Raw genomic sequence first — 144,179 nt, forward strand, 5'->3', positions numbered from 1 at the left:
GTTCCAACCAAAGCCTGGTAATAGGCAGATAGCCCCCTGAACCCCCTCTTAGAGCAGTGACTTCAGATAGCCCCCTGAACCCCCTCTTAGAGCAGTGACTTCAGATAGCTCCCGGAACCCCCTCTTAGAGCAGTTATAAATCCTTTCTCTATCTCTTTAAGATGTAAATCCCCTACCATCCAGAACGGTATTCTCAAGGACCTGAGATCCTGTGTCTCTCTGAATCCTTACTCTTGTACCCGGTCCCTGTAGGAAGAAAAGCATCCATATTTTGTAGGTGCCTTGCTTTCACTTGCAACACAGTTTCCTGTCATAAAGATGTAAGATGTTTCTTTCTCCTCTGGATAAACTCCTATCAACAAACCCATATGGCCTAGTCACATGGACCAACCTCTCTTAATGGCCTCAGTGACTTTCCCTTAGCAAGCCCAGCCTACAATGGAATATTATTTGGCCATAAAAGGGAATGAAATCTTACCAGTTGCCGCAATATGGATGGACCTAGAGAACATTATGCTAAGTGAAATAAGCCAGACAGAGAAAGACACATACCACATGATCTCACTTATATGTGGAATTTGAATATCAGAATAAACGAGCAAACTAAAGAGAAATAGTCTCAGAGATATAGAGGAAAAACTGATGGTTGTTAGATGGGAGAGGGGTAGGGGTGAGGGAGAAGGTGAGGGGATTTGAAAATACAAATTAGTAGCCACAATATTTCCATGGGGATACAAAAAGCTGTATGGGGAATATAATCAATAATGTAAAGATTTTGTAGGGTGTCAGAAGGACACTTGTATTACTAGGGAGACGGCTTCAGGGACGGTGTAGGTGCTTCACCACTGCAGTGTACACCTGAAGCTGAAGCTGAATAATATTGAATGACAACTATAATTATATATATATAGTCACGGGAGGGGTAGTAGATTGGGGGAGGGGGGTTATCACTTTGTGAGGGGTGTAAATGTCTAACTATTACATTGTTTTGTACACCTGAAACTAATAAAAAAAAAAGTCTCCTGCCTTTTGTTTCAGTGAAGTCAGTTCACACTGGATCTCCTTTCTTACTGCAAAAGTCGTAGTTGTTACTGAATAACATGTATCCTCAGCACTGTAACTAGTGTCTGCCTTTGTTCATCTTTGACAAGGATATATGTGGAGAATGATCTCTTAAGCAGAGGGAAAACTCTCTGGTTGTAGTTTGCTTGGTGCTTTTGAGGAACATCAGGAGGCCAGGGATCCTAAAGCAGAATGAAGGAGAGGCTGAGTGGTGGGAATGAGTTCAGAGTAGTGCTGGGCTGTATGTCCTGCAAAGAACTTTGGATTTTACATGAAGAAAGATAGAAAGCCATTGGAGGGACTTGAGAATATCGTGATCTGATTTACTTCACAATAATCACTCTGGTTGCAGAATGGAGAACAGACTGGTGGTGAGCCGAGGACAAAAAAAAAAAAAAAAGAAAAAAGGAAGGCCAATTAGGAGGCAATGGAAATGTCCAAAAGAGAAACAGTGTGAATGGATGAGAGTGGTGGTAGTGATTGAGGTGTGAGAAGTCATCAGACTCTACACAGATTTTGGAGGAAAAACTGACAGAATTTACTACTGGATTAAATTTGGAATAAAAGAGAGAAAAAAATCAGTCTTACATCAATATTAAGCAATGGATTTAGGAAGAGAAATAAATACACACATACCCACAGTAAAATTATTAGAGGTGAGAATTAGTAACACATAATCTAGCTTTCACATAATCTCCAATTTATAATCCTTGGAAACATGTCGGAAAAATTTGAAGTTCAATGTATGTCCTCTGAATGATGCATTTTTAGAAGAGTTGAATTTAAACAAAGTTCATCTACTTTGTAGCAAGGTTTCTGTGAGCTTGTTGTAATTGTGTCTACCTGGTCAGGAATGCATAGTGTTCCATGCCATTCATAGTTTTTTATACCTTTCTGATTGAAAAAAGCAAGCATTTATACTGGCCATACATGTGTTCTGGGCTAATCGGTCATCATCTAATGACTGAATGCATGAGTACTTTTTGCACAAGTCGGGCATTTTCATTCTGCATTAGAGGTAACTTGATGTACATGCTTTTAACCCATATGCAGAATATAGTCCACAGTAAATACGCTAGTCTGCTCTGATTCATTTTGGGGAAAAACAACTAGAACTACTTGAAACGACGGGGAACAATGCTCTGATATCAAATAAGCAAGATGTTCCTCACCCAGTGATTTTGCTCACCTTCCTTAGTCATTACAGACAATATCTTGAATACTAAAGACTTAAACAATTCTAAAGGAATAGTGGGAAATGAATCCAGGAGATACCACTTAAAAGTGTTTCTATAACCCCAAATTTTCTAAAGCCTTTGTATTGAATCTGGGAAACAGCGTTTTGAAAAAGGATTAAAAAACAATGTTGGTGTTCAACTAAAATTCTCATGTCTAAAATATAATCCTAAATAAAACCATTTAAAACGCAATCACCTGGGAGCCTATTTTAGCTGCATTGGGATCTAGGATCAAACCATTCATTCATTCACGCATTGAACTTGTACTGAGATCCTATTATATGCCAGCCCTAGTGTTTCACAAATCAGTATGTTCCCCAAAGTGTTCACAACTACTGATCTAGTTCCCGGTAGAAACCTCATCCCCTCAGCCTACTGACAAAACCTGGTATTAGCCTAATTACTTTCTTTATGGCGATTATCTTCAGTGTCTGAAGCAATTCACATTTACATTGAATCCAGACCCTGACCTCAGGTTAGTTTTAATGCACTAATAAATTCTTGATTTACTCCTTTGTAAAACGAATTGTGGAAGAGATAATACCTAAATCCCATTTCTATATTCCTCGCTCAGAGTGTACTAACATTTTCGTTTATTTCAAATACTCTTTAAAGATCATATGCATTTATCTCTAGCTGAGTAATCACTTCAAAGATAGTTTCAGTTATCTACAAATGACTCTCTGGGCTACAAAAAGACTGTGAAAACGCTTCCAGGAATTTTTTTTGAAAGTTATACGATTTTTGTGAGCACAATAAATTGTTACAAAATAGCATGCCATATTTTTCTGTAAGGGTTTAAGCAGTTTTTAAAGTTAGAACTTCTATCACTAGGATACAGGACAGACTCTGATGATCTCTCCTAAGTATGAGCCCTTTCCTGTGACATCAGTTTTTCATCCTTCTGATTTATGTAACTGTGCATGACTTCTCATTCACTTTACATCATATTACTTTTGAGAAGATTATGATATATACATACTACTTGTCTTATGTATATGTTAAAAGCGATCAGAGAAAATGCATGTTACTTTCAAAGGAGTCTGATAGCTAACATATCAATAAAAATAATGGAAACCAGAAAACAATAAAAATACATTTTCAAAGGGCAAAAGTAAATAACCACCAAGCCAAGCAAAAGTATTGTTCAAAATAAAAGTGAATTTAAGATATTTTTAGTCAAATAAAAACTCAAATAATTCAGCGTATACCTGGTTAACTCTAAAATAAATGTCAAAGGTGGTTTTTATTTTTTTATTTATTTTTTTCTCTTTTTTATTATTTATTTATTTATTTTAATTTATTAGTTTCAGGTGTACAAGACAAGGTAATACTTAGACGTTCATCATTTATATCCCTCACACTATGAAAGGTTGTTTTTAAAGCAAAGGAAATTATGCCAAGTTGTAGTAGGGAATGCAGGAAAGAATAAAAATAGATGGGGCATAGATACAAGACAATATAAATTCAAATTGATCATATTATAAAAAAGACTGGGGAGAAGTCAAAATAGATATAAAATTAAAACACTTTACAACAATACACACAACTTGGAAAGGGAATAAGTAGATTAAGTAGAGTTAAATAAAGTGTTCTAAAGACCTTACTTTATCTGGGATGTGGAATAGTGTCTCTGGAATAGTGATAAAGAATCAACACCCTGATAAGGAGAAAACTGAAACGATTTTCCAGTAATTGGAATTGGACTGGTTCCAACTGGACTGATTCAACTGAATGAAAGAAAATAAAAGGAAAATAAAAGTGGGACAAATGAAAACCAAATTTAAGATGGTATAGATCAGTAACTATATTAAACTTAGTTTAGTGTTTACCAGAAGGTAAAAGGGGACAGGGGTGGTAGATGAGGGTAAAGGAGATATATTTGAATATATGGTGATGGAAAGAGAACTGACTCTGGGTGGTGAACACACAATGTCATATATAGATGATGTATTACAGAACTGTACACCTGAAACCTACGTAACTTTACTAACAATTGTCACCCCAATAAACTTTAATTAAAAAAAAGAATAAAACTGCTATGAATATCCATGTATAGGTTTTAATATCCATGCCATAGCTTTCAACTGCTTTGGGTAAATACCAAGGAACACTATTGCTGGATTATGTGGTAAGATTATGTTTAGTTTTGTAAGAAACAACCAAATTGTCTTTCAAAGTGGCTGTACCATTTTTCATTCCCACTAGGAATGAGTGATAGTTCCTATTGCTCCACATCCTTGTTAACATTTGGTGTTGTCAGTGTTCTAGAATTTGGCCATTTTAACAGGTGTGTAGTGGTATCTTATGGTTGTTTGAATTTGCATTGCTGAGGATATATGATGTGGAGCACCTTTTCATGGGCTTATTTGCCATCTGCATGTTTTCTTTGATATCTTCTTTGATGAGGTGTCTATGAAGGTCTTTGGTCCATTTTTAACTGTTTTCTTTTTTTTTCCTTATTGTTGAGTTTTAGGAGTTCTTTGCAATTTCTGGATAACAGTCTATTATCAGATATGTTTTGCAAATATTCCCTCCCTTTCTGTGGCTTGTTTTTTCATTCTCTTGACAGTCTCTTGAACAAAGCAGGAATTTTACACAAATTTTCACAACACAGCAAAGACAGTCTTTTCTTTTTAAATTAAATTTATTGGAGTGACAATGATTAATAAAACTACATCGGTTTCAAGTGTACATTTCTGTAATACATCATCTATATATCACATTGTGTGTTCATCACCCAGAGTCAGTTCTCCTTCCATTTGACCCCCTTTTCCTTCTTTACCATCTCCCCCTTATCCTCTGGTAACCTCTAAATTGTTATCTGTGTCCATGAGTTTGTGTTTCTTTATTTGTCTTGTTCCTTTGTTGCTTTCAGTTTTGGTGCTGAAACTACTGGACATCCATGTGCAAAAAAAAATGAATCTAATTACGGATTTTATACCATCCACAAAAATTTATTCAAAATGGCTTATAGGCGGCCTAAATGCAAAATACAAAACTAAAAATCTCTTAGTAACTAACGTAGGAAAAATATCTAGATGACCTAGTTTGGTGATGACTCTTTAAATTAAATACCAAAAGCATGATTTACAAAAGAAAGAATTGATAAGCTGAACTCAATATTTTCATTTTTTCACCTTTTTTAGCAAACTGACTTTATTTTTTTAATCTGTTTTCATATTGTAGTTCTATTTTTAATTTTTAAAAGACATTAAAATATAGCCAATATACAGTATTATATAGTTTTAGATGTACACCATAGCTATTCAATATTTATATACCTAAAGAAGTGATCACCATGATAATTCCAGCAAACTCTGACACCATGCCACGCTGTCACAATATTATTGACTATATTCCCTATGCTGTATGTTACATCCCCAAAGCTTTTTTGTTTCATACCTAGAAATTGAAGGTCTTATTCCCCTTCACTTTTTTTTCTCTCCCTTTTAAATTTTTTTTCAATTATAGTTGGCATTCAATATTATTTTATATTAGTTTCAGGTGTACAGCATAGTGGTTAGACATTTATATAATTTATGAAGTTATCCTCCTGTCTAGGCTAGCACCCACCTGGCACTATACATAGTTATTATCATATTATTGACTATATTCCTTATGCTGTACTTTGCCTTTCCATGACTATTTCATAACTACCAATTTGTACTTCTTAATCTCTTCACCTTTTCAACCCTGCTCTTTAACTCCTCCTTCCATCTACTAAACGTCAGCTTGTTCCCTGCACAAATGAGTCTTTTTCTGTTTTGTTAGTTTCTTTTGTTCTTTTGATTCCAAGTATAAGTGAGACCATATGGTATTTTTCTCTTTCTGTCTGACTTATTTCAATTAACATAATATGTTCCAGGTCAATCCACGTTGTTGCAAATGGTAAAATTTCATTATTTTTATGGCTGAGTAATATTCGATTGCGTATATATACCACCTTCTATTTATCCAATTGTCTATTGATGAGCACTTAGGTTGCTTCCATATCTTGGCTTGTAAATAGTGCTGCAGTGAACATAGGGATGCATGTATCTTTTCAAATTAGTGTTTTGGATTTCTTCAGATAAACACCCAGAAATGGAATTGCTGGGTCATAAGGTACTCTAGTTTTAATTTTTTGAGGAACCTCCATACTGTTTTCCATAGTGGCTGCACCAATTTACAATTCCATAAACAGTGCATGAGGGTTCCCATTTCTCCACATCCTTTCCAACACTTGTTGGCTGATTTGTTGATGATGACAATTTTGACAGGTGTAAGACGATATATACCCATTTTGGTTTTGATTTCTATTTCTCTGATCATCATGACAGTGACATTGAGCATCTTTTCATGTCTATTGGCCATCTGTATGTCCTCTTTGGAGAAATGTCTGTTCAGGTCTTCTGCCCGTTTGTTAATTGGATTGTGTTTTTGGTGTTAAATTACATGCGATCTTTATAAATTTTGGATATTAACCCCTTATTGAATGTATCATTGGCAGATATCTTCTCCCATTCCGTAGGTTTCTTTCATTTTGTTGATGGTTTCCTTTGCTGTGAATAAACTTTTTAGCTTGATGTAGCGCCATTAATATTTCCTCATTTCCCTGGTGTGTGACAGAATATCAGAAAAAAATATTACTAAGAGCAACATCAAAGAGTTTACTGTCTGTTTTCTTTTAGGTGTTTTAAGGTTTCTGGTCTTATGTTTAAGTTTTTAACCTATTTTGAGTTTATTCTTGCATATGGTTTAAGAAGGTGGACCAATTTCATATTTTTGCATGTGTCTGTCCAGTTTTTCCAGAACAATTTATTGAATAGATTGTCTTTAACCTATTGTGTATTCTTGCTTCCTTTGTCACAGATCATTGACTATATATGTGTGGGTTTATTTCTGTGTTCTGTATTCTGTTTCGTTGATCTATGTGGGTGCGTTTTTATGCCAGTATCATGCTGCTTTTTATTACTATAGGCTTGTAGTATAGTTTGATATCAGGTATTGTGATACCTTCATCTTTGTTCTTCTTTCTCAAGATTGCTGTGGCTAATCATGGTCTTTAATGGTTCCATATAAATTTTAGGATTATTTGTTTCAGTTCTGTGAAAAATGCCATTGGTATTTTGATAGGGATTGCATTGAATCTACAGATTGCTTTGGGTAATATGGACATTTGAAAAATGTTAATTCTTCCTATCTATGAATATGGTATATGCTTTTATTTATTTGTATCTTCTTCAATTTCTTCAATATCTTATAATTTTCTCAGTACAAATCCTTTATTTCTTTGGTTAAATATATTCCTAGGTGTTTTTTTTCCCCTGATGCAATTGTAAATGAGATTGTTTTCTTAATTTCTCTTTCTGATAATTTGTTATTAGTGTATAAAAATGCACGTGATTTCTAAATATTAATTTTGTATCTTGCTATTTTACTGAATTCATTTATTAGTTCTAATAGTTTTTGGTGGAATCTTTGGGGTTATATATATATTGTGTCATGTCATCTGAAAAAATTACACTTTTCCTTCTTCCTTTCCAATTTGGGTGCCTTTTATTTCTTTTTCTTGTCTGATTGCTGTGGCTAATACTTCCTCAAATTATCTTTTAAAATGTCACAAAATAAAAGTTAAATGATTTTGGATATAACTAAAATGAGGTCCACACATAACTACTGTTTGATATAGCTCTTAAACCTCTTTAGTTCTATAGGTTCTACTTTCATCATGTTTTCCTTCCTCTTTTTGTTAAAGAAAACAAGATACTTGTCCTGTAGTGTTTCCCATTTAATGGATTTTGTTGATTGCATCCCATGGTACATTTTTAAATTGTTTTTCTGTCCTCTGTAGTTTAGCAATATGATCCTAAAACATCTTGTTATAAAGATTTAGCAGCTTGATAAGATACAGACCCAAGTGTTTTGGCAAGACTATTTTTTTAGTGGTGGGTGTGTTCTATCTTCAGCACAAAATATATGGTTCTTTCATATTTTGGTTAACAGCCTTTGAATCATAACCTGGATCCATTATGCTAGCAGTAGTTGTGAAACAGTCTAAACTGATAACTCCTTTTTCATTTATTAGGTAGAATACTTCTATAGGAAGAAACATCCTTAATTTACTATTGAATTTTACAGTGGTAATTTTTATAGGGAAAATAAGATAAATGTGTGTTTTTTCCTCTTAAAGTGCCTATGCCTAAAATGGTACTTTATTAGCACCTTTGAGTTGTGAACAATTATTTTTAATTGTTAGGACTCATGGATTTAAACATATTTTATTTGCTTCACTCTGTTACAGTTATTTTTCTTAATAATGCTGAAATGGCTTTATCGTTGCTAGTGTAAGCTAGACTGAACCCTGAGAACTTTTGTCAAGATTCAAGTGATCTGGTTAGCTTCCTTGTTCTCTTTTATAATACGATGTTTTAGAATTGTATTGTACATTTCCCACTTTCATTTTTTAAAATAGAAATATCCTTATTTTGGATTTGTGCAATTATTTGTCACAATTCAATTTGTGTTTTTCATTTCAGGTTGGTCTATATGATGTTGTGTCCTTCAAGGGGATCACATCAGGAAGCACACAATGTCAATTGCCTCTCACTGTTGATATTAATTTTTTCACCCAGTAAAGGTGTCATATTTCTTCACTTTGTAGTTACTGTTTTTTTTTTTTCCTTTAAACTAATAAGGAATCACTGGGAAGACACTTTCAGACCATTCAAATATACTGTATCTCATAAAAAAATATCCTTCTAGGTTTAGCAACTGTTAATAATTCTTACCTGAACCAATCTTTATTATTGTAGTTACAAAACAATATATTTCCAATCCCATCACATTTAGAAGCTTCCAATTGGCATTCTACTACAAAAAGCTCTTTTTATCCACCTTTTATCTATTCATTTATCTGCTTGTTTATAATCACTACATACTCATGGATTCTTATGTTGCTGAAATTGTCCAAGATTTGGCTTGTATGTGTCACTTAAGAACTGCATTCTGTATCCTTAGTATGCCCCTATTATTGTTGTTATTTTAGCATTTCCTTACCTTCTGGAATAACAAAGTTTTTAAGCTCATGTTGTGCCTATTCTGCCTCAGCTTTGGAGTTTCATTTTATAAAACCAGAACAAATCTGACACGATAATCTGATAAGTACCTTATTAGAAAGTAAAATTAGAAGTCAATCTCTGCTATGAATGTAGATGAAAAAATCCTTACCAACATACTGGGCTATTGAATTCAACAATATTTCTTGGTAGCTAAGGACAATAGTTGTAAAAGAGCTATGTATCTCTAAAATTTTGCTCTCCAGATGAAAAGTATTCAGTTGTCTTTTTTTATTATTAAAAATATCAAAAGTGAAAAGTAAGTGTATGTATGTTGCGTTCTGCACGACAAAAGTTGTGGAGAGTGTGGAGGGAATTGTAGAGTTAAGAAAGACAGCAGCCAAGAATTGTGTGCAAGCGGGGCCAAGGGGCTCCAGCCTCAAGGGCTGAGCCCCAAATCAGGTCAACACATAGCTTTTATTAGATGAAGAAGTAAGGGAAGTGAAGCTTGTCAATCTCAAGATCTGTGAATCCCATACATTATAATAGGAAACTGATTCAAACCAATCACCCTTGCCTGCAGGCAGCAGAATCGTAAGTCTCAGGATGTATGTACCTCCCCAAGGGACAAAACGTTTATGCATATGAATAGATGGAGAGCACATCATTGAGACACTTCCCATGCAGGTTGTGGGAAGGAATGCAGCCACAGAGGCAGAGGCTCTCCTTAGCCAGGGGAAGGTGGGGGGCTGTACCCACCTCTATCAACCCCGCAAGTTCCTCAGATGGTCCCCATGTGGCTGTGTCTGGCTTGGGTTGTCCCCCTACCCCTGTGGGGAATCTTACCTGTCATTGACTGGCCAGCCATGTTTTGGGGCCAAACAGGGAGACATAAGGTGTAAGCACAAAGGTGAAGCAAAGTTCCTGAAAGGATCCTTCTCACAGACTCTCCTTTTTTTAGGGGCAGGTACGAGAACATATGTAAAACTATGCCTATGTGAGATTTGGAAGACAAAGAATGCTGAAATTATAAATACCTGTGAGTAGAAAGAGAAAGGAACACCAAATTCCCATGCAGGACCTCTCAGACCACCATGTGACTGTTGCCCAGGGACAAAGCTTTGGTGCAAGCAAAAGCAGAATGAGAAAACTGTGGGGAAGCCATAAGAGAAAGATGAGCTTTAGAGAAGCCTAAAGCTGATTTTCAATAGGCACCAAAAATATTAAATCCATTCTAAACCTGAAAATGTTGGAAACGTGTCTGGGCAGATCTGGGCACAGTCTATAGAGAAGAGATTTTGAAGTCTATACAATTTAAAGGGGGAGGCACTGGTTAAAGTTGCAAGTGTGATTTATAAGGGCAGATGTCATTTAAAGGGATAAGAGATACTTAAAAGGAGTATTTCGAAAGGCATAGCTTCTAGGGGAGATAAAAAGAAAGGAAGGTAAAAGCACCCTTTAGAGATAAGATGGTGAAGAGGAAAAGAAAAATAAGAAGGTAATTATAGGGTGCTACAGGGCAAAATTGTCCATAAAATCACAATCCTTCCCTACCAACCAACAACCAACAAGATCCCTGGATTATGCTATAAAGACCTTAGGGAGAAGGTGTTTATGGATCGTGCTTTGGTGTCATGAATAAAAACTCTTTGATTAATGTTTGGTCACAAATATCTTTTCTTTTCCTTTTTTTTTTCCTTTTTTTTAAGCAGGGCGCAGCTCACAGTGGCCCATGCAGGCATCGAACCAGCAAACTTGGTGTTATTAGCACCATGCTCTAACCAATTGAGCTAACCCACCACCACACAAATATTTTTTCTAATGTTTATTTTCAATACTTTTATAATTGTTTTCTTTACATTGAGATTTGTGATGTATGTTGAATTAATTTTTGTATAAAGTGTAGGGTTAAGGTTGAGACTCAATTATTTGTTTATTTGCATATGGCATTAAATAGCTTTTCTTTGCATTCTGTCCAGGTTTTATGGTTTCTTTCAGTGGGAGAGACCAGATGAAACTGCTTATTTTATCTTACTCAGAACTTTCAATATTCTCTTTAATGGAGAAACACAGGAAACAAGATGACTATAATCAGGAACAAGATAAAGATACCCACTATGTCAATTGTTATTTTATTCATAGTACTGAAAAGGCATGAAACCTACCCTTAATCTCAGAGTTTAATTAAGAGAGACATGAACACAGTTAATTTTGGTACAGGAAACATTCATAAGTACATGATTCTGGGATCCCTTATCCCCATGTGGCTGTATAAGAGAGAAGGTCAATACAGTACCGATAAAAATGCCAACAAACTATTCTGGGGAATAAATCAAAATGATAATAACATTTATCAGGAAATATAAACGTGTAAAAATAGCCAAAAAAGGGTGAAATCTTAAGATGGTAACACAGATCATTCCCAAATTCAGTTCCCCTCACAAAAAGACCAACTAGCAATTATTCAATGATAAGACACTCTTATGAAACACCCACAACCAGGGGTGAGGCTAAAGCACCTGCTTGGACCACAGAGACCAAGAAGGACCACATTAGAAGGGTAAGAGGAGTTGTTTCACTTTGATCTCATCATCCCTCCCCCAGGCTGATACTACATCTAGAATGTCCCCTGGGCCTACAGTTTATCTGGTGGGAAAGGAGAGCACAAGGTGAATGTCCTGTTTTCCCACCCTTGAGGGAGGTTTCTCACAGGTCCACTTCATGGAGGTCATTGGGGGAACCTGCAGGTCCATGCCACTGGAATTCAGGTAGGGATAGAAAATTGGCTCAGGTTTACTGAAACCAGGGCTCATTTCTTTGTGGACCAAATTTCCTGCTTGCAGCAGCAATCCAAGAGAAATCCCAGCCTCTGGCTCTGCCCACCTGCCGAGATGAGCTGGTAGCCCCATTGGGCCGGGGAACATCATTGGCTGTTCAGCCTGACTTGAGTCCCTAGTCAATGAGTCATACTGGCTGTGGAACCCATTTAATTACCCACTAGGCAAGGAAGCAAGTTCAAAGCCCCATCCAACTGGTGAGCCTAATCTACAGTCCTGCCCCACTGGGAAGCATGGTAACAGACGGCAGACAACCAGAGCATATTCCATGGCCAGCCTGGGCAGGGAAGTAAATGCACAACAATGCCCAACTTCCGAATACTGCCTCCAGTCCCACCTGACCAGAAAGCCTGGTCAGAGAACCAAGACAGCTGTGGAGTCCATACTACAACCCCATTTAGGCAGGGAACCAAGCTAGCAACCCTGCTCAATTGCTGAGCAAAGCCCCTACCCCCACTACCCATAACCAGGAGGGCTCAACAGTGACCCAGGGCAGTCTCAGAGGCCAGCCTATATCTGTAGTCTTTAGCTAATCCTAGCCTAAGTTCTTGCCCCATTGTTGAAGACAGTCTGAGGCCTCACTCAGGCAATGTGCAAAGCCAGCAACCCTCCCCAATTGTGGAGCATAGTCTGTAGCTCATCTGAGAAGGAACCCTTCCCAACCACAGAGCACAGTCTCCAGTTTCACCCAACTGCAGGATACAGAAAAAGGCTCTGCCTGAGCAAAAAGACTGGCCGGAACTTTACCTCTGTTTAACTTCAGGACACAGGAGGCAACCCCTATTAATCTCAGAGCACAGCCTACAGCCCTGCCTGAGCACTAAGAAACGTTAGATAAAAAGGAAGAGCTCAAATACACAAATTTTGCACATCAAAAAACTGAAAAACAAAAACAAAAATGTACTAAGCTCAAAATTAGGAGAAGGAAGAAAATATTAAAGCTTAGAGTAGAAGTTAAAGTAATAGAGAAGAGAAAACCTAAAGAAAAGATTAGTAAAAATAAGAGTTGGTTCTTTGAAAAGATAAAATTGACAAACCTTAGCTAGTCTAACCAAGAAAAAAGAGAAAGGACTCAAATAAATAAAGTGGTGACAATATGACTGATACTATAGAAATACAAAGTAACATAGAGACTAAAAAATTATGGGTCAACAAGTAGCCAATTTAAAAGAAATGGCTAAATTCCTAGAAATATACAACCTACCAAGACTAAATTGTGAAAAAATAGATATGTACAGAACAATAATGATTAAGTAGAATGAATTAGTCAAAACCAACCAACAGAAAGAAACCCAGGACAGGATGGTTTCACTGGTGAATTCTACCAAACACTTAAAGAATAAATGCCAATTCTTGTGAAACTGCCCAAAAAATTGCATAGTAGGGAACACTCCCAAACACATTTTATGAAGCCAGCATTACTCTGATAACAGAGCCAGATAACGACACTGAAAAAAAACAACTGCAGGCCAATATCCCTGATGAACATACATGCAAAAATTCTCAGCAAAATACAAGCAAACTGAAATCAGCAGCACAGTAAGAGGATCGTCTACCATGATAAAATGGGATTTAACGCTGGGATGCAAAGATGTTTCAACGTATGCAAATCAATAAATGTGATACACCACATTATAGAATTAAACATAAACATCCAATGATCGTCTAAATAGATTCAGAAAAAGCAGTGATAAAATTCAACATGCTTTTATAATAAAAACCCTTAGCAAATTGGGTATAAAAGAAATATACCTCAACACAATAAAGTTCTATAATAAATATACAACAAGCCCACAGCTAACACCATACCCATTAGTGAAAGGCTGAACCCTTTTCCTTTAAGATTGGGAACAAGAAAAATGTGACCACTCCTATTCAGCCTAGTACTGAAAGTCCTAACCTGAGAAATCAGACAAGAAAAATTAGTAAAAAGTATCCAAAGCAGATAAGAAGAAGTAAAAGTATATCTGTTTGTAGATAGCATGATATAGAAAAACCTAAAGACTCCATCAAAAAACTGTTGGAACCAATAAATTCAGTAAAGTTGCAATATATTAAAAATCAACACACAATATCTGTAGCATTCCTATACACTAACAACAAAACTTCTGAAAAAAATAAAGAAAATAATTTCATTCCTAATAGAATCAAAACCAATAAAATACTTATAAATAAATTTAACCAAGTAGGTGAAAGATCTGAACATTGACAATTAGAAGGCATTGTTGAAAGAATTTGAAAAAGATACAAATAAATGGGAAGATATTCCTTGTTCATGAATTAGAATAATTAATATTTTTTAAATGTCCATACTACCCAAAGCCATTTATAGATTTAACGCAATTGCTACCAAGATTTCAATGACACTTTTTTTAAAAAAAATAGTAAAAGAATTCTGAAATTTGTGTGGAACCACCAAATACCTTGAATAGTCCAAGCAATCTTGAGAAAGAAAAATAAATTTGGAGGTATAACAGTTAATGACTTCAAACTACATGTCAAAGTTATAGCAATGAAACCATATGGTACTGACATAAAAACAGATACATAGAACAGTGGAACAGAACACAGAGTCCAGAATTAAACCCACACATATATGGTTATTTAATATTTGATAAGAAAGCCAAGAATACACAATGGGAAAAGAACAATATCTTCAATGTTTGATGTTGGGAAAACTGGATATCCATAAGCAAAAGAATAAAACTGAACTCCTATTCTAAACCACAATAATAAATTAACTGAAAATGGATTAAAGACCCAAATATAAGACCAGAAACCATAAAACTCCTAGAGGAAAACATAGGAAAAAAAGCTCCTTGACATTGGTTTTGGCAATGACTTTTTAGATTTGACACCAAAAGGCAACTAAAGCAAAAATAAACAAGAAGGACCATATCAAACCAAAAAGCTTCTGCACGACAACGACAAACAAATCAATAAAATTAAGAGACAACTTATGGATGAAGACAATATTTGCAAACTGTATATTTGATAAGGGTTTCATATCAAAATACATAAGGAACTCATACAACTCAGTAGCAAAAATCCAAGTCATTCTATTAAAAAATGGGTAGAGAAAATAAACAGATACTTTCCAAAGAAGATATACAAATGGCCAACAGGTACTTAACAAGATGCTCAACATCACTAATCAGCATTTAAATGCAAATTAAAACCGCAATGATATATCACCTTACACCTGTTAGAGGGACTGTTAAAAAAAGTATAAGAAATAACTACTGTTGGTGAGGATGTGGAAAAAAGGAAACCCTTGTGCACTGTTAGTGGGAAGGTAAATTGGTACAGCCACTATAGAAAACAGTATGGAAATTCCTTTAAAAATTAAAAATAGAACTGTGGTATCATTCATCAATCTAGACATATATCCAAAGGAAATTAAAATAGGATATCTAAGAGATATGTACATTCCCATGTTTGCAGCATTATTCACAATAACCAAAGTATGGAAACAATCTAAGTGTCTGTTTATGGTTAGACAGATAAAGACAAAGTGGTAAACACACACACACACACACACACACACAGAGGAATATTATTCAGCCATTAAAAAGAAGGAAACTTGCCAAATTTGTACCAAATGGATGATCCTGAATTTGAGGGTGTTATACTATGTTAAATAAGTCAGATAGAGAATGTTTGGTCTCACTTACATGTGCAATCTAAAATAACTGAACTCACAGAAACATAAAGTAGATTGGTGATTGCCAGGTACAAATTGTGTATGTGGGGAGGGGGGATGGGGAAATGGGTGAAGGTGATCAAGGAGTACAAACTTCCAGTCATAAATGAGCAAGTTCTGGTTATCTAATGCACAGCATGGTGACTAAAGTTAACAGTGCTGTATCGTATACTTGAAATTTGCTAAGGGAGTAGGTCTTAAAATTTCTCACCACACACACACACAAAATATGGTAATTATGTGAAGTGATGTAAATGTTAACTAACCTTGTTGTGGTAATTGTTTCATAATAACTGGGAGTGTCAAAAAAATGTATACACATTTTAAGAGATGGTCAATGTTGCTCAAGCAATAGTTGGCTGTAATCAGAAGTGTCTGGATGCTGATAGTAACCACTTTGAGCACCTCTTGTAATTGCAGAAGTTAAATCTGTTATTCATCTAGGTTTTTTTTAAGTTTTTAAAAATTTATTAATTCACTTACAAGTAATAAACCCATTATACATTAATACAAAGAACAATTTTTAAAGAAAAATAACCATATTTCCCCAAACAAAAAGAAATGGGAGAAGAATGGCACATTTACATTATTTTTTCAAATCTGTACGGCTCAACACATGAGACAGCTAGGTTACCATATCTGCTTTTGCATTCAGTCGATTGTAATATATTTTGGTTGAGGTCTGTGAAGAATGTCTGGCCAAAGATACACAGTTGGAAAAGGAAGAAGTATTTTAATAACCTTTTCATATAATTGTGGATATTCTTCTTTGAGGTTACACTGAAATGCAACAACTCATGGTTTTCTAAAGGTTAGTTGCAGTGTGGACTCTGAAACTATATCAATGAATTTTTCTTATTCTGAATATTAAAATCCATTGATCTTTCTTACATTTTTTTAAATTTAAGTGCAGTTAGTATAGAATTTTATATTGTTATATTAGTTTCAGGAGTACAATATAGTGATTCAACATTTGTGATTGCCCCACTAATTCTGGTAATCATTTGTCACTGAGCAATGTTATCACAATATTATTTTTTTAAACATTTTTTAATTAGTTTCAGGTTCATTCATCTTTTGTTATTGGTATATATTGAGTATTACAATTTTAATAGATTTTTCCTTTCTTAAAACGTGTATACACTTTGTGGCACCCTCTGTATATATATATATCAAATCATCACCTTGTATACCTCAAATTTACACAATGGTATATGTCAATTATATCTCAATAAAGCTGGGGGGGGGGACAAACCTGACCTCCAGACCTAAAAATTTTAAAAATCAAATAAATAAATAAATAAATAAATAAATAAAAATAAAGCAATATTAAAAATCATTTTAAAAAGAAAGAATAATCAAGAAATTAAAAAAAATATCTGAAAGAGGGCTACCTCTGTCCTACACTAAGACATGCTATACTACCTCTAAAATTAAAATTGTGAGGTAGCCTCACATATAGAAAAATACATAATTGGAATAGAATAGAAACTCTAGAAATGAACCTCAGAACATACAGAAGTTTAGAATATGATAAAGGTGGTATCTTAAATCCCTGAGGTAAAGACAGATTTTTCAATAATCCTGAGACAACTGCCACCACATAGATAAAATTTGACTCATATCTCACACTATATGTAAGAATAAACTTTAAGTGGATTACGGATCTCAAAGCAAGAATAAAGTCAAACGCTAGAAGAAATCTGAGTGTACTACTCTTTAAATATAGTATAAGAACAGACTTTCTAATTCTGACAAAAAAGTCCAGAGACAACAAAAGAGTGATAGATTAATTATATTAATATGCATGGCAAAATTAATCATAAATGAAATCAAAAGAAAACTGACAAACTAGTAGATCTTATTCATAGCCTATACCACAGACAAAGGGCTAATATCTTTACTAAAATAATTCTTAAAAGTAAAAGGACAAAGAATAAAATAAACACGTATTGAGTTGTAAATTGAACATAGGTGTTTTAAATTGAGAGCTGGTTGAACTGTAAGTCTATGATATAGAATTAGATCACCTAGGAAGAGTGTAGATAGAAAAGACCTAGGACGACTGTGCTCTGGAGCATTTATTTAAATATGGTGGAAAGAGAAAAAGGAACTAGGAAATGTAATTGAGAAAGAGTAGCCAGTTGATGAGCAAATTATGTACATCTTGTGTTCTTTTTCCATCTTGATATCAAGAAATGGCTCAAAAGTAAGTTGTTAAATTATAAGACATAAGAAACTGCTAGTATAACAAAACAATCTATTGAAAATTTAATATTCAAGCCAGGTAGCTCATTGCTATTTTGTATCATTTAAACAAACAACCATTATCATTTTTGGACTGAATTAATAATTTCAAATTTTAAGTACAGTGAATTAATTTGTCTAATATCTAGATTACAGCTTCCACAATGAGATGAATCAATTCTTCACACTTTGTTCTACACACATTATTCTCTATGAGTAATGAAGTAACTTTCGGAACCATTTAGAAAATTACCTTCTCTCAGCTGTCCAGCATCATGAAAATGCAGCTTGTTAAAGTACACAACTTTTTCCTAGGATATAACAAATCTAAAAAGAGCATGGCTTACTAAATAAAATAGTGTAATTGAGAAATAGCCATTTTTAAAACCATTCAAAGCAAACATTAAGTAAAGAATGTAAAAGCCCTGAACAATGTTTTATCTATGCTGCCTCATACTTGGTGGCCCATGTTAAAATGCAGAGACAATAAATAGAGTCTGCAGTGCCTGACACATTCTTTAGAGCAGTTATGGAGAGTAGAGGAACATTTACTGTTTTTAATCATTAGCTTGAAATGATTGATCAGCAGTGTTACTGGAGTGCTAGTCATTTAAACATGAAAGTACTTTGAAGTTTCTAATTTTGGAAAGAAATAATTGAGTAAACAGCCAAGTTTATCATCATGGATGCCTTAGTGTCAAGACAGGCAATTCGTAATTTTGAAAAACAGTCCTATGAAGTAAAAAGAAATCTCATCAAGCTAATGTGATTTGTTTCCTGAAATGTTATTTAAGTGGAAACTAAATTTGAGTCATTCTGACATAGACTGAGTATAGCAAATAAAAGAGAGAAAGCTGACTTACTGCCAATTGTGAAGACAGTTGCCATTTGTACTTGTCCTTTTAGAAAGCAATTCATCTCTTCAGAAATGTCTTCGTACACGTATATATCATCTATTGATATTAATAATAATCATATTATGTATGTTGAAAGGCTTGGATAATTTTATACCCAATGTTTTCTTGTTGCTCTGTTTAAATTGGAAAGTAAGATCAGGGAAAGTATACATTCTATCAGATAGGCAAACAATTAGAGAAAGACAGAGTCAAAAATGAAAGTTTTGGTCATCTTTAAAAGACGTTAAGATAGTTGTAGGTGAAAAGTGTTTTCTTGAGAACTTCTGTAATTTTCAAGAGTGAAGATTCAGAGAGTTTCTTTAAACTTTGTAGAGATTTAAAAAAAATTTCAAAATTGTATTCTCCACATTTTAGAAGTCTTGCCTCCAATTTCTGTATGGCTTTTCTTCATTTTTGTGATTGTCTTGCTTTCATATTGTACCTACTAATGTTTAGGAAGAAAACTTTTGATTGCACTGACGTTCAGGACTACCTAAGGATTATTGCTTTTTTAAAAGAGGATTTGAAATAATAAATTTTTATCCTAAATGAATATATGATTTCAAAATCAGATTAGAGAAATACTAGAATATATAACAGTAAACTCCAAACCAGATATTAATTTTGAAGGGATGTTAATATAGTGAAATTGCTGATACATAGAATGTTGTTTTAATGAGGTACCAGGTTAGAGAAACTGGAGTATAATTTAGAAGGCATAGTTTGGACTAACATAGAGCAGGAATTCCCAAAATGTCCTAAAACATGGATAATGACAAAATGTTTTCGACATCTCACACAGAAGTATCTTTCATTAATCGATAGTCTTGTTAGAGTAAAGTGTCGCTAAAAAGTTGAACATTGTCATATGAGTTTGCATTGAATTAAGCCAAATTATACTTGAAAACCAGGAAAAGAATTCCATGTGAACTATATTAACTCTTTCTAATGACAATGTCTGGTAAGAATTTTGTAAGAATTTGAGGGCCCTTTTTTAACACCAAGCCCCCCTAATGCTCTTATCCCAAAATATCCACCTGCACACCCACAAGTTTATGGCTCAGTAGCCATAGACTAAGATCACTGTCTTAGAAGCAATGCACATGAATACAAAATATGGTTATAAACAGATGGCAAATGAATTACTGATGGAAGAACAAGTTGTTGACATTTTAAACTGTTGAGAGGCAGAACTAATATAGGTAGTCCTTATGTTATGGGAATATTATTTTCCTAGAGTATATTGTAAAATACTTTAGCACTTGAAAATCATCTTCTCATGGAAATGACAGTGGTTAAGTTTTTACACAGGTGATTTCTCCAGGACAATTTATTTCTATAATCCAACTTGGAAGGCCAGAAACACACTTCAACCCCTGCAGGAGAATGACTAATCGCCTAATTATCATTTTTAGTAGCTGTGGAAAGAGTAGGTTATAGAGGACTGTATATATAATGTTCTGTGCTTGTTAATTCGTTTCCTTAATATTTGTATAAGAGACAAGCTTCTGTTTCTTCTTTGAAGTTTTATACTGCACATGTCTGTGAGGGGGATGTAAGAGGTCATGTGTTTAATTCACAAACTACCCTTGTTTCAAAGTGTTCTTAACTGTTCTTTGTTCTTGCTGTCAGTGAAGTTTTAGTTTGACCAAGTGTATACAGAAGAATGTCTATTGAATGAAGCATGTACCATGAGAGATGAAAGCCTCTGACACGACACATTTAATTCTTCTGGTTTTCCAAATGTGCAATATGTGTTCATGGTAAAATATTTCTGCTGGTGCATTTTAATTATGATAAGAAGGCATACAAGCCTATGGAAGTTAAGACAGAGTTCACTGTCCATAGAATTTTACATTTGGCCTTTGTCCTGAGTTTTCCAGCAAGGGCTCTCATTAATATCAATTTTCCTGACAGCTTTCATGATGTAGTCACATTAATACTAGGAACTGGACTGTGATCACTGAAATAAACTACTGAACTGCTGTCAGAGAGCAGTGACTTCAGATCATTTACAGAGGATTTAATGTAGTGAAGAAAATTAACCTCATCAAGAATTTAGCTTGTGTATGAAGTAAGGAATATATTTATTACTTGCTAGTAAAAATGATGTGGGAAAGAACATGCTTTCGTGGTTCTAATGGAATACTTAGCAGCAAAACATAGGATTTCCCCCATAATTTCTACTGATGTGTGTGACCCCAGGCAAATCATTTTCTTCGTTATTCCTTTAATGTCCCATCACCAGCAAGATACACCATGACAATTTAAAATAATGCGTGTTATCATCAATAAGACATCTCACCTTGAGTATGAGGCTCAATGATGCATTTTCTTTCAAAGACTTATGGTGAGCATCATTGCATTCTTAAATCAAAACTAGGGATTTCTAAATATTCTATGAACATCAAAATGTAGCAATACATGAAATAGCTTTCAATTTCCATTTTGTAAGTGTTCTTCATTGTTCTACAACTTTTAATAATGTATGCAAGTCTGTTTTTAGTTTTCTTGTGCTAACAACTCTGAGGGTCAACCTGCTGATCCTTGGATATACTCCTACTAGATGGGTTCTGCCTTCTCTGATGATACTGAGAGGTAGGAGACTACAGCTAAGGCACTAGAACTTGCAGTCCACTCACACGGGCCCCCATTTCTTTCTTTTCCTATTTGAAGATCCCTCTGATAGACACATTGACACTAGAGGAAGTAAAGCATGGTGGATTTGGAATGACTGATTTATTGACACTAAGACCAACTAAGCCAGTAGGATAAAAAATATATTCCATCAGTTATCAATTTCATCCATAACCTAAAACCTGTTTATAATCTCAACTTCCTTTTGCTGTGCAAACTTCTTAGATGGAGCTGACAAGATAATGTGTTACTGCTTCCCCTCTCGTTACTCTTTACTTGTATGAGGATTTTTCTCATCATAATTGTATTGACCTGAGTGGAAGGCTACCTGATCCAGATGATTGAGATTGGCTATGCGAAGTGTAGTGAGGGCCCAGGCACTGCTGCCTCAATTGATGAGGTATCCTGTTCTTTGTTCATCCCACTTATGATGGAACATATGCAGAAACATTTTACTAAGCTTTTCGTATTTCTTATGTGTAAGAATATCTTCGTGTCCAAGGCACTTTTACTGCCTAGACCTGACAATCATGGCTTTCTTTTGGACCAGGCCAAAATCACTCAAAATTTCTAGATGGGTCCATTTTGTTTTCATTATTTTGTTATAAAAGTAAAAGTGATCTTGATCTCATGAAACTTAAAAAGATCTTTGACCAAATGCAATTATTATTGTAATTTTGATAAATCAAAATTATACTTTTAGATTGTCCTTGAAAAGTATTATTCTTATATAAAACAAGGAAATGCAATACAAAAACAAATTATCTTCTGTATTCTGTAGATCTCATCAATTTCTTTCCAGGAGAAGAATACGTTATAATTTAGACTAACGCCATACCAGGTACATCTTCAAACTCACTGCATACGCAAAAGCTCACTTTTAAGACAGGATTCTAACTGGAGACTGGAAAGCCACCAGTTACAATTTCTTTGCCGTATTACATTACTGTTGAATTTCCACTCTCTTATGAGTTCTAAGAAAGGAAATAACTGTATAGCTCACTCAATTTGCACAAAAATATTTTTAAAAATTCAATATTTAAATTTACCAGTACTGTTCTGAAAATCAACCTCTATTCACTGAATGAGTAAAACATCAAATCACTAGCTCTTTTCAGGTATTTTTTTCATATGTAAAACATAATACTTGCTGGATAAATATACTTCATGAATTAAAAATATATTTCATGCTTCAAGTTATCATTAAATGAAATAATTTATACATTAAAGTATTGGTAATAGTAATAATAATAATAATAATAATAATAATAATAATAATAATAAACTACCTGCATATTCTATTTTGTAAATATGGAGGGAAATGATACGTAAAACATGTTAGCAAAACTCATTTTTTAAGATAGTTTCCTTAGCATTTTTAGAGTTAAAAGACTATGGAAAATGGATCAATTCTCAATTTTGAGTCACAAGGATAATGTTAAATTGTCACCTTATAATAACAAAAGTAATTAGGACACCTTTAATTTGATAACTCTGGTTATTTTCTGAGTATACAGTGGAAGGATACAGCCACCTTTCTCAGTCAGAAGGACAGAGAAACGTCCTTTAATCTTGTTTTAACAGAGAGACTCATATGCACTAAGGCCAGCATACAATGTACTATTTTGTACATTGAGGAAACGGAGAAAAAAAGCAACAATAACTCAAACAGAAAGTGGATATTGACCACCCCCTTTCCCAGGCTGCTGTTCCTCCGTAGGTGAGAGCTACGATGGGGCAGGGAAGGCAGAACTCAGGGCTGGGCAGTAGGTGTCAGAAAGAGCAATGTAAGCAGCAAGCTGTACCCTTAATAGTAAGGAAAAATAAGTCTGTGTTCTTTCATGCTTTCTAAGGGTTTGCTGCCTAAGGCATGACTGCAGTTGTATTATTATAGGTGTCAAATCTAAACCTGTATGTGTAGGAGGGTTTCCTGGGAGTAGGAACAAGAGCCACTCTCAGCAGGCAAGGAACTAAGGGGATTTGTGAGGCCTGTTTCTTATTTGGGCTCCTCCAGCTGTTAAAAAGTCAAATGATATTGTCCTTTGATGGTGACAAGCAAAGATGCAGGTAAGAATAGGAAAGCGAAGCAAAAAGAATTTTCTTCCCTTTTCCACCTATGGAGATTTTTTGTAGTATCCTGAGCTTGTGATTAGATGAATTAAGATGTATTTGAGTGATACAATTTGAGAGTTGTTTAAGGGATAAAACAGTTAAGGATAAAAATGACCTTGTTAAAAAAACCCTAAAAATATATATGTATGTGTTTATACACACATAAGTGCACACACACATACATACACACATATCTATATATCTATATCTATATCTATATCTATATCTATATCTATATCTATATCTATGTAAATTGAAATTATTTGGAACAAAATAAGGTTGGCAGAACTTACTTTCTATCTATCTACTCTGTGAGCTGCCCAAATTACAAATCATAGTAATTAAACTTTGGTCATGACAGTGATTTAGCTTTTCTGGATTTTGTTCACTACTTCATAACAGTTGAATCTGAAGGCTGGCATTGTAAAACTAGTATAAAGAGCCAAGAAAATAGATATGAGCCACATTTAATGATGTTTTTCCTTGCTAATGGTTTCCCGTTGCAATTAGAATAAAATCAACAGAGAAGGTCCTGCATGGTCTTTGTCTCTCTCTAGTCTCCACTTGCTCCTTTCTCTGCTGCCCACATTTACCTCCCTGTGTTCTCTCCTGCTTTCTCCACTCTAGTCACGTTGGCTTTCTTTTATCAAAAGGGCTATGGCCATCTCTCCACCCAGAATGTTCTTTTTCAGATCTAAGCATGGCTGCCTCCCTGTCTTTCACTTCTTAGCTTCAATAATGCTTCCTCCAGGAAGGATTCCATCATGCCCTATCTAAAATTCCTCCATACCTGGCCCCTTGCTAAGTATAAACTTGTTTTATTTTCTAAATAGCACTTGTCCCTATCTGAGAGGTGTTTTCTTACTTGTTTATTGTTTGATTTCTTGCACTTTCAGCTTCACATGTGAGCTACATGAGGGAAAGACTTTGCATATTTGTTTACCATAGGGCTGTCACAGAGTAAATCCTCAATTAATAATTAGGCAGAGATTTGATCATGTATATACCTGGTATTTGCTTGAACAATTAGGCCCTAATAGAAACTATTATTTTTCAATAAAAAAGTCATAGAAATAAAATTGTTTAATACACCAAAATAATGGAATGATTTCATAAAGCAATGGTAAATATGTGATTTTCCACAAATCTTTTCAAATAAGGTGTGATATTTCAACATATTTCAAACTAGTCTACAAATTATCCCCTGCTATTTTAACTAAACACAAAGCTTTAGCTATTATAAATTTACCTACAGATATTTTAGAATTATTTCAAAAAAGTTTTATTTCTTTCCCACAATTCTAAAAGAAATTGGTAAGGTATTATTTATTATTTGCATTAAAGATGTCTAATAAAATAAATGACTGATATAATGGTTTTGGCTTTTAAAGTGGAAAGCAATAGGGCAATATTATGCAAAAATATATTTAACTGGATACATGTAATCAGTTTTGCCAGAAGCAGTTTCAACATTTGCTTGATTTATTTCCATGTCAGACTGTTTATCTATGTCTGTTCTAGGCCCAGTGAAAAGGCACGAGAGATAAATTAATTGCAGTGTCTTTAAACCCTAGTCCTCTTTCACTTGGTCTAATTACAATAGATCCTTTCCCTGTTTCTCAAACTCCAGCGTGCACCTACACACACCTCCTTCCTTGAATATAATCCCGTCTCCTCAGTGATTTCAATGATGCAGAGCTGATCATATCTGTTCCCTTAGTAATATAAATCAATTATGCCTGTCATTTCAAGGACAAATTCCTTACTGTGGTGCAAAATCTCTTCAAGATTTGAAGCTCTCTTCCTCTCCTGTCCTTCAAGCCATATCATTCTAATGACCCTTTTCTCCCTTGTCTCTATATCTGCATATATTATTTATTCTGCCTGACACATTCTTACCTCTCCCAGCTTTGTGTAACAAATTCCTAGTCACCATTGAAGCCACAAGTCTCCTTTCCTTTTCTTTTGAGCAACTTTCTCTGAGCCTTATAAAGAAACCCTCTCTATACACATCCCCGCTGTTGTAGCACACGTTGCATTTTTTTTCTTTTTTTTAGAATTGACAGTTTGTCTATCTGTATCATTGGACTTTGAAATCCTTTAGGAAAGGGGATTTTGCCTTACATTTTATTTCTCTAACATAGTAATTGAAACATTATAGATGCTTAATAATACATACTTTGAATAAGTTGGTAAATATATCAAAAAAAATGAACAAATGAATTAATAATTTGAAATTAGCGTAATGGCTTTTAAGCTCCATGAAGTCAGATAACATTTTATCTGGTTTACTGCACCCATCTGATCTAGCATAAGTCTGTCACAGGGATGGAATTTAATAGATACATGTGAAATAAATGGACAAACTAAATTAATGTTAGGCCATACACAGATATGGTTATGCAGTGCAAGTGATTCTCTCTGTGGAAAGTCTACCCATTAGGATAGCAAAGTAGTTTAAAATGAAACTCTGGATTTAGGGCTAATTGATGTCTCTAAAACTCACTCACATTTTCTAAAAATAGTAGGGTTTTTTGAAGACTAAAGAGACCAGTCAACATACAGTGTCCAGCATATGCTCTAACACCTAATAAGTGATCAACTAATGTAAGGTGTTACCAGTATTATTTCTACTGTCGTTCCTACTTTTTCTTTTCTTCCTTCTTTTACCTGCACTGATAGATGAGAGGGAGATACTTAAAAATAATAAGGATAAAGAAGAAACAATGTGTTTTAGTATGAGTAATCACAAAATGACACACTTTCTTAACTTCCCAGTTATTGTGATAGGTAATTTTATGTATCATCTTGACTAGGTTAAACAACGAACGCCCAAGTAGCTGGTAAAATACGATTTCTGGGTATGTCTGGGAGAGTGTTTTTGGAAGAGATTAGCATTTGAATTGATAGACTTTAAAGATCACTGTCACTAACATGGTTCCAACAATGTTCTGTTGAGGACTGAATGGAACAAAAAGGCAGAGGAAAGGTGAATTTGCTCTCTCTGCTGAGCTGGGTTATCGCTCTTCTCCTGCCCTTGGACCACAATGCTCCTGATTCTCAGGAGTTTGGACTCAGACCAGATCTTACACCATTGGTTCCCTAGTTCTCAGCCTATACCACCAGCTTCCCTGGATCTCAGTTTTTCAGATGGCAGATCATGGGAGCTCTCAGCTTCCATAATCATGCAAGCCGATTCCTCATAACAAATCTCTCTATTGGTTCTGTTTCTCTAGAGACCCCTGACTAGTACAGTTATTCAAGCATAACCCCTGAACTTCCACAGTCATGCGAGCCAATTTCTCACAATAAATCTCTCTATATCTACATATAGTCTATTGATTCGGCTTCTCTAGAGATGCCTGACGAATACCGTTATTAAAGCATACCTGCTGAACACTAAATGAGTAATGTCTTTACAAAGTCAGAAACAGTGGAAAACCTTCAAAGGTACACCACTGCATTTTTATATATAAACAAATAATATATTGGATTTAGTATATGTGTAGTACCTCTTTACCGATTGAATAGCACTAATTTCAGCCAATGCATATTTTAAAAGAAATTGAATTGCAAATAATCAGTGATAGTAATTAATATTGTGAATATAAATTTATATGCCCATATGAATATGAACCAGGCCACCCACATGTCAGCAATGAAATCTAAGAATTCTCAAGTAATAGGTTTGTGGCCTCCAGCCTCAAATTCATGACATTAATTTTCTAATTAAACATGCTTGTCACAGTGTATTTTGTGTTACTACAATCTGATTCGGTACTAAACTAGTTCAAATTGTTTTATATTTTCATTCATTGATATGCATTATACAACACACTCTTTTTCTTTCCAGCACAACCAGATAGGAAATCCTTCATTTGTATTCCAGACAGTTTGGGTAGCAATCTGGATTTTCTGTCAACATTCCATGATGATACGTTCAGGAGACTCATTCTCCAGAATGCCAGAGATATTTATAGACTTGATTGGCAAGAAGGGCTGATGCGACTTTGCCAGTGTTCTAACAATCACTTGCAGTATTTACAAATGAGTCATCTCATAAGCAGCCCACCATCACAGAAGCTGATTGCTCATTGTATTCACACAATGATGATAATAAACAGCTTGTATATAAAGAAGATTAACACAAACTTTACTGCACTCATGTAGGTAGCACTACAGTATTTTGAGACACCTAAACTTAAATTGCCTGCATAGCTTTTGTGTGACCCTTCTCATCCCAGCAATCGTAGTTCACCATTTGTTTTAAAAGAAACAAATTCTAGATAAGATGGTGACTTGAGAAAAAGTACTTAGGACCTCTTCTAATTTCCTACCATGATTTATGTAAGTTCTCTATGCTGAGTAGAAAAACTGCAGGATTAAGACAGGAGTTGGGAAAGCCCCTCAGCTAGTACTTAAGTCTCATAAATTGGAAATAGTAATGTTCTATAACCTAGAAAGTAAGTGAGGGGAGGGGAATGGAACTGAGTGGCTTTGAACCCTCAAAAAACCCATCACAATATTCTTTTACATTCCTATATATACAAGTTGACTATCATGGCATTGCTATACCAAACAGACATAGAAATTCCATTCTACCACTTTTTCTTCTCCCACTGTGTCCCTTTCTCCCTATAAGGAGAACTCCCAACTCCTTAACTTGCTGCTAGGGCCTTCACATGATGGGTCTATTTAGAAGAATGTTTCCTCTCTTTCCATTAGACAACTTTCAATGATTTTTTTTTTTTTTTAAGAACAAACTCTCCTTCCTTTTTTCATTTATACTGATAATAGGGGAGTCTAAGAAATAATTATAGTGAAAATATATATAACCTCTAGTTCTGAATATAATGTCAGAACAGTGTTTTTACAAAAAAAAAAAAAAGGTGGGTACGCTTTATGAGAATATGAAATGTCAAGGGTAACATAACCTACATTATGGTCAAACAACAGTAATACTTTGAGGAGATCCAAGATGGTGGAGTAGATATATGCTGTGCTTGCTTCATCCCATGAACACATCAAAATTACAACTAAATTATAGAACAATCAACCTGGAGAACCATCTGAAGTCTAGCTGAACACAAGTTTTATAACTAAGGATATAGAGGATAACAGGGGAAGAGGGTCAAACATATGGTGAGGGAAAGAGAACTGACTCTGGGTGATGAACGCACAATGTGAGATATATATAGGATGTATCATAGGATCATACACTTGAAACCTATGTAGTTTTACCAACCATTGTCATTCCAATAAATTTAACTAAAAAAGAAGAAGAAGAAGGAGAAGGAGAAGAGGAAGAAGAAGGTCATGCTGAAACTGATAGGAGGGCCAGAGATGCCAAATGGGCCAGCCCCAAACCTTTGTATGGTGGATGAAAATTGGAAGGGATAGCTTGGCCACAGAGGTTCTCCACAGAGGAGCAAGGGACCCCAGCCTCCCACAGCAGACTCCACAGCCTGAAGTACTGGTGACAGGATGAAGAGCCCCCACAACATCTGGCTGTGAAAAACAGTGGGGTGAGGATGGGATGGGATGAAAGGCTGTGGGAAATCCAGACATCCTCTTAAAGGGCCCATACAGGCACTCACCCTGGACTTCGGTGGAGGGACAGTGACACTGGGGGTGTTGGAGATACGTGGGGAGAGACTGAGTTGTGTGACTTTGGGGCAAGGACTAGAGGGACAGTACCCATTTTTACTCTGTGGAGCCCTCCTCCTGTGCAGCCAGAATTTGGGAGCCATCTTTCCTATGTTGAGCCAATCCCCACAGGCCACATCTGAGTCTGATTGGCCTGGTGAGCTCCCTTGCTCCACCCTTCTGGTTCACTGAGACCCTGCCTCACCTAACATGTGTACCTCTGGAGGCTTTATCAGTGGCTGAAACTTACAGGAGCTGGCAGGTAGCAGCAGGTCTCAGAGTGTCCTGGCTTTTTTGCGGAGCTTTGTGCTGGTGGCAGCCATTCTCAGTTCACAATGTAGCCTTTCCCACCTGCCTCTAGGTAAGCAAAGGACAGACTTGATAAATGCTCCCAGAAAAGAGAGGAAAAGTAATTTATCAGAAAAAAAGATAATATATGAGAACCTATCATGCATTTTATTTTTTAAATAATTAAAAAAAATTTTCACTTGCAGTTGACATGCAACAGTTTATTAATTTCAGGTGTACACATAGTGATTAGACATTATATAACTTATGAAGTTATCACTCTAATAAATCTAGTACCCCTAACACCATATATAGTCATTACAATATTGTTGACTATATATTCCCTATGCTGTACTTACATCCCCATGACCATGTCATAACTACAGATTTGTACCTCTTAATCCCTTCCCCCTTCATCCCCCTTCTATCTGACAACAATCAAAATGTTCTCTGAATCTGAGTCTGTTTCTGTTTTGTTTGTTCATTTATTTTGTTTTTTTTAGATTCCATATTCATTAGTACCTCGGTTTTTTAACATCTCCATTGACAAACACTTTGGTTTATGAACACCATAAACCCAGAAGTAAATGCTTTGGTTTTCGAACACGCCTCGAAAGTCGAACATGTCAGACAAGATCCTGAGGCCTAACTGTCGGCTGTTTTTGAACATTTCAGAAGTTGAACGGTCTTCTGGAATGGATTACGTTAGAAAACCGAGGTACCACTGTGTAAGTTAAATCACATGGTATTTGTCTTTCTCTGTCTGACTTATTTCACTCAGCATAATATCCCCTAGGTCCATCCATGTTGCTGCAAGTGGCAAGATTTCCTTCTTTTTTTATGGATGAGTAATTAGTGTCGCATTGTATATATGTACCACTTCTTTACCATTCATCTATTGATAAACACTTAGCTTGCCTTCATATCTTGGCTACTGTAAATAGTGCTTCAATGAACATATGGATGCATATGTCTTTTCAAATTAGTGATTGGGGTTTCTTTGGATAAATACCCAGAAGTGGAATTTTGGGGCCTTCTTTTTCTCTTCTTATAGCCTTCGTTTTAAAGTCATTTTGTCAGGTATAAGTACGGTTACCCAAGCTTTTTTTTTTTTGTCACTGCTATTTACACTTTTATGAAATATCTTTTTCTATCCCTTTACATTCAGCCTGTGTGTGTCTTTCAAATTGAAGTGAATCTCTTGTAGACAGCATACATTTGGGTCATGTTTTCTTATCCATTCAGCCACTCTATGTCTTTTGATTGGATCACTTAATCCATTTACATTTAAAGTAATTGTTGATAGATATGTAGTTTTTACCATTTTATTATTCATATTTTTTTATTTTTTATTTTTTTAAAGTCCCATTAATATTTCTTGTAATACTTTTTTCACAATGATGAACTCCTTTAGCTTCTCTGAGACACTCTTTATCTGTCTTTTGATTTTAAATACTAGTTTTGCTGGGTAGAGTCCTCCTGGTGATAGGTCCTTGCTTTTCATCACTTTGAATATTTCACGCCAATCCCTTCTGGCCTACAAAATTTTTGTTGAGAAATCAACTGACAGTCTTATGGGAGCTCCCTGTAGGTAACTAACTGCTTTTCTCTTGCTCCTTCTAAGGCATTTTAATTATGGTTTGTCTCGATGTTGACCTCTTTGGGTTCATCTTGTTTGAGACTGCACTTCCTGAGATTGTATACTGCCTATTTCCTTCACCAGATTAGGGAAGTTTTCAATCATTATTTCTTCAACTAAACTTTTAGTTCGTTGCTTTCTCTCTTCATATTCTGGTACTCTTATAATGCGAATGTTGGGGCACTTGATGTTGTCTCAAGTCTCCTTAAACTGTCCCTATTTTTTGGATTCTTTTTTCTTTTTGCTGTTTTGTTTGGATGTTTTCTACTACCTTATCTTCTGTATTATTGATCAGATCCTCTGCTTCATCTAATCTACTGTTGATTCCCTCTAATGTATTCTTCATTTCAGATATTGTATTTTTTATTTCTAACTGGTTATTTTTTATGTTTTCTATCTCCTATTTTATGTTTCCCATATTTTTGTTGAAGTTCTCCCTGAGAGCCTTGCATCTTTATAACCAGTGTTTTGAACTCTGCCTCTGGTAGATTGCTTGTCTCCATTTTGTTTAGTTCTTTTTCTGGAGCTTTGCTCTGTTCTTTCATTTAGGATATGTTTTTTTATCTTCTCATTTTGACTGACTACCTGTGTTTGTTTCTATGTGTTAGGTAGAGCTCTTATGTCTCCCAGTCTTAGTAGAGTGGCCTATGTAATAGATGTCCTGTGTGGCCCAGTGGCACAATCTCCCTTATCACCTCAGCTGGTTGCTCTGGGTGTGTCCCTTGTGTGGGTTGGGTGTGTCCTCCTGTTATAGTGGAGACTTAATTGCTATTAGCATGTCAATCATATTTTTCAATTTGTTAGCTGTTAAAAATAAACTAGGGCCCTATTCCTTATTCCTGAAACACCTTCCTTTTTCTGTTTCTGAACTTGCAGTTCACTACAGCAAATGAAACTGTTATATATTTGAAGGATTGAATTTGTAATATAAATCTAAACATTTATCATTGAATAATCCATTCACTTCTTTTTGTTTTTCCAACGTCAATTATTTTAAAATATATTTCAAATTTCTATCAGCATATCACATTTACAATAATTGCCAGAGTTTACTCTCCAGTTATACATGCCACATCAATGGAAATTGTTTTTAAAATATTTTAGTAATGCTTAAGAGATATTTGAATTTAAATTGTTTCTGTATCTAAAATGAACTTAGCTATTTTACGTATTTTTCAGAATCAATAAATGGGATGACTTCATCCTTTGCAGTTCTATTTATATCAAATTTATTTAACAATAACACTTTTACCTTAGCACGTTTCATAAGGTCTGGATACTCAAATATGATATTTCATGGGAAAACTATGGTACTGGGAATCAGAACTCTTGCAGTTTAAGCAGCCACAGTTCTCTAGTCTCTGGGTGGCTTGGGCATGTCTCAGTCTTTCCATGCTACAGTTTCCTAATTTATAAAATGAAGAACATACAGTGAATGATTTGTTAGGTCCTTTTCTTTTGTACATATTTCCAAAGTTTAAGGAGTTAGTTTGGCAAGTGTAATAATCTTTGAATGACATTATGAACAAATTTATTATGGTTTTAATCAGCAGTGGACTAGTTTTATAAGTATCTGTGATCACGTAAAGAAAAATTTTCAAGAGAAGCCATCCAGGGAAGCATACCTTAATATAAAATTGAAACAATAGGAAGGAGACAATAAGAGAATAAAAATAATCTAAGAAATGGACTGCCTAGAAATAAAGATTGGATTCCAGCTTTGCTTTTGGAGTTGACTAGCAGACAAGAGATATTGCCAGGAGAAAGCAAATCCTATTATGTTTCATTTTCTTAATTATTTCATTCTATGTAAAAAAAAATATGTCTGCATTTTAGGACACCATGAACTTTAAAATTAAAATGTTATGTATGTAGAAGTCAAAATCTAAAGGCATTTTAGCAGGATAATATCATGAACCTCTGCATCAGATTTTTAGAAAGGAAATAAATTTTCCCTGCTCTTGTTTCAGGGCTGAGTTTCCATTCCTAGGACATCATGGGCATACTTTGTTCTCACAGAAACTATTTAAGTGAAGTCTTGTGTCTTCGTACCTGAGTTTGGGGTCCAGGAATATGTAGTCTCCAAGAGGTAGACTCCAAAATGATATTATTACACCATGAGGTATAATTGTTCTTTTTCTTCTAGGAAAACCATGTTTGGGTCCATTTAGAGATAAAAATTTGGTTTGAGAAGTCTAGCTTCTAGACCTCTATAGGAGGTGTTCACATAGTTATAAGTTATAAGCAGAATTGTATCCTTTTAGTAAGTGCTTCTTAAGGAAAGAAAATAATTTCTAATCTGAGAAAAAAGCATGAATATTTTTTCTCTTTGTTTAGAAAAAAGACGGAAATTTTGTGTTCTCATGGAGTTGTTAAATGTTGAGGTCCAAGAAGTTGTTAACATGGTATAAGAAGCAGAAATCCTGCAACTCAAGGGAAGAGTGATGATTAATTTTATGTGTCAACTTGACTAGACCACAGGTGCCCAGATTTTTGGCTAAACATTATTCTGAATGGGTCTGTGAGGATTTTTCTGGATGACATTAATAGTTGAATCTGTAAACTGACAAAGCACATTGTTCTCTCCAATGTGTGTGGACCTTATCCAAACCATTTAAGGGCTGAATTGATCAAAAGGCTGAGAAAGAGCATTAGCTCTTTCTGCCTGACGGTCTTCAAGCTGGGACATCAGTCTTCTCCAGCCTTCAGACTTGAATTAGAATTTACACAATCAGCAATTCTGATTTATAGGCCTTAGATTACAGATTCAGGGACTTCTCAACTTCTACAATTGTGTAAGCCAATTCCTTATAATAAATGTCTTTATACACATACACATACACACACACACACACACACACACACCTCCTATTGGTTATGTTCATTTGGAAAATCCTAACGTACAGAACCTTTTGCACAAGAATACTTCCTCTGGCTCTCAAGTGACAAAGTTGGGAAGAGACACATTCTCTTACATTTGCACAAAGCTTACCACCACCTTGACGTTCATGTTAGTGGTGGTCTTGGGGAAATTGAGAGACTTCTTCCTTGGCATTCAAATAAGCATCCTATTAGAGAACAGTTCAGGGAGCACCAGATAGCTGACAGCTGAAAGAGGAGGCCTGGCCAGAAGTATTTAACTGGATTTGTTACTGAGATACAAATTCAGGGACTCAGTAATATCTGGAAGTCACTTAGAAGGCTACCTGAATCTATGCGTAGTTTTAGTAATATTTTGCAATTAGAGTTTAAATGTCAGTGGGACATAAGTGTGTCAGCTTTGGACTTAACAGTTACAGGCAACATTCCTACACGTGAGTGACTAATTGCCTATCTTATTTCACCTCAAGTGTGTGTGGCCTCCTGCCCTTTCTCTGTCAACGATGCAGGCATCCAAAATTCCCCCAGTGATCTTACTCATAATGTGTAAAAGATTAAGCAGTTTCCACTTTTAGAGATATAATTTTATTGGGTAGGCAAGTGAAGGAGGCAGACTACCTTTGGTTAACAAAATAAAAAGGAAGAAAAATAATGTCCTTTTACTTATTTGGGGATAGAGGCAAATATTTTAGAACATTATTTTTATCAAAATGTTTTCTTCACCTACTACAATTGTAGCAAGTTAATCCAAAATGCTTCCTCATTAGGAATAAAGCAATTAAAAATAACTACAATGGCATAACTGTGCCACTGTTTTCAACTGCCTAATTACAGAACCTCGTCAGGGCTGTGGAAATGTCATCTCATTAGAACACAGTTTTTATTATTTGAAACAGATTATAACCAATATCAAAGGTGCCATCTTAAAGTTAGCCATTTTTCATGACAGGATATGTGACTAAATTATTATTTTTAAGTCCTTAAATATACATTGATACTAATTCTGAATGAGGCGTGTTCCTTACGGGAACAATGTGAAGGCTAAGAAGGGAAAGCAGATCTAAGTTATGCCAAAGTGTTTAAATGATGATTTCAAATTCATACTTTAAGAAAAATTATTATACGCCTTCATTTTACAAAGACCATAATTTTTCTTTTACCTTTCCTATATAATTTGAATTTTTGCTGGTGCAGGGTAGTATTTCAATTAGGCAGCTTTTTCTCTCACTGCAATTCTTTTATTATCTTTGACTTTCTTTTATTATCTTTGATATTAGTACTTAGCAGGGATGAGGAATATTGAGCACATACTGGCATACTCCGGAAATGAGAATTGCATATTGTTTTCCATCTGGAACATACAGGACACGTACCTCTGAGTGATACCGAGGGCCCATTGATAAGCCTGGAAGGCCAGGCAGGTAGGTGATGAACCCTGACACTTGTTTCATTCTGAAAGAGGCACTGAAATGAGTTCTCCTAACTCAGTCAATACTGATGCCAGCAAATGCTGTACTATTTTTAAATATTAACTACTGGCAATTATGAGTGTGTTTTTAAAGTGAAGTATTCACGGTACTATCTCCCTGTGTTCACAGTTTGACGAAATGCCTTTAGAATTTCTATGAAAATCATTTGTTGTTAACCAATCTGGTGTCTAATCCTCATCTTTCCAAAATAGCTGAAGAAACCAGCACATCCTTCCCCCAGCCTCTGGACCTTGGTTTTCTCCGGTATAAAATCAGATTAGGCTTTCATGGTCTCTATAGTCCTTTACAGTGTGGACATTGGATGACATGAATTTAACAATTTAGTCTCTCGCAGCTGTCAAAAGAATTGTGTTTTCTTTTTGCACTCATTAAACTGATTTGTACTGCTACCCTTCTCTTTCCATTGTACCATTTGAAGAACAAAGGTCCGTACTCCCTCCTAATCAAAAGGAGCTCTGCATGCTCTGTAGGAGAGCAAGGGGATTTTGTTTTCATGGCATTAGCGTGAGAGAATAAATATCTATTTCTTCTGGCAATCCGTAATAGCTAGTAGAATGAGTGAGTCATGTCAGGATTCTATCTCAATGTGACTAATGAGGTCTTCTAGAATATCAAATGGGATATTTCTGTTATACTCGAATTGATGCCACAGCCAAAAGCTGAGGACAAAATTACTATGTACACCACAGTATAAAGTGGAAACACGATGACAGGTGAAATCAGCCAATTTTCCTCTGGGTTAATTAAGAGACCTAATAACTCAGCTCCTTGCTCCTGCCTCCACCCTCAAGCTAACATAAGATAGCTGCTGCTATCAGACTTATAGGAAGTGCAAGGTCCATGGATGAGAGCCCCAAAGCCAAGTGACCCCCACAAACAACAAAAAAACCCTTACTTGCAAGGACTAACTGTACTTGCAAAAAGTAACACCGGCAATCTTATTCTCCAGCTTGATGCCGCTGAGCTTCAGGACCTGCTTGCCTGGCATCCAGATAAGAAACGAAAGTAGAGTAATTGTTTTTAGGAATATTTTGGGAGCTTGGCATTATGGTTTTATAACTTATTAACACTTCTCCATACTGTGGTGAAGAGCATAATGGTATATCTATTACATAAGCTAAAGAACAGTGGTCACCTCTGCTGTTGGGATTTCTGAACAAGGAAGGACTATTGAAGCTGTCTGTGTCACCCTGCTGGGAGAGGAAGTGGTTTGGGAATGCCTGGGGAGAAAATAGTGGGTCATTCACCTTGGGTCTGGGGCCAAGGTGGGGGTGAACAAAAACTTTCAGTTATTCCTACGATTTCTCAACTAGGGTCAGTGGGCTTACCCGAGGGGAGAGGCTGAAGGCAGCTACCGAGCTAAGTACAGACATGCCCGAGTTGTTGGCATTACCAAGGGCATCTCCACAGGAAGACCATCACATAAGCAGAGTGCTAAAGATTCTAAAGAGCAGACTAAAGATTATCAGAGAAGTCTTTCCTGGCATGTCAGAAAACCCTGCCTCGTCCTGGCCCCTCTCCCTGCTCCTTGAGCCCCACACAGGAGTCCACACACAAAGAGAGGGAGGAAATGTCCTACAGCCAGACCAAATGCTTTCCTATTTCTGAGAGCCACAACCAGGGATGTAGCCTGCACTCTGTCAGGGGGACAGATCAAACTTTGAAGTGCATTGAGAATAAAGCTTTAAAAAATAAAAATAACCAAATCTTTATACGAAAATCTTTATATGAAAATCACTACTAAAATGAGGCTGTTTTAGTAACACAAGGCAATGGGAATTTCAGAATGGAGTCAAGATATCTGGATGCCTTCCCAATACAAAAGGAGGATTCATCAGAATATAGTTAGATCTAGTTATTTAAAAAAAAATCAAATTTATACCCTCAAGAGTTAAGATTCCTCCAAAACTCAAGAAAAGAGCCAGCCTTTCCCTTCACTCAGCTTGGGGCACATGTGGAACGGAACTCACAACTTTGGCTTTAAGCCAAAGAATATGTTTTTAATTTCCCTACTTCTCACAGCTGCCCCAAATTCGTTCTTTAAGTTGAAAACTTCAAAGAGAAAGGAGAGTATGAATGAGACACAGATTATTTATTGAGGCATGGTAAAATTTTATATTTTTAATCCTCAATCTATAGGTAAATAATTTCTTCTTTCAGTTTTCTAGATATCTATTTTTTACTTCCAGTTTTCCTGGCAACTGTATGCATGTATTTGGTCCATGACCAATTTTGGAATACCAGGTCTCGCATATCAGGGAGCTCATCCATTAACTTACTCTTGATTACACTTGACAACTTTTAGAAGTGAACTGTTTCACTCTCCTGCTAATGTTACACAAACCGACATCTGTCTATGTGCGACTCATGCTCACCACTACCCTGAGGCTCATCATTTGTTGTTTTCAAAGAACATTTTTTTTGGCCAAATATAGTGTAACTCACTGGTCCCCATGGGTGAATAGGATTTAGGATATAAAGAAGTGACAATATTGACTACTTCTTTAATCAATACAGAATATTACAAGCAACATTTAAATATAAAGACTATATTTTTTTGAATTAGCATTTTGGATTTATCTGGATAGATACCTAAGAGTGGAATTGCTGGGTCACAAGGTAGTTCCATTTCCAGTTTTTTGAGATACTTCCATACTGATTTCTACAGTGTTGCACCAATTTGTAATCCCAGCAACAGTGCACGAGGGTTCCCTTTTCTCTACATCCTCGCCAGCACTTGTTGTTGGCTGATTTATTGCTGAATAATACTGAGTATTGCATATATATATATATATATATATATATATATATATATATATATATATATATACATATGGTCACAGGATATGGGGTACAGCATGGGGACTAGAGTCAATGGAATTGTAACAACTATATACGATGTCAGAGATGTAGTAGATTGGGGTAAGAGGGTTATCACTTTGTTAGGGGTGTAAATCTCTAACTATTACATTGTTTTGTACACTTGAAACTAATAGAAAAAAATCTAAAGATTGTAACAGGACACTCAGAAATAAGAAAGATACTATCTTAAATATAGACAAATCTGAGCAGAAATTTATTATTAACTAAAACTGGATACAAAGACCAGCAGTGAAATTGAATTTGGGTGAAGAAAAAAAAATCCTTCAAACTAGATCAGCTTTATCAATGATTTTGTAAACATCAGATCTGAATGAAGAAGCAACTATTAATAATCTTGAAAAACTATTTTAAGACAGAAATGAATTGGGTTGTCAATACCTTAACTTGAGATAACTGAACATTTAATATCTCAAATGTCAAAAAGTTAAATCTCAGTTCTGCCTCTTTCCAGCTGTGTGAACTTGAGCTTAGTCTCATTTCCTTCTAAATTATCTTCTAATTATTTACTACAGAATATGGCACATAGAAAATACTCAACAATTAGTTGTAAAAATACAATGGTCACTGCCAATAAGATATGATTTTAATATATATTAATATTCATATGCACACAATCTGAGCATAGGTTTCTTTTATGTTGTGCTTGTGTATGTGGCTTGCATCTTCAATCAATTTTTGGAGAATATTAGGGGTAGAGGGATGTAAGTTCTTCTATAATTTTAAAAAGAAGGATTGAATTACTTATATTTTGTGCAAACTCCTGACTCATTACAGTGCTTTCAAAAGAATTTTGTTGAAAATTCAGCGTGCTACATATAAAAAGGCCATTTGGAACAGAAGTACAACATTAACGTTTATGCGATAAACGTAAGCAAATACAGCAAACTAGTTGTTTCCTCTGTATTTCTGACATTATGCCGTTGGCGTCTATATCCCTAGATTATTACTAATATAGTTTTAAGTTCTATTAATGTTAAGTGAACAGATTATGAACCGATAGGTTGGCTGAGAAATCATTAAACAGTAACAGCAACCTCAAAATGCATTATGTCTCTGGTGTTAAGAGAGGCGAGGTGGTTATAAAAATAGACCTAAAATTTCAATGTTTTCACCAAAAGAGCCAATTATTTCTCTCCCATGTAACCGATAGGAAGTATGCATGCCAGCCCAGGTGGGGTGGCTGCATCATTCTATAAGCATGGCTTTGTATCTGAACCCAAAGGGGCCAGTCCAATTCCCATTTCATCCAGAAGGATGAGAAAAGAGCCAGAGAAGTACACAGTCAGTTCTTCTGAGGGCAATTTCCCCATTTAGCACATATCACTTCACAGATATTCTGGAGACTGAAACTTAGGCACATGTAGTCATGCAATGATTTTTAAATAGGTGCTTAGTAATGCTAGCTGTGAAGACAGAGATGGTGGATATGTCAGCTTAAAATCTGTACTTAAATAAATTTTGAACTATGGCGACGTTCACAAAGAACTGATTGAAAACAAAACAAGATTGGAAAGTTTCTGAATTTTCATAGAAATTATATTGCCAACCATACCAGAAATTTGACATGTAAAACGCAATGGTTACACCTTTAAAATAACCTCAGGACCCAAATGCACAAAAACAAAGTGTGAAACATGTAATATGGCCAAGGAGCTTATACTGTATAATGCCCAAGTCATATGATATGTGATATGTGAAATAATAGAAAAGGAAGATTTATCCTGGTGGAAAGTCTAGGATTACTAATGGAAGTAAACAAGAAAAGTTCCTGAGAACAGAATCCAGGTCTTAAAAGGGAGCTTAACTCCATGCACATGGCAGAAGGACCTTGTGATTCTGCTCTGTATGTTTTCTGCCAACAACAACTGTTCAAAGCCTTCTCTTTTCTAAAGAGGAAAGTTTATTTATTATATTTTTTATTTATGTTTTGTTTGCTTCTCTGTTTGTTTTGGCGGCTATCCTGTTTCTTCATCACATATCAATAATTAATAAATTATTAATTTATGAATCACTGGACCAGGAAGAGGCAAATCCAAACCTGAGGGCGAGGGAGGCTGAGATTAACTCATATTTGAGGATGGCATGGTCTTTTGATCAATCTGGAACTGCTTAATTTGGAAAATTATATTGAAGATAAGTGGATATGTATCTTGCGTAAGTTACTGTATTTGGGGATCTCTTTATTAGGGCAGCTTAGTCACGTCAAACTGATACAGTCTCCATGTTCTAAGCCAACAGTCTGCAAACTATGGCCCTTGGGCTAAATCCAACCTGACACCTATTTTTGTAAAGAAAGTTCATTGGAACACAGCCATGCCCATTCATTTATGTACTTTCACGTATTCTTTTATGTTACATGTGCAAAGTTGAATAGTTTTAACAGTGCTGGCCTCTGAAATCTAAAATATTTACTATCTGATGCTTTACAGAAAAAGTTTGCCGACCCCTAGTCTAAACTGTAAAGAATGTAAATTGATGCGCAAAAGTCTATAAATAAGATGGCTAAAATAGTGATTTCCCTAAGTCATGAAGATCTATGTATCTCCTTTTCAAAGAGTTTCTGGCACAAAAGTAAGGAAAGAGAGCAAGAGTAAGAAAGGGAGACTAGGACAGAGACAAAACTGTGTCCTTTTCATGAAGTAAAACAATGAGTTTGGTTACTTTAGTTAACATTTTGAATCTGTTCCCTGCTTCTTTATTACTGCCAAGGTCATAAGTTTGCATTGGCCTTGATCTCCTCTACTACTTCAGGAGAGAAAACTATTTGAGTCCCATGCCATGAATCAACAAACTTTAGCCTTTTCCAGGAGTGAACAACTTTGACAAATCTTAACACTCGGGAAAATTTCGGTAAATGGAAATAATTTCCTGTATCCCAAGAGCCTACCTCTTCTATGCTATTTTTATAGTCCTCTTAGTATTCAGTGTAGCCTGGGAAAATTTTTTTCAATCATCCAGGAACCTTACTAGGAAGCATTGCTGCATCTTGATATGAGACTACTGAAGCCTATTAAAACTAGCTTTTTAAAAATCGTTTTACCTAAACTTTTATTCCTCGCTATGGCCTTCATTGAATGTAGCTGTATCCTTGGCATATAACAGTACACATGACCTTGAATCTTCACAATCAATCTGACTCCTTTTATCATACATGACATCACTTCCATTCATTTTCATGATTATTTCAGTTACTTACCTATTACTTTAAGAAAATGCTGCCATCTGGCCACTTTATAAAACCAATTTAACAGTTACAGCACAATGTTAAATTTAATAAGATATTCACTTTGTCTTTTCAAATTATTGTCATATACCTAATGTAACTGAGAGGATAGTCAGGAGACTAAACCCCTTCAATAAGTGTATTGAAAGCAGTAAGATCTAATCCTCATTAGCACTTGGGAATAATTATTTCTCTATATTTCTAGGGGAATGTTGGGAGCTGGTTGTGCTCTTTGCAATGTGAACAATCTAATGATATCTTATGCTGGACTCTTTTAAAGATAATAAGTACATTATCTTAAAGTTTTTAACATTTAATTCAATCACTGATAAAGTTAATGCTCTATTGAATTTTTATTGAAAGTGTTTTTTAAATAAATAGTACTACATCATCTAAACTGTCTTCTGATCAAGTTGTATTTCATCAGGCAAGCTGCCTTAGGTTATCTTGTAATAACTGAAATGTTCCATCAAATACTATCAAAAAGAACATGGTAATGTTAGTCAGCATAAAGAAAATTAATGGATGGAACTGGATATAAGTCTGGTTGTACTGAATCCAAACGTTGAATCTTTTTTTTAAATCAGAAGAAAGAAACAATTTTGTCTTGGTATTTTTCAAAAATTTTTAGATCTGCTCTTTTCAATTATATGCTAATATATCTTATAAACTCAAACTTATTTAATATGTACTTTGGACAATTTTTGCATATGACATATTTTAATGAAAACATTTTAGGCTTGGCTTCTTAAAGCATAATGCATTATATCTGAGTAGGAGTTTTCAGTTTATATATTACTAGTTTATCTTCAAATTTTTTCTAAAATGATTTTATGACCAGAGTAGATAAAAGCCAATAGCTAATTTGAGACAAAATTCTATAGATATTAATTTTCATATTAGGTTGCATAGGATTAATTTTTTGTATAAATTAAAATAGATATGACATTTTCTTTCCTTTATTTCACACTGAACTAAAAGATATACACAAGGCATCTCATTTATGTAAACATTATGAGCAGACAGCATTGGTGAGGTAAAGGAACTCTGTTATCCACAGCCGATGCCATGTTTCCCCGAAAATGAGACCTAGCCAGGCCATCAGTTCTAATGCATCTTTTGGAGCAAAAATTAATATAAGGCCTGGTATATTACATCATACCATATCATATCATATCATATCATATCATATCACATCATACATCATATCATATCATATCCGGTATTATATTATACCCGGTATTGTATTATATTACATTATATTACATTACATTACATTACATTACATTACATTACATTACATTATATTATATTATATTATATTATATTATATTATATTGTATTATACCCGGTCTTATATTATAGTAAAATAAGACTGGGTCTTATATTAATTTTTGCTCCAAAAGACGCTTTAGAGCTGATTGTCCGGCTAGGTCTTATTTTCGGGGAAAGACGGTGGCTAATGGAGATTGGATCAAACAACTTCATTACATGCCAGCATCTGCATTCATAACCCCTGCACTGCTTTTTTCTCCTAGCTTGCAATTCTCTATATTTTTTTTATTTAAGTATAGTTGACATATATTATTTATATTAGTTTCAGGTGTACAACATAGTGATTTGACATTTACATACCTTACAAAATGATCACTGTTATAAGTCTAGTAACCATCTGTCTCCATACAAAATTCTTACAATATTATTGACTACATTCTCTATACTGTACATTATATCCCAGTAGCTTCTTATTTTATAACTGGAAGTTTTTATTTCTTAATCTCCTTCTCCTATTTTGCCCATCCCCTCCCCTTGGCAACTGTCAGTCTATGTATCTATGAGTCTGTTTTGTTTGTTCATTTTTGTTTGTTTTTTTTTTTTAGATTCCACTTTGTTTTTTTTTCTGTCTGACTTATTTCACTTATCATAACACCTTCTAGGTCTATCCATGTCACAATTGGCAAGATTTTATTCTTTTTTATGGCTGAGTAATATTCCACTATATACACATATACCTTTCACTTATCATAATACCTTCTAGGTCTATCCATGTCACAATTAGCAAGATTTTATTCTTTTTTATGGCTGAGTAATATTCCACTATATATACATATACCACTTCTTCTTTAGCTATTCATCTACCAGTGGACAGTTAGATTGGTTCCATACTTGGCTATGGTAAATAATGCTGTGGTGACCATAGGGACGCACGTATCTTTTTGAATTTGTGTTTTCATTTGCTTCCTATAAATACCCAGAAGTGGTTTTCCTGGGTCATACGGTAGTTTTATTTTTAATTTTTTGAGAAACCTCCATATTGTTTACCCTAGTGGCTGTACCAATTTATATTCTCGCCAACATTACACAAGGGTTTCCTTTTCTCTATATCTTCACCAATGCTTTTTATTTGTTGTCTTTTTGATAATAGCCCTTCTGACAGGTATTAGGTGATATCTTGTGAGTTTTTTTTTTTTAATGTTAACCAGATGTATTATTTTCCAGACTTAAAGTAAAAAGGAACAACATTGTACATATATACAGAATACTTTGTCTTAATATTTATTGTTTTCCCAATAGAAATAGAGATAAAGCACTGTGTTTAAAATGTCAGAGTGGTCAGCAGTTTCCTAAACTTTGAATCTTGGGTTCAATCATTGTTTTGATTTGCATTTCCCTGGTGAGGGTTGTTATTTTTGTTGTTGTTGTTGTTGTTGTTGTTGTTAAGTTGTATGGGTTCTTTATATATTTGAAAATTTACCCCTTCTTGGATGTATGATTAGCAAATATCTCCTTCCATTAAGTAGGTTGGCTTTATGTTTTGTTGACAGTTTCCTTTTCTGTGAAAAAAGCTTTTTTAGTCTGATATACTCTCACTTGTTTATGTTTGCTTTTGTTTCTTTCTTCTAAGGAGACAATTCTAAAAACAATATTGCTATGACTACTATGAAAGAGGTTACAACGTATTTTCTTCTAGTTTTATACTTTTAGGTTTTACATGTAAGTCTTTAATCTACTTTTAGTTTATTTTTGTTATGGTATGATAAAGTGGTCCAATTTCATTCTTTTGCATGTAGCTGTGTAGTTTTCCCAGCACCATTTATTGAAGAGATTACCTTTCACCCATTGTATAGTCTTGCCTCCTTTGTCGTAGATTAATTAGGCATAAATTGGTTTATTTCTGTGCTCTCTGTTCTGTTCCATTGATCTATGTTCCTGTTTTTATGTCAATACTATACTGTTTTGATTAGGATAGATTTGTAGTATAGTATGGAAACAGGAAGCATGATATCTCCAGCTTTGTTCTACTTTCTCAAGATTGCTTACTCAACATTGGTTATTCAAAATTGATAAATCTTTTGTGATAAATCTTTCAATTTTGTTTATCTTTTCAAGAACCATTGTTAGTTTCAATTATCATTTCCTTTGTGTTCTAGTTTTTATTTCATTTATTTCCACTCTGATCTTTATTTCCTTTCTTCTACTAACTTTGGGCTTTGTATGATTTTTCTTTTTTATAATTCCTTTAAGTGTTAAGTGAGATTGTTTTGAGAATTTTCTTGTTTCTTGAAGTAGCCTTGTGTTGTTACATTCTTTCCTTTTAGAACTGCTTTTGCTGCATCTCAGATTTTTAGATGTTATGTTTCCGTTTTCATTTGTCTTAAAGTATTTTTTGTTTTCCTCTTTGATTTCTCTGTTAACCCATTGGTTGTTTACTAGCATGTTGTTTAGCCTCCACATGTTTGTGGCTTTTTATTTTTTTCAAGTTCCCTTCATGTCATTGATTTCTATTTTCATATCGCTGTAGTTGGAAAAGATGCTTGATATGATTTCAATCTTCTTAAATTTATTGAGACTTGTTTTGTGGCCTAATATGTGATTTATTCGTGAGAATATTCTATGTTCATTTGAAAAGAATGTGTATTTCTGCTGGTTTAAGATGTTATATATATTATATATTATAAATTATAAATTATATATTATATATTATATACCATAAATCATATATCATATATCACATATCATATGATAATGATATATGGTCTATATATGATAAATTATATATTATATATCATAAATCATATATCGTATATCATATTATATATTATATATTATATATAATATATTATATAATATTATATATTATATAATTTATATATTATATATTAAATATAATTTATATATTATATATTATATATATGGTCCAATATTTATTGATTTTATTAGGATGATCTATCCATTGAAGTGAGTTGTTAAAGTCCTTTACTATTATTGTTAAACTGTCAATTTCCCCTTTTATATCTGTTAATATTTGCTTTATGTAACTAGTGTTCCTATTTTTTCAGGTCTAGTGAATCTGTGTTTAAGCCTTTCAAGGGCAGTTTTTCCTTTCCCTGCAGTCCTGTAGTTTTCTTGGACATATTCTCCTTTTGTTTTCAAAGCATGGTGTTTTGGAGTGTTTCTCTTCTATGCAGGTTCTAAGGGTTGGGTTGTCTTATGTGGAGCTTGAATCCCTTATTACTTGGGCAAAAGTTTCATACCTTTGAGATACCTCCTGATGGTGAAATGCCACAGTTGGTGTGTGGTTTTTCCTTAGCATGACTGCATCTCTACATTTCCTACCCTTCTCAGTGCTGTCTCATTTAGTGGAGTTCTGTCCATTCAGTTTCCAGGTCACCTTCAGAGGGAATTATTCCATATGTAGTTGTAGATTTCTTCTGTCTCTAAGAGGAGATGATCTCAAGATCTTCTGTGCCACTATGTTGAACTTCTCTCAGACATATTTTCTTTAAGTTTAATCCCAACTTGGATACTTTTTTATATTATGTAAAATGTTGAGATAATTAATGAATACATAACAGCATAGATATTTGCTTATTTTCCTTTTAGCCAATTTTTTCTTCCTTGTATGTTAGTTTATATATTTTCTGATATAATACTAGAAAAGGAGTTATGATTAATATTAAATATTGATAAGATTCTTTACTTAAGATTTAAGAATGCAATGTCTTAGCAAGGAACCTGAACCTGCTACTAACATTTCTGGCATGATCCCTTAAAATATGGACAAAATGATGAGGCTTTAGGAAAAAAAATGGGGGGCACTATTTATCTATTGTGACTTTAATATCGTGGCTGTTTAGGGAAGTTTCAAAGACTTGCACTTCATCTTTCCTGCAATAGTGGCTTTTATTCTAAAAGTACAGAAAGTTCTTACAAAAACATCTCCACTAAAATTAAGGTCAAATTATCGCATCTTGAACTATTGACCATTAAAAGGCATAGCAGGGGCCGGCCCGGTGGCTCAGGTGTTTGGAGCTCCATGCTCCTAACGCCGAAGGCTGCTGGTTCGATTCCCACATGGGCCAGTGGGCTCTCAACTACAAGGTTGCCGGTTCGATTCCTCGACTCCCACAAGGGATGCTGGGCTCCACCCTCTGCAACTAACAACAGCAACTGGACCTGGAGCTGAGCTGCGCCCTCCACAGCTAAGATCGAAAGGACAACAACATGACTCTGAAAAAGTCCTGGAAAAAGATACTCTTCCTCAATAAAGTCCGGTTCACCTTCCCCAATAAAATCTTTAAAAAAAAAAAGGCGTAGCAGTGTGTGGGCTTCTGTGGAATTTGAAAAGCATGTACTGCACATGAGAATATTGTTTCCAACAATTATCAGGTGGAAGCTTGACAATTTTGATGAGACTCCAATTAAAGCGAGGCTTATCCAGTTAGGTCCAAGCTCTGGTGCAAGATTACATTCAATCTTACAAGAAATATCCATGTTTAATAAGGATTCTACCTGTAGTCTCTGATGAAACCCAACTGGAGTTGCAACACAGACCTTCTAAGTTTTAGAAAAAGGCTAGAACTTTTTAAAGAGAAAACTACTTTCAGGCATACTACTGAGCACAAGTTGAGACTGAAAGCCTGACCATTAGACATCAAGTGACCATGTGTCCAGAGCTATTCATTACAAAATGAGTATTGTCAGATCCACCAAGTAATCATTTTAGGCAGGAGCATCAATGATCTATTGTGTGATGAAAATTGTGCTATGAGAATTGGACCTAAGCACTTACAGAGGGCCCTGATATTTTCATTAAAAAATTGTTCAGAACTCCATTACCTCTGCTGCAATGATTCCTCTTCCACAACTTAAACCTATGGCCCCATGGGGAAAACCTCAGGCCTGATTCACAGAGAGGAGATATGGCCTGCTGTACAAATATACATGAGTTACTGAGTAGTGCAAATGCCTAGTTGGTCAGGACCCAGAGGAGCAAAACTAAAATATCAAAGAGAAGAAATTCTGGTGTAAGGGCCTTTTGATGGACCTAGTAGAGAGGATCCAATGCAGAAGGGCATTTGATAATATAGTGGGTATATGATATTGTCTGGTAGATGCCAGCCATACTTTATGTCCAGCTGTACTATTGCTTGTGAAATGGACTCATGAATATAATAATCATGTTTGTAGAGATAGAGACTATACATGCAGCCAGAAACATGTGATTTCTCTCATTAATGGTGATCTGATTACTGTTGTAGTGAATGCTTCATCAGCAATGAGCCCTAAAAGAGAACAATTAACCATTTAGCGGAAAGCTGGTTACTTTAGATCACTTCCACTCTGGCATGGGCAGCAATTTTCCTTGTTGGAACTAATGCCTCACTCCAAACATAAATTTCCTTCCCTACTCCAAGTGCTTCTTCAGTGACCACTATTCAAGGACTTAGAGAATGACTGTTATACCTATGTGGAATTCCACATAATTCAGATTTAGACAAAGGAGCCATTTTACAGTGAATTTTGCACATTTTATGTGCAATAATGGACATGGGTCTAAATGATCCACTCTTTCTGCCACATATCAAAATACCAGAAAATATCTGAGCTAAGACTGATATTCAAATAAGAAATCAACAGGACTAACCCTATGGATGCTGTCCCCCAGAATGTTTTATACTCATTAAGGCAACATCCACTATATAATGCATGGTCTGGGAACCAAAGGATGGAATTAAGATTGGCTTATCTTGCACTCTTAATGACCCACTAGTAGAAATTGTTCTCTGCTTCTCTACAAACTGCACGCTGCTGGTAGAGGTCCTGGTTTCCAGGAAAGCAACACGATCATCAGAAAACACGTTTCAACCTGAGGCTTTGAATACTTTGAATAACTCTTTTAGATCAATTGGGCAAGAAAGGAGTTACTATACTTTGGGGAGGTTTGGATTCTCATGTTCATGAGGAGAGAGGGTTGCTGCTACCTAGTAGGGGCAGAAAAGAGTATGTTTAAAACTTGGATGATTAAATGGGGAGTTTTTTGATGCTTCCATAGCTGTAATAATAGTGAATGGAAAAAAGGTTGTAACCACATCTCAACAGGACAAGGCAATGAAAGCTTACCCTCCTTGAGTATGAAGGTGTCAATTGCCTAATCATGCAGCATAGATTTCAGTTAGCTGACTTGATTGTGTTTTTATATTTTGTTTTTCCTTCAAGCATGCTTTCTAATATTTTATTGAAAAAAAATTGGCAAAGTTTTTATTTTGTTTCCTATAGTGTAGGAGACATGTTATAATTAAATATGTTCTTAATTCATTTCATGGTGCTACATCTATCTTATTTACCTTTTCAAGAAATAAATCATTAGAAAATACAAATTCATGTATATTTTAAAAAAAGACTATTTGGGATTAGCTCAGATGTCAGGTGATAACTGGAAGGAAATTCATTCCATGCCATTTGGATTTTGATTTAATGACACTCACACACACATTTTGTTGGTGGCATTCATTCTGAAGGCCATGTCTGTAATTAATGTGTAGACTATTATGATATTCTCATTGAGAGTCCCTTTATTTTTCACTCTGACATGCTTCGGTGAACTTTGCACAATGTTATCTAGTTAAACTCTCAAAAAGTACCTCTTTGATTGTGTTTATTCCATATTCAGAAACACTAAGTGGTTGATTATCCACTTTCCAACAAATTTTAAATATCATTTGAGTTGTCCATTCCAATATCCCTAAAAATCGCTCTTCTTTCTTTATTCCCATTTATTCCACAATTAAAAATTCATGTATTTTTAATATATAATATCTGACTTTCCTGAATTGTTCTTACCTGCATTCACAACTCTATATAAATATACTCTTGCTTATAATCCCAAATCTTTATCTAACAAACTCCAAAAGAAGATTTATCTTTTTTTTTTAATTATTAGTTTCAGGTGCACAAAACAAGGTAATACTTGGATGTTTATCATTTATATCCCTCACACTGTGTCAACTGACTGTGCTTTCTAATCCCTTCACCTTCGCCCTTATCCTTACCCTCTCTCCCATCTAGCAACCCTCAGTTTTTCCTCTATGTCTCTGAAACTGTTTCTGATTAGTTCATTCACTTATTCTTTTCTTTAGATTTATCTGAAATGTTACTTACTCCAGGAGATTTCTTCTGTAATGACTCAAATTTGATGTGACCCATTCTGTTTTTTTTCTTTTCTGTGTCTCCTAGGTCTTTAACTGTTCACATAGCTCTTATCATAGAGTACGTTGTTTATACCACACTATATTAATGGCCCATGAAAAGCTTTTGCCTTTACATTATTTAATTTTCATTTACTTACGTTATGCCAAATCCACAAGTTGAAGTTAACCACAATGTAACATATATTGTAGATATCAATGTTTGTTTTCTCTCTCATCCATCCTAACTTCTAGATTATAAATTATCTGAAGGCAAAATATTTGTGAATTTTGTTTCAATCTTTTGTTGCTATGAAGAATCTTCCAAGTCTTACATACACTAGCCAAATCAAATAGAATAATGAGTCTTTAAAGTTCACAGTGAGTTTCCTTTTGAAACACTGGCATTAAAGTATGTTTCTATTGCTTAACATAGTATATTAACACTATGCTGAAATATTCTTATTAGATTTATTCAAAAATAATTAGGTACTTGAGTGATAGAAATATAATGGAGAATTTATCATTTCTTGCAATTATTATTTATTATATAAGCATTTATTTGTAAAAAGAGTATATAAAAATAATAGTAAAAGAAATGACATTAACTTATTCTTCACAATTGTTTAACTATGAAAAAAGCAGATATTTGTGGACCATCAGAGATATGACAGAAATGCTTTAAGAGTAATATGAGTATTGAAATCCATTAGTACTCAATTTGGAATACTAATTAAGTCAAGTTTATTTGTTGCAATACAAATGCAATTATGCAGGGAATTTATGAACAATTGTATTTTTGAATATGATTAAATTAATCAAATTTGAAAGGCAAGCAATGTTATTTATGTTAGTGTAGGGTTAATGACATTAAATGAAATGATAACTTTTCACTTAAAAATAAAACAGCAAAGTCCAGCTGAAAGGCAAATACATAATGAATGATATAAATGCTAGGAATTTTTGAAAAACTCCACAATATTTCACTATTGTTGAAATACACATATCTTGAAAACTTTAAGCCATGTGTAAGTCTGTCTGTGTGCCTCTATATTATTCTACCTAGAAACAATTATTGAAATCTTAACATGCCTTCCAAACTAGAGATTATAATTTTATAAATCCTTTACTCTGATAAGCATTGATAAATTAGAAAAAAAGTAAATTAAATTATTTTTTTATTTTATGCAACATTAATAATAGATTTATTAAAACATAGCAACACAGAAGCTATTTATGGTCACTTGCAGACTACAGATGGTGACATACAGTACTAGGAATCAGAAACTGGAGCTGGAACGTAGGCCAGATATAAAATAATTTTGCAGGTATACTAAATTAATTAGTTCAATAGGGAAGCCCAGAAAAACAAAATTAAGGACAGAGGTAATTTCACACATTTAGGCAACACTCAGAAACAGAAAACATTGGAGAGGAAGCAAAATTAGTACGAAGATAGTGTGCTCATTGTGAATGGGAAGAATTTGAAAAGGAGATGGCAGAATTTGAAGACAATGGCAGAGTTTGAGAAGAATGTTGCAAAACATCCAACTAAAAATGTCCAATTAACAACCTGATATGTATATCTGAAATTTAGCCGAGATGTTTGAGATGACCATCAGTAGCTAAGTGACAATCGAAGCTAGAGAAGAAAATGGAGATCAAAAAAGATAATCTAAGTATTACCTTGTCTTGTACACCTGAAACTAATAAATTAAAAAAAAAAAAGATAATCACAGTGAGAAGGGAAGATTAACTAAGTGTAAGGAGTACCAATACGTAAAGGAGGGAAAGGGGAGGAAGGATGATCCACAAAGGAGATTGAGTAGTATTAGCCAGAGAAATTGGAGAAAAAAATGAGGGCTATCAAGGAAGACAAAGTTCTAAAATTGTCAAGTACTGCTTAGAGGGCAGTATATTTATTAAGTGACAACTGTGTGGTGAACATAGGAATAAAAAGACCTTGATGATCTTGGCAAGAAAAATTTTAGTGAAGTACCATGAACACAGAATTCAAAGAACAGTAGGGCAACATCTTTAAAGTACTGAAAGGAAAAAAAATGACAATCTAAAATTTATGCCCTTTACAATATGTTTCAAAAAATAAGATGAAATACAGACATTTTAAAATATAAAATCTGAATTTATCAAAAGCATACCCTCACCACAAAAAATAAGTTTAAAAAATAGCTTGTAGGGCAGAAGAAAAATTATGCCAGAAAAAAAATATGTAGCTATGCAAAGGAATGGAAAGCTCTAGAAGTGGAAGTTTTTTGTGATTTAGTCGTTTACACTCCTAGGTATTTATTCAAGAGAAAGAAAATCTATGTCCATACAAAGACTTATACAGAAGTGTTCATATCATCTTTCTTTGTAATACCCTCAAACTGTAAACATTTCCAGAGTCCATCAATAGACAAGTGGATAAACAAACTGTAATATGGAACGCTACTCAGTTATACAAAGAAATGAACTAGTGATATATGCATCAACGTAAATGAATCCCAAAATAATTATTCTGGGTAAAAAAAGAAAGTGATAATGAGTACAGACTGAAAAGTTCAGTTACAAACTGTAAAACTCAAACACAAATTAGTAGTTGTTTCCAAGCTCTGCATTATTAATTTCAACATCATATAAAGAATCATAAAAAAAAAACATTTAGCAGGTAAAATACATATGCACCAATAGAGAACAAAGACAGTTGTCTGTCTAATCAAGATGCCTTACAGTTTTAACAGTGTAAGGCTTTGTAGTTCAAAACCCAAAAGAAAGGAAAGAGACTGTCATTGTAAATGTTTCTTAGGTAAAAAGGGATATTAAACACAACACCCAAATAAAAAAATATGATTTAAACAAATATTTGGCTGTATTGTGTATTTTGTAATATGATTAAATCATGTACAAATATAGACATTGAAGCCTTGAATGTGATATTACTGTGATTTTACTTGAGATAAAATTTTACTTATTTCAGGATTAGAAGCACTTTTGATTCACTTTCTTCACTGTTTATGCTGGTTATCCAAAAGGATTTTAAATTCCTTTTCTTTCTCATTTGTTTCCATGGCACACTGAAATCAGCATGTATATCTAATGGAAAAATCATGTCTCTGTAATTAAAAAGTTGTACTTGTAAAAAGTATCAGGAAGTAATGTAGTGAGAACGTAATTTCTTTAAACAAGTCTTATATAAAATGTGCCTTATATAAAATGTAGATTACGTGGCTGCCCTGTTACTTAGCATTTTAACTCACAAAAAGTAATCAAATATTAATTTTTTTCATCTAATTTTAAAACATCTGAGTGATAGACCAAGTTTACTTTTAGATGCTTGCCTGATAGAGCAATAAAGTATAAACATTATATACTATTTTGTCATTTACTGCTTCTTTGCCATGAGTGGCTTAGGCAGGCACTCTAACTCTGAATCATGGTATGCCAAAATTCCTTTCTTCTAGATATCTGACCATTTTCTGATTTTTTTCAAGCACAAGAAAATTTCACTGATTAAATAAAAAACAAAAACAAAAACAAAAACTTTTGACTCCCTCACTCTCCAGTGTCCCTTGTTTTTTTGTTGGTAGTTGTTTTTTTGCCTTTTTTTTTTTTTTGCAGTAAAGCACAGGGAGTTTATTGAAATAAAAGTACACATTTGAGAGCAAAGTGGGGATGAACTCAGAGGTTGAGTCACCATGAGTAAGTCCCAACCAAGAGTATCTATCTCCCTTAGGGTCGGGAATTAGTGATGTCCCATTGATGTGGCTTATCAGTCTCCACCCTTTGGGCAGTACCCTCTGTTTCCCGCTTTTTCTTCCTTATTTGGTTCCTCTGGAACTGTCGTGGTATCAGGTGCATGATGGCAATCATAGTAACCACAATGCAAATGAGATTATAATGACGTTATAATTAGCAAAAGGTCCAGTTTCCCTTACTTGCTTCTGTATTATACTATACAGATAGTATAATAACTATCTGTAATTGAGCACAGCTGTGTTTGTATTTGTAATGGATTTACTGGTGTCTGTAGGGATGAATCACATGATACACAAAGATGTCAATTAGCTAACATATTACAAGTCACTTTTGGAAAAGCAACAAAAAGCCTGCAGTGAGTATTAACTATCTGGTCTTCCAGAGAAGCGTGAGTGGTAAAATCTAAATTTCCTCCAATGGTATGGCTAGTTTCACAGCTAGTGTACCACACCCCTCCCATAAATACACACCAACAATAAACTACTCAGGATGATACAGAAAGACACAAATGCTTATGCTATATATTTTTAAGAACGGTTGGATAAAAAGAAATGCCAAGCTGTCAACTCGTCTGCCAAACCAAATCAAACCCTAGTATTAAAATCCCTTTTGAATTCATGTAATAGACTACCTTCTTCACTAAAATGAGACCATGCACCAAATTATCTGGAGAGGGAGTTCAGTGAGGTTTGGGATTTTGATGTATTTCATATATTAAGCAATATTTTTTCAGATTTTACACTAAGTAAAAATTCTGATTTACAACAAGCCAAATTCTTTTAAAAATGCATTTAGACTACTGCATGTTACATTGGAGCCTTCGGGAAACTCTCAAAATGTCACCATGTCTCCAGAAAAGTCTGGAATTATTGTTTTTGAAATTCTGGAGGGAAGTTTAAGCTCATGGAGATTTTGAAAAAAACTCCAAAAGTGAAACATTTTTTAATGCCAAAACAATAAGAATGAGAATCTCAAGGTTATATTGAAAATTAACTTTGAATGCAAAACTTTTGGTAATGTAGTAATGAAAAAGTATAGTACTTTTGCTATGTCCCTGTACATTTTTTTTTAAATTAAATTTATTGGGGTGACATTCGTTTGTAAAATTACATAGGTTTCAATGTACATTATTATAATACATCATCTATATATTGTATTGTGTGTTCACCATCCAGAGTCAGTTCTTCCATCACCATGTACCCATATTTGACCCCCTTTGCCCTCTTCTACCACTGCTCCCTCCTCCTTACTCTCTGGGAACCATTAAGCTGTTGTCTGTGTCTGTGAGTTTTTGTTTGTTTGTCTTATTTGGTTGTTATTTACAGTTTTATATTCCATATATGAATGAAGTAATATGGTTCTCGACTTTTTCTGTCTGAATTATTTCACTTAGCATGATGATCTCAAGATCCATGCATGTTGTTGCAAATGGCAATATTACATCTTTTCTCATGGCCAAGTAATATTCCATTGTATATATGTACAACATCTTCTTTACCCAATCATATATTGAAGGACACTGTTTTTTTTTTCTGTCTTAGCCACTGTGAATAATGCTGCAGTGAACATCGGGGTACATATATCTTTACAGACAAATGTTTTCAGATATTTTTGGGTAGATACCCAGAAGAGGGATTGCTAGGTTGTATGGTAACTGCAGTCTTAATTTTTTAGGAACTCCATACTGTTTTCCATAGTGGCTGTACCAATTTACATTTCCACCAGCACTGTAGAAGCGTTCCTTTTCCTCCACAGTCTCTCCAAAATTTATTCTTACTTGTCTTGTTGATAATTGTCATTGTAACACATGTGACGTGGTATCTCATTGTGGTTTTAATTTGCATTTCCCTAATAGCTAGTGAAGTTGAGCATTTTTTCATATATCTGTTGGTTGTTTGTATGTCTTCTTGGGAGAATTGTCTGTTCAGATCCTTGCTCCATTTTTTAATTGGATTGTTTTTGTTGTTGCAGTTGTTGTTGTTGTTGTTGTTGTTGCTGGGTTGTATGAATTCTTTATATCCTTTGGATATTAGCCCCTTACTGAGAGTGTTGTTTGCAAACATCTTCTCCCATTTGGTTGGTTGCCTCTGTTTTGTTGATTGTTTCTTTTGCTGTGCAGAAGCCTTTTAGTTTGAGACAATCCCATTCATTTATTTTTGCTTTTACTTCCATTGCCTTTGAGGTCAAATTCATAAAATCTTCTCTGAACCCAACTCATGAGTTTAGTACCTATGCTTTCTTCTATGCAATTTACTCTTTCAGGTGTTATGTTTAAGTCTTTTATCATTTTGAGTTAATTTTGGTGTTTGGTGACAGATAGCAGTTTAGTTTTATTCTTTTTCATGTGGCTTTCTAATTTTCCCAGCACCATTTATTGAAAAGGCTTTCTTTTCTCCATTGTATGTTTTGGGCTCCTTTGTTGAAACTTATCTGTCTATATACAGGGGGTGCCGGTATAAAAAAATATATACACATTTTAAGAGATGTTATCTATGCATTACTTTTCTTTTTCTTTTTTTTATTTTATTTTAATGTATTAGTTTCAGGTGTACAAGACAAGGTAATACTTAGACGTTCATCACTTTTATCCCTCACACTGTGAACCCCCCGCCCCCCATCCACTATCCCTCCGACCTTGCACCGAGCCATCACATTATATATATAAAATTATAGTTGGCATTCATTAATGTTTAGCTTCTGGTGTACGGTGCTGTGATCAGGCATCCACAGTATCCCTGAGGTGGTCTCCCAAATAGGACGCATGTCCATCGGATACCCAACAAAATCTTTACAACATTATTGAATACGTTCCCCAAATTAATTTTCAAAAACCCTGAGGCCATCTTGTGGTTACCAGCTGCTTCCTAATCCCTTCACCTTTCCCCTTATCCCCAACCCCCCCGCCCATCTAACTTTTCGAAGTTGAATTGAATTACAGTAGCAATGTGTAGTATGACGTTCACTCAAAAGATGTTTTTGGGAATGATTAATTTTACTTCCAACAAGTATTACAATTTTAATACAGTTTTTTTTCCTTTCTTAAAATGTGTATACATTTTTTTGGCACTCTCTGTATATGTGGATTTTATTAGTACTTGGATGGGACACTATGAATCTTAATATTCAAAATTCTATAACTTGTTCAGTTTTAAATCTTAAAACAACTATTTTAATGGAATAATAATACACATTATTAAGTGTACTTTTAATATTTTTGGTATTGAGTAATCATAATATATGAATTCTTAAAAATATTAATATTTTTTGAAGATAAAATTCTCTCATAAATGTTTATTTATACCAAATGTTCACATACATATTGCAAGGATATATGAATTACTATAGTGCTGTTTTTACTGATGAATTTGGAATAACAATATTCTAAAAAATAGGAAAAACATCAAAATAGCACAAAATCAGTCTACCAAAGTTTCTACTAAATTAGAAGTGTTATATTGTTTTTGTCTCATTTTCTTTTCTAAACCAATTCTGGAATAAAATGTACTAAGTTGTTAAATCAATAATTTGAAAGAGCACATCTCGAGATTAAAAAAAAAAGTATGATAACAGCGTAAATAAATCTGATAATGTCTTTGCTATAAAGTTATCTCTGAGACCAGTAAGGCATACATGAATGACTAACTTTTGTGTATTTAAACAAGAATGTTTGATAATTCAAGAAGCTTGTAAAAGTTATTTTATCCCTAACAGATGGATGGTAGAGCAGGGAGAAAATTTATTTCCATATTTTCACCTACTTGGGAAGTATTGAGAAAAAAAAAGTCCAATTATTTGAATTTTGTCCAAATAGTTACATACTATTGGGCTTCAGGAATAAAACAGAGAGCCAAGGAAAAATACTTCTCTAGATTCTGAAAAAAATAAAACAAGTTTTTCAAGGCCAAATAATAAGGAAATGTCTGTTTCAAACAGATGCATTACATAAAGATTAAGGGACTTTCCTTTTTTTTTTTTAATAACAATGTAGGTGTATATGTAGAGAATAGGTACGCTATTAAATATTTGTGAGAAAGAAATCATCACACATTTCTGGTAGAGGGTAGATACTTTATAATATATAAATCTGTAAAAATATGTGTACACTTTGATCTACCAATTTTATGCTCTGTGTATTTATCTTAGAAAATATTTATATTTAAGAAAATAATCATGGCCATGTATAAAACATTACCTATGAGGATGTAAATTTTAAGTACCCCAAATACTAAATATAGAACTGGTTAAATAATGTGATATATTCATACAGTGAAATCTTGTGAGGTTGAAAATGAAGTAAAATGTATTGATTAAGACAGAAATATGTTAACATATTAATTGAAAAAATATAACAATATTTCCATATTTTTGAGGTTGTTAAAAATTAAATAATTACAGAAGGCATATATTTAATTATTTTTTAGCAGAAAGTTAACTGCCCTTCTTAGCTACATATTTCTCCATTCAAATCCTCAGGATTCATTTCAGGGATGTCCTGTTTAAAGATTATAGAACCTTTCTCTTATCCCAACTGCAAGTGATTGATCCAGGGAGCCAGTCTGGAGCAATTACATCTCTCTCAAAATATCTTCTGAGAGAGAAAATTTTATCTATAATTATATCTGTAATGTGTAAACTTGTGATATGTCAGAAGTAATTCTGCTATATAGTGTGGAAAGCAGAGAAAGATATTCTGTAGTGAAAGACTTCGTCCTAGCCTACTCTCAGAGAGGAACAGAGACCAGAGTTTAAAATTTTAAAAAAGTGTAGCATTTCAGTCTGTGAATCTAGCCCGTGTCTGAGCCCTAGCTGCAGTCTTGAGTTTAATTCAATAAAAACCTTGTATCTATATAAATTCGTCATTTCAGTGTATGTTACATTCAGTGAGTTTCCATTTCATGTCAATAAACATGTTCTCTGCAAAAATCTAGACAGATATTCATTCAAATGTTACATAATAATGGTTGCTAAAATGTAGTAGAATAATACTCATTTTTTTTCTTGTTTAATTTTTCACAATTGCCAAATTGTGGGAAATCATCATTTGTTCTATAGACATGGAAGATATTAATGAAGTTTAAAAATTTAAATATATAATATTTAGGTAGTTTTGAAGAAATGTGAGCATAGAAAATAATAATAATGGAAACTATATCAGAAAATTTAGACTTCTTTAAAACTATTGATATATATATATATATATATAGTTATGTGCTACATAACATTTTGATTAACAATGAACTACATACACAGTGATGGTTCATATGATTCTAATGCAGCTGAAAACTTCCTATCGCCTGTGACATCACAGTCATCCTAACATCATAGCACAATGTGTTACTCGTGTGTTTCTGTTGATGCTTGTGTCAACAAACCTACTGTGCTGCCAGTTGTGTAAAAGTAAGCATAAACAATTATATGTAGTACATAATATGAGATGATGGTATTAAATGACTATGGTTCTGGTTTATACATTCACTATACTATACTTTTTACTGTTTTTTTTTGAGTGTTCTCTCTCTAATTATAAAGTTTATGGTGCATTAAGTGGGCAGTAGTCTCATGCATCTTGTGTTTGCATCTCTTGATTACATCATTTTCTCTTACACTTGATTTACTCTCATTTTGTTTGTCCATCATGGTCCCTAAGCATACAAAATCCACTGTCTGTTGTCATCAGTAAGAGGCGATGTCCAGAGATTGACCTGGAAACGAAATGAAAAGCGATTAAGGACTACAAATGTGAAAAATCAGTGATGGTAATTGTTCGTCAGTTAGGCATGTCCTATTCCACCATATCTGTGATCCTGAAGAACAAGAACAAAGTGATGGAAGCTGTTAAAGAATCTGTTTTGTTGAAGGCAACGAGACTAGCAAAAATTCGAGAGGGGCCTGTATATCAGACATGGAGAAACTGTTAATGACCTGATTGAACACCAGACACAGAATCATATTCCTTTCAGCACTATGACAATAGTGGCCAAAACAAAAAGTTTGTTTGCCATGTTGGAAGAAAAGGCTGTACCTGACAATGGTGTTGAATTTACTGCTAGCTCTGGGTGGTTTAACAATTCAAGAATCATTATTCATTACATAATGTGAAAGTGAGTAGTGAGTCTGTGAGTGCTAATGTGAAGGTTGCTGAAAAATACTTGGAAACAATAGATAAACTATTGTGGAGGAAAATTACTTGCCAGAGCAAATATTCAATATGGATGAAAACTCCCTACCGTGGAAACAGATGCCCAGAAAGACTTTTATCTGTAAGGAGCCCAAGTCAATGCCAGGTTTCAAGGCTTTTAAGGAAAGGATAACAGTATTGCCTGGGGGCAATGTTTCAGGCTACCGATTGTAACCTTTAGTGTCCAGCACAGTGAGAATCCCAGGGCCTGCAAGCTCAATAAGCACATACTGTCAGTGTGCTACAGGAGCAATAAGAAGTTTTGGATAATCAAGCTCCTCTTCCAAGATGCCCTCCTGAATTGCTATGCCAGTGATTGAAGAAGTACTCTTTGGAATATAACATATCTTTCAAGATTTTGCTTTTTGCTGATAATGCTCCCAAATATCCTCCTTTGATTGGTGACTGTCATCCTAATATCAAGGCAGTGTTTCTCCCTCCAAATACCACCTCTTTGATCCAACCAATGGATCAAGGAGTTGTAGAGGCTTTTGAGACCTCCTACCTGTGGAGGACCTTTGCCCGGACTATTGCCAGAACTGAGGAAGACAGGGATGCAAGTCTGGAAGGATTACACCAAGAACCTTGCTTGGGGTGATGTCACCAAGGAGTGTATGATGACATCTGGAAGAAGACACCCACGAGGTTCAACCATGATTTCAAAGGATTTGCAGAAGATGAGGAGGTTGCAAAAATCAACAAGGCTGTGTAGTTGGGATGGAAAACGGCTTTAACCTGGGTGCAATGAGGATGACATTGATAAGCCTCTACAGCATGAGGATCTAAAGAAAGAAAATATGTTTATACAGCTGTACAAAGAAATGTGTTTTAAGCTAAGTGTTATTACAAGAGTCAAAATTAAAAAAAAATCTTACAAAGTTTATAAAGTAAAAATGTTATAAGCTAAAGTTAATTTATGATTGAAGAATGAAAAACACTGTCATCAATTTAATGTTGCCTCAGTGTACAGCATCTGCAAAGTGTACAGCAGTGTACAGTCATATCCTAGTCCTTTAATTCACTGCCCACTCACTCACTGACTCACCCAGAGCAACTTCCAGTTCTGCAAGCTCCTTTCATGGTAGTGCCCTATATATAGAGTTGTACCACTTTTATCATTTATACCATACTTTTACTATACCGTTTCTATGTTTAGACATATAAATACTTACCAATATGTTAAAATTGCCTACATTAGTCAGTACAGTAACACACTGTGCAGGTTTGTAGTCTAGGAGCAATAGATTGTACCATATAACCATACCTGGGCTATAGCATTTGGCGTGTGTAAGTGCACTCTGTGATGTTTGCACAAGGACGTATCACCTAATGACATATTTCTCAGAACATATCCCCATCATTAAGTAGTGCATGACTGTACTTCAGATGTGTGTCAAGATACATACATACAAGCTTCTTTTCAGCATTCTCTATAATAGCACAACATTGTGAAATAATCTAAATATTTATCAACATTGGAGTAGTTATAATGTATCTGTAATATAGAATCTATACAAGCAGGAAATATATTATTATATTATATATAATATATAGGTATGCTGATATCAAACATTTAAAGATATATTGATGTGTGGAAGAAACCAGTTACATATACTAAAAAATACCAATAAATGCACACATAAGTATACTGATATTTTCAGATAAAACTTTTGGAATTTTGTATGATAGGTGTTATCAGTGGTTATTTCCTGGGTTAGGGAAGTAAGGGATTGAGTCAATGCTGAGATTTGGATCTGGAATGGGGAGATTTTTTAAACACATGTACTTTTTAAATATATTTTTGAGTTTTTATATGCTATAATCATATATTTTTCCCTAGTCCCATTTTAAAATTTGGGCAAATATACGTTACCATAAATCATATAAGAAACCATGAAGGCAGAGAGAGAGAAATAGATAGACAGAGACAGAGATAGAGATGAGAGACAAAGAGAGACAGAGAGGCAGAGAAATGAATCAAGGAAAAAAGAGCAATAGATTGAAATAGCTTCTCTCTGACTCTTGGACACACACCAGAGTGCACTGATTCTGTGTAATTTTTAGAAATGCCACTGGAATTCCATTAGAAATATGGAGAAAAATGAATTTGTTATTCTAAATAAAGAAGATGTGATCATTTCTTTCATTGAGATACTAAGGTATCTTCATTGTACAAAGGTAAAAAATTTGTTTCCACCACATATAATTGTATTCTCAAAATAGATATGAAAAGAAAACTAGTTATAATTTTCAGCATTTACTAGAAAACAAATTAACCCTACAAAATCCTATTTCAATGCCACTTCTGTGTGTCTGCCAATGGATTATGTGATTATGTAGTAGGCTGTACAATGAAGCTTTCAGCTGCAACATGTTTTTTGAAAATCCATTTTTAAGATTAAAAACATATAGAAATACATCTGTTCATGTGACAAAAATAGCAGTGCACTTGTAAACAGAAGGGAAACTTTATTAATATATGACAACAGAAAATATTCTTTCTGTAATTTCTGATTTAAATTTTGTTCTCACTTAGAATGATAAAAAATATTAAAACTCTTGTATTCTAGAGCAAAGGATTTCTCAGTGTAAGTTAGTAACTGGCAGCAAATCCTAACACAAAGAAAATAGAATTTTGTCAGTGATTTTCTTGAGATTAAGAAGTACATTGAAAAACCTAGATATCCATTAATCTGATTTAAAATGTACTTAATGATATTTTTTCCTTTAAAGTCATTTTCTTTGAAAGGAATGTATCATCTATTATTCTTGACATGAATTCAGCCTATTCTATTTTCTACAAATGCATTCCTAGGTACAAGGTGATAGTAAGGCATAAAATGAAAAGGGATTTACTATGAATATCAGCATAAATCCATTTGCTTATTTTGCAGACACTCTTTCATTCTCCATGGTCATGAGAGGTAAAATACTTATTTTATGTTAATGAACTTCTCTTTCTATCCTCTGTTGTAAAATCCTGTGAGACAAAGCAATGAGTGTATCCAACAAAGTTGCACTGGCTGTAAATTATGTCAATCAGATAACAAATGCATGATGCTGATTAAGTATGTGAATTAGCATGTGAATATTAAAAATTTGTAAAAAGCGTACTGCCAAATAACAAACTACTAACACATCTTTTTTGAATTTTCACTATTCCAAGTAATAAAAAACTTGGTGACACTTTCATTAACCTCTACCTCTGTTGCATATTTTAACCAAGAGATGGTTTAAAACAATCAATGCTTGCAACTAAACTATTATAACTGCATTTTCAAATAAGAGGCAACATATTTTTTACCATTTTTTTTCTGAGTCATAGGAGGCACATTTTCAAAACTTTCCCAAAATTTTATTGAAATATAAATTTTTATCTTTGGAATAAGATTGACCATTGCCATTCCTGGACTATTGCTCCTCACATTTATTCATTTCTACCATGAGTTTGTTTGATTTAGTTTAATTTAATAGAAATATGTTGGTGTTCCACTGTTATGAATTCTACTGAAATAATATATTTAACAATAATCATTAATGCACCTTCCATAAGCCCAACTCATACTAGTGCCTATACCTTGTTTTCATTTTGTAAATATCACTGAAAATGTTTTATTCTAGTATTAAAAATATTAAATCTTGGGGCAGCTGGTTAGGTCAGTTGGTTAGAGCACAGTGCTCTTAACAAGGTTGCCGGTTCAATCCCCACATGGGCCACTATGAGCTGCGCCCTCCACAACTAGACTGAAACAACCACTTGACTTGGAGCTGATGGGTCCTGGAAAAATATACTTAAAATAAATAAAAGTTAAAAAAAAATACTGAATCTTGGATATGTCAAATAAAGTTTAAAAAGATCTACCTACCTCATTATAAATGCATCCCTTATATAATTTTATTTGATTTGCTAATATTATATTTCAAAATCAAGATATATTTTATTGCTTGGATTAAATGTAAACTCGGTCTCTGCCTGTTTTCACATGACAACATTGCTTCTGTGTCTGTGTCTTCTCCTCTCTTACAAGAAAAACAGTTATACTGGTTTAAGGGCCCACTCTACTCCAGTATGACCTTATTTTAACTTGTTACATCTGCAAATACTCTATTTCCAAATAAGATTATATTTACATATACAAGGAGTTAGGACTTAAACATATGTTTTAGGGGACAATATCCAATTCCTAAGACCTTCCATGACACCATGAAATCCATAAATTTTCTGACCTATGGCAGATCATAAAAGAGAAAGCTGGTGATCAGAGAAGTAGGAAAAAAATAAATCAGCTAATATTTTAACACATTGTAAAGGCCAAACTTGAACTGATATTTTAAAGGGGGGTAGTGGTGGCCCCAGAGACAAGAGTAGTTTATACTTTTTCATGCCCCTCGAATGGGTGTTCATGAAAAAAATTGAGGGCATGATAGGATACAGCTGAAAGCCCACTCTTGAAATTGACTATAGGATTTGATCAGCAGCTACTGGGAGAAAGGCATAAATGTGCACTGTGGGGACAGAACCCCGGAGAGCAGTTTCCAGGCTCTCGGCCTCACATAGAAAGGTGCTGGCTCGGGTAGCAAATGGCCATCAACTGTGATTGGATGGCCGTCAGCTGTGGCTAGTTGGCTGTCAGCTGTAACCAGTGAGCCATTGGCCACTAATATAACTTCCATGGCTTGGCTAGCAGAAAATGGGGGCTAGCAAGAAGATGGTGGCTGAGCTAGCAAGAGCGGATTGCAGTTAGCACGGAGGATTGCAGCTAGCAAGGGGAGTCGGTCAGTGTCAGAAAAGCGGATAGCAGGTCGCATGTCGTGTGAATCCAACCTCCAGTGAGACTATAGTGGTGTGACTCCCCTATCTATGTCTCCATGGGTGTTCCTTTTTGGCCTTACCATGTCCTGTGTTCTTATTGGGGAGCGGGACCAGAGACCCCGGCTGACGCCCTGCACGACAAATGGCGCAGCGAGCAGGGTCCCCTGCACGACAGTACTCTATTACCAGAGATGGGCAAGAACATGGAGAGGGAGTTCTTTCCAGCCGATATATAGGCCTTTCAAAGTTGAGAATGGAGCATAAACACTAGGAAAAAACTTTCTGGCACCCAGCTCCTATTCTAAACATAAGCTCACCACTGGAAGAATATGAAAACTGTAGTGCACTGAAGGTAATGATGGCAACAATGGTACCCAATCCCGAATCATCTCCTAACTAGATTGAAACAAGTCCCTGCATTAATAGCCTAACAGGAGAAGAGACAGAAATACCATTTACCTCAATCTCTACTGTCTTATGCTCAATGACTGGTATGAAATCAAAAGTATGGGACACACATACAAAAAAATTAAAACAAACAAAAAAATCATTATTGAGAGATAAATCAACAGATTTGAAGCTGATTCAGATGTTGGAATAATCTCAAGAGGAAAACTAAAATCACAACTATTAATATATTATTGGATCTAGTAGAACAGGATATCATGTTCAAGACCAGAGAGAAGAAAACTAAAGACTCAAATGGAAATGTCAGCAATAAAAGATAAACAATATTCATAATATCAATAATAAAAACATCAGCTGAGATCAAACATAATTGGTAAATACTTTGAACAGGAATACATTCACAGAAGGACACCCTGTGGCTCATTGTAAATATAAATATCCTGAGTACCAGAAATATTGTCCCTTGTGGTTCTCCCTGGCAAATCCTCGCTGCAAACTATTCCACCAAACTGATAATCATATATTTTCACAGAAAACTTATGGGACTTAATTAACTCCTCCTAAAGATTTATGAGTCTATAAAATTTATGGAAGTTTGATGTCAGCTAAAACTTTTCCAGCAAACAGACACTCAAATAAATGCTATTTAACTGATTTATTTTATATGTGTATGTATGTGTGTTTACATATCCATTTTATATGCATACATACATATATACTGTGGAAGTTGACTCTTCAGTTCTAGTCAAATCTTCATGCAATCCTGAGAGACTCCCTCAGACAGAATCACCCAGTTGAGTCCCTCCCAAAATGCAGACTTGTAGAAACTGTTTGAGTTAGTAAATGTTTATTGTGTTAAGTCACTGAATTTTGGAAGGTAGTAATTTGTTCTGCATCACTGGATAACTAACATCCCAGTGCCAACTCACCCCTGTATTACTACCCAATCAACATCAATTCGATTTTGCTTCTCTAATATGTAATGCAGAGTTAACAAACTTTGAATTAACAAAAATCAAGTCATATTATTTATTCTTCAGACCTCATCCCTGAGGGCCTAGCCAGATCCTGTGATGGATCAGGTCCCAGGTGAAACTTTTTCACTCAGCACTCAATCTTTGGTAACTACTTGTCTTTATTTATTTATTTATTTTTATTGACAGAGTGATAGTCCAGTCAGACTCCTTAAGCATGTTGGATTACTTGGTTTATTTATTTATTTCTCTTTTCTGGCAATTATCCTCCCTTTCTCAATACATTTATATAATTTTTCCCCTAACTGCATTGATATCAAATTTATCTCTTCATATAACCAGCAATTATTGCTTTGGAATGCATTACCTTTGAAGCACCTATGTATATATGTATATAATACATATAAATTATGTATTTTCTTTATTTGACCCACAATAAGTCTTTGAATAAGAACTGTATTTCATTTAATTTTGTGTCCTCATGTTGACTAACAACTAGTTTTTTTTTCTTTCTTTCTCTCTCTCTCTCTCTCTCTCTCTTTTCTCCTCTTCCTTCCTTCCATCTTTACTTCCTTCCTTCCCTGTGTGAAATTGATGACTTACTTCCTAATTATTTTGGACTTGTTTATGAGAAATTTTGTTTGACAGTTTAACAACAGAGACAGAAATGGGGCAACAAATAGCTTATTGTAATTGTACAGGCAAAATACTATGATGGTTTGGATTAGTTTGAAGAAGTGGTAATGGAAAGAATGAATGTGGCATGCCAGATATTAAAGATTGTGTAGTGTGACTTTAATTCTACCATTATCTCCTTTGTCCATTTTTTATAAATTAATGAATGAAAGGAATATTAGAAATTGAGCCTGAAACAATGCAGAAGTCACTATTCTCTTTTTATTCTATTTAACTTTTACAATGAGCAGGTTTATAAAAATTTTCACAACTGCAAACGTTTTCATATACATCATCACAGCCACACTTGTGTAGTCCTGAAGCCCAACTTCAATTCATTTACTTGCCTTCAACTATAAAAATATAGACTATATCAAATTAAAAAGCTTCTGCACAGCAAAAGAAACCATCAACAAAACAGGCAAACAACCAAATGAGAGAGATATTTGCAAATAACGCCTCCAACAAGGGACTAATATCCAAAATATATAAAGAACTTATACTACGTAACAACAAGAAAAACAAACAATCTAATTTAAAAATGAAAAGAGGACCTTAACAGACACTTTTCACAAGAAGACATGCGAATGGCCAACAGATATATGAAAAGATGCTCAACTTCACTACTATTAGGGAAATGCAAATCAAAACCACAATGAGATACCACCTCACACCTGTTAGAATGACTATTATCAACAAGACAAATAATAACAAATGTTGGAGGTACTGTGGAGGAAAAGGAACCCTCCTGCACTGCTGGTGGGAATGTAAAGTTGTGCACATACTATGGAAGGCAGTGTGGAGGTTCCTCAAAAAAATTAAGACTAGAATTACCATATGACCAAGCAATCCTTCTTCTGAGTATCTACCTAAAAAATCTCAAAACATTTATCTGTAAAGATATGTGCATTCCTATGTTCCGTGCAGCAATATTCACGGTGGCCAAGATATGGAAAAAAAGGAAGTACCTTTGATAGATGACTGGATAAAGAACATGTGTTATATATATACAATGAAATATTAGTCAACCATAAGAAAAAATGAAATACTGCCATTTGCAACAATATTGATGGATCTTAAGATTATCATGCTAAGCAAAATAAGTCAGGCAGAAACAATGGAAAACCACATGACTTCACTCATATGTGGGATATAAAACTGAAAGCAACAAACAAATAAGACAAACGAACAAACAAACAAACAAAAACTCATAGACACAGACAACAGTTTAGTGGTTACCAGAAGGTAAGGGGGAAGGGAGGAGGTAGAAGAGGGTAAAGGGGGTCAAATATATGGCGATAAAAGAACTGACTCTGGGTGGTAAACATACAATCCAATATACAGATGGTGTATTATAGAATTTTACTCTTGAGACTCATGTAATTTTACTAATCAATGTCACTCCAATAAATTTAATATATATATTTTTTAAAGATAGGCTGTCTGCCTCAGAACACAGTAGTTCCCCATTATTGTAGTTGTCACACTAAGGTAGATGGCCGCTTGATGAGGGCATAGTTTAATGAAATATGAAGTTTTTATGTCTCAAATATTATGATAATCTATAGTAGAATAAAAATACTTAAAAATCACCCTTTTCAGGATTCATAACATCTTTTCCTCTTTTATCTGCTATTACAGAGTTTAATACAGTTGGGGTAGTGTGACCTGAAGGCCATGATAACTTTGTGAATTCCAAGATTGGTATTGATCATGCCTATGCCAGTGACCAAGAATAGTAGCAATAACTCCAAATAGTAGTAAAGACAGAGGGTGTTGAGCTACTGCCAGAGGCTTGTTCCCAGTCCACATGTCCCAGTGTGTCACCATCTGGCACAAACGTTAAAGGTTGCCAACCCCTTAAGTTAGAGCAATCATATGTATCAGCAGGTTTCCTGTCTTCTCTGATCACTAACAGATTGGTTCAAACACTAAACTTTATTAAAATATGGTGCTGAGATACTTTATAAAATAATTTGTTTAATTTTCCTTGAAATTAAGTGTAGCTCTCATTCAGATAGTAAGTAAATGCCTCTGTAAAGTGTAAAGGAAGTACTGTTACCTTTCTGTAATGATAAAGTTGCTTCTTGTTGGTAAGAAGTACAGCTTTGTTAGAGGAAACCTGAAAAAAAAACCCACAATTTTTAATTCTAATAAACCACCATTTATAAGATTAAATTAGTGTTGTAACAATATCCATGTAGGTATAGTTTTATGATGTTTTTCAGGGCAAGCCATTGTCAACATTACTGAAGTGAATTTGCGCAATTCACTTTTTTATTTGATGGAAGACTCAGTTTGAAATTTTGATAATTATGTTGAAATTACTGTAAAAATAAATGTTTTATTTTCTTACAAAGAATATAAAAGAAATATCCTAGGATCGTGACATTTCAAGATATTCATCTTTCTGAGTGGAAAATGAACTAAAAAGGGAGATTTATGCTAAATACACAGTATGATAAAAAATGCAATGAATGTTTAAATAATAAAACTATTACAGTAACAGACACATTGCCATTAATCCTCCTCAAACTTGAACTCCCCCTCACTTTGAACACAATTATCCCATCATTCTTGTCACTTTCTGAAGTAGTTCTGGAAGTCCTCTTTCATGAGTGTCTTTAGTTGTACTGTCATGGCTGCCTTGATATCCTGAATCGATTCAAAACATTTACCTTTCATGATCATTTTGACTTTGGGGAAGAGCCAGAAGTGACACAGTGCCAGATCTGGTGAACAAAGTGGATGAGGACGCACTGTAATGTTTTTGTTTGACAGAAATTGCCATACCAGAAATGATGGGTGACATGGAGCCTTTCTGTTGTAATCACAAAATATGGTGAACGCTGCTGCCAAGTGCCATCCAATGGAAAGGCAGGGACCTTCAATACAAGAAGCGGTGTGTGGAACCTTAGTAACAGTTTGTGACGTTTCAATTTGTTCGATGTAGTCAGTTGGGTGTGAGCTACGGTTGAGAGAAGGTGTATTTTAAAATGTGCTGTAAATCATCCTCCATCATGACAACACCTCCTGTCACGCTCCCTGCTTCTAGTATGGCAATTTTGTCATATAAAAACATTACAGTGTGTCCTCATCACCTTATTCATTGGATCTGGCACTATGCGACTTCTGGATCTTCCCCAAAGTAAAAATGAGTCAGGACATTGAGGCAGCCACCACAGTGCAACTAATAAAGACACTCATGAAAAAGGACTCCCAGAACTGCTTTAGAAAGTGGCAAGAATGATGGGATAATTGTGATCAAAGTGGTCACAATTAATGGCAATGTGTCTTTTACTGTAATAAATTTTTTTTAAAACATTCACCATATTCTTTGATCATGCCTCATAGATCCCAAGGAATGGAGCTCTTATGATTTTAAAAGATAATCCTCAATTTTCTTTTCTTATAAAAAATGTTGGATTACAGAGTTAATGAACTTAAACTAAATGAATTGAATAAAAAATGATTTTGCCATTGTCCAATGTCAATGTGAATATATACCCTTTATTATTAAAATGACGATGCTTATCCTTAAATGCATATTTCTTTGGCATTTGTGGTATATAAAACTGAAAGCAACAAACGAACAAGACAAACAAATAAAGAAATAAAAACTCAGACATAGACAATAGCTTAGTGGTTACCAGAGTGTAAGGGGTGAGGGGATGGTAGATGAGGGTAAACAGGATATGGTGATGGAAGGAGAACAGACTCTGGCTGGTGAGCACACAATATGATATATAGATGATGTATTACAGAATTGTACACTTGAAACCTATGTAATTTTACTAACCATTGTCACCCCAATAAAGTTTAATTAAAAAAAATACCACTGTAGACAAAGTCAAATTTTATAATGCAAGATTTAAAAAGATAAAGAAAAAATGAAATTGGTAAAAAAGTAAATTATGAGGTTTTTTTAACAGAAATTTCAAAAGGCTCAAGAACTAAAGTTAAAATGAGTTCTCTTCATTCTTAAAACAAAAGGCTTTGCAGATTAGCTGAAAAGCTTTTTCTTGGGTGCTGGAAATAGACCTGGAATTAAAGACAGGCCTTCATTGTAGCTGAACTCTGAGTATGTATAACACCAATACACCAGCAAGGTAATGGAAAAATTAGAGCATGTTACTATAAAGAAAGATTTCAGTTATTAACATGGTAAGGAATAATAATAATAAATATTTACATTGTTTGCTAGTTTTCAACTGTCAGATATTTCCCCAAATATCTTTAGAAACCTCACATTCTAGAGAGTCAACAATCTTTTCAGGCATAAAGGATAAATTAAAGTCACTTATAAATGTATTAATTCATATAATTATGAATTAGAACACTTATTAAAAATATGTCCCACCAAAATTATCTCCCTAAAATGTTTTCATGGGAAATTTTTCAGATGTACTTATTTTTGCCATGAGTACCTTCATTATATATCTAGTAGGACATACAGATGGATTAATGTCTAAAATACATTCTACTGAGAGCTAGTGGTGGGGAGTTGGCATAATTTGGGATGTTTTAATGATCTTTTCCCTCATTTTAAAATTCGTATATATATCATATTAATATTTATTAAACTATATTTTTTAAAATATTAAGAAACATTTATCATACAAATAGACTCATGTTAAAATTTGTTCAACTAATTAAACAATGAAGGAGAATGTGAGATACGAAATTTAATAAAAAGAACTGTTAATATATGATTGCTCCATTAGATACAAAACTGGTTAAAGTCCAACAAGTTCATAATCTATAACCATAGGGATTACTTGTTTCACCTGACAGGAATTAATTGCTTTACTGGAGAAAACTATATATTAGCATGCAGCATTACCAAGTCTGGGACTGTAAATCATGCATAAGTCATTCCTTGAGTTGCATTTTAATATAAAACATTGGAAATGATACTTTTTTCCTTAAATTTTAGATATTTTTTTTTTACTTTTTATCACCTTGTAATCATAATTAAAATAAGATCTCCAAAGATTATTCTTATTCACAAAAACGTTTGTGTATTTAGATTTGACATGATTATTTATAGAGCTGTGCAAGAGTATTCATTAACTATACAAGAAAATCAGGTTTACAATTGTGTAATACATCATCCATACAGCACATTGTGTGTTCACCACCCAGAGTCAGTTCTGTTTCCATCACCATATATTAGAAATCTATGTAAATTTACTAACAATTGTCGCCCCAATAAACTTTAATAAAAAAACAAAAAAATAAACAAAACTATACAAGAAAATCTAAAGCATTCAGTATTGAGCAAGTACAAATGCCAGAGAATTAACTTCTGGAAATTTTGATATGGAATTTCAGATTGGATTTGGAAAACCCTCTCTTATTTGCTCTTCCCAACCTCAAGACACTTTCTCTACCAGATTTCATGTGCAGTAGTCATAAATTGGGGTAAATTTCTCATTTCTTGAGGTCCCCTAAATATGCTAACATCCTTTACTTGGCAGGAAATAACTTCATTTACCACTTGTGAACATGGAACTTTGCAAGCCAGGTCATTAACCCAGAGCTATTTGAGCCAATCTAATGACATTTCCTTATGCCACATGGCAAAGCATTTCACAAAACCCTTGGTGAGTATGGGCTCAAAGCACCACTCCACATATGAAGTCAATCCTTATCTTAACAGTGGCATTGTTATACTTAATTAAATCAGAGTCATTCTTAAATGTGACATTTCAGGTGTGACCTTGGCTATACAATCAATTTGTCTCCTGGTAAATAGGAAAACAGCTTTTATTGAACAGATGCAAATGACTGTATTGCCCTAAAATGCAAGAAGTCTCAAAAACAGTGTTTGTTTCTGAATTCTGGGTAAGGGCAAGAGGAAGAAGGGGGTCAGTGTCAATCAGATACCATTAAAAATGTTTTATTTAAGTTTAAAACAGATAGTCTACTAAATTGAGGATATGAGATAATGATTTCTTCATATATTCATAAAGATAGAATATTAAAATGATTATAACATTCCACAGAAATAACCACAGTTAAAGTCCACTGGTAATTAATTATATGGATTGTGAGTTAGCAGTGTATTTGTTTGTTTCTAAACAATAAAGAAATCTGGATATGTTGGATCAGTCAGCTGCTACAGTTTGCAAGTTGCCTAAGCCATGTCAACTTGAAAGCCTATATACAACAGTCTGAGTTCTTTGAAGTATCAGCAGTTCAAAGTACTTAATACAGTTCTTTCCACAATGCATTGTGATTGTCCTTTTATTGTTTAATATATAAATTTTAGATGTAGCTTATAGGAGAGCCTTCAGACAACCATCAGAGGGAAGCACAAACCTGTTTGATAATGATAGTAAATGACTGTGGTCAATTTATTATACTCACCAACAATATTAGAACATAGAACAGTAAATTTTTATTGGAGTACAGTATATAACTATTTCTTGAGGATTTGATAAATGTTTTCTATAAGCATAAGAACAAACAATGGAGTATAAAGACATTGAAAAATCTTCAAGGTAAGGTATAGAAATATTTCTATTAATTTTAGCTCTACAATCTTAACATAGGGTGATCTAAACATCATTGTGCTTTGACAATTCCTATGCCAGTCTTAAATAGTATTTTGCTTATTGAAAAATATGTGAATAACAAACAAATCTATTTTTAGTATCTTTTTTGTATGAAGTGAAAAAGCAGTACTATATGATTTCCCAGGAGCTATCTTGGAAACAAAAAAATGTTTTAGGTGTAAACATTTTTTTAAAAATAATTTTTATTTTTTTCAGTGTAGGGCCTGGTTTAGGACAGTAAAATCAAAAGATTTACCATAAGATATTTAGCCACTAGATAAAGAAAAAAATATGGATAACTGGGCAACAAATTTTAAGGAAATTTAGCTCTTTCATGTGTGAGGAAACTTTGTTCTATTTTTAATAATAAAGGGCATGATAAAGTTATCTCAAAAAAATAAAATCATTTTGGTAGGCATGGAATTTCTGCTATTTCTGGGCAGATTGCACAGAAGGTAAAAGATGATCATTCATCATTTTAACAGTGAGAAAGCCAAATTCCAGATTGGCATTAATATTTGGCAGTTAATGCTTCATAGCATGTTAAAAATAAACACATCAAACTGAGCCAACTTCGGCAAAAAATATTTACACAGCTCTTTGTGTCTTGACAGACTCATGATGTGCAGATATTTTAAATGAAGACAGGAAAAATCACCTTTCTGCATGCAATTACGAACATTTTTATAATCATTCAGATTTTGCTTTTCACTATCCCCTTTCAAATTATGAAATAATCAAACATTTTAAGAATGAAAAAATATATATGTATGTGTGTTGATTAAAAAAACACATTATTACTTTGTCTACACATTTATGCTTCTTGGTCACTGATTTCTGTAGGATAATCTCATCTGTTCATATTAATTATAACTTAAAAAAAAACAAATTATATCAATTTCAGAGAAAATACTTGGTGGTAGATCATTGGGAAATGTCTATCATATTCAAGCACCTTAGTATACTGTCAAAATCCATGAATATGTATAATATAATTTACTATTGCCAGATACATTTTTAATATATTTTTAAGGTAGAAAAATGAGCATCTTCATTAAGATGGTGCAAAGGTATTGTTTCTTGAAACATAAATACAAGAAGCAAAATGTATGTTTAAAATTATACTTAGTAATGAATGTTTTAGTATTTCCTATCACTGAGAAATTAAACAAATATCCAAAGAATATTTGTATATTTACTTCATTTAATATCTACTAACATTTTTTCAGTTATTTAAAATCTTGGAAATAATGTTTGAGGTGATACACAACAAGTATTTTTACTGCTCTAAAAATGTTTATCAGAATTGTTATTAAATTTTGCTGAACACTAATTTACTTTTTTAAGTTCTTAAATATTATGTACATGAGTAATGTCAGCTTATTGGAAAGTCAACCCATGTAAGAGGAAGTGCAGACTACAGAGGACACTTTATTATAATACAAATTTAGATCTTATAAATGAAAATGTATTCTTAAAGTTAATAATAAAGAAGATAAAAGACATACGCTACTTTTTGTTTTACTTTCTTAGACCAAAATTATTAAACCACTATTATTTGCCCAAAGATCCATTTCAGTTATGTTTATCTAGACTCATTAAATGTTTCTGAGAAAGCAGCTTCAGTAAGGATTTCTTCTAAGTCAAGTATTTTGTAATATTAAAAAGTCTGTTCCCTTAATTTCTGTGAATTTTGGAAATACTCTTTATGTGTCAGGCTAAACAGAACCCATTGATTTGTGATAATCTAATTTATTAATATACTCCAGAGACAGCAAAATTCTTCACACTCACCTAACAAAAGGTAAAGGCTTTTCTTGGTGATAGACCCAGAGACATAGAGAGAGATTATAGCTTCTGAGCTATATCTTCAGCCACAAATAAAAGGTAAACCTAGTCATGATCTCAAATAACTTTCCAGGAGACAAACAAATACACAAAAATAAATAAATAAATACAGACTAGATTCTCTGTCATCTTTCAGGTGACAGAAGTTTGATCCCCATTATTCACCTGATAGAGGTCAACAAATGGTCAACCATGATACTCAGTTTCCACCCATGGTTTCCACCAATGGAAAAACAACTTTTCAGTCTACATAAAACAGAAACAAACAAAACCCGTAACGTCAGTATAAAAACAAACAAACAAAACCATAACCTTGGGATTCCTAGAGTCAGCAAAATTAAAGTTCTATTGCACTTAGATTTTACTCCATAAGCCAAAAAATGATGTTCTCAAGCTTAAATATCTGGGTAAGTACATACACTTCGCTAGCAAGGCAATTTAGTTGGTTCAATCAAGTGGGCCCACTTGCATATTTCAGTGGATAGTCTATAAAAGTGCTGAACTCTAATTTTCAAAATTAGATTCACATGTAAATATAAAATGAACATGTTTCACATATTTTTAACTCATTAATTAATGAGGTAAACCAGGAGATATTAAAACTCATCCAAAGAACATTGGAGAAGCCGAGATAGATGATAGATGCGAGAGAGAGAGAGAGAGAGAGAGAGAGAGAGAGAGAGAGAGAGAGAGAGAGAGAGAGAGAGAGAGACAGAGAGAGAGACAGAGAGAGAGAGAGAGGAATGATAGATAGATAAATGGACAGATAGTTAAAGGAAAAAAGAGAATGAAATCGGAACGAAGAGAGGGAGGGAGGAAGGAAGGAAAGAAGAAAAAGAAAGAATCTAAGAGGTAGAGATAGAGGGAGAGTTATAGATATACAATTTAACAAAGAAATATTTGGGTAAGATAGTTGGCTTAAAACTGTTTTCTGTCAAGTAGAACCATAAATATAACTTTTGGTATTATTTGTTCTAGTGGATAGAAGTTCTTGGCATCTCTACCAGACAAAATTCTCCTAGTTGAGTTGTAGCTTCCCTCGGTCTGGGATCTTCAGTCAACGCCTTTGTCTTATACGGCATGGTAAACAGGTGTCACCCACCTTTTTTCCTTATTTCTAAGGTTTTGATAGTTTTTCTAAAAATGTTCAAATAAGTCACAAAATTTAATGACTAAGTTTATAGAATAAATTAAGCACAGACACTTACAATCCCTTTATTCATTCCTTTTACAGTCATCAATCAGAGTAAAGCAGCTGAGTGGCCTGTCTTGGTCTCGATGCACAACAATTGCTGTATCTAGGTTTGTGTGTGAGTATGTGTGCATGCTTTTACAAAAATAACTCATTTGAAGTCTGCAAATTAGGGCATGCTGCTATCAGAACTCTGAAGACCGGACATTCCCAATATGCAGTACACACATTCACCCAGGACATAGGCATTCCATCAGTAAATCAGCGGAAAAAAGTAAGTATGACTTGTTACTGAGGGCACGCTACTGTACAACTGTTTAAAAATTGTTCTGTTCAATTTCAAACATATTTAAAAGACTCAGAAAGGGAAGAAGGGTAAAGTACCTCAGAGGAAGCACTTATTTTGCTACCATCAGTTGGATCACTGATCTCATTGGATAATTACTTAGTGCATTGTTTTCTTTAACATTTATTGTATTTTTTATTTTTTATTTTATTTTAATTTATTAGTTTCAGGTGTACAAGACAAGGTAATGCTTAGACGTTCACCATTTATATCCCTCACACTGTGAATCCCCCTCCCCCCATCCACTATCCCTCTGACCTCGCACCAAGCCATCACATTATATATATAAAATTATAGTTGGCATTCATTATTGTTTAGCTTCTGGTGTACAATGCCATGATCAGGCATCCACAGTATCCCTGAGGTGGTCTCCCAAATAGGACACATGTCCATCGGATACCCAACAAAATCTTTACAACATTATTGAATACCTTCCCCAAATTAATTTAAAAAAACCCTGAGGCCATCTTGTGGTTACCAGCTGCTTCCTAATCCCTTCACCTTTCCCCTTATCCTCCCCACCCCGCCCGTCTAACAACTCTCGGTTTTTTCCTTTTTGTCCCCAAAACTGTTTCTGATTAGTTCATTTACTTATTCTTTTCTTTAGATTCCACATATAAGTGAGATCATATGGTACTTGTCTTTCTCTTTCTGACTTATTTCACTTAACATAATGTTCTCTAGATCCATCCATGTTGTTGCAAATGATAAGATTTCTTTCTTCTTTATGGTTGCGTAATACTCCATTGTATAAATGTACCACAGCTTCTTAATCCAGTCATCTACCGATGGGCATTTCGGTTGTTTCCATATCTTGGCTATTGTGTAAAGTGCTGCAATAAACATAAGAGTGCATAAAGATTTTTGAATTGGAGTTTTGGATTTCTCCAGGTAGATTAAGAAAGATAATCAGGTACCTGGATCACGTGTAAATCGAGGTTTTGAAAGATTTGGTTTTCTGAGCCACAGAGCCTTGGCTATGTAATTCTGGTGGTATTATTGCTCCCTGATAACAGCTACCTGAATTGCAGGCTTAATTGTAAAATGGAAGCATTATGAAGCCAGCCTGGACAATTCATTCTTATTTCAGCACAGGAAAACTGTATGGCTAGTGATTTAGATGAGTGTTAATATTACTGAGGCATTTAAGGATTCCTCACATAAGGGGACCTTTTCATTATTTATAAGTAGTAAGTTCATTTCTAACATGAACAAATATGTTCTCTTCCCAGTCTACCACAGCTTTGTCCCCTTTTTTTCTCTCTTGGACATAAAAGCAATGTCTAGAATCTGAAGATATTTGGTGTAAGAATAACAAACATTTCAGCCGTTGCCTTCATCCTTTATGATGAAGCCCCCTTTGTTATTGTTTCATTTGCCACTTAGGATCTAGTGAAACAATTATTTTTATGTTTGAAGAACAATGACAGAAGAAGGCATCAACATTTTGCTACACCCTATTTAATCAACCAACAAATCTCACTTTCCACCTCGAAAAGAAACATTAAGTAGTCCTAGAGAATATAGATGGACAGCATTTAGCAGTCTATATCTTCCTTTCATCATTCTTTAGCAGAGTCACCCAGAGCATTTACCTCATGAAAGACATTGTGAAAAGGGAGAATGTGTGACAGCAGTGTTCTTGGGCTTGTCAGAGAGGTCCTGTCATCCTTCAAATAGAGCTGAACCAAGGGCTTTACTAGAGTCAGTCTGGTATAGTGAGTACACTTTGGCCACTGGGATTTAATCATTCTTGCTTATATCTATTCAGATTTTCTCATTACACTATTTTCTCGAAGAAAAGATTAATCTTCACCAGATAGATGGGGAACCTTTCAAGAACATTAGAAGAACCCTTGGATAATATTTCAAGTCTGCCCAAGGACAGGTAGCTACTCAAAATATTACCATGGTATTTAAGAAAAATACAGCAAAGCGAAAAACAGAAAAATAGCATCTATGGTACCAAAGAACCCATGCTTGTGTATATATGTATTATAAAAGTTTTAAAATAGAGAATGGGAGCATCTTAATATACTGGTTTGTTATGATAATCACGTTTAGTTCGAAAGATTTGTCTGTTAAGCCCACTGCAATATTTGTTGGTTGTGTTAGTTTCCTATTGCTTCTATTAAAAAATTACCCAAAGTTTGTTGGTTAAAACAATACCAATTTATTAAGAGTTTTCTGCAGGTCAAAAGTCTACAGTGAATTAGCAGGCCTGCATTCCCGTGGTGTTTCTAGGGGAAAAGCTACTTCCTTACCTTTTTCAGCATCTAGAGGCTACCTGTGTTTCTTTGGTTCTCAGTGCTTTCTCCATCTGCAAAACTGGCAGAGTAACAATTTCAAATCTCTCTTTGCTTTCTGCCTCTACTTATAAGGACGTTCCCAATTACATTGAGTACACGTAGATAATCCAGTATAATCTTTCCATCTAAAGATCCTTAATGTACTCACATTTGCAAAAGCCCATTTTACCAGGTAAGGTAACACACCCACAGGACTCTGGGCACCGTTGGGGAGCAGTTTCTCTGTGTACCATACCAGTCTCTTAGCAATTGCTTCTCAACAGCATATAGTGATAGTTTTCTGAGTTTTGTGTCATTACATCACTGCAACTTTAATTCTAACTCTGGTACTAAGCTCAATATACTCACTGGTATGAAAATCTTATATCTAACCCATGTTGGGAAATAGAGAAAGAAAGAGGGAATGATTGAAATATGCAGGAGACCTCAGAGGGGAAAAAGTTAAGGGGAAAAGAAGATGAGAATTGCTTTGATAAACCAATACTTGGGTCACAAATATAGCTATGGTGATAAATTTTTAGTGTAAGGTTTTCATTTCAATTTCTAAACTCAATATTAGTTTTCTATAACTGTGTAACAAACTACTTAATGACTTAAAACAATATGCATTTATTTAATAGGTTTCATGGGTCAAGAGTCTGGGAAAATTTATCATGCTCAGGTCTCATAAGGCTGCAGTCAAGGTGTCAGCTGGGATGTGTCTTATCTGGTGGCTTCACTGGGGAAAAACTATTTCCATGATCATTCAGATCATTCAGATCATTCAGATCCATGATCATTCAGACACAATACATTTCCTTGTGATGATGACTAAGGGCCCCCAATTCTCATTGGCTGTTGGTTGGAAGCAACCATCAGATCCCAGAGGTCACACACAGATCCCTGCCACGTGATCTTTTCCACCATATGCAGTTCTCAAAGCGATGGTTTGCTTCTTCAAACCCAGCAGGGGGATCTCTAACTCTCAAGGAATCTTACCTAATGTAATGTAACTGTGGTCATAACATACCATCACCTGTGCCATACAATCTAACCTAACCAAGGGAGCGGCGTACCATCACTTTGCCTTTTTCTATTGTATTGTATTGTATTGTATTAGAAATCATTTATGGATTCTGCCCACATTCAAAGGGAGGGCATTATACAAGAGTGTGACTCATGGAGGGGTCATCTTAGGGTGCTTCTACCACATAGATGTATGTTTCTTTTACATAACAGATAATTTTAAGGAATTTTTATAGCTGATGCCATCATATAGTTAAAGATTAGACGGCAACCGAGAAAATAATTGACACCACAGTTAAAGACATAGGTATTGAGTTTTAAGTAATTTGTTATTAACCATCCTCATTAACTCAGGATAAAGTATACTTGATTCTCAATGCTATTATTTTTTTGTTATCAATGCAGTTATCTGTTCAAATGATGATATTGAGTACTTAAATATATGCCAACAATCAAATGTGAAAATACAACAAACAAGAGTACAATCAGAGTCACTAATATCAAAAGCTGAATCTGCTAAGATGTGTAAGGACATAATTATAACTCAATATAAAAATATTATAATGGTGTTTTTGTGCGGGCACAAAGGAGGGAAATATTAAACACTCTAAACACTCTTGGTGTCAGAAAAGGCCTCATTAGAAAAGTTTACTATGGGGTGGGCTGGGTTCTTGAGGATAAATCATCATTCTATGGGGTTTAGGGGATGGGTTGTGCTGCAGTGATGAAACTGTAAGCTGAGCAGAGAGAATGGGACGCCAGAAGCATGGGAGCAAGTCACAGATTGGGATCCCCAAGAAACAGAGACTGAGACAAGGAGTTTTGAGGAGGATATTACTTAGGAGGTTGTTCCAAGATGCAGAAGCAAGGGACTGGAATGAGAAAGATGATGTGAGGATGTAGTGATTAAGTAACTGCTGTGAGAGACAGGAGTTTGATTCCGCCAGGACCGTCTCAGAAAAGAATAAAATGCCTCCACGAATCGTCTACATGAATGGTGCTGGAGCATTTCTCTCCTGCCTCTCTGACCCCGGTGATTGAAAATTGCTCCAGGGCTGTTCAGACCCCCTCCATTTCTGGCTGTGATTGCTGGTGGCACCCATGGCACTAGAAAAAGTACTGGAGTGAACAGAAAGATGTCATTCATGATTGAGCTATAATAGTGTCAGACAAATTCTCACAAAATTTTCCATGACATCTGCAGGTAAAATTGGAGGCGGGCCAAGGGATATCAAGTGGGGCACAACAATGTCTACTACAGAAATGAAAACCAATAAGTGCATTCAGGAATCTACAGTAATTTAGTATAGCTGGAGCACTGGGTGTGAGATAGAAATAGGGTAGGAAAAGAGTTTAGAATGACAGCACAATAAGATATAAAGGGACAGATCATTTGGCCCCAAAATAAGATAATAGAAACAGGAATATAAAAACTGATTAAAAATACCTCAGAATTCCACTAAATAATTTACCAATATTGATATATTGATTAATTCCCTTTGGTGTGCTTTAATAGACATGTTTCTTAATTGATTCTAAATATATCATTATAATGTATCATTATATCATTCTAAAGATGTATATGATACGATGCACATACACACATATATACATATTTGTATATAATGTGTAATAAAGCAGACATTAAAAATATCCTTTAAAACATCATTTTTAATGTTTACTTAATATTTTTTGAATAAGTGTCTTAATTTATTTAATACTTTTTATCGAGTTATTCACTTTTTTCCAAACTTTATCCATCTGAAATATAAATATCTTTATTAATAAATTATTTTTCATTCTTTGGATGATTGCCTTAGAATAGGTCTCAAGAGTAGAATTATTTGGCTAAAGGCAAATTATAGTTCAAGTGTACTAACATATTGTTTTCTACTTTTCCCAAGAGATTGACAAAAGTTGTAGTAAAATCAAGAATGGGTGATGATGGCGATGACTGTGGATGATGATAATAGTGATTACAGAGACAACAGTGCAGCTACACTTCCAAGATCGCCCAGCCCTCTTGAATCATACCTCCTCCTTTTTTACACCGTTGTATAGTTTCCTGCCCTTGACTCGACAGTGATTCTATGACTCATCTCTAACAAAGAGAAAACATTCCTTACGATGCTGTGTGGCGTCAATAGCTAGTTTAAAATATTGTTATAGCTTATTCCCTGGCCTCAGATTACTCATTCTGTGGGAAGGTGGCCTCCATTCAAGAAATTCATCTATCCTGAGACTGTTATGTTGCAAGAAGTTCAAGCTACCAAACGGAAAGGTCAAATAGACAGAAAGATGTCTGGCTAGTACCAAGCTATTCCCGATATTGTAAGTGAGGTACAAGACGTGAATCTAGAAGAAATCATCTTAGATGTCCAGTCCAGTTGAATCATCATATAATTTCAGCTTTGCTGCCAAGTAATTACAATCACATGGGGGACCCCAAGTGAGAACTGCCTCACTGAGCTCAGTCAACACAGAGAACCATGAAAGACAAAAATAAATCATTGCTTGGAGTCACTGAGTTTTGTGGTGCTTCTTCGGTAATCACTAATAGGTAACCAGAAAATAATAATAGGATAACAATAATTAATATATATATATATATATATATATATACATATATATGGTATTTACTATATTCAAGGCATGATAAGGACTTTACACATATTTACTTATTCTCAGCAATCCTATGACATATACATAATCTTTTTATCTTATTAAATAATGAAATGTAGGCTCAGAACGTTTTTGTAGCTTGCTGAAGTTTACACAGACAGTAAGAAGTAAAAATGGGCTTTAACTCAGATTAATGTGAATCCAACTCTGCTTTTAATCATGTCTCTATTAAAATGTCTATAGCGATGTCCCTTAACAGCATTTATATTTTGCAAAGTTTATTTGTGGAGAATGAATTCTCATTATGGTATTAAGATTTATACCTTTACTTTTCTAAAAAAAATATTAAAGTATAGTTGACATACTATTAGTCAATATTAGTACATTAGTTTCAGGTGTACACCATAGTGATTCAACAATTCTATGCCTTCCAATGTGATCTCCACTCTACGTCTAGCAACCATCTGTCACCATACAAAGTGATTACAATATCACTGATTATATTCCCTGTGCTGTACACTACATCTCCGTGGTGTATTTATTTTATAATGGAAGTCAGTATCTCTTATTCACCTTCACCTTTTCAACCCATCACTTCACCCCTCTCCTCTGTGGTAACTATTGGAGGACATGAATAGCATATCTCTTAAAAAGACATACAGATGGCCAAAGGACATATGAAAAGGTGCTCAACATCACTAATCATCAGGGAAAAGAAAATCAAAACCACAATGAGATACCACCTCGCACCTGTCAGAATGGCTAATAGCAACAAGTCAATAAATAACAAGTGCTAGTACTGTGTTTCCTGGAAAATAAGATCTAACTGGAAAATAAGCCCTAGCATGATTTTTCAGGATGATATCCCCTGAACATAAGCTCTAATGCATCTTTTGGAGCAAAAATTAATATGATTCGGTCTTATTTTCAGGGAAACATGCTAAGAATGTGGAGAAAAGGGACCACCCTCCTGCACTGTTGATGGGATTGGAATTGGTGCACTGTGGAAAACAGTATGGAGATATCTCAGCAAATTAAAAGTAGAACTGCTATATGACCTAGCAGTTTCACTTTTGGGTATTTATCTGAAGAAAATGAAAAAAAATAATTCAGAAAGAATATATGTGCACCCTTATGCTCATGCAGTATTATTTTCAATGGCCAAAACATGGAAACAACCTAGGTGTCCATCAAAAGATGAATGGATAAAGAAGATGTGGTACACACACACACACACACACACACACACACACACACACACATTCAAATATTACTCAGCAATAAAGAGAAACGAGATCTTAACCATTTGCAACACATAGATGTGTTACCAAACTCAAGTTCGACCCTTTGTCACATGAAACCTTAAAATTAAAGAGAAAAGATTTGGTGAGCAGAAAGGGAATATTTCTTTATTCCTTTATTGATGTCAGCAGCCAGGAAGGATGGCAGACTGCTGTCCAGGAAAAACCACGTTCCCTGAGCTGAGGATAATCAAGGGATTTTATAAGTATGCAGGTTGAGGGAAAAAACAAAGAGAAGTGGGAGTCAGGCAGGCAGGCTTGAGGTCTGACAGTTGAGAAATAGCTTTCCAGGGTCTGGTCTGTTCCAAGATAATGTTATCGGACTCAGCAGCCATGGCCAAAGTGCTTTATGCGCCATCAGCAAAAACTGCAAGGGAGCTGCAACACGGATTCTGGCACCCTGATGCCTGAGTTACTAAGAAATTGTTCTTTCTGAGTTAGTGCTCTGCTGATTAAGTGGATTAACGAAGTATGTGTAGCCTCAAGAAAGGGAACAAAGCAGAGTCATTAAATCAAACAGTGAGGGGGAGAAACAGAAAACTAAATAGCAAACTATGAGCTGAATCAAGCTATAAGCTAACTATATCTAAGTTATTGATTTTTAGAATTTCACCCTTAGAGATGGACTGGAAGGTATTACGCTAAGTGAAATAAGTCAGAGAAAGGCAATTACTGTTTAGTTTCACTTATCTGTCGAATCTAAAGACACAAAATAAATGAATAAACAAAACCAAAACAGACTCATAGAAACAGAGAATGAAGGGTAGTATATTGTTACTTTTAAAGCAATGTATTTTTCAGTCTAGAAGAACAGAAAATGAATCTGCAGATGAACAATATCAGTAAAGCAATACGGTATTTATATAAATCACTTTTCTAAACGCTTTATTGTATATCTCACTTGATTCTCTCAGCACTTGTATGATAGGAACTATTATCAGCCAGTTTTTATAGGTAAGCATTTGAGGCATGGAAAGATTCAGTCAGTATCTTGCCCAACTAGTAAGTGGCAGTGTCAGGCTTTGAACAAAGGCAGCCTGGCTCTAGGGAATTCTATATATTTAAGCATTGTACACTATGTCACGTAAATATATTGTAATCTTAATGTTTCAAACAAAAATTCTGGCTCTCTCAAAATTGATTGAAACCATCGCAAAGCACTAGTATTAATTTTTGAAAATTCATGTAGTCACAATAACCAAGATATGGAAACAACCTAAATGACCATCAATGGATGAATGGATAACAAAATGTGAGCTATATATAATGGAATACTATTCAGCCTTTGACAAGAGAGAAATCCTGCCATATGTAACAATATGGATGTATCTGGAGGACTTTATTCTAAGTGAAGTAAGCCAGTCACAGAAGGATAAGTACTCCATGATACCACTGAGATGAAGTATCTAAAAATAGCAAAACTCATAGAAACAGACAGTAGAAGGGTGGATGCCAGGGGCTGGGGGAAGGGGAAATAGGGAGTTGCTGTTCAATAGGTATAAAGTTGAGTTCTGTGAGATGAATACATTCTAGATATCCTTTGTGTCTGTAGCTTACAGTGCTGTACTGGGCACTTAAAATTTTGTTAAGAGGGTAGATTTCATGTTAAGTGTTCTTATCACAATAACAACAACAACAAAGAAGAATTCATGTAGTTCTGGAAACTATTATGCCTTGTGATTAAAAATTAAGAATACGCTCAATACCACATGCTTTCGATGACAGATACAAAAGGTGAGGTGGCTACAAAGCATATGTATGTCAGTTTAACTTTTAATCATCCTCTCCAAGAGTCTTGAGAGAGGAGATATTTTTGTATTGTAGTTCCATTGTTATTGTTGTTCTGAGTCTAAAGAGTAAATGAAATCCTGGTAAATGTGCAGGATATGTCACATCTATCTGAGGAATTACAAAAATCAAGCCCTATCAGCCTAACATAATTCTTGATTAGTTCATTATTAAATCTGTGTAGTGTTTCATTAAATGTCTGCTATATGGACAGCAAAGGCTAATGTTTATTGAATACAGATTTATGATTGGAGATGAGTAGTGAACCAAGAGATCTAGTGTTCCTGAACAGCATTGGTGTTTGGATTTCAGGTACCGTCAGTGTTAACAAGAAGGAGAGTGATATTTCTCTAAGACTTTTACTGATGAGGCTCAGCATCTTCAAGTCCTAGTAAGTGGAAGAGCAGGTGAAATGTCAGGTAGAAGGAAAACACTGACTCTCATTTAGTAGATTTCATGTATAAACATGTCTGGCTGTTGACTGAAATGCTTCTTTTTCTGGCCAGTCATTTTATTTTCCTTTTCCAAATCTAGGTCCACCAGCTGTGTACTTGTGCATAAAATCAGATTTTATGCAAAGTGCAAACTACATCTTAAAAAACGAATAATTCTAATTGTATTATCATACTTACCTCCAAAAGGCTACTGCATTAGTTGGCTAGGGCTTCCGTAGAAAAGGACCACAAACAACAGAGATTCTGTGCTTGTAGATGACTGTCTTCTCACTATGTCTTCACATGGACTTCCCCTGTGCAAGTGGGTGTCTTAATCTCCTCTTTTTATAAGGACACCAATCATATTGGATAAAGGCCAACTGCAATGACTTCATTTAAACTTAATTACACCTTTAAGGACCCTATCTCCAAATACAATCACATTCAGAGACATGGACTTCAAAACATAAATTGGGTGAGTGAACCAAATTCAGCCCATAACTGCTACCCTCCCTCTACTGCTCAATTCTATCCACCATAGGTGTTTCCTGTTTCCTATAAAACAAAGAATTCACAACTCAGGAAGCTGGTCCTGTGGCAAATCCTGCTCCCCTTAAATGAGTGAATGCATAAATGTCAAAAATGGCCAGAGAGGAAAAAAAAATAAGTGAAGTCATTGAATATAATTTCAAAGGCTTCTGAAAGGTGAGAACTTTCCAAATATTACTAAACTGATCTACCCAACCATCCAGTTCCAACCATGATGATTAAAAACATCTGTGAAAATTTTCTACAAGGAGCAGACTAAAATTTTAAAATGATACCTGACATAATTATATTAAGGACACAGCACAAGTTATTTATCAAATTACATAGCTGTTTTTCAGTAAATACCCTGTTCTTAAACACTGGGGAAAATGTTAAATTATTAGATGGAGCCATAGGGTTTTACAACGACAGAGTATGTTGACGGAGATTACAGAGTATCATGGGAAATATAAAAATGATATCTCACGGAAAAATGGAATCAAAGGCAATCAAAATAGACTTTACAGACTTTACAAGTTTCATATGGATGGTGAGAGCTGATTGCAATTGCATTCAGAATCTCCTGAGTGTCTGTTAACCCTTCAGTGTCTATCGTTTCCCCATATTCAAAGAATCTGTGCAACTTTCTGAGGACAAACCTGTACATCTGAGTATTGTTAAATCCTTTTGTTCCCCCTCCTATTCAAATATATTGCATAGAGTCCTAATTTGCTTTTGGGCACAATTCTTCATGGATAAATTTATTTAATAGCAATAATTTCCACCAGAGCCACTTCTAATGGAAGTAGTATGCATGCATAAAGAATATAGAAATGGTACTTGAATTTTTCTTTTATAACATGTAAGTTTTTTTCTTGAAATATTGGAGCAATTATTTTGATCTACCCCTGAAAAGAAAAGCCACTGACGTCTGGTCTGTCTTGGCTGCTGTCATTTTGCTTTCAAAGTTAAATTTTTGAACTTTCATAAAACATTGAATATCAGAAACTGAAGGCAACAGTATGGGTATAAAATACCTTTGAACATCAAATTGGAATAATCAAGAAGCGGTGAGTTAAAGACATATTTACTAATTGTTAGAGGTAATGATTACCTTAATGTTTTAATCATTCTATGTATGATTTTTCCTTTTTTTAATTTTTTTTTTTATTTTTAAATTTATTGGGGTAACAATTGTTAATGAAATTACATAATTTCAGGTGTACAATTCTGTATTACATCATCTATAAATCCCATTGTGTGTTCACCACCCAGAGTCAGTTCTCCTTCCATCACCATATATTTGATACCCCTTACCCTCATCTCCAACCCACCACCCCCCTGACCCTCTGGTAACCACTAAACTATTGTCTGTGTCTATGAGTTTTTGTTTCTCATTTGTTTGTCTTGTTCTTTTGTTGTTTTTGGTTTATATACCACATATCAGTGAAATCATAGGGTTCTCTGCTTTTTCTGTCTGACTTATTTCGCTTAGCATTATACTCTCAAGATCCATCCATGTTGTCACAAATGTTCCTATATCATCTTTCCTTAACGCCGAATAGTATTCCATTGTGTATATATACCACAATTTCTTTATCAATTCATCTAATGAAGGACATTTTGGTTGTTTCCACTTCTTGGCCACCGTAAACCAAGCTGCAATGAACATTGGAGCACACGTGTCTTTATGTATAAATGATTTCAAATTATTTGGGTAGATACCCAGGAGAGGGATTGCTGGGTCATATGGTAATTCTATTTGTAATTTTTTGAGGAACCTCCACACTGCCTTCCATAGAGGCTGCACCAGTCTGCATTCCCACCAACAGTGTATGAGGGTTCCTTTTTCTCCACAGCCTCTCCAACACTTGTTACTATTTGTCTTGTTGATGATAGCCATTCTGACTAGGGTGAGCTGATATCTCATTGTGGTTTTTATTTGCATTTCTCTGATGATTAGTGATGTTGAGCATTTTTTCATATGTCTATATGCCATTTGTAAGTCCTCTTTGGAGAAATGTCTCTCCAGGTCCTCTGCCCATTTTTCAATTGGGTTGTTTGTTTTCTTGTTGTTGAGTTTCATGAGTTCCTTGTATATTTTGGATATTAGACCCTTATCGGAGCAACTGTTTGCAAAAAATCTTCTCCCATTCAGTTGGTTGCCTCTTTATTTTGTCGATGGTTTCTTTTGCTGTGCAGAAACTTTTAAGTTTCATATTGTCCCATTTGTTTATTTTAGCTTTTACTTCCATTGCCTTTGGAGTCAAATTCATAAAATTCTCTTTGAACCCAAGGTCCATAAGTTTAGTATCTATGTTTTCTTCTATGCAGTTTATTGTGTCAGGTCTTATGCTTTTTTATGGTCTTTGATCCATTTTGAATTAATTTTGGTACATGGTGACAGATAACAGTCCAGTTTCATTCTTTTGCACGTGGCTATCCAATTCTCCCAGCACCATTTACTGAAGAGGCTGTCTTTCTTCCATTGTATGTTTTTAGCTTCTTTGTCAAAAATTATCTGTCCATGTTTATGTTTTTTTATTTCTGGGTTCTCAATTCTATTCCATTGGTCTAGGTGTCTGTTTTTCTGCCAATACCATGCTGTTTTGATTATTGTAGCCCTGTAGTACAAGCTAAAGTCAGGCAGTGTCATACCTCCAGCATTGTTCTTTTTTCTTAAGATTGCTTTGGCTATTCAGAGTCTTTTGTGGTTCCAAACAAATCTGATGATTTTTTCTTCTATTCCTTTAAAAAATGCCATTGGGATTTTGATGGGGATTGCATTAAATCTGTATATTGCTTTGGGTAATATGGCCATTTTAACTATGTTGATTCTTCCAATCCAAGAGCAAGGAATGTCTTTCCATTTCTTTGTGTCTTCTTCAATTTCTTTCAAAAATGTCTTATAGTTTTCAGCATATAAATCCTTCACATCCTTGGTTAAGTTTATTCCTAGGTATTTTATTCTTTTTGCTGCAATTGCAAAGGGAATTGTTTTCTGTATTTCTTTTTCTGAGATTTCATTGTTAGTATATAGAAATGCAATGGACTTTTGTACGTTGATTTTGTAGCCAGCAACTTTACTGTATTCATTGATTGTTTCTAACAGCTTTTTGGTGGAGTCTTTAGGGTTTTCTATATATAGCATCATGTTATCTGCAAAGCGTGACATTTTAACCTCTTCATTCCCAATTTTGATGCCTTTTATTTCTTTCTCTTGCCTGATGTCTCTGGCAAGGACTTCCAACACTATGTTGAAAAGCAGAGGTGATAGGGGACAGCCTTTTCGTGTTCCTGAATGTAGAGCAAAGGGCTTCAGTTTTCATCATTAATTATGAGATTAGCGGAGGGCTTGTCATAGATGGCCATTCTACGTATCTTTGTGTCGTTGATTTTTCAAAATTTCTCTCGGCTATCATTCTTAGGTAGAGCCTAAGGTGTTTATATTTTTTCTTGTTTTTTGTTTTGCTTTGTTCTTTTTTCTATAGTGGTTTAAGTAAGTAGATTACCTGACCCCTTGGAGTTACAAATGAAATTTATCATCTATTGAATTTTTATACTTCACATATTTCTGCAGTTATAAAATTAACTGGATATAAATGAACAAATTATTTATCTTACCTTAAATTTTAGTGATATGATACAAGAAGTATTGCAAGATTCTCTGAGAATTCATATTAATGGAAATTTTGCAAAACCTATAACGGCAGAGAAGATTAAGTCCCAAAATTGCAGCTTAGCCTGAAGATAACCTTTGTGAAGTCTACTAATGTAGAACTATGAAAATATGATGCCTTGGGTGACAAATGGGACTTTCTTTTCTACTAGATACAAGTAAACTTATTTTCACTGTTTATGGTGCAAGAATCCAATATTGTGTACACTGTTGTCTTGCTAAAGAAAAAAATAATCTTCTACTTCAAGGAAATTAATGTTACCTAAAATATAGAAACTAATTAGCAGAAACTAATGACTTTCAAAGTGCATTTCAATCATACAGCTGTTATATTTCTAACTTGCTCATTCATGTACACTTATTATTTCTCCTTAAAATGTAATTCTATGAGTTTTTAAAGGTAAAATGTGTTAAGTGGAAGTGAACCATCAAAAATGATTGATTATACAAAAATCATTATTTGGATTTTTTTTAACTCAAATTAGAAACACTGATTCTAGGGAAATGTTTATTTAAACCCACATTTTATGACATTGCATGTTAACATTCTAGATATAATTTTATTGCTATATTATTTGTAAAATTTATTTTATGCCATACTTTTGAGTAACTTTTAACCAAAGAACTATAATCGCAAGGTTTGAATAAATCTGAATGTTTATCACCTCTCCTATTTTATTCATACCTATTGCTCAATTTAGGATAAAACACTTACTATTGCCAAAGTAGATTCTTTTTCCTTTGATTAGGAATGAAAGTTCTTCTGTAAATTCAGCTAAAATCAGTTTACCTAAATTCATAGCCATTGATTTTATGCCTTCCCATATAAATACATTAGGTATTAAAAATCTCCTAAAGTGCATTTTATATTACTTTGGAATCTTTTTATTCTAACTAATATTTATCGAGCATCTGAACCAGATCCTAAGAATTTAAATATGAAGTGGATACAGAACTTGATCTCAGAAAATTTAAAATTATAATCAATTAATAATTAACCATTCTTTGCCCCTACATCTTTTTGTTCTCAGTTTCTTGTTAAGAAAATAGCTTGATCAGTTCCTTTTGAGCTCTAGATGTCCTCCTCCTTATTAGTGTGTTAATGCCTGGTTAGTTTTCCCTCCCTTCATCCATCCTCTTTCCTTCTTCTTCTTGGTTTCTTTCCTTCGACTCTTTCTTTTCCTCCCTTCTTCCCTCCATCCCTCCCTCCCTCTTTCCCTTCCTCCCATCTTTCCTACTTTCTTTTTTTCTTTCCTTCCTTCCTTCCTTTCTTTCTTCCTTCCTTCCTTCCTTCCTTCCTTCCTTCCTTCCTTCCTTCCATCTCTCTCCTTTCTTTTTTCCGTCCACCCAATGATTGCTGTTCATTGGGATGAATTAATCGAGGTATTTACCATTTTATTTTCCTCATGGCTTATACAATGATACTGATTTTCCAATTATCCTCAATCAAGATGTGGTAGTTTTCTTATTTTCAAATTGTTTTTTTCTTGACTTTTCTCAATTAAAAATAATATGTAAAAAATACAGAAACATGTGTCATCATGATAGATATACTCTCATTTATATCAATAAAACTGCATTTATATTCCTCAGATGAAGGCATACAAATGAATTAAACTTTGTTCTTACACATTTGTGATAATATATAAGAAATAAATCAGATAACTATAGTAACCTTTATAGTCAAAGAAACACATTTATAAGACCTTAGGTGAAAAAAAAAGCACAACTATTTTTTACATATATTCAAGTCATTGATCAATGTAATGCAATTCTATTATTGCTTAATACTCTTAGCTTTTTTTTTTTTTTTGGTAAGTTTGTGTAACCACGTTTCTGATTACAATCACCAGTGGAAACTTGAAACTTCAGAATTAACCCGATTGAAAAGAAAGGTTAAGAAAAACTGTATGGAAATAGAAAAGTGTCCATGCCTTTCACCTGTGGTGCTGAGCTGGGGAAAAGAGGACATGTGCTGTTATCGGGATGTGCTAATCCTCTGCATACCACTCAGATGGGATTTGTCTCTCTGGCCTGTCAGCACAATGGTTCCGGAAGATCATCCTGACGAGATTGCCGTTTCACTGTGTGCTCCAAATTACAGATTGCATCCTGTACAAAACTCTTCCTTCTTCCTTAGGTTCAGATCAATTTGGTTTGATAATGCATAACACATCACTCTGCACAGTTCTGCTAATCCCTCTTCAGGAAGTGTAAAGAATTGGAATATCTCAATAAATAACTGGCTTCTTTGGTGAAAAAAATAAAAAAAAAGAGGATTTGCAGTTTAAGATGTCTTAAGTTTTATGAAAATAAATCTGTATTAAAATAATCACTTACAGTATATAAAAATAAATTACTTTGAAGAATTTCAAACCTAGTTTGCTCTACTTTTCTTAGAGATTGCAAGGAAATAAGGAATTCTCATCCTAAGAGGAAATGAAGAATGAACCCACTATCAGAGGGTGCCAAAAAATATATCTACACATTTTAAGAAAAGAAAAAACTATATTAAAATTACGCTGATGGTAACCATTTTGAGCACCTCTTGTATTTGCAGAAGTCAAATGTGACTTTTAATTCATCTTTTGTTATCGGTCGGTATATATTGATTTATTATCATTTCAATACAGTGTTTTCCTTTACTTAAAATGTGTATATGTTTTTTGGCACCCTCTGTGGTAAGTTGTGATTTGGGGAAATTGTTTATGGGTCTGGCATAAAATGACTTTTACCCTTCGTCTGTTGTATTTTGACCTTTGTTAGAAGTAAACGAGAACAGTTACTAAACTTGCAAGGTTGCAAGCTTGCTTCTATAGTGTCCGTGCTCTGCCCAAGGACATACCCTCCTCTGCAGCCACTCACACACGGTGAGCTCAGCTAAACTAAATATAGAAAAAGCATAATGTTAATTCTCAAGAGGAGACTAGATATGCTTCCTCCCCCAACCCCCACACTGGTCTTCTTCCTTTTATGATTTTAAATGCATTTATTAATGTGTTACATATAGACTGGCATCCCAATAGAGAGTACCAAAAATTTTCCTAATCGATATAAACAAAAGTATCACTTTCACTGCATAATCTTCAAGAAATAAAGCCCCACAAGAATATGTTTCCATGTTAGAAAATGTGAAGTTCAGTAGTATTGTTAAACAATAACTGATTAACCACAATTTTTGTTATATCATTTTTGGAACTACATGAAGAAAATCTTGATCCTAATATTAGTTATGTGGCACACTTTGATCAGCAGTAAAGTCACCAATTTTAAAACATATTTATATTAATAGGTGCTTTTTCCAAAACTTCTTGGATAATCCTGCTATTTATGTTGTTTTTAAGAAATAACGGACTAACTTTACCAGGGTTTTTAAAATGCCAATGTTCTAATGTGGTGCTCCTCAAATCAGTGTGTCCTCCAGCTCATTTGTACTCTTCCCTACTAGGCCAAATTTGACTGAGATTTGATATTCAACTAAGAAGTCTGATTACCACTTAATTATTAGCACTCAGGCATAAGGATGGCTTCTTAAACATCTGTCTGTATGTTTTGTTAACAATCATTGTGGAGCTCTGCATTCTGCTAGAGAAAGCTTCACTCTGACATAAAGACCAGTGTTAATGATTGTAGTTATGTTTCCTTTAAGAATATTTTGTGTAATTTTGTAATTGTTAAATAGACGCCTTTCCACTGACTATTTTCAACTTACTGTGCTATTATTTTCAATGAGTTTTCTCTTGGCAAATCAGTGTAGCAATTTGATTTTAGAGTCCTTTTCAGTATTCCCCCTTCTATCAGCCTCAGCTTCTCTTTCTGTGTTAGGTCCCTCAAGGCAGCATTATAATTGGTTTCCCTCACTTGCAGCTATCCCACATTGAGGATGTTTTGAAACTTATACTCCTATAATAAAATAAAACTTCTGTGTCCCCTTCTCCTGGTGACATGTTATTGTTAATATGATGCTGGGCGGTAATAAGAGTTGGATAGTGAAACATATCGTGTACTTTCCAGGTAATAAGAATGTATTTAACAAATGTTTTCTTAGGGCGGTACCTTAAGTGATGAAAAATGACACATGGCAGAGAGTGTAAGAGATATTTATTTGCATTCAGGCCAGAGGCCCTTTGCATTATGTTTAAATTATGTAAACTGCCTCTTACTCTGCCAGTTCTGATATTTGTTGTTTTTCCCCTGAATGCTGAAAGCACTTATAAACGCTTCTGCACTAATTTTGGAAATTAAAAAAATATAGATAGCTAGATGATAGATACAAAATATCACTTTTACTACATATGTGTATATATATATATATATATATATATATATATATATATATATGTGATTCCATTAAAATTTTGAAATAATAATCTTCCTTTTAAATGAAATTTCCATGTCAATTATTTACAGCAAAAATTTTCTGACTTTGACCTGACATGAACTGACAAATTTTACCTAAAACTCAGCATAATTCTTGGCCATATCAGAAATTGTGACAATATAACAGGTATTGAGTACAATTATTAAAATATACTTAAGTATTCTTACAGTTAATAAAAAGGAAAAATACTTTGTCATAAAATATGGAGACCTCAACTGCAAAGTTAATATAAAGTAATATTGGTAATCCATTACTGGACGTGTACTTCTCTCATTTTTCAACTAAGTTGACTCCACCAAACGGTCTCAAAGATTTCTTTTGCAATGAAAACTCTGTGTCTCTTATGAGGATTTGTAAAGAAGCAGAAAGCTAGACTGATAGCTTTAGAAGGCAGAATAATTAGTTATTACCTTCCACCATTTTGTGCGATTATAAAGTTGGCATGCATTAATGGTAGAAGGCATAGAGGGAGTTAAGTGCAAGAAGTCTGTAATACCAGCTTTTCGCCAATTTCCTTTCCCAGTAAGGAAGTTAACAAGGAAAGGTAGAAATTTTAGGATGTTTTTTTTTTTTTCTTTTCTTGTCTACTTGTGAATACTAACTAATGTTATACTTGGATTCAAAGAATGCAGAGAATATTTAGGAATCAAATATTTCATTACTTTAAAAAAGAAAGAAAAATCCTACTATGGCAGGCTCTAATGGCAGCTGTGTGGTTCTAAAGCAAAGCCAGAAACAGGGATAGATTTGGAAAACAATCATAATCATAGAAGGGGACTGAGGGAACCTAGCCAATAGCAGATTTCTGAAAGGGCAATTGGGCTCCTGAAAAAATAATTTATGATGAGAGTCATAGGAAATGGGGCCAGGACTAGATTCTGGAATAAAGTCTCAGAGGAAAATTGATGCCAGTTCTGCACCTGCCCACCCCTAGTCATCCTGCATGCAGACCAATGCCCAGGGAAGATGGTTCAGTGAGCAAGGCCAAAGGTCATTAACCTCCACTGCCATCACAAGCATTTCCTACCTTAGAAGATTTCTGGTGACAAAACAAAGAAGAAAAGAGCATCTTCCCTCACACATAAGAGAAATATTTCCTGAGAGTAGTTAGCAGGGCTACTGGAAAAAAAGGCAGAGTTGGTGTCACACCTATATGGACTGTTGCCTGTCCGCGAAGCTTCATTATGCTAAGATTCTGGTTTCAACAGTTAAAGTAAAACATCACCAGGATAAGTGAATATTAGAAAAATATATTACCCCTATTGTGTTTTAGGGTTTGGTGAATGGCTAGGAAGAGTGTTGAGAGCAAGAACAATTTTACTACAGGGCTGACATACTTCAGGGGCTCGCTCCAAGAATATTAATTTGGAGATTCATTTTACTACTTTATTACCTTGTACTTTTTAGTCCTCAACCCCGTCCCTGGAAACTCCTGACCTCCTATCAAGCAAATGTAACATAGAAGGCACTGTGATTCATTTATCTCTCTACTGATACCCAGTAGGGACCTTCTCTTTCTATCAACCATTTGCCCAATGACACAGGATTATTCTGCAGGCATAGATTAAATTTGCTCCATTAGCTCATAGAGTGAAAGACCAGAACTGACTAGACACCCATAGCATTCCTAAAGCATCAGCTGTCAAGAGATGGGCAGAGGACAAGGAAACATTAATTTCTTGTTATTTGGGGCAGGTAAGAGCTCACAACTGCTGTCTTTGAGAGTACAAGTATGAAAATGGCACTGATTTTTTAACGAATATCGATGAAAACCAAGTATAAGAACTGCATACTGAAGACTTTGGTGAGTCTCAAGCAGGTTTTAATACTTTCACTTTTATGGCAGTTTGGATCAATGTAGGATTCAATGAGGTTTGAAGTTATGTTTCTTCAGAACGTTAACTTCATTTATCCATTGTTTTTTTTCTATATCTAGGGCTGTGGCTGAAATTATGAGAACAAAGAAAATGAGAAGTAAATTGTGATTATGGAGATGATAGTATGTACGAGAATCATTAATGTTGCAATGTTCTCATTAAGAATGAAAAGTATATAGCTATCCAGTTCCTCAGATATACAAAAACAACAAAAATTAACCTAATATTATCACAGTGTGAGCTGCAACATGATCTAAACAGATGGATCATTCCCTAGAGTGAGAGGTATCAGACAATACTTGAGGCTGAGTGAGGATAGGTTATAGATTGAGACTGGATAGACTGGGATATGTAAAATTGGAGAACTAGCAAGGGCAGTAAAACAGGGGACATGTGTGACTTTTATGAAAAATAGAACCACTATTTTTCATCATGTTTTATCATGTTATTCCAAGTGCCTCCAGTTTACAAAATTGTTCATTATTACAAAACTCTAAACTGGCTTCAATGCCCAGTCAGGCTTTTATAAGAAGTTTATGTCCCCTGGTCATGCAAGGTTTTCTCCAAGCCTAATAAATGTATATTTGGGGGATTTTACCAGAGTTTCTACTAAAACACATGGCTAAAATAGCCAGATGGAGAAGATGTAAAGGATCTCCTCAAATAGTGTTTCTCTGTCCATACATATGATATCATCGAGGACCATTACTTGGAAGAGTTGAGATATTATTAATAAGTTTTAACTATCATTGTCTCAGCCTCCCCTGGGTGTTACCTTACATGTCCATTGGTGTTCCCCAGCTTTAGAAGTACTTAGTACCCCCTGCAATGTAACCTCTTTTACTATTTGATATTACCCTGTATACTTTGGAGTCCATTCTGAAAGTTTATCCTCAAGGAAATTTGTATTTTTATACTTTGGATTTATTATTATCAAGTGAAAATACTATTAAACATTAACAAGTCATGTTTTAGGAGGATAAGGTAGGTGAGCTTTTTCTTTAACTTTAAAGCATAGAATGCAAAATGTAACACTGGCGAGTTAATCCTTTAATATTGTATTTATGTGCTAAGTGGAGGGTGAGCAGAGAACAATGTTATGTTTCTCTGTGGGTACTCACCTCAATTATTCACCTATAATAGAGAGTGGTTCCTGAAAACACGTAATAGAGGTCAATTATTTTAGCAGTTGCTAAGGTACAGTAGAACAGGTATACTGGACAGGTAATTTGTGAAGGTGGAGAAAATAGATGATCACATTTACACAAACAGAGTTTTAGATACTAGTGAGAGTCCAGGTGGAAATAGGGGATAGGGTATATGGAAAGTAGGATAGATTTGAGATAAAACTGTGCAGCAGTACATATAAAAGTAATAAATGAATATATGAGAGTGAATAAGTTCCCTGAGGGAAAGAGTGTAGAGAAAAATAGAAAAAGAAAAAGAAAAGCTAAGACCCAATCGTGTAGAACGTCTACATTGACAATGTAAAAGGAGGTAAAGAAGCCAACAAATTAGGCAGAACAATCATAGAGGGAGGAGGACAAGCAGTGGTGGGTCAAGAAGCCAAAAATGTATCAAGAATGAAGGAGGACAACCTTTCAGGCAGAACTTCCATCTTCCAGGAATTCACCAAAATGACCAACACAAGAAAGAGGAGAGGCCCTGCTGTAAGTTCTCTGGCCTTTTAGAAAACATGGAGTTGTTCCTGTGGCCACATACATGCGAATCTACAAGAAAGTGATATTGCAGACATGAAGGGAATGGGCACTGTTCAAAACAGAAGGCCCCATCAGTGTTCCCACAGCAAAACTGGTATTGTCATAAACAAACATGCCCAGGGCAAGATTCTTGCCAAGAGAATTAATGTACACATTGAGCATATTAAACACTCTTAAGAGCTGAGATAGCTTCCTGAAACATGTGAAGGAAAATGATCAAAAAGAGAAGGAAACCAAAGAGAAAGATATCTGGGTTCAGCTGAAGTGCCAGCCTGTTCCACTCAGAGAAGCACAGTGTTTGAGAACCGATGGAAAGGAGCCTGAGCTGCTGGGACCCATTCCGCATGAATTCACTGGTAAATGAAATTAGGGTAGAAAAATAAAAGACCTGAAAGAATGAAGGGGGACAAAAGAGGACAAAGGTAGGTAGCAAAAATTTGTGACAATGAAGAAAGCAAGGTAAATGAGAATATAATAAAATTAAGATGCTAATTTACATAAATTTTCCACTTTGTAAATGGGTAGTTTTGGCCTGGTATATTATAGGTACACAATATAAATGTCAAATGGTTTAATTAATAAATGAATAATATAACAAATGCCATAGAGTTGTGAAAGAATTAATTAATGAAAAATCCCATGAGAGGTTGGATGACAAAGTTTTCAGAGAACCTACTTGTCACTCTGTTCTGACATTCACCAACTATGTTCAACAGCTTGAAATCAACCAAGAAGAACTCTAAACATGAGGATGACAAGGGCTAACAAGTGGAATGGCAGGTAAGCCAGGTCAACAAAGGGGTGAAAGATTTGGCATTGAATAGACCAACTAACTGGCCAAGCTAACCATACATCACAGGAGACAGGAAGGCACATAAGACACACAAAAACAAAACAAAATGAAACAAAACAAAACAAATCAGGGTCTAAGCAGTTGGGAAACTTGGAAAGAAGATGAGTGAGTAATAATAAGATAAATTCTGATGATTCCCTGACATTCTTCTACAGCTTTATATGAATTCTTTGAGATCTCAAACTACACTTTCCACTACTCGTACCCTTAACTGCCCATACACAGTGACTCTTGTTAACAAGCCTAATTCCTACTCTATTTTATTTCTCTAGTGCCAACAGCAACCTGCCACACAGAAGGCTGACATCACACTGAATGGAGGAAAGCTTTAAATCTGCATTCCTAGAACCTAGAAACCTTGGCTTCTTGATTTACTCACCATAGATGTTATTTCTGTCCTTCCCTCCTACCTGCATTTATTAAGGGAGATGAAAGAACAACTTTATTAAAGATTCAGATAGATATAGTTTTTCACAAATCAACCAAATCCTATGCAAGACCATTACACACTCAACAGCTATATAAAACAATAAGAGCAGCAGCTAATTACAGCCTCAGAAGTTGGTGACTAGGTGATGCGGCAGAGAACTGGGATTGCCAGACTGAGATCACTTGGCTTAGGGAATTATTGCCAATGGCCGTTTTGCTTTTCCCAGGGTAGCCAAGCAGAGAAGCTGTTAATGAGGAGAAATGAGAGGTATTTAATACATTTCTTAAGACAAAGAGACCTTTAGCAATTTTCTAGAGTTCTTTAAATCTTTATTTTATGATGGCTAAAGGTGAATTCCGGAGCAACATTAAAAATGTGTCCCTTGAAATTTTAATCATTAAATCATTTCTTTGTTGATTACCACAATAATATTCAACTGAAACACAGGCTATACTAAAAAGTATAAAGAATAATACATTGAGGTAAAAACATTCAATATTTCATGAATACAAGTAGAGATAATACATAAGTAAATAAGATGGGAAGTGACTTCAAACATAATACTCTATATACAGATTCTAGACATAATCTCAAGAAAGTTAACAAAAATATAACCAGCACTTATATATCTGCATATCATGACACCTACTGCTATATGAATATCACACTGCACAAATAGCCAACAATCCATTTAAAAGTTGCAGAAGTTACATGCACAAATTCATTCAATAAACATACGTTGTATACTTTGTGGAAAGCACTCTGCTAGATACTAAGATATACAAAAATAAATACTACTCTGGGAAGGTCCAAGATGGCAGATTAGGTAAACACTATGCCTGCTGCCTCCCATGATCACATCAAAATTACAACTCAATTATAGAACAATTAACTCAAGAATCACATGAAGACTAGCTGCACAACCCCTAACTAAGGATATAAAGAAGAGACCAATCAAGACTGGTAGGAGGGGTTGAGACATGAAATGGGCTGACTCCAAACCCAGAGATAGTGGCTGAATATCAGGAAGGACAGCTTGGTGACAGAGGTCTCACCTGAAGAGAGAAGGGTTGCAGTCCCACCTCAGGCTCCCCAACCCAGAGGTCCTGGAATGGGAAGAGGAGTCACCACAACATCTGGCAGTGAAAATCAGCTAGGACTCTGTCTGTCCATCCTGGTGAAATGGAAGGTGGCTGGAAACCAGATTCTCTCTTAAAGAGCCCATACACAGACTCACTCACTTGCAGTCACATGGGCTCAGGTGGAGGGGCAGCAACTGAAGGGGCTCCAGAGACATATGAGGTGAGACAACTAAGTTCATGAACTCATCCTGGAAAAAGTGCTATGTACCTCATTGCTGAATATCACTATGGTCACCTTCGAGGTACACCCCTTGGGAAGCTATGCACTGACACCAGCGCCTCGTCCACCCTTCAAAGCAATTTTGGAACTCTTTTTCTGGAATGGCCATCAGAGCTGTCGTCATATTACACTTGATGTCCTGAATGTCATCAAAATGTCTTCCTTTCAATATTTTCTTTATCTTCAGGTAAAGAAAGAAGTAGTTGGGCCCCAGATCAGGTGAGTAGGGAGGGTATTCCAATACAGTTACTTGTTTATTGGCTAAAAACTCCCTCAGAGTCAGTGCTGTGTGAGCTGGTGCATTGTCGTGATGCAAGAGCCATGAATTGTTGGCAAAAAGTTCAGGTAGTTTTTGTCTAACTTTTTCACGCAGCCTTTTCAGCAATTCCAAATAGTAAACTTTGTTAACTGTTTGTCCAGCTGGTACAAATTCATAATGACTGACCCCTCTGACATCAAGAAAGGTTAGCAATATCGTTGCAAAAAGTTTGCAAACTTAATTCTCAAACCTCGTTTGGGGAAAGTCTGAGTTGTGTGGTTTCAGAGCGAGGGTTAGAGAGACAGCTGCCATTTTCTCTGCGTGGAGACTGCCTCACATGTAGACTATGGGGAGGGCACCATATCTTCTATGTTGACCCTCCCCAAAGGGACAAACCTGATACCACATTGGTTTGGTAACTCTGTGCGTGTGCACCACCTTATTGCTGCCCTGGGTCCTTGTCCCACGGAGATAGTGCTGCATCACCAGGAGTACTGGCAGCTCCTTGTAAGCCAGCCCCAACCCACAAGCTGCAGAGGCCTTTTACAGCAGCAGTTGGTCTGCAGTGGTCTGAAGAAATTTCAATGGTGGGCACTAAGCCACAACATACCCTGCAGCCTCTCTTGGGTGGCTACTGGGGACCTGTGGGCCTAAGTGGTGCCTGCTGTAGTATTCTCAGGGAGTTTTAAAAAGTGGTCACAGACCTGGTACTAGTGCAAGAACTGAATCTGCATTAACTTTATAAAAAACCAGCAACCATGCCTCATAACTCCCTGGAAACCTGTCCTTCCCAGCTAGTGCTGCATCACCAGAGACGCTCTCAACAACAGGTCAACCAGTCCAGCCCACACACCTAAAGAGGCTCTTTCAACAGCTGAGCCTTACAGGTAGCTGGAAGTTGGCAAAAGGCCTATGAGGGCTCTGAACCTTTTATTAAGCTGATCCAGGCCCCAAACTGGTGGCAGCTGGCCTAATTTCACAGCGGGACCACCCCAACACACCTCTAAGTTCAGCACAGGCAGTAACCAATCACACATAATTTTGTAGCTACTACCAGGTAGCCCTGGGCGGGTCACAGACAAGGCCAAAATGGGAGACCCTTCTAAAAGACACCAGAAAGAACACATCCAGAGGCCAGCTTCAGACCATACCAGAGCACTACCTGGTGAGCCCCACAAGCAGCAGACCCAAAGGGTAGTATCAACAGGCACAAGAGCCTGCTGGGGTGAATCTCCCCTCTAAGGCATCAGCTCCCACACAGCAACTCATATACTGCGTGTAGCCAAACCTCATAGCCAGTCAGCCTTGGAGTCTATCCCACTCACTGGTGCACCAAAAGCAATCAAGGCTCAACTACAACAGGGAAACACGTATAAAACACACAAGGAACACTCCTGGAACACATGCACAGGAGATCAGGGAGACTTTACCACTGGATTACACAGGACAGATACTACAAAAGGCCATCCAGCAAAGACGGAGAGACACTGAAGAAAACACAGAGAGGCAGCTAGAAAGAGGAAACAAAGAAACATGTCCCAAATAATAGAACAGGAGAAACCTCCAGAAATTGAACTAAATGAAATGAAGACAACCAAAATACTTATTATAAGAATACTTAAGGAACTTAGTGAGACTTTCAACAAAGAGCTAGCAAGTATAAAGAAGGATGTAGAAACCATAAAAATGAACCAGTCAGAAGTAAAGAATACAATAACTGTAATGAAGAATACCCTAGGAGGAATCAACAGCAGATTAGATGAAGCAGAGGATTGAATCAGCGATTTAGAAGACACTAGAGCAGAAAACACCCAATTAGAACAACAAAAAGGAAAAAACAAAACAAAACATGTTTTAAGGGACCTTTGGGACAACATCAAACATAACATTTTCATCACAGGAGTATTAGAAAGAGAAGAGAAGAAGTAAGTGATTGAGAACATATCAGAGGAAATAACGATTGAAAACTTAAAAAAAAAAAAAGCTGATTAAAAAAAAAAAGAAAACTTCCCTAAACTGATGAAGTAAATAGACATACAAGCTCAGGAAGCACGGAGAGTCCAAACCAAGATGAACCCAAACAGGTCCAAACCATGACACATCATAATTAAAATGGCAAAGGATAAAGATAAACAGAAAATCTTAGAAGCAGCAAGAGAAAGACAACTAGTTACTTACAAGGGAGCTCCCATAAGACTATCAGCTGATTTCTCATTTAAAATACAATTCAAGGAAATCCTAGCCCCAGAAATCAGACAAGAAAAATAAATAAAAGACATGCAAATAGGAAAGAAGTAAAACTATCATTATTTGTAGATGACATGACAAATATGTAAAGAACCGCAAATATTCCATCCAAAAACTATTAGAAGTGATAAATGAAATCAGTAAAGTAACAGGATACACAATTGATATTCAGAAGTTAGTTGCATTTTTATACACCAATGATGAACTACCAGAAAGAGATATTAAGAAAACAATCCAATTTATAATTGAATCCAAAAACATGAAATACCTAGGAATAAATTTAACCAAGGAAGTAAAAGACCGGCACTCAGAAAATTATAAGACATTGAAGAGAGAAATTAAAGAAGATACAAATAAATGAAAACTTAGGAATAATTAATATAGTTAAAATGTTCATATTACCCAAAACAATCTATCAATTCAATGCAATCTTTATCAAAACACTAATGGCATTTTTTCACCGAACTAGAACATATAATCCTAAAATTTATATGGAACCATAAAAAACTCCAAATATTCACAGCAGTCCTGTGAAAGAAGAACAAAGCTGGAGGCATCGTATTACCTGATATCAAATTATACTACAAGGCCATAGTAATAAAAAAATGGTACTTACATAAAAATAGACACATAGATCAATGGAATAGAATAGAGAGCCCAGAAATAAATCCATGCCTATATGGTCATTTAATCCATGACAAAGGAAGCAAGAATATACATTGGGGTAAAGACAATTGATTCAATGAATGGTGCTGGGATAACTGGACAGATATATGAAAAAAAATGAAACTGGACCACCTCCTAATGCCATATACAAGAATAAACTCAAAATGGATTAAAGATTTAAATGTAAGACCCCAAACCATAAAACTCCTAGAAGAAAATATAGGAAGTAAACTCAGACATTACTCTTAGTACTATTTTTACCGATATATTGCCTCAGTCCAGGGAAACAAAAGAAAAATAAACAAATGGGACTAAATCAAACTAAAAAGGATTTTCATAGCAAAGAAAACCATCAACAATACAAAAAGACATTTTACTGAATGAGAGAAGATATTTGCCAATAATATATCTGATAAGAGATTAACAAAAAAAAAAAAAAAAAACTCATACAACTCAACACCAAAAATCCAAACAATCCAATTAGCAAATGGTTAGAGGACCTGAACAAGCATTTCTCCAAAATGGACATACAGATGGTCAATAAACATGAAAAGATGCTCAACATCACTAATCATCAGAGAAATGCAAATAAATACCATAATGAGATATCACCTCACATCTGTCAGAATGACCATCATCAATAAATCAATAAGCAAAAAGTGTTTGCAATAATGTGGAGAAATGGGAATCTTTGTGTACTATTGGTGGGATTGTGAGTTGGTACAGCCATTATGGAAAATAGTATGGAGGTTCCTCAAAAAAATTAAAAATAGAACTACTTTATGACCCAGCAATTCTACTCCTGGATATTTATCCAAAGAAATACAAAACACTAATTCAAAATGATATATGCACCCCTATGTTTACTACAACTGTATTCACAGTAGCCAAGACATGGCAACAACAAAAATACCCATCAATAGATGATTGGATTAAGAAATGGTGGTACATATATACAATGGAGTTTTACTCTGCCATAAAATGGAATGTAATCTTAGCATTTGCAACAACATGGATGGACCTACAAGGTGTTATGCTAAGTAAGACTGAAGAAATAAGTCAGACTGAGAAAGGCAAATACCATGTGATCTTGCATATACGTTGAATCTATGGAACAGAATAATTGAACAAACAAGGTGGAAATAGACTTATAGATACAGAGAACAAATTTATGGTTGCTAAATGGGAAGGGGCTTGGCGGATAGGTAAGAATGGTGAAGAGATTAGGATGTACAAATTGGTTATTACAAAATCGTCATGGGTATGCGAAATACAGTATGGGGAATATAGTCAATAATATTGTAAAAACTATGCATAGTGTCAGATGGGTGCTAGACTTATGGGGGCGGGAATCACTTCATATATTATATAAATGTCTAACCACTATGCTGTACGCCTGAATATAATATAAAATAATATTGAGTGTCAACTATAATTCACAAAAATATATAGTCAAGGGATGTAAAGTATAGCATAGGGGATAGAGTCAATGGTATTATAATAGCTATGCATGGTGTTAGATGGGTAGTAGACTTGTTGGGGTTATCACTTTATGAGGTGTGTAAATGTGTAGTCACTATGTCATTTCGTACACCTGAAACTAATAATAAAAATAAATAATAAATAAATACTACTCTGTGATCTTATAAACTTGTTTCACTGCATACATTATTAATACCTCTCATGTTTATAAGTATATCACCATTGTTTAACAGTTTTATGTGAAACATGAATATATATGTGTAAAATATTAACACATGAAATACAAATATATGTACATATAAAGCAGTCACCATCTTTTTGGTGCATAAGTCTTGTTTCCTATATTGTCTTTTGTTTATAATAAACATCTTTGGAATTAAATCTTTGCTCACTTCTTTAGGTTAAGTTCCAGAAAAAGAATTGGTGTATGGAACCATTTAAAGTTTTGGTGTTTATTGTCAAACTCTGTTATTGAAAGCTGATTCTACTTTATTCTCCAATTAGTGATATATGAGATTTTCCATTTTTTTCTATCATTGCCAACATTGAGTGTTATTACTTGTAAAATTTTTGATGATTTGATCATTAAAGAGTGATGACATAGATAAATGATAGATAGATAGATAGATAGATAGATAGATAGATAGATAGATAGATAGATGATAGATAGATAGATGATAGATAGATAGATGATAGATAGATGATAGATAGATAGAGGTAGATATTGTAGGGAAAATAGAGTCAGTCAGGCTTCCTCTCCCGGCCAGCTGGTGACCCTGACCTGGTGGGCCTGCTGGGCTTATAAGAAGGAATGTCAGGCGAGCCCCATCCATCCTGATGTTGCTGTTTATGTACACTTACGTAAGCACCTTGGCTGTGTGCCGCTTTTGTCTCTGTAAAGGGGTCTGGCCATTTTACAAGGTGGGCTGTATGGTACGAGGCTGGCTGTGTGGACTGTATTGCACGGGGCTGGCTGTACAGGCAGTGTCCAAAGTGTGTGAGGGCTGCTGAGAAATGGGGATGTAGGGACCGTGCCCAAGGGCTGCTGCTGTGGGATGAGTTATGAGGCTGCTGCTAGCTGCTGGTGATAACCCTAGAATGTCCAGCTGTGTGCAGCAGTGAGAAACTCTGGCGGTGTCCAGAAAGCCTGTGAATAAAACATGTCTGCTCTGCCTTTGGCTCCATGCATCTTCTTCCAGCTCCTAGAGTCACAGACACCTTACCCCCAGGACACCACCCACTCGGACATTGACACGACAATTATAGATAGAGATCTATCATCTATCTGTCTATCTATCTATCTATCTATCTATCTATCTATCTATCTATCTATCTATCTATCTCCGTATATTTGTTAGCTATTTATTTTATTTTTCGTATTAGTTTCAGGTGTACAAACCAAAGTTTGCTATTTATTTATTTATTTATTTATTTATTTATTTATTTATTTATTTATTTAATGTACTGCTTATGCATGTCCTTTTAAAATTTTCTACTGGGAGTCTTTTTATTTTGTAAAAAAATGTTCATTAATTAGTACATATTTACTTTAAATATACATGTATTATACAACTAATAAGAAAGTGTTCCACAAGGAGAATGCTTTTATTTTAATTTTCTATAAATCTTTGCACTGAAGTTTCAGGTAATAGATGCCACTTTTCCTTTTCATTTCTCTGTGTTTTTATTCTAACTACTAGGTTGATGGTTTAGCTCAAGGGTAGCATTCTGTCGTTGAATTCTTTTGCCAGTTACTTGGCAAAGTAAAGCTTTGGGGAAAAATAAAACCCCGATGGAACTGAGGAAAATCCATTTTACATTATAATGAAGAATATATTTTAAGAAATACAATTTTCTGATGGAGGAAACATTCAAATATATGATAGACAACATTCCATGTAGTGGAATAGCCAAAAACATATGCTTAGAATAGAAATTGTAATGGTGCTTCAGATGAGACAGATGAGCCTCTGCTAAGTAACTCATATGGAAGGAAATTTTCTATAAGCAAACAATTTATCAACAAGTATACAACCTGCAGGAGAATCTGCAGGTCTGAATTAAGCTATTATATGAAGCAGCAAATGTGATAGTCCTTTAATCTCAGAATCTTCTGGTAATATTCCTTCATTGTCAGGAGGAGACATTCCTGTGGCACACATGGAGAAATCCTAACTCATTTTCAGTCACACAATTGGAGTGTTTTTGACCACTCTCAGGGATGTTTACCTGAGTAGAAAAGCTAAGCTGGAGTGTATCCATTTGCTTTCTCTCAGGTTCTCTGCTTATTATCAACAGTTGGGGGAAGAGAACCGTTCAATGCATTGCCCCAAAGGCAGATTACATGTAAAAATTTTACCTCTTGGTTCTAATAGAGACAGGCACTACTATTTGGTTACCTGCTGCCAGGTAATGATAGAAACATATTGGTATTTTTTATTTTTCCTAACTAAAATACACCCTTTATAAGGAGATGTCAGAAATAAATAAATCAAAGACCAATATGGAAGGAATGCACTCTAAGTTTGTCAAACAGATGTCAGTCAAATACATTTTTGTGGAATATTGTGTTCTCTAATTCTACTAAAAATATACAAAGAGGATTCTGCTTTATTTATTTTTACAGAATCTTTTTCCTACTGAGAAATTATTAAGAATGGCCTACAGTGAACTAAGGATTAGACAACACTTAAATATAAAGGCTCTGCTCTAACTCCGTATTTCTGTTCCTCACACTGGTTTCTATGTACTGCAATTTTGTAGGAGTTATTTCTATAGAGATACATTTGGACTTAGTTGAAGATTTAGTTGAACACTGTTAGAGATCATGTAGTTCAACCTCCTCATTTTACACATGAGAAAACAGAGATCTTAGAGGTTAAGTGATTTGCCCAAGGTTTCACAGCTAGTTAGTGACAAAATAGAAACTAAAATGCAGGACTCCTGATTCCCAATCAACCTTTTCCACTTTACTGTGATGACTTTTTAAAATAGTACAAGACCTTAAATTAGCCTTCAAAATAGTTAACTTTCTTAAGGTTAGTGAGGATTTCTGCCAAGCATGTAGAAAACTATATTGATTTAATTTGTTTCAATATTTGAGGTTATGTGTGTTTTTTTCCTTTGTAAAAATAAAACACTGTAATCATCATCAACAACAAACACACTCGTGATCTAAAAATTTGCATGTTTAGCATAAAACTCAAAAATGACAACTATTGAATTCAGAGTTTCCTATTGGCTTCATTTTTATTTTGAGTTTATTTGCACATTAGATTTGTGGGTAGTTCATCACTGTTAAGTGCAACCAAGATGTGTGTTGGGGTTGTAAGACCTTTCCTTGCCTCTTCCATTCTCCCTTCTACCACACGTCTTTGACCTCCCTTAGGTCCTCAGATAACTTACAGGAGACAAAAATCAATTTGGCACAGAAAATTAAGACTTTATTGACCTCCAGATGCCTGCCAGTATTGTATGAGCCTGCTGCAAAATGTCAAGCTAAGCTCCGAGGTTTGAACATTCCCAGAAATTTGTAGACATTACTTCCTTAATAACATTACAATATATTTTCTAATCTCCTACTAATTAACCTTTGTCTTGCCACCAAAGGATTTAAAATAATTAATAACTAGAATTACTATTAAGAGAGGAACATTCACTGTTTCTCTGCAGTACCCCACCCTTGCTTGTGTCATCTTCATTACAGTTTCTAAGTGTACCTTATGATAAACACTACTTGATAACTGGTTTTTAGGACGATTTACTATTGCAACTATCTTTCAGACATAGATCTCAATTACAACCATAATTGTTCTGCTTAATACCCAAGCTTTAAAACATTGTATTGAATTACCCCCTTAGATAAAATGCTACAACAAAAATGGTAGGAAACCGAAGGTTTCTTTCCTTGATTTTGCTTCTATACACCGATGTTAATATGAGATTTTAAAGTGTTATTACAATATTAGAAAATGAAAAATGACCCTTGAGGTAAGAAGGAAATTAAGCATGTTAAAATATGAAAAGAGAGGGGTGCTAACAAAACTAGTGAGATGGGTTAGGGTATCCAGTGTACTAAAGAAACTAACTGATAGAGATTTCCCAGAATTGAAAGAAAAGGACTGTTGCTTTGTCTTTTGTCCTGAAGTTTTTCAAAGGATTCACCCTGAGTTTTGTCAGAGTATGCCACTTATTTTAGATCATGTTCACTTGGTATAGATTCTGAGGCGGAGAACTGCAGACTGATGGTTTATTCTGGATTGCTTTTTGGAAATGCAACTATACAACAAAATGAAGAAGCAAGACTGTTGGTCTAGCACAACAAAAGTTGTGGGGAGCTAGGAGGGCGGCGCAGAGTTAAGAAATACAGTAGCCAAGAATAGTATGCAAGCAGGGCCAAGGGACTCCAGCCTCAAGGACTGAGCACTGAATCAGGCCAATGTATAGCTTTTATTAGTTAGGTGAGGAAGTAAAGGAGATAAAGCTGGTCAATCTCAAGATCTGTGAATCCCATACATTATAATAGGAAACTGATTCAAGCCAATCACCCTTGCCTGCAGGCAGCAGAACCATAAGTCTCAAGATTCATGTACCTCCCCAAGGGACAAAACCTTTATGCATATGAATAGATGGAGAGCACATCATTGAATCACTTCCCTTGCAGGTTGTGGGAAAGAATGCAGACACAGAAGCAGAGGTTCTCCTTAGCCAGGGGAAGGTGGAGGGCTGTGCCCACCTCTCTCGACCCTGCGAGTTCCCCCAGGTGGTCCCCATGTGGCTGTGTCTGGCTTGGGTTGCCCTGTGGGGAATCTTATCCGTCATTGACTAGCCAGCCATTTTTCTGCGGCCAAACAGGGAGACATAAGGTGTAAGCACAAAGGTGAAGCAAAGTCCCTGAAAGTATCCGTCTCACAGACTCTCCTTTCTTTAGGGACAGGTACAAGGAGACAGATGGGTAGGCTGCTGCGTGGCAACACAAGACGGGGCAGCAGAAAGAACTCACCTTTAATGGAGTTCCGACTGAAGCTTCACCCAAGCTTAATTAGAGCTTTGGAGCTGGGATGACAGAGTCGTCCCAAATTGAGGCACAGAGGATATGACTTTGTGTTCTTTAACTCTGAGCCACCCCCGTGGAGGAGGTGATAACTTAGATGAGTCAATTCATTGTGAATTGAATAATTCCTAGTAAATAATGATACTGTAATCCCTCTGAATCTAATATGACCAGTGTTGTAGGATGGATGCGTAAGAGTTGAAAAGGACCCAGCTCCAGAAACTGAACAAGGGAACGAGATTGTATTAACATGAGATTGTATTGAAGTGGTTGTGTGTGTGTGTGTGTGTGTGTGTGTGTGTGTGTGTGTGTGTTTACCTCCTGATTAGTCCTACTTGATTTCTTTTTTGTGAATAGTTTAGGCACTGCAGGTCACTTCCCTCTCGCATCAATCCTGCCTTCCTTATTATTTTACAGGTCCTATCCTAAGAATATTCACAAGTAAAACTTCTGCGCACAACTCTTTTATTCAGAGTTTATAATCACGTAACCAAACTTAAGAGCACTGATACCAGGCGTGGAGCTTTAAAGCAGATTCCCAGATGGGATTTTGGAGATTGATCACTTACTAGCTGGCTGTCAGTGAGGAGCCAAATACTTTTAGAAGGTGGAGTATCAATAGTCCCAGCATGACACATCAGTGAAATTTTTAAAACTTCCATTGGTAGTAAACTGGCTTGCGATAAAGGTAGAAGGGAACATGCTGGCTTGTGCAATATCTTATGCAAAGGAGTGACATGGTAACTAAAAGGGCAATACAATTCAGTGACTGTTACAGTGTGCCATTGATTCATTGAAGAGAGATAGTACAAACATCTTTATTAATCACTAATGCAAGGTAAAATGCTAAAGCCAAAGGACTTCCTTGAAAGCACTTATGGAAATCTTAATCTCTGGCTGTATTTGGAGGAAAGAGAGAGTTAGAACAAGGCTTAGGACTTAATCATAAAGACTGACAGTTTTCTCACTTAGAGATTTTTAGCAGATAAACTGCTTAAGGCAGTTTCCTTCTACAGAAGGAACAAGAGCCTAGAAGGATAAAAATAGGAATCCAATATGGATGGTGAAAAATGCAATTGGTAAACATGTTAGCAATCTGAGTGTTTTATTACAATCATTGTTTAAAAGTTTAACGGTGACAAATCCATAGTGTTTATATACTTAAGGAACAAATAATGAATGTGTATTTTAAAAAATATGTCTGTAAAGTGTATAAAACTGTAAGAACTACATCTGATTATGTCACAACTCTGTTTTAAACCATTCAAAGGCTTTCTATGTTATTGAGAGTAAAAGCCAAAGTTTATAAAATGTCTTCAAGGTCCATCATTAACTCCTATAATATTATCTCTTAACCATCTTCCCCTTACTAATTCCACACAACTATTATAATGTCTATATGACTGTACAATAAATATATTTCTGTATTTTTAGGGCTTTCAGAGCAAATTCGCCTGAACCTTAGGACCCAGGCTGACCAATCTGGAAGTAAAATTACAACAGATTAAATCAAATATACCTAAAACAAGTAATGAAATTAAAGTAGCCATTAAATATCTTCCCAGAAAGTAAAGTGCAGTTCCCAATAAATTTAGTGATGCACTCCATCAAATATTTAAAAATGAAATATTGCCAATGTCTCACAAACTCTTACAGAAAATAGAGAAGAGCAGGAACACTTCACAACTCATGGCCTCCATATTTACAGTGTCAGGGAAAGAGAGAGCAGCCAATTAGCACAGACTCTTTAGTGTCTTGTTCTGGTAATTATACACTTCATTTCCAGTGACATAAATTTGTATGACACCCTTCTATTTTTAAGGGGGGGTTAGGAAGTTTGGACTTCCAAAATGCCCAAGAAAAAGAAGTGATATAAGTAAAATCTTTTGTCTTGACTACCCTTGGGAAAATTGTGGTAACATCAGGGACCTTGTACAAAAGTAAATGCTCTCTGCTCAGTTTTCAATTATCCCAACAGTGATTTCACTTAGCATTTTTTCTGAACCCATTATTAAAATATATATATATATATTAGATAATTAGAATAATCTCACTTACTAGTCATTAAATTACTCAACAACCTGGACAGGCTTTCTGCCAACACACAGTAAAAATTCTTCCCTTTTCTTTCTCTTCTCCAATTATACCATCTCAATTACAACATTTCCATATCTTAGTTTTTAAAGCAGTAAACAGCATTTAAAAAAAAAATCTAAATTGTTTATTGCCTAAAATTACAAATCAAATTTCTGTAAAGGGAAATATTAATTGTTCTGCCAGTATCTATTTAATACTATGTTTGTTGAGGTGGGGAATTCGAAACTAAGAAACACTATATATCCAATTAGGCTACAATTTTACTAAAAGCAAAGCCTACCACGTGTAATAATTTGTAAATAATATAAGACATAACCAGCAAATAATTAGGTGTTAAATTTTTAGAGAAGAGAAAGGTAAATGAGGTTCCTGAGTAAGGTAAGCTTTGTGAGGGAGTGGTCAGTTTACCAGACCCTTAAACAGCATGGATAGTTGGACTCCAGGTATTTGTGCACTCAAAGTTTGGGTAATTAATAAAGGTTTGTATGTTCTTTAGACTAAAAGCAGAACAGATTCTATTACACTGGTTAAATCTATATTTGTAATTTAAATGAAGAATTAGACAAATGAAAGATCACTGAGAATCAAATAAATCTTTATATGCCAATTTGGTTGTTGATGATTAATTCCAAGAGCAAAGGTTTTACACCTCATTTATATAGGAATTAATACCATTTTTCATTTGACTTTGAATTACAGACATAACCAAAGTGAGATAATTTATTCTGATCTTGATCAGATGCTATGATATCTAGATTCTAAAATATAAGTTAAAATGGGAGGAACACAAATTTTCTGATTTAGTTTCTAAGATATCCATATAGTTATAATCAACAAAGAGAAACAAATACAATTATTTCTTCTGGTTATGTAGATTATTTCTCAGGTTAAAATGATTACTGCCATCTTTTATCAAGTAATTTAAATCATTTTCAGGGCAAAATCATTTCAACTGTAATTGAAAGTATATTAGTGTATTCACAAAATTCCTGTCCAGCTACTGAAAAATAGAAAAATAAAATATCAGGACCTTAAGTAATAATTTGGAAGGTTTATTTTGATGTTTAATTCATTTTGGTTACTCAAACTGTTTTTACTATTACATCTACCATTTTAGTAAGGGCCCAGCTTCTACAAATACAAATTGCTCTGAACAAGACAATATTCTCAGCATTATTTATGTTTTCAGATAGATTGTAAAATAATGTGTGCCCAGGTTTATTTCTAAAATATATAGTTAAGCATTAAGTCCCTGTTGTTACATATGAGACACTAGTATCAGTATAAATTTTGCAGATATCATCATTTTGCTGATTTTATGTGAAAACACAGAGACGTGGATTCTGGAGGGACCAAAAAGACACCTGCATAGTCTAATGAGAAACAAAAAAAAAAACCACACACACAACTGAGCTCTTACTATTTATTCACATTAGAATAACCATTTATTTGTCAAGCAAAACCTGTAATAGCAAACACTAGGATTATTTAATTAGATGTAAAAATAAACTTTAACAATACAAGGGTCAAATAAAGGGTAATTATTTTGTCTCCTCCATTCAAGTAAGAGTATATTGGATTTTGGCTGAAATCCTTACAATATTTGTAGTACAAAGAGTAAATGACCTGTGCCATTATAAGTTATAGGGTGGTGATGAATTCCTTAGTATGAAGATTTTTACTATTTCAGATGAATATCAATAAAAGAAGTTAGAGATGAATTTCTCCTGCTTGATTATAGTTTTCTTTAGTGAGGTAGTATCCTAATGCTGGTGTTTAAAAAACTTTTCTTGAACAATTCAAAAATTATAAAATGTGAAAGATAGTTCAAAACAAAATATAAGGGAAACAGAGCTCATAATTAGGTATCACCATATGTACTTTTTTTTTAACCAAACAAGAATAGGTTTGGTTCAAAAGTAAAATAGTATCAAAAGTTTACTCTAATTGATCTGATCATAAATATGTAGAATGCAGCTTTCTAAATTTTAAAACACTTTTCACTTAAATGAATAATGTACTTAATCCATAAATGGTCACATATCACCTTATTGTAAAAATGATCAAAAGTTCAAGAAAATTTTGGATAGAAATAAGTATAAGTGCAGAGGAAAAGAAAATCAGAGTTGTATTTGTAAGTGCACCATATTGGTGAGGTACATATGTTTATTTCCTTAAGACGATAAGTATTTACATTAAATACAGACCACTACAGAAGACAGTGTAGAGTTCATGATTGAGACTTTAAAGAACACTGTCTTTTTATTATGTTATTTATCATAGTACTTCATTAACATGAAATAATTTAAGTCAAAAAGTATTTCTGTTTAAGCCATGTTACACACTATGAATAATACATAATACATGATACTGTCCTTAACTTCAAGTTTACAACTTAGGCAGAAAAAGTTATACTTCTGGAAACTATAAAGGGCAATATAAAGCACAATTAAACATAGCTAAGAACAAATATAGTTCTTAGATTATATAATGTTGGAAGGTAAAATAGAAGAGAGATAAATGTAACCCAGAATGTTCATAGAAGGAAAGCCACAAGTTACACTTCAGATATATCCTTAAAGATAGATAAGACAGACTTAGGGAAATAGTTAGAAACAGCTTTAAAAAGCAGTAATTTCACCCATTCACATGTTACCTAGGGTGATCTAAGTATCAATGTAAACGTGCATAAATGGTCAAACTCATCCCAAAATATTAATAAATATAATAAAAGAATTAATAGCATATTAATATAATAGAAGATATTAATATAATAGAATATAATAGAAGAATGAATTTAAGTGCATTTTATTTTCTACACTGTGATTTAACATGTTTACCTATAACTAAAAGAAACAAACAAATGAAAAATATTAACAAAAAAGAAGCAAGAATAGAAAACTTCCCATGTCCTCTTTCAGAACAAGAAGGCATAATTAAAAGAAAGAAAATTAAATGGGTTAAAAATTAATAGCATAAATGGAACAATTTGATAATTGTCAGAGGTGATGGTGTCAGGGGATGAGTAAAAAAGAAGAAGGAGAATAAGAGCTACAAACGTACAGTTATAAAATAAATAAGTTACGGGGATGTAATGTATAACACAGGGAATATAGTTAATAATATCATAATAACTTTGCAGTGGCAGAAGGTTACTAGACTTATTGTAGTGGTCACATCATAAGATATATAAGTGTAAAATCACTATGTTGTATACCCAGAACTAATATAATATTGTATGTCAACTACACTTTAATAAAAAAATGGAAAACAAAAACAGGGAAAATAATCCCAAGAAGATTAAATTATTGTCATAGAGCTGGGATATAGACACATAGATATAAGAAACTATTAACTAAGTATTGTATCGTTATCTATAGAAGAGAACCCAAAGGACATAGTCCCAAAAGATGCTAATTACAGAACAAAACGTTTTAAATTTCTCCAGGACAGGAAAGCCACCATGGACACTGAGTATCCCTACATGGTACTATTGACTATGCCAATAATTCTGGGCCCAGACCACTCTTTACCCAAACCATTTTATCGTGGTTGTGTTTGCAGGAAGTAACTTTGAGAGATGTGGTACCATTTTACCCTGGACAAAGAGCAAGCTCGTTTCCACTCAACATAAAAGTAGTGGAGCCTCAAGTTCATGATTCCACTACTGTAATGCAAACCCACTAAGGGTACAGGCATCTATCTGGGGCCTTATGTGTTGCTTACTAGTAGGACCTGGGGCTCATGGAGGACCAAGCAAATGAACATTAAACTCTGGGTACTGTTTTTCCTGTGACCAATTACGTTGTTTGTCTGTGACACAGGTGTCTCATGTATTTTGTCAAGATCTATGAAACAATAACAACTAAGACAAGTTAGCTTGTAAGTAGGATACAATAAGAACCTGGCAGGTTCTGATATTAAGATTTGAAGTTAAAAAAATTCTGTTGACACAACAAATAATAGCCAATAACACTGACAATAACAGTAATAAACATTTATATAGTGATAATTATACGCCAGTCACTGTACTACATAATTCACCTACATTAACTCTTTTTTTCCCATTAAAATCTAATTAGTAGCTACCATTTATAACTCCCAATTTTCTGATGGAGTAAACGAGACCCCAGGAGGTTTTGTAATTTATTCAAGATCACACAGTTAGTAAATGAAAACATTGGGATCCATATGTAAACACTCTAGTTCCAGACAGAGTGCTTACAGCAAGCCATATTGTCTTAATTAGTGGACAACTAAGCATTCAAGTGCTTTTGTAGCTAATGATGCTGTTGATGGAGTTGATGGTGATGAAAATTATTTCACAGACTTACACTAAAATAGTTTTTATTATTTTACTGTTGGATCTTACCTGTGACCACAATATACAGGCCTCTTCCAAAATCTATTAAATCAAATAAAATTGAGCATTCATATAATGTGTACTACTTAAACATCTCCTTTAACTTTATTCTATATACTAGTTACATTATTGCATTTAGAATTCATATGTTCATGCTCTTAAAGACTTAGATCACTAAACAGATTAATCACTGTTTATCCAAATATTAGCTTGGGTTATTCAAAGACTTTCTTAGTGGATTTTTTTATAATTGGCTCAAATAAAATGTTCCGGACTCTTGTTAAAAGTGAAGAAAAATAGTATAAAGTCCCTGTAAATAAGCAATCTACCATATTCTAGTGAGTAAAGTCCTGCATGACATAAAGATACAGGGTCGGTGGTTTTACATCAACATCTTTCTGTTCAGCACGTTATGTTTTAGGGTTTTTCTGTCTAAGAAAAAAAAAAGGGAATAGAACTTCAGAAATAATAACTATCCCTTGGAAATGATTCAGGATAGCCTTAGGCTAAATCTTTGACATTCATTTTTAGCTCAGAGTAGAAGTTCTGATGGTAACAAAACAGGCTGTGCAAGCTCGGAACTACCTCAAAAAGAAATGGGAGTGTGAAGGTCCAATAAATTGAACCAAATGGGGGGGGGGTAATTTAAATGGCTCTTGATATATTTATTTAAAAAGAGGAGCTATTGATATTAATATGCAATCTCTTGACAACTACATCAAGGACCTAAGAGGGGATGCATTCTGTTTATAGCTCTGTGTGGCACAATACATAATACCATTTTGCTTCCTACCAATCATTCATGCAGAAAAGTCTGTCTCTGCTTCATGAATAATGCTACACAATTTGTATTTTTTACCATTGAAATAGGGAAAATAGAAGCTGTGTGTATAAAATAATCTATTTTTAGAAGTGAACCTCTTTGTGAATTGACAGAATTCCATTCAAATATTCGTTCATCAGTGTATTTACATGGAAGAGAATTGAAAGGAAAGCCCTAACTGATTCTGTCTTCTTTCTACCTCAACAAAGAAAGAACTAGGTTCTTATGTACATTAATTATATTGATATCTTGGAAAAAATAATTTTTAAAGATAATCCATTTTGTCATTTTTCTTCCATTAAAAATTTATTTTGACAATTAGCATTTTAGTTCAACTTTTCTTATTTCTCAGGAGGTGGAAGGTGCTATACATGTTTAATGTGACACACAAAAACGCAGAACTAGGAAAGGATAGGTGAAGCCCAGAAGTAAAACAGGAGAGATAATTAGGGGTCTGCCTTAAATGTCATACTAAGGAACTTAACACATGCTTCAGTAACTATTAGCTGAAAAATCTAAGAATGCTGCCAAGTGCAAACATCAGTCAAATTTAGATGAGGGTTGTAATTTTTTTTCCCTGGTGATTCTCAGCTTTCTCTGCGAGTTGGCATCATTCTAAAACTTACTCTTAAAGTAGTATGGACACAAGACAGCTTCAGTAGACAATATGAACATTTGGTATGATCTACCAACAAAAGGAACTATTGAATAAAAATCTTAGGAATCATTCCAACTAGACTGATTACCATGTTTCCCTGAAAATAAGACATAACCAGAAAATAAGCCCTAGCATGATTTTTCAGGATGACCATCCCCTGAAATGCGTCTTTAGGAGCAAACCTTAATATAAGACTCTGTCTTATTTTGGGGGAAACACAGTAGAATACATGTTCAACAGCATGGTTAAATAAATTAGGTTACACTGGTTGGTTAAGAACAAATAACATCTATCATGGAGGCTGGGGTCAATCCTACACAAGTGAAATAGGAGATGAGTGAAATAGATGGGGGCTGGGGAGTGAGCAGCGTAATAATGACCAAGGTCCACTACATCTCAAGAGTAAGCAATGAGGAGTAACTGGGGTGTTGTAGGTAGGAGAATCGCAAGCTGCAATTTGGGTTTCAGTCATTATTTTGGTTTCATTATAAAAAATTTTTGTGAAAGCAACACTTACTTTGGGGGCTTTCTAATAGGTGCTTTCTTTTTCTTCAATTTTTATTTCTATGTAGCCAAAGTGTTATTGTATTTTATTTATTCTGTTAGAAAAATCATAAATTTATATGAAATACCTGAGACATGTTAGATGCTCTTCTGGGTGCATGGTTACAGGCATGAACAGAGCAAACACAGCACCTGCTTCCACACAATTCTGAATATACTGATATCAGGGTGTCTCTTCTATTCCCATGGCTTCAGTTATCAAGAATAATCTGACAGTTCTCAAATATCTCTGCTTGGCCCCTAAGGGGAAGCAGAGTTTGTCACCCCTCCAAAAAATATGCTTTTTGGGATATTGATTTTAAGCTGGTTATTAAGGAAAAGAACAAACAACTCAGGAAAAACTTTTAACCTTCCCCTTAACTGCCTAAAAGGAATTTAGATAGAGGACCTGCTCTAGGAAGGGAGCTATCATCATAGATAAATATAGTTTAATATAAACGAATGTGTGATAGACAGGGAGGAACCTACCAAGGCCCATTTGATCAAAAACCTCGCAGTGTTCCATTGTTAAAGACAGCACAAAAACATTGATTTATCAGACATTGGCTTTTCTATCTCCATGTGAATTCCCTTCCTGTCCTCTAATATCAAAAGCAAAACCATAAACCCTGTGCTTCTCCTTAACTCCAGAATGACATACCATATTTCCCTGAAAAGAAGACTGGGTCTTATATTAATTTTTGCTCCAAAAGATGCATTAGTGCTTATTTTCAGGGATGTCAAATTTTTCATGTACAACAATCTACATTTATTTGTGTACAACAATCTACATTTATTCATTTATTCATGTACAAAAATCTACATTTATTCAAATACAGTAATGTCCTCTTCTGCTGGAACATTGTCGTAACTCTCCAAACCCCGAATTCTGACTTGAATTTCTTGCAACTCCATTTCCTGTAGAACTATTGGCCCCAATTTCTCATGTCCAGCAATAGAGCTCTCCCTAAATGAGCACGTTTTGTCCATGCATTGGCAACACAGCTGTCAGTGATTTTATCCCATTAATTCTTCACCCAAGTTATGACCTCTTTCTTGCCGGCCAGGCTTCCCGAAGTTTCCATGCTGATTTCTCTCCATTCTATTTTCAATATAGTTATTGATTTTCATGTGCAAATGGTCCTTGAATGCCTTCTTTATTGCAATATCAAGAGTCTGAAAATAGGGACTCATTCCTGCAGGAATCATTATTTAAGCTATTCTTCTCTCTGCAAGGAAGTTCTTCATGTCCTTAGCACAGTGAGTGCTGGCTAAATCCCAGACTAGCAGACCTCTTCGGCCACCTCACAAAATAAGTGGCAGCGTTAAATCGACCCACTTCCTTATAACTGCTTGTGTGCACCAGGATATTTTGGTTTCAAGAACATAAATGCCTGATACACGTTCAACCTTATCTTTCTTGCCCTTAGTGATGATTAGAGGTGGGACTTCCTTTCCATCCAGATGAATTGCCAAAATACAGGTAACACATGCACTTTTGTAACCAGTGGAAGGAATGTAGATTGACGAGGCACCCCTCTGATCAATTGTCATTTGAGATCCTTGGCCCATAAACACTGCAGTTTCATCCATAGCAATCATGTTGGAGAGTTGGTATTTAGAAAAGTCGATGTTATCAACATAGGACTTGAATGCAAGTGCACGTTTAATAACTTCAGTATCTTCCAGCTTGAACAGTGCTGTCGATCTTAGAGACAGTTCATATAATTGAAGGAAGCCATCCAGCCAGTGTGGCGATGCTTTGAATTCTTCTGGGAATATTTCTAACTGTGGTGCCATTGCAAAGGCAAATTCTTGAATATCAGTCCTGCACACAACCACAGTCTTTGCTCTCCTGTCAGCAATCTATTCACAGATGATGTCTTCCCACTCAGGAAATAATGGTTGCCAACCTGTACTTCGCAGCGTTTCCCTCGTTCACCTGTTGACTGAGGTTATCATACTCTTCTTGCCATTTTTGGACCATTCAGAAATCCAACTTCTTCTCTTAGCAGAAAGCCATAAGATTTTTGCCCCAGGAGTCCTTCACGATTTCTTTCTTGTACTCGACAGAATAGCTCTTTCTTTTTGCACTCATCTTGTCTGGGGGTCAAAATATTATTCCCTTTAAATCTACCATTATGTCAAGTGTTAATTGAAGACTTACGAGACAGGAGTGGCAACAAAAATGATGACAGTTAAGAATGATGGTCCACACAAAAGCGATGAAAAATTGCAGGCACCAAAATTCAGAAAACGTGTCTTTATTTCACACAAGTGAATTAACTTGAGTCTCATTTCAGTCCCTTATTAACAATTTTTAAAAAATGAAAGATTCCAGTACATTTTTTATCAAGCCAGATATCCATATTTCTCTTTATCTAACTGATCCAATCTACACCAGTTGCAAACTCTGCTGGAGGCCAAAACTGTCCCATTATCTGATTTGTATGGCTAGTGAGTTCAGAATGGTTTTTACATTTGTAAATGTTTGAAAAATAAAAATAATATTATTTTGTGAAACAATAATTATATAGAATTCATACTTCAGTGTCGACAAGTAACATTTTATTGAAACACGGTCACATCCATTATTTATTATGTTGTCTGTGGCTGTTTTTGTGCTACAACAGCAGAGTGGAATAGTTGTCACAACGACGACAAAGCAAAGGCTAAGTAGTAAGATATTAGATTTTTCACTACAGATACTACACAATGGGCATTGTGTCACAGATGTTTTTTGTGTATTAAATATGTAAAGCCTCCTGCTAATTTTATCATTGATTTCACCCTACTTTTTATGTTTTTATGAGACATACTGTGAAATGTTTCAAACATATTGTGAGTATGTTGCTTCCTACTATCTTCATGTCAAATCCCATGAATAAGGTGGATGAGGACACACTGTAATGTTTTTATTTGACAGAAATTGCTGTACCAGAAGAGATGTGTGACGTGAAGCATTGTTGTGATGGAGGATGATTTATGACACACTTTAAAACACATCTTCTCTCAACCATAGCTCACACCTGACTGACTGCACTGAACAAGTTGAAACTTGTCACACACTATTACTAAGGTTCAACGCTCCACTTCCCGTATTGAAGATCCCTGCCTTTCTATTGGATGGCATGTGGCAGCAGCATTCACCATATTTTGTGATCATAATGGAAGGTTCCCTGTCAGACATTGCTTCTGGTATGGAAATTTCTGTCAAATGAAAACATTACAGTGTGTCCTCATCCAACATATTCACAGGATTCGGCACTGTGCGACTCCTGGTTCTTCCCCAAAGTCAAAATGATTCAGGACATTGAGGCAGCCATGACAACACATCTAAAGACACTCACAAAAGAGGACTTCCAGAACTGTTTAAGAAAGTGTCAAGAATGATGGGATAAGAATGTTCGAAGCAAGGAGGAGTATTATGAGGGGGATTAATGGCAATGTGTCTTTTACTGTAATAATGTTTTTATTTTATTTAAGCATTCACCATATTGTTTGTTCGTATCTCATACAATAACAACAACAGCAAAAAAAAAACCTCAATGTTGGACTCAGTAAGAGAATGGAATGAACAAAGAATCTGTAAACAATAGAAATTACCTAATCTGAACAACTGAGAAAACAGACTGAATGCTTCAACGACTATAATAAAGATCAACTATTCTAGTCATTAGAGATCCAGAAGGAAAGAAGTCTTGACAAAATACTAGAAGAAATAATGGCTGAAAATTTATCAATTTTGGCAAAAGACTTAACCTATAGATGCAAGAAACTGAGCAAATTACAAACTGGATAAACCTAAAGGAACTCATGACAAGACACATCATAATCAAAATTATGGAAACTAAAGATAAAGAAATATCTGCAAGCAGCAAGAAAGAAATAGAACTTTAAGCTGGAAGGATGTGACAAATAACAGAATTTGCAATAATACATTCTTTAGCTAATTTGAACCGTGTTGACAATAGACAAATTAAAGTAACATTTCACACATGAAGATAATTTAAGTGAAAATTATTTGCTGTGATTTACCCTTTTTGAGAATATTATTTGACCAAGTCTTCAAATTTTTCTGGTAGCCCCATTAAAAAAATAAACCCATAAAATAAAATATAAATTTATAACAATAATACATCATCTCTATATTGCATTGTGTGTCCACCACCAAGCGTCAGTTCTCCTTCCATCACTAAATACTACAGAAATGTACACTTGAAACCTGTATGATCTTACTAACCAATGTCATCTCAATAAGTTTAATAAAAAAATATATATGTATACCAAAATTATCAACAATGTTTATTTTTATTAATCATAAAAATTAACAGTAGGAGAATTTATATTCTTCTTATACTAAGTTATAAAAATTGTGTATTTAGCATGTACAGTACATTTCAATCCAGGCTAGCCACAGTCAAGCACTCAATAGCCACCTGTGTCTTGTGGCTATTATATTACACAGCACAGATCTATAATGATGACGTAAAGAAACAATGGTATGGAAAAGCCAACAAGGGAGTTCGCTGCTCATATCAAAGCTGTTGTTACAAGCCTTTCTAGTATCAACATAAGTCTCACTGACAACTCTTAATAATGAAAAATGCCAACATCATTTTAAAAATGTTGAATAATACCACATAGATTGTCATTTTTATTGAGACAACATTTTACATTGTAGACTCTTTAGCTAACTCACAGTGATGTTGTTAGTGAATTCCAGGGTATTTATCTTCATGCCAACATTTGTTGGCTGGATTCAGGCTGATTTCACAAATATTTCATAAATTAGATCTCCAATATGTCAGGGTTGTATAAACTTGCTATTGTTGAAAGCTTTCAGACCTCAATTTGGAAATACAAGGTTAGTATGTTACCTCACTAAAAGTGCAGATAAAAGGTAATTAATTATGCATTAAAAGTTAAACTTAGCCATGACTTGAAAATCTTGAATAAAATTTTTAGAAAGTTTGAATTTATATCTGACAAAGAAAGGCTAAGATTATTTTAATAACATTTTTGAATTTCTCAAAATACTGAGACATATTTATAAATATTTTTCTACTTAATAATTAACACTTAAATTGTCTATTAAACCCACTTATTGTCTCCCTGTAAGTTGAACACTCATTCAGATATAAAAGTAATTATTCAAGTTGATAATTCAGTCTTAAAATAAAAATATCCTAGCACTGATTTTTGAAACTTCAGATCAGTGTATTAGAAGAGTATTTACTAAATGTAATGCAGGTAGTTAAAAACTTCTATTTATAAACACTTACTTGTATAAAGATTCTCTTTTTGCTTTGCAACAACAAAGCACAGCAATAAATTAGTTAATGAAGCAAACAAGACCTCTACTCTCACCTGAAATCATTAAAATGTGGTGCTAATCAAAACTGCATCATAGTTCCTCTAACCTCTTAATAAATATCAAAATATGAACTTATTCATTAAAATTATATTTGCTTTTGTCCAATTTATACATAAACTTGTTTATAGGTTTTCATCTACCAACAGGGTTCATATAATTCATGAATTTAAAAACAATAAATTAGTTGGTAATTACTTGTTTTGTTGTGTGTTTTATAAATTGAAGATTTGTGGCAACTTGCGTCAAAGCAAGTCTGTCGGCACCATATTTCAACAACATCTGCTCACTTCATGTCTCTGTGTCATATTTTGGTAATTCTCACAATATTTCAAACTTTTTCATTATTAATATACTTCTTATGGTGGTCCGTGATCGGTGATCTTCGATGTTACTATTGTAATTGCTTTCGGGCACCACAAACCATGGCCATATAAGACAGAGAACTTAATTGTAAATGGTGTGTGTGTTCTGATTGCTCCACCCACTAATCATTCTCTCTCTTTCTCCTCAGACCAATAAAATGTAAAAATGTGGGTAATTATTAATTGAATTGCTTCAATATATTTTATTAGTCTTGAGAATTAGTTTCTGATATTGTGTATTGAGACAGAAGCGTCAAGAGTAAGAATGGTTCTAGTGAATGAGGGACCTGAGAATTATTAAAGCCTAAGAAAAGAACAAAAAGGACAAGCAATTAGGAAATATGGAAGAAAATTGAAGTTAACCAACTATCTGTGTTCACATGGAAAACTGTTATAAAAAGTTATTTATTTATAGATAATCAAAATATCACTTTGAACAGGGTTTTATTTGAAAGTATTGAATGATTCTATAGGACATAATTCTTATGAATAATTTCTTAGCAAAGCAAAACCTTCAAATCTTGTTGATAAAATGCTCTCTACAGCAGAAATCATATTTATTTAAAGAACATAACATTTGGCTCCAAGAAGCACATTTAACTTCCTTTGATGTGGGATTTATCTGAACCAATGCTCTGGTACTTTTATTTGAAGTAGCATATGAGGCCACATTTATTTGCAACATTAGCACATATAATAACAGAGAAAAATTGGACTTTGTACCCATTTTCACTGTTATGGGGATTGTGCTGTGAGACGTCCCAGATGTTACACTTTGGCAAACAGTTGTTATTTTTTGTTGGAGGCTCAGAAGATTATCTTATGATTCTGGATATGTCCCGATTCTACTCTCCAAGCATCTGGCCTAATTCAACCAAGCAGAAAATATAAATGGACTTCCTTTACTAACAAGGTTATATGTAAAATGACAGTTCACATGGCTTGGGAATCCTTCATGAATAACAGCACCTTTCCAATGCTGTGTGATGTGCTTCACTGTTTAATGAATAGTGGGTCTTGGTTGAACAGAAGCCTCCAGATTCAACAGGAAGACAAACCTCTTAATTTAAACTGTGTGTTACAACTTCCTTTGGGCTCTACTTGTTTTCATGATAGTAGGAGATTTTTTAATAGATGCTGAAAAGCAGGCTGCTTCATATCTAACAGCAGTAGTTGGTTAATTTTGTTTTTCTTTTAAGTGTTTACAATATCACATTTGTTTTTGTAACTTTGATGTGTATTTTTGATATTATTTTTTTCATGTATTCATTTAGGATTCAAACTATTTTTTGAATCTTGGCAATGGACCACATAGTTTCTGTGACTATATGTGTGTTCCATCATTCTCCCATCTTATTGGGATGGCCTAAGTGACTTTCATGTTGCCAAAATATGTCAGATGTGGAAACTTTCCTTTGTGCTCTACTAATGCCCTAGGTAGATGTGGCCCCAATCTTTATTCCAAGGACTTCAAAACTCTCTGGGCTATTGGATGGACATTTCTTCACTTGGGTCAGATGGGGGTAAATTCTCCAATCGATCACCACATTAAAAGAGCCAGCGGTTCTGTTTATCTGCTTCAGTAAGGAAACCACACCAGTGCAATATCCACTATCAGAGCAACCACAAAATTAGCATCATGCTGGTCCCTTTTAGTCTATCATGAGCCATCCAGTTTTGCAGAGGTCATGAAGGTAAAAATGAACAGAGAATTGCTGGGAATCACCACTCTGTATGCACAGTATTGAGTGTGGCTCTGATCTCTGCAGTGCTACCCTGCATGTAGTACAGCTTCTCCTGAATGGGAAGAGAGCATGTTCAGGCATTTCCATGTAACTGCTGTCCATGCTTCTTTTTTGCTATAGGTCAGGGAACCAAAGTGAGGAATCTGTTAGCTGCAAACTATATCTATACTAATTCTGTGCTGAGAACACAGGTAAACAATCACAGGTTCTATCTCCAGAATCATTAGATTCCCTTTGAAACAAATTTTGGCAACCTTGTATTTATCAATTGTATTTCAATAGAAGTATATGACTGATGTGAAAATAATTTTCTAGACATACATTTCTAGAACCCCATGATAGTGTTGGCTTTCTAGAACAAATTCTTGTACCAACTCTCTTAGTTTGAGTTTTCCTGAAACAGAGCCTGAGATAAACATTTAATTGCAGTTTAAATTATTTGAGAAGAGACTCCTGAAAGTAGGAGGGAGGGAATAGGGAGTATAATGGGGAAGTAGTTAAGTCCTAAGAGTGCCTTATTGAGGTACTTCCAAGAACAGTAGGGACCTATTAATCATACTTCCTGAAGGGACCCCTTTCAGAACGCATCCCAGAGGTGTCTGCCTGAAGAGAGGAGTCTGAAACATTTATCTGCTGCTCCCATTGCCCTTTGGTCAAGCTTTAACTGAGGGAGGTGTCATTACTTTTGCCAGTGGTTTGTTATTTCTTTTGACTGCAACATCAAGGAAAGTTGTGGGAGAAAATGGAAATATATGTCTATGTCTGGTCTGCACTTTGGAATCAAGTGCAACATGAATCTGAACTTATGTACAATTATCCGTTTTACCTGTGACTAAAATAAAAAGTGTCTGACAATTAAGCTAGAGAACTCATCCTAGAAAAAGTGCTACATAACTCATTGCTGAATATCACTAGGGTCACCTTCAAAGTACTCCCCTTAGGAAGCTGTGCACTGATGCCAGCAACTAGTCCACCCTTCAAAGCAATTTTGGAACTGTTTTTCTGGAATGACTACCAGAGCTGCCATTGTATTATTAGCCTTGAAGTCTTGAATGTCATCAAAATGTCTTCCTTTCAATATTTCCTTTTCCTTGGGGTAAAGAAAGAAGTCATTGGGGACCAGATCAGGTGAGTAGGGAGGATGTTCCAATACAGTTATTTGTTTACTGGCTAAAAACTCCCTCACAGACAGTGCCCTGTGAGCTGGTGCATTGTCGTGATGCAAGAGCCATGAATTGTTGGGGAGAAGTTGAGTTCGTCTAACTTTGTCACGCAGCCTTTCCAGCACTTCCAAATAGTAAACTTGGTTAACTGTTTGTCCAGTTGGTACAAATTCATAATGAATAATACCTCTGATATCAAAAAAGTTTAGCAATGTCATTTTGACTCTTGATTTTTTACTGACGGAACATTTTTGATTGCAACAAGTTGTGAACTTTTTGTCAGACATCGTATGTGAGGCTGGGATTTTACCTGTGACTAAAGAAAAGAAAAATAATATGCAAGAACTCAGACAATACTGTATTCTTGCAGCCTTCCTGAAGAATATTTTATAGGATGAGTTTCCATAACATAAGAGTGAAAGGTGAAGCCCAAAATTCTGATGTAGATGCTGTAGCAAGTTACCCAGGAGATCTAGCCAAGATAATTAATGAAGGTGGCTCCACTAAACAGCAGATTGTCAACATAGACAAAACAGCCTTATATTGGAAGAAGATTTCACCTGTCACTTTCATAACTAAAGAGATAAAGTCATTGCCTGGCCTAAAATCTTCAAAGGACAGGCTGACTCTCTTGTTAGCGTCTAATGCAGCTGGTGACTTTAAGTTGAAGTCAATGCTCATTTACCATTCTGAAAATCCTAGAGCCCTTAAGAATTATGCTAAATATGCTTTGCCTGTGCTTTATAAATGGAATAATAAAGCCTGGATGACAACACATATTTACAACATGGTTTACTACAAATTTAAGCCCACTGTAGAGATCTACTGCTCAGGAAAAAAAATCCTTTCAAAATATTACTGCTCGGTGAAAATGTGCCTGATCACCCAAGAGATCTGATGGAGATGGATGAGATTAATGTTATTTTCATGCCTACTTAACACAACATCTATCCTGGCACCTATGAATCAAGGAGTAATTTAACTTTCAAGTCTTATTATTTAAGAAATACATTTCTTAAGAAAACAGCTGCCATAGACAGTGATTCTTTCAATGGATCTGGGCAAAGTATATTAAAAAACTCTGAGAAAGTCTTCACTATTCTAGATGCCACTAAGGACATTTGTGATTTGTGGAAAGAGATCAAGATATCAACCTTAACAAGAGTTTGGAAGAAGTTGACTCTAACCTTCTTGGATGATTTTGAGGATTCAAGACTTCAGTGGAGGAAGTAACAGCAGATGTGGTGGAAACAGCAAGAGAACCAGAATTAGAATTGAAGCCTGATGTGACTGAATTGCTGCAATCTAATGATAAAACTTAAACAGATGAGGAGTTAAATGAGTAAAGAAAATGTTTTCTTGAGATGGAAACTACTCCCCTTGAAGGTTCTGTGAACATGGTTAAAATGACAACAACGCATTTAGAATATTATGTAAATTTAGTTCATAAAACCAGCAGTGGGGTTTGAGAGGATTGAATCCAAATTTGAAAGAAGTTCTACTGTGGGTAAAATGTTGTCAACAGAATCCCATGTTATAGATAAATTATTCATGAAAGAAAAAGCCAGTTGATGAGTCACACTTCTTGTCTTATTTTAAGAAATTACCTCATACACCACAACTTCCGCAACGACTAACCTATCAGTCAGCAGCCATCAACATCGAGGCAAGACCTTCCAAGAGCAAAAAGGCTCGAGTGATGGTTAGCATGTTTTAGTAATAAAGTTAGTGAGGGTTGATAGAGCCAAATTCCCTGCTGCTATTATTTTAAACACTCACCCTTTTTATTAGCATGGTGTAATAATTTTCAAAGTCTTTAAATTTAGATGTAGGTCATGTCAAGTTCTTAATAAAACTCAATTTATAAAACACAAATTTATTTTTCATAACATGTTCTTTTTCCTTGTCTCTTTTATTTTGCCTTTTATTCTTGTTTGTTTATTCACACAATGCCAGGGTGTCAGTGTACTGACACCTACTGAATTAAATTGGAGATCAGCCATTGAATACCAGAGTCAGAAAACTTGTTTTGCCTGAACCATATTTTGCTTAATACTGGCCTGAATGCTTTGAGAGAAATATCATACAAAAAAAAAAATGCTACTAATTTTCAAACGTTCACACTTTTAGGAAAAATGGATGTAGTGTTGGGTATACAATTGCAACAATTGTTGAAGCAGCAGTTCCCAGTATGCACTAAACAGACTGCCTAAAATTCTAATCTAAACTGCCTAATCTTAGTGACTTGAAGAACCAGAAGACGTGGTTTGGAGCAACAACAACCCCTGAAAAAATCCTAGAAAGGAAAATCCTAGAAAGGAAACCGCTGAGAAAAATCCTAGAAAGAAAAGAGAATTATCCCTCACTTGCCAGTGGCCTGTCTCTGTAGTTAAATTTTTACTGAGGTACCCTCATGTAAAAACTGCAGACTCCAGATTATGGGCAGTGGTGTGAATAATGAACTACAAGATTGTCATTTTCATGCCAAAGTTTGTGAGATGGATTGAAGTTAGCTGTTGGCACAAATATTCCATTACCACCTGTTTAAGTGTTCACTATGGTTTTTCTTTGGAACATACTAAATTATCTCCAAGTTACATAGGAAACAATTTCAATAACTCTGATTTCCAGGTATATACATAAACTAATGGGAGATAATAAGGAGTTCAAATTGTTCTGCTTAATAAAAAAAAATCTACTTATTACCAATTTATACCAACATTTTAGAAAGGTGAGGTAACAGACTAAAACAGAGAATAATTGTAACAGAACTTCTTGACCATGTCTATAAAATATAAAGAAGAGTCATGTCATGGTGATTTATTTTTTATCCTCTACACAATTAATTGCCACACAGTCATTAGATCACTACACAATTGATTGGGTTCACCCTGTTATATTCAGAATGACAAAATTGTTTATGCAAAGTTGGTAATTTTGAGGAATGCAACAACATATTATATCAACTAGGGATAATCAACCGGGCTTAAGAAAGCCATTATTTGTTTGTGTAAACATGGGCCTTTAAACATGGGTCACTGGGCCTTTAGATTGCAAATTTCAGAGAAATCTCTACCTACTTAGCTTTTTAAAACTTTTACTGAAGCAAGAATTTAGAGACTTGAGTTTACTGTACTTATGTATTTGTAGCACAAGTAACACTGGAGTTTGGTAGAAGTTTATTCCAACCAGCATGGATGACTTTGAGGGGTTCAATACGTTAGTGGAAGAGTAACTGCAGATCTGGGGATAGCAAGAGAAGTAGAATTAGAAGTGGAGCCTGAACATGTGACTGTATTGCTGCAATCTCATGATAAAACTTGAATGGATGAGGAAGCTTCCTCTTGAGGTACAACTAAAAAGACATATTCTATTTTTATAATTATTTTAATGTGTTTAATTATTTTGTCATTATGAATGCACTTTAATAACCAGAATGAGCAATAACCAGTGTTTCCTGTTTTGTAGTCTCTCAGAAGAATCCAGGAAAACCTTTATGAGGCATTTAATTCCTTATGCCAGCAGCTAAAATAAAAGATTTTAGAAGTACCTAGAGGCATGGAGATTTTAAATTACATGCGAGGTATTATTGGAGAATCTGGAAATAAAAAGGATTTATTCTCTCCAGGCTATTTGAATGCTCCCTTCTCACAAATAAATGCTAAAATTAACTAACATATATTGTTTTCACTATTTCAGTCTTACTTATTATAAATGACTTTATAATAAATAGTTGACTTTGTTTTTAATTGACAGATCTCCTAAAATTCAACATATCAAACATAAAATAGAAGCCTAATAATAGCTCTTAATTAGGCTGTTGGTCTCCAAGAGCAAATTTTCTTTCAGCCTAAAGGATTGTTTATTACAGGATTATCAGTTTTTATCTTCAGTTGGTTTTGCTAATTTGTGTGCTTGCACGCACATGCACAATGCAAAAACATTTTCTTTGAAGGCAACTAAAATATAAAAAATTATTTTGCAAGTCAGTTTAACTATCCAGATGTTCTTTCACACATGTCACATATATTTTCTTTACTAACATATTACTTTAGAACGAGAAAAACCTTTAAGATGTGGAATTTAAAACAATGTCTTTCCTGATAGAATTCCTATGTTATTCTACAGAGCCCCCTATATCCTACAAAGAGAACTATGGCATATTTTTTTCACTATATTAAATTTATTTTTTATCTTCTACACTGAACATAGAAGCATAAAAAGATATTGTTTTTCTCTTTTTATTCTGTAATTCTTCATGTAAAATTTGGGTATTGCATTAGATCTGTAATATTTTTCTTAATGCTCTATGCTTTTCATAATGATCTATTTATGTATTTATTTATTTTGATCTATGTTTTTACAATGAAATGCTTATTAAATAAAACATAGTATGACAAATATTGTTAGATCAATATTGTTCACAATATCCAAACATTTTTCAGGATATGAAAATAAATTGATAAATTTAGATAAAATATTCTGCTTGAACAGATTTAAACATTAATAATAGTTTGTGTACAACTTAGTTTAGTTTTTAATGTACAGTGAGGCACAGAAAAGTAGCAGGGCTATGCTAAGGTCTTAGAAATAAGTACTATGAAACAATTGCTATTACTCATATTGATTTTCTTTGTCTGATCTCCTCATGAATTAGCTTTCACTTTATTTTAATGATATATAATTGACAACTATTATTTTCTAACAGTTTTAGTTTTCCTTGCTGGTTAAGTTTAATAAAATGGTAATTATGTATAAGTGATAGGTTTGCATGTTGAAGAGATGCTATACTGTAAAGATCCCATGTAATAAAATACACTGAATATATATTTTTTACTTAGTATTTAATTTTAATCTAAACTATTAAAAACTACTTTATCTTCATTCAAATCTGACATTGTCTATGTCATTGTCTTACATATATTGTATAAATATCTATTGTTTCTAGAACAGTAAAGTGATTTCATTTCTATGTAAATAAAATATAAAGTAATAAAAATTTGAAGAAATGTCATGCTGATATATAAATTACCTGGATTCATTTTTCTTTCTGTAATGATCATATTCACTTTATTTCAAACTCTTTATATCCTCCCTCCCACCATCACTTGTATATAATGTACATAATAGGAAATCAATATATGCTTTCTTTCAAAAAATGCAATTCAGGAGATTAACCACAAAATAACCATTGCACATTGGACTTTGTAGTATCAGCATAAGTAAGAAATAATAATAATAAATCTACTGGACAATTTGAGAATTTATCATATTTTATTTCCTTTCACTAAGACACTCTATCTGCCCAGTCCCTTAATTAAAAGAAACTTTCATATCAACTTTGTAACAGTATCTTTTTTCAGTAAAGTGAATAGATTAAAATTGTTCAATGTTAAATGAGCATAATTTATGTGAATACACTTTTAAAAATATTTTTGTTTTACATAAGTAAATTTGGAGAGCTTCTTCATAAAATCAAATATATATATATATTTGACATATTTGATATATTTGATATATTTGATATATATATCAAATATATATATATATATATATATACACATATATATGTATATGTAAAACAAAAAATCCTAAAAATTATGTTCATCTAACATTGAACAATTTTGATTATTTATATATAGAGAAAAATAGAAAGAAAAATAATGCCCAAGCAATACCCGCATATATAGCTAGAGGACTTACTTGGGAAATTCTGTCCAGACAATATGCAATTCTTCTTCAATAAAATAAAATCATAATTTTTTGATAAATTACTAACGTGAAAAAATTAAATTTAATCCAATGTAAAATAAGTCAATACCATACCACTTTATTATAAAACAATGAGTAGTAAAACTTGCTGAGCTAAAGACTACATTCTTAATTTACTAAATTTATTAAATCCTAAAATTTTCTCATTTTAAAGTCAGTCCTCAGCTGTTCACCATAAATTTGCATATGCTACGTAAAGATGATCCCATCAAAAAGTATAAAAGTTTATACTCTCCAAAATCAAGAGAACTGAATTAATATTACATTTATTATTATTAATTGCATAGACACAGGCATTTTGTAGATTTAAAATTAGCAATTTAAAATGTAAGGTTTAAAAACTCAAATAATCTGTCAAATTCTTATAAAGTGAATTGTTGAATTTTAGCCTCTATTTATTTTCATTCTTGCCCATTCTGCATCCTTGTCTCACCAAAAGAATAAAAAAGGAAACATAAATGCATGGGAATGGAATATGGAAAATTGCTATTGAAATCCCATAGCCTTGGTTTGAATAAGATTTCACCAATTACTAGCTACATGGGTTAGGCAGATTGCTTCTTTCTGGGAATGTTAGTTTTTGTTTTTGTTTTTTTTCTTCTTTATTTTGATTTCATCTGAAAAGTTGATAATTCGATACAACTGTACTTTTTAAGTTTTAGGATGGTTAAAATAATGTGTGTACAATAAAAAGCATAGTGAATCCATTTGGTACTTATTCAATATTTATCATTAACAAAGTTATTTTTTAAAATACCCCTGTAATATACTCTAATCACTTTTCTATACTCATTCATTATAATTATGATAAGAATCATAAATTAAATTTGGAGCCCAGACCGAGCAAGAATATAAATGAAGCAATATGAATAATATAGCTTAAATGTATATTATTCCTTATAGAATGATAGTGCATATACTGTTATGACTCCTTCTTGCATAACTTCTGTCAGTCAAGTGAATTTACAATAAATTCACAGAGGAATTCTTACAAGAAAGTGGCTTTTATTAGTAATGCAAAAGCAAAGCTCCTTTTAAGGTAGACTCAAAAATGTGTGCATTGTGTGTTACTGATTCCTCATATCTTCATTCTTGGCAGCTTTTCCCTAGACTCCAAAAAGGCCTCTTTGGCCTGGTCTGAAAACCTTCTTACAATATACATCAAATCTTAATTTTGGGAAATGTGTAAGGTTGTAGTAAAACTTAAAAAATATGTTCAAAAGAATAGATGTTGAAAAAATTCTCTCAGATATAGATCTAGACATTGTGAACAACAGAAAAGATGGATTTCATTTTTTGATCTAATCATGTTTGCACTCTTTTCTATTGTGAACAACATTTCGGTTCCTATAAATTGTCATTCCCTGTAGAGTTCCGTCCCTAGGGGTCATGGCTAACTAATCCTTCATTGGATCAACAGTGCTGCAGATAACAATTATAAAATTTAGACAAAACATACACAATTTCCTTCAGACACTGGAGAAAGACAGAAACAAGCAGATATTTCCTGTATTAACACATGGAAGAAGGGAATAACATGCGTCAAATTATTTATGACTCATTATGAGAGAAGTCTCAAGCCTTCACTACCCAATGTGGCTAAAATTTAACAAAAACTCTGCAGTCCTACTTGCATGAGGGACTATAGGATAGAATTTGGAGTAACAACATCACTTAAAATAGGGGAGAAAATACCAGAAAGAAAAGTGAAAGATGATTCCTAAATTATTTGTACAAACCCTGCCCAAATCTCTGGCTAACATCTGAACTACTCATGCGTGGGGAAAACTACAAACACCCAGTTATGGCTAAAAGGGGAAATGGATTTTTATAGTTGAACTTAGTCAAGTTATGTCTTTGAAAATAATTTTTAAAAAATGAATAGTCATTAGAGAGTTATAAAATCATCTATACTTTCTAAAAACTATTAATTGCAATGTCTCAGGAGCAATCTAAAATTAGTCACTATCTAAAGAAACAGAAAAACATAATCAACACAAAAAAAAAAGATCAACGAACAAAAGGTAATAATGTGAGTTCTAGATGTTGAAAGTGACAGACACAATGGAGCTAATTAAAGAAGCTTTTATAATAATGTTTACAGATATAAAGAAAAATATGGTCATAATTACTAAAATGATAGAAACTCTGAAAGAAGAAATAGAGATTACAAAATCAAACCAACAGAAACTTGTAAAAAACCAAAAATATAACATGTGAAATAAAATTCACTGGATAAGATGGGAAAATAATAATAATGACTGAGGAAAGAGACAGTGAACTTGAGGATAGATCAATAGAAATGGTGTAATATAAAGAATAGTATATGTATGTATATAGGATACATACAAGGTCTGACAATTAAGTTTGTGAACTTGTTGCAATGATGTTGCTAACCTTTTCTGATATCACAGGAATTATTCATGATGAATTTGTACCAACTGGACAGTTAACCAAGTTTACTACTTGGAAAATGCTGAATAGCCTGCGTGAAAAACTTAAAACGACCTGAACTTTTCCCCAACAATTCATGGCTCTTGCATCACGACAATGCACCAGCTCACACAACACTGTCTGTGAGGGAGTTTTTAGCCAGTAAACAAATAAGTGTATTGGAACATCCTCCCTACTCACCTGATCTGGCCCCCAATGACTTCTTTCTTTACTCAAAGATAAAGAAAATATTGAAAGGAAGACATTTTGATGACATTCAGGACATCAAGGGTAATACAACGACAGCTCTGATGGCCATTCCAGAAAAAGAGTTCCAAAATTGCTTCAAAGGGTGGCTTAGGTACTGGCGTCAGTGCATAGCTTTCCAAGGGGAGTACTTCGAAGGTGACCATAGTGATTGTCAACAATGAGATAGGTAGCACTTTTTCTATGATGAATCTGTGAACTTAATTGTCAGTATTATGTATATTGAATACAAATAAGTACAATATAATATTTAAAATAACTATATTTATGTTTGTATATGGATTATTAGCCCATAGAACAATATGTGACCTAAATATATGTAATGGAATCCTAATATATTAGCCAGGTTCTCCAGAGAAACGGAACCAACAGAATGTCGAGAGACAGAGAGAGAGAGAAAAAGAGAGAAAGAGACAGAGAAAGATACATTTACTATAAAAATTGACTCGAACAATTTTGGAGGCTGACAGCACCAGAATCTGCAGTCAGCAAGCGAGCAACCCAAATATCCTACAGTATAATATCAGTCTGAGTGAAGGCCAGAGAACCAGGAGAGCTAATGGTGTTGTTCCTGTTTGAGTGCCAGCACACTCACAGGCTATTTCACAACCAGTAAGAGCTGCTATTACTGTTCAGTCTGAAGACAGGAAGGGCCGATATTTCAGTTCGAGTCCAAAGTCCAGTTCAAGGCAGTTAGGCAGAAGGAGTTTCCTCTTCCTCATGAGAGAATTAGCCTCACTGTTTTTATTCAGGCCCCCAACTGTTTATATGAGACCCACCCACACTAGAGATGGCAATCCATTCTTATTCAGTTATCAATTCAAATATTAGTCTTATCCAGAAATACTCTCACACACGAACTCAGAATACCGCTTGACCAAATGTTTAGTCACCGCTTGACCAAATGACTCAGTCAAGTTGACACAAGATACTATTATGCATGCAGCCAGAAACACACTAACCCCTTGCCCAGAAGAAGTAAAGTACTTTAATAATGTTTACTCTTCCCCCTTGATATCTCATAGCAAATATTATAATGTAAAATCAATGATACTTAATATTATGATACAAATCAATACATCATGTGGTACCTGATAAGGAAAAAAAGGGAAGAAAACAAAGATATTTGATACACCACACATTCATAACAAGATAAGGAGGAAATACTTATAATAATTACAGTAATTACAAATACTTATAACAATTTCCGTAACTTGTAATATGGTTATAACTAATATGGTTATAACTGTAATATGGTTATAACTATAACTACTTTTAACTATCATTTTCACCGCCTATTATGTATCACTTTTGCCTCCAGAAAGCACCTCAGTTGAGTGGGATTCTTTAACTAGTGGGGTGAACTAAGCCTTCATTTCCAGAGAATCTGGGCCATTATTATCCTGCCTGGATTGAGTATTGTAGTTTTACATTCACCTTAATCACAGGACATGGAAGTGACTCCCTAAAGGATCTCCTGTATTCTAGACAAACTCTTCCTTACTTCTGTGGAGTAGCAGTCCAATTTCCCCTCAGTAGTCAGGAACAATGATTTAAGACAGCATGTTAACTCTCTTCTTTACCTGTTGATTTAGAGGCTCAAGGATTTCACAGTGACAAGGTAGCAGTAACTTCCAGTTCAAGAAAACCATTGTTGTGTCTTCTGGTGGAAGCATTCACCCTTTCAGTACTAAGACCCCTAGGCCAGTTAGCATACGTTTGCAGATGGAGGAAGCAAAAATTTTGCTAGTGGGTCACAAGAGGTAATAGTCGGTAGTTCCACTCCCCATTTCCACTCCTTGATTCCTAGACCCACAAATCCTAGCTATGTGAGAGGAAACACCACATATTGAATGCTTATTCAGAGCATACACAGCCATTTAGAAAGTCTTGTTTAAGCCCTGCAAGGTATTGCCTCCTAGCTAGGATTGTAAAGAGGTCTGCAAAAGCCATTCCACCATTCTATGAAGCGAGCTGCAGATGGTAGAAAACATGCTATGATTAGTAAATCTATGAGAATGGGACCACTTATTCACTTATTTTGTTGTGAAGTGAATTCTTTAATCAGAAGCAATGCTGTGTGGAATACCATGGCATTGAATAAGGCATTATGCAAGTCTATGAATGATAGTTTTGACAGAGCATTGCATATAGGGAAGGCAAATCCATAGTCAGTATAAGTGTCTATTCCAGTAAGAACAAAATGCTGCCCTTTCCATGGTGGACATGTGTCTGATGTAATCAATCTGCTACATCTAATAGCAGGCTGATCACCCTAAGGTATAATGCCACATAGGGGACTAAGTGTTCTTTTCTGTTGGTGGCAAAATGGGCGCTCAGCTATTGTAGCCAAATCAACCCTGGTGAGTGGAAGTTTATGTTGCTGAGCTCATGAATAACATCCATCCATGTTACTATTGCCATTTTGTTCATAAGCCCATTGTGCAATGACAGGATGGCTGGAAACAAGGCATGACTGGTATCCACAGAATGGGTCATCCTATCCACTTGATCATTAAAATCCTCTTCCACAGAGGTCATCCTTTGGTGAGCATTCACATGGAGCACATATTGATGTCTTTGGCTAGGCCCATTCAAAGCGGTCTATCCACATATTCCAATTATGCTCCTTGCAAGTCCCTGACATCCAGCCAAGCCATTGACCACAGCTCACGAATCAGTATATGATCACATGTCTGGTCATTTCTCTTTCCAAGCAAAGTGAACAGCCGGGTTCAGTGCTTAAACCTAGTGAAATTACCCACTGGCAAGATTTCCCTTCCGCACTCTCTTTCAGGCATGTCCAAGAAACTGGAAGCAGTGCTGCAGCCATTCATTTTAAGGTGGTGACAGATATCTTGCAGAAGCATCTGTAAGCCAGACTCAAGTCTTCTCTTCCTCTATCAATTTGAATAGAAAAATACCCACAAGGCATGAGTGCAGGCTGAGAGAGAGAAGACAGTGTCATAGAAGGGGTGTGAGCATAGGCATTTGGACACTTCTTCATGTGACTTACTTGTGCCTTTAAGTCCTGTTCAGGCCATATCATGTTATATACCACTTCTATTTGACGATGAAGTGCTGCTGTAAATGCCCCAATTTATGTAGGAGAGATACTCAGTTCATGATGGGAGGTTTAAGTTGCATCATAACCATGGCCCATGGTTGAGTGGGTGGTCTCTACTGTAAAGACCCAGTGGCAGGGTAACACCATTTCTCAAAAGGAGAGTGGTTATCCAGAGAATGGCAAGGCTTGCCTCTAAAATTCTCATGTCTTGTGCCACAATTCACCTCTGGGAATTGCTAAAGTCTCCCGACAGCCTCCCTACCTGCCACTGCCACTTCAAGCACCACTGGTTCTGCTCGGTCATATGAACAGCTTGCAGGGCAGGATGGACCTGTTGCGAAGTCCCACTCAAAACGAGCAGCTTTTCAGATCATTCAATAAATAGGCCAAAGTGACACACCTAGATGATAAATATGTTGCCTCCAACATCAAAAGCAAATCCACCAGTCATTGTGCCTCTTTTTCCTTGTAGGAGGGGCCAGAGATAAAAGGAATATCTCTACATGTCCAGCACCCTTGGACGCCGAGAGATTTCACTAAGTAGAAGGCCTTAAAATTTGCTGGATTTATTTCCCATTAGGTTTTCCGCATATCACAATGAACTAAATATGGGATCATAAACAAAGACCTTCAAAATGATAGTGAAACAAATAACCACAAATGGAAGTCAAAAGAATCAAATGCAATTATAAACTCAAAAGAATGTCTAACATAGAGAGCATCAAAAGCAATACAACAATATCATCTATTGAGTGTTCAATGAAATGGAATTTGGAATCAGAACAATGAGCAATCAACAAAAAATATGATTAGGTGAATTTTTTAAGAAGTGATCAATAAAACATTCAATAATAAAAGTTGAGAATGAAAAAAAGATTAGATATGGCTGAACAGGAACTTTATAAAGTCTGCAGGCTATCAGAGGACACAAGTATAGACAGGTAGATGCATGATTTTAAGGTTATTTTAATGCATATAGAATATTGCATGAAAAATTCTAATGTACATCTGATCAAATTATCTGGAAATAGTAGAAAATAGAGAACGAGCAAATACAGTTTTCCAGGTCATAAAAGACATGCGTTAGAGGAAAGTGGAAGCACAGCATATTTAAAAAAATAAAATAAATCTATATTCCAACACGTTGACATGAAGTTATACAATATCAAACAAAATAGACATGATTTTAAAAGTACCCAGAGAGAAAAGACAGATCTCACAATTAAACAACAACCAGACTCACAGAAATTTTCAAAAAGCGAAAAGGAATCCAAAAGACAGTAGAATAAAATCTTCCAAGTGCTGAAAGTAAATCTCAATTTTCATTTGTACAGAAAAGGTCTTTCACAAATTAGGGTAAAACAGAGACATTTCTAGATAACTGTAAAGGAAGTACTTCATTAATCGAAAACATTCGTGTTTATCATCTACTATGTGCGAGGTGCTTGCTATTTTTTTTTTAAGAGGTAAATTGCTTTGAATACCAATGTCGTTTATAGTTTTGCTCTAGTGTGAAAATATTTTCAAACAGTTAAATTCAAAGCCAAGTTTGCAAATAGGAAAAAATAGTGATTTCTCAATAAGAAAATTTACAGTATCCTATTAAAAACGTCATTTGTGAGAGGCAAGATCAAATTATATTAATTCACTCCAGGAAAGTAGATCATTGTTCATCATGGTGTATAGGTAACAGAGCTGGAGCAGAGCTGAGAAATTTCTGAGGCAGGTTGTTACCATGGCAACATTTTGTCATTGGTGGCAACCTCTGGAACATAGGGTAAAAAGACAATTTGGTGTGTGAAAGGGAGATGCCAGGGCAGGACTTTGTTTTTAGGCACTAGGGGCCCTCCTCATTTCCCTAGCTCTTATTACCTCTGCCATCTTGTTTATTCTGTCCACAATGCATTTCAGATCTCCACGATTAAAATACAATGGTTGTGATTGTGGCACTGCTCTTAGGACAGGGAGAAGCAAATAATAGGAGTTGGCTATGGGTGGCAAATAGCAATTGGCATTGTTTTGCTGCCACTAATTAACCTGAACTAACAACTACAAATTTTAAGCACAGGTCAGTATTATCTTCCACTGTCTCTTAAACTGTCTTTTGGAGAAAAGATGTGTTTTCTCTTAGGTAACCACACCAGTCGTATAATGTCCTTCTCTACCACTGTACCTGTTTATGGGTTTTGCCAATTGTTTGCATCTTTCCTCTACCCTCTCTTCTTGCAGTGTCTCAGGCCCCGTCTGTCTTTCTTTTCACTAGTTAGACTCCACATTTCATCATGTCAACCACTCTCAGGCTACTGACCTCATCTCTCTGATTTTGTGGTGTGCTAGGGTCCTTGATACCATTTCCTAAGAAGTGCTGATTAATATTCCGAAATTGTGTGAGCCAGTTGTTAATTCAGTACCTTGAAACTGGCCACTGTAGGATAATTTTTATACCAATGAAATTGACAAAAGTTACATATCATGGATTCCCCTCTTTCTCATCCCTCTAGTTCCCCATTGAACTGCCAAGTGTTTGTTTCTAGAAAAACTCACAAAACAGTGCAGATTTTTGTCACTATAAATTTATGATCTCCAACAATATAATGCAACAATTCTTTTGTGTTTTCCCAGTTAGTTCTAGTTCTTCCATGCTCTATAATGTCTATCTGAAAGCTTTTCCATATTTTTGAAACCTCTCACTGTTACTATATTTCCTTCACTCTAGAATCTGCTGAATTGAAATAAGAGAAAACTTTAAATGGAATATTCTAAATTTTCTCCACAACAAAATGCACATTTCCTTTATTCCCATCTATTCCTCTCTTAGTCTCTCCTGCTGTAATGGCAGAAATGTCCATTCTTTTGAGTCTAATCTCATACCTTCTCAGAGACCCGTCTCTGCAAAAACCTTCCCCTTTCGTTACTGAATCTTCAACTTTTTCTGTGGACCTTTCCTTTTCTTTTAATTGTATTTATTTATGTGTATTTTTCAATTACATTTGACATTGAATATTATATTAGTTTCGCATAGTACAGCATAGTAGTTACACATTTATATAACTTACAAAGAGATCACCCCAATAAGTCTAGTACCCCCTTAGCACTATAAAAGTTGTTATAATTGACCATATTCTCTATGCTGTACTTTATATCCCTGTGATTATTTCATAACTGCCAATTTGTACTTCATAATCCTTTCACCTTTTTCACCCAGCTCCCTCCTGTCTCCCATCTAGCAACGATCAGTTTGTTCTCTGTATCTATGAGTTTCTTTCTGTTTTGTTTGTTCATTTATTTTGCCAAGATAAAAATCTTTGAAGAGTTTTGAGTAGAAGGCTGAAATACATGATCTAAGTTTTGCTGATTATTCTAGCTGTTTTATGACAAATAGAGATAGTGAGAAAAGGAAAAATATAAGAAAAGTAAAGTTCGAGAGAAGTAGAGGGAGAGCAGAGTGAGAGTAAGAAAAAATAAAGAAGAAAAAGGAGGGGAAGAAAAGGGGGAGGGGAGGAGAAAGAGGAAAGAGAACTAAGAGGCTATCACAATAAGTACAACAAAAAGTGACATTGGCTTGGGTCAGAGTGGCTGCAATGGAAAACGAATTAGATGGTCTCTGAAAATAAAGTCAACAGAAATTGCTGAGAGGTATAAGATAAAAATAATAGATGATCTCAAGATTTTTGGCCTGAACAACTGCAAGGACTTGCCATTTGCTGAGTGAGATGAAGTCTCAGGTAGAAATATTTTTGTAGGGAAATATCAGAGTTTAGATTCAGAGCTGTTAAGTCTGAGAAACTTATTATACATTCAAGTAGATATTTAGAATAAGCAGATGGTCATCTGAAAATGGAACGCAAAGGAGAGTTCAGGCTAGAAAAAGAATTTGGGATTCATTATCATACATGAAGAAACTAAATAAGTTCACCAAGAGAATGAGTGAAAATGGAGACAAGAAGAGAGGTTCAAGCAATGAACACTGGGATTTGAAAATTATAATGCTGTGTAAATGCCAATATTGTTGAATATTTAAAGGAAAAGTGACAAATTCTTGAAAAATGTAAGTTACCAAAATTAACTAAGGAAACACAATATCTGAATAAAAAATATAAAATAATATACAAGAATGTCCAAAGCAGTGTTATTCATAAAATTCACATACTGAAATAATCCATATGCTAATCCATATTTGGTAGTCTTTTAATGTAATATCATAAAGCAATGAAAATGAGCAACATCATGCAAGATACAACAGCTTACATGGACTCCACAGACATCATATTAAGCAGAAGAGGCTCAACTCACACTGTATTGTTCCATTTTTATAAAGTTAATATACAAGAAAAGCTAACCTATAATTGTAAATATTGGAATATCTGTTTCCTGCGTGAACTGATAATGATAAAGTGTGCTGGTAGTGTTTTAGATTTTGATCTGGGATTGGCTACTTGAGTCTTTTTTTAAAACGTTTTCAGCTTTATTGAG

Source organism: Rhinolophus hipposideros (assembly GCF_964194185.1).
Source record: "Rhinolophus hipposideros genome assembly, chromosome: 5".
NCBI classification, from domain to species: Eukaryota; Metazoa; Chordata; class Mammalia; order Chiroptera; family Rhinolophidae; genus Rhinolophus; species Rhinolophus hipposideros.